The sequence below is a fragment of the Stegostoma tigrinum genome, chromosome 33 (assembly GCF_030684315.1).
Source record: "Stegostoma tigrinum isolate sSteTig4 chromosome 33, sSteTig4.hap1, whole genome shotgun sequence".
In the NCBI taxonomy this organism is placed as follows: Eukaryota; Metazoa; Chordata; class Chondrichthyes; order Orectolobiformes; family Stegostomatidae; genus Stegostoma; species Stegostoma tigrinum.
Window position 1 is genome coordinate 33,469,498 of NC_081386.1, and position 144,179 is coordinate 33,613,676.

General features: G+C 41.2%; 2 protein-coding genes across 8 annotated transcripts; both read right to left on the minus strand.

The window, feature by feature from the left end:
- Nucleotides 1-1,774: 1,774 nt before the first annotated feature.
- Nucleotides 1,775-66,800, minus strand: strc1 (stereocilin 1). Of its 6 annotated transcripts, XM_048562874.2 has the most exons (29): nt 66,589-66,800; nt 63,357-64,202; nt 61,639-61,663; nt 53,218-55,759; nt 50,741-50,800; nt 47,292-47,402; nt 45,904-46,058; nt 44,951-45,137; nt 44,026-44,141; nt 40,873-41,005; nt 39,151-39,333; nt 38,777-38,815; nt 38,511-38,678; nt 35,643-35,780; nt 35,103-35,167; nt 33,838-33,961; nt 30,839-30,927; nt 28,336-28,471; nt 26,419-26,615; nt 20,922-21,012; nt 19,546-19,735; nt 18,991-19,160; nt 17,662-17,817; nt 15,350-15,492; nt 11,511-11,659; nt 9,977-10,074; nt 8,807-8,957; nt 8,093-8,241; nt 1,987-2,077 (listed from the first exon to the last, which is right to left on the minus strand). In XM_048562874.2, the coding sequence occupies exons 1-28, from the start codon at nt 66,626-66,628 to the stop codon at nt 8,210-8,212; spliced, it is 6,534 nt and encodes a 2,177-aa protein (XP_048418831.1). In that variant the 5' UTR covers nt 66,629-66,800; the 3' UTR covers nt 1,987-2,077; nt 8,093-8,209. The 6 variants fall into 6 exon arrangements, with proteins under 6 accessions (XP_048418829.1, XP_048418828.1, XP_048418832.1 ...); XM_048562872.2 differs by lacking the exon at nt 8,093-8,241 and having other exon boundaries at nt 1,775-2,077; nt 20,976-21,012; XM_048562871.2 differs by lacking the exon at nt 8,093-8,241 and having other exon boundaries at nt 1,775-2,077.
- Nucleotides 66,801-74,244: 7,444 nt separating this feature from the next.
- LOC125467230 (CTD small phosphatase-like protein 2) lies at nt 74,245-140,235 on the minus strand. Of its 2 annotated transcripts, none has more exons than XM_059639164.1 (14): nt 140,158-140,235; nt 112,334-112,438; nt 109,077-109,283; nt 104,310-104,451; nt 99,159-99,293; nt 97,244-97,465; nt 92,290-92,410; nt 87,998-88,109; nt 87,412-87,498; nt 86,627-86,689; nt 85,928-86,007; nt 81,703-81,829; nt 79,946-80,041; nt 74,245-78,847 (listed from the first exon to the last, which is right to left on the minus strand). In XM_059639164.1, exons 3-14 carry the CDS (start codon nt 109,257-109,259, stop codon nt 78,782-78,784), a joined length of 1,434 nt encoding a protein of 477 aa, XP_059495147.1. In that variant the 5' UTR covers nt 109,260-109,283; nt 112,334-112,438; nt 140,158-140,235; the 3' UTR covers nt 74,245-78,781. The 2 variants fall into 2 exon arrangements, with proteins under 2 accessions (XP_059495147.1, XP_059495146.1); XM_059639163.1 differs by lacking the exon at nt 140,158-140,235 and adding an exon at nt 114,221-114,472.
- Between the last annotated feature and the right edge of the window lie 3,944 nt (nt 140,236-144,179).

The following is a 144,179-nucleotide window of genomic DNA, read 5'->3' on the forward strand; positions in this document are numbered from 1 at the left end:
CCAAGATTATCTAGGCAATTTTGCCTGAACATGGCACTGACATTTAGGAAAAAAACTTGAATCTCAATAAGTGTGTTTGCACCTAACCCTTCCAGGCCACATGCCATCTCGATGTAAACGTAAGTCAGCCATTATTTCACTGCCGCTCTGTTCAAAGCCAAGAACACCATCCCTTAACATCCTTGTGGGAGTACCTTTAACATACAGGCTGCTTTCAAGTTGGTGGCTCAACATCACCTTCGCAAGGGTAACAAGGGATGGACAGTATCACAGCTGTGTCTATTTCAACATTAATCTTGAGGTCCAGATCAGATAGAAACATGCTCTCTTCCTACATCTGTATTTTTACTCTTAGAATCCCTACAGTGTAGAAACAGGCCCTTAAGTCCGACAAGTCCACACCAACCCTCACAGCATCCCACCGAAACCCATCCCCCTATAATTTAACTAATCTACACATCCCTGAACACTATGGCCAATCCACCTAACCTGCACATCTTTGGACTGTGGGAAGAAACTGGAGCACCCGGAGGAAACCCATGCAGACACGGGGAGAATGTGCACACTCCACACAGTCACCAGAGGGTAGAATCACACCAGGTCCCAGGCGCTATGAGGTGGCAATGCTAACCACTGAGCCACCATGCCAGCCCCAATGATTTCATCCTCGGTGCTTCCTTTTCCTTATTTATATTTTGCACCAACACCTAGCTTTACACTTCCTCCAGCCTTCCATCCTTCCCAATCCCTTCACTCATCTAATTCTCTCTACTACACATTCTGCTTCCGGTCCCCCACTCAACGAACAATGCACACTCTTTAGCCATCTAAAACTCCCTTATCCCTCTCACAAAGAATATCTTCTCACTTTCAAAAATCTTCAAAATCTATGGTCACCTACCCATCATCTATATTTTCCAGATTTAAGACATCTTATAGAAAAAAAATCTTTTATTTGTACTGCACCTTATTCAGAACATCTTAAGACAATGAGTATTCCTGACACGAGACAGTGTTGAAATGTCAACAAAGCCTGTGAATATGATAACAGCAAAGTTCTTCAGACGGCAGTGAGATGAATGACTTAGGTTACTGCACTTTGCTAGTGATGCAGATTGAAGTATATTGGCAAGAGCAAAAAGGGAAACCCCTGTTCAATATTTAATAGTTTAACTGGTAAACAGAGCAACAATTTAGCATCTCAGCTAAATAGACCTCAACCTAAAATATGTGCTTCAAACTAATATGGCAACGGAAAGATCACACAGTTCGACAAAGCAATTCCAGATGGATGTTTGAGGCTTTACAGAGTACTCAGAAAGCAGCAAGGCTTACATTACCTCAGTTGACTTCCTTCAATAGCCAATTACCTCATGAAGAATTCCCTTTGAATGAAACACCAGTAAAACATTAGCACTTGTGTAATCAAATCCCAGCACAAAGATTAGCACCTTCAAAAGGGGGAGAGATGGACTAAGAGCCATATCCAAAACGAGAACTTACATTTATATAGGCCCTTTAAAACAAAATATTTCAAGGTGCTTCACAGGAGTGATTTTCAGACAAATTTTACACACAAGATATTTGGACATTGTGGTCAAAGAAGTAGGTTCTATGGAGCATCATAAATTAAGTTGGAGAGCTGGCACATTTTAGGGAGGTAACTCCAAATGCCAGGTCTGAGGCAGTTATAGGCAGGGTCATTAATGGTAGAAAAATGAATTTAAGAACTCAGTTGGAGAAATAGAAGCACTCAATTGATTCTGATGGCAAATTTAATTCAAAGCAGAAAACAATTCTTTATTAAAATGCACACAACTCAAGGATGGTCAAGAGCAGCAAACAATAATGGAAAGGTTTGCATGACAAACAATACGTTTCATCAATATGGAATGTTTGCAGTCAGTCCAACACACAACGAAAAACTCACTTATGAAATATTAGCCAAACACATTACAGGGTAAGAAAGGACAAAATGCATTTTACAGAGAAGCTTCTCCACTTGAATGTAAAACATTACAAACACACAGTAATATTCCAATAAAACTCCCAGAAATAACTTCTCCAGATGATCTTCCTATAAACAAAGAAGATTTCATTAATAACCAGCACATCTGATCCATGCCACAGCTTTAAATAATTATTTTAGTATCAATTTTGAAATGGATGTCTCCCTGAAGAAAGAACTAGGGCAGGATATATAGGAGCTTAAAAGGGTGGATTTTAAGGGATGGTTTGAAAGGAAGGGAGAGGGCAAAGTTAAGTGGGAGCAGGTTGAGGAAAGAAATTTGATGCATTTGAGGCCTAAACTATACAAAACTGTAAACTTAGCAAAGCCACATGAATAGTTGGGAATTGAAACAAAACATACTGGTGCATTAGGTAAAGGAGAGATTCTGGCTACGGCAAGTGCTTGGGGAACAGCTGAAATCCAGGTGTGGCTTGATTCCAACAGTGAGCATTCATCTGAAGAAATGCCAGTGAGGATTTTCATTTTTTTGACATGTAGTTACTTAACATTACAGGTTGGGAGGGATGTAATTTTGACACATGCTGAGAACATGGTATGAGAAATTGTCACCAATTATCCAACATCACTTAAAATGGGAGAAGATAGTGGCAATGTCACTGGACTAGTAATCCAGAAGCAAATCCCACATTTTCAGCAACTGGGCATACAATTTAGTACGAACAGTTGGAGTTGTCCATTCGAGCCCCCATTCCTGTTCTTATATGATTTTGGCTTCAAGTCCACTTTTCCTTGACTCCATTCTCAGTCAACCTTCCCCTACGTAAAAAAAAAATTTGGTTACTCTGTACCCACTAGTATCTGAAGAAAGAGGGCTCCACAGATTACACAATCTTCTCAGAGAGAAAAATTCTAATCTCTATCTGATTTGGGAGACCTCTTATTTTTAAACTGTGTCACTCAGTTTCTAGTCATTTCCAGAAGCAAAATTAAATTCAATTAGTAAAGGTGGAATTGGAAGGTAATCTCTATAATGGTGACAATGATATAATCATCAGTTGTCAGAAAATCTCTGGTTCACTGCACAGAAGGAAATTGTTGTCTTCTCTGATCTACAAGCAATACTGTTAACAGTCTTCCAGTCCTTTTTGCAGGAGACACCGGCGGGAGCCAGGTGGACATGAGGTCAGAGCAGAGAGGCAGTTGGGAAGGTGAGGGAGTGCTATTTAAGTAGGTGTGTTCTCGGCCCCAGGTCCTACACGTAGGGTCTCCCTCCCACCCTCCTCCTCTAACCTAATTAAGAGTCCACCGACTCACAGCAAAAAACAAGGGTTGAGGGAAGTGCCTGGTGAGTAAAGTGCAAGTCTTTGGCTGAGGAGTTTTTGGTGAAGAGGCTCAGTGAGGAGATTACGCCACTGTTGTAGAGGTGAAGACATGACTGCCAAGCTGATTCAGTGTGCTGTGTGCATGATATGGGAGGTCATGATATGGTTATGGTGAAGTACAAGAGACCCCAGGGGAAGTACCTATCATAAACAGATTGACTCTCTTGGAAACCGTCGAGAGAGACGACACTGCCAGTCCGAGAGGGGGACAGGTCTGCGAGTCAAAAACTGGCGTAGAGGCAGAGCCGATGAGTCAGACATCACGCAGAGCTGTGGTAATAGGGGACTCCATTGTGAGAGGGACTGAAAGGGGTTTGTGCGGCAACAGGCGGAATTTGATGATGGTGTGTTGCCTTCCTGATGCCAGGATCCAGGATATCACTGATAGAGTGCTGGGAATCCTCGAGGGTGAAGGTGTAAAGCCAGAGGTGGTGGTGCATGTCGGCACTAATGACGTCGGGAAGAAAAGGAGGGGGATTCTATTGCGGGACTTCAGAGAACTCGGAAGAAGGCTGAAAAGCAGGACTTCCAGGTTGGTTATCTCCGGTTTGCTTCCAGTTCCTTGGAATGGAGAGGGCAGGAACAAGGAAGTAATGGACTTGAACGTGCGGCTGAGGAACTGGTGCCAGAAGCAAGGATTTAAATTCTTGGATCACTGGGGTATGTTTTGGGCTAAGAATAAATTGTACAAGAGGGACAATGCATCTTAATAGGTCGGGGGGGGACCAGCATTCTGGCAGGCAGGTTTGCCACTGCAACACAGGCGTGTTTAAACTAAGTAGTGGGGGTGAGGGGCCAAACTGGAAATTTAAGAATAAAGTTACAGGGAAAGTGAGAATAAGAGAAGTTATGAAAGACAACAGAATCAATGGAGCAGAAAAACTCAAGAAGGGATTGTACAGTATGGCCAAGTGAAATAGGGATTGATAGGATGGGCGAGGGGAGTAACAAATTAAAAATATTATATATGAATGGACGAAGCATAAGAAATAAGGTGGATGAGCTTGAGGCTCAGTTGGAAATTGGCAAGTACGATGTTGTGGGGATAACTGAGACGTGGCTTCAAGTGGATAGGGCCAGGGAAATGAATATTCAAGGCTATACATGCTATCGAAAGGACAGACTGATGGGCAGAGGGGGTGGGGTGGCCCTGTTGGTGAGGAATGATATTCAGTCCCTTGCGAGGGGGGACTTAGAATCAGATGTAGAGTCAGTATGGAGAGAACTGAAAAATTCTAGGGGTAGAAAGTCCCTACTGGGAGTTATCTACAGGCCCCCAAACAGTAGTCAGGATGTAGGGTGCAAGTTGAATCATGAGTTGAAATTGGCCTGTTGCAAAGGGATCACTACAGTTGTTATGGGAGATTTCAACATGCGGGTAGACTGGGAGAATCAGGATGGTACTGGACCCCAAGAAAGGGAGTTTGTGGAGTGCCTCCGAGATGGATTCTTAGAACAGCTTGTAGTGGAGCCTACCAGGGAGGAGGCAATTCTGGATCTGGTGTTGTGCAACGAACCGGATTTGATCAGGGACCTCAAAGTAAAGGAGCCATTAGGAGGTAGTGACCATAATATGATAAGTTTTAATCTGCAGTTTGAGAGGGAGAAGGGAGAATCGGAAGTGTCAGTATTGGAGTTGAATAAAGGAAACTATGGAGCTATGAGGGAGGAGCTGGCCAAAGTTCAATGGTACAATACCCTCGCAGGGATGGCAATGGAACAACAATGGGAGGTATTTCTGGATATAATGCAGAAGGTGCAGGATCAGTTCATTCCAAAGAGGAAAAAAGATCCTAAGGGGAGGCAGGGGCGGCCGTGGTTGACGAGGCAAGTTAAGGACGGTATAAACATAGAACATTACAGCACTCTACAGGCCCTTCGGCCCTCGATGTTGTGCCGACCTGTCATACCGATCTGAAGCCCATTAAAGATAAAAGAGAAGTATAAATAGCAAAGATGAGTGGGAAGCCGGAGGACTGGGAAGCTTTTAAAGAGCAACAGAAGATAACTAAAAAGGCAATACGCAGAGAAAAAATGAGGTATGAAGGAAAACTGGCCAAAAATATAAAGGAGGACAGTAAAAGCTTTTTTAGGTATGTGAAAAGGAAAAAAAAAATGGTTAAGACTAAAATTGGGCCCTTGAAGTCAGAAACGGGTGAATTTATTATGGGGAACAAGGAAATGGCAGAAGAGTTGAATAGGTACTTTAGATCTGTCTTTACTAGGGAAGACACAAGCAATCTCCCAGATGTAATAGTGGCTGCAGTACCTAGGATAATGGACGAACTGAAGGGAATTTATATTAGGCAGGAAATGGTGTTGGATAGACCGTTAGGTCTGAAGGTTGGTAAGTCCCCGGGACCTGACGGTCTGCATCCCAGGGTACTTAAGGAGGTGGATCTAGAAATTGTGGACGCATTGGTAATCATTTTCCAATGTTCTATAGATTCAGGATCAGTTCCTGCGGATTGCAGGATGGCTAATGTTATCCCACTTTTCAAGAAAAAAGGGAGAGAGAAAACAGGAGATTATAGACCGGTTAGCCTGACTTTAGTGGTGGGAAAGATGCTGGAGGCAATTATAAAAGATGAAATGACGACTCATTTGGACAGCAGTTACAGGATAGGTCCGAGTCAACATGGATTTACGACGGGGAAATCGTGCTTGACTAATCTTCTGGAATTTTTTGAGGATGTACCTATGAAGTTGGACAAGGGTGCACCAGTTGATGTAGTGTACCTGGACTTTCAGAAAGCCTTTGATAAAGTCCTGCATAGGAGATTGGTGAGCAAAATTAGGGCACATGGTATTGGGGGCAAAATACTGACTTGGATTGAAAATTGGCTGGCTGACAGGAAGCAAAGAGTAGTGATAAACAGGTCCCCTTCGGAATGGCAGGCAGTGACCAGTGGGGTACCACAAGGTTCGGTGCTGGGACCGCAGCTGTTTACAATATACATTAATGATATAGATGAAGGCATTAGAAGTAATATGAGCAAATTTGCTGATGACACAAAGCTGGGTGGCAGTGTGAAATGTAAGGAGGATGTTATGAGAATACAGGGTGACTTGGACAGGCTAGGTGAGTGGACGGATGCATGGCAGATGCAGTTTAATGTGGATAAATGTGTGGTTATCTACTTTGGTGGCAAGAACAGGAAGGCAGATTATTATCTAAATGGAGTCAAGTTAGGCAAAGGGGAAGTACAATGAGATCTAGTTGTTCTTGTACATCAGTCAATGAAAGCAAGCATGGGAGGTTCTTCACCCAGAAAGCTGTGAGCGCATGGAATACTTTGCCAGTGGTAGTCGTGGAAGCAGAGTCATTAGTGACATTTAAGCGACTGCTGGACATGCACATGGACAGCAGTGAATTGAGGGGAATGTGGGTTCGGTTATTTTATTTTTGGATTAGGATTATTCCACGGCACAACATCGTGGGCCGAAGGGCCTGTATTGTGCTGTACTTTTCTATGTTCTATGCAGGTACAGCAGGCAGTGAAGAAAACTAATGGCATGCTGGCCTTCATAACAGGAGGAATTGAGTATAGGAGCAAAGAGGTCCTTCTGCAGCTGTACAGGGCCCTGGTGAGACCGCACCTGGAGTATTGTATGCAGTTTTGGTCTCCAAATTTGAGAAAGGACATTCTTGCTATTGAGGGAGTGCAGCGTAGGTTCTCAAGGTCAATTTCCGGAATCGCGGGACTATCATATGTTGAAAGATTGGAGCGACTGGGCTTGTATACACTTGAGTTTAGAAGGATGAGAGGGGTTCTGATTGAGGCGTATAAGATTATTAAGGAGTTGGACACTCTGGAAGCAGGAGGCAGGTTTCAGCTGATGGGTGAGTCAAGAACCAGAGAACACAGTTTAAAAATAAGGCGTAGGCCATTTAGAACAGCGTTGAGGAAAAACCTCTTCACCCAGAGAGTGGTGGATATATGGAATGCTCTGCCCCAGAAGGCAGTGGAGGCCAACTCTCTGGATACTTTCAAGAAAGAGATGGATAGAGCTCTTAAAGATAGTGGAATCAAGGGTTATGGGGATAAGGCAGGAACAGGATACTGATTGTGGATGATCAGCCATGATCATAATCAATGGTGGTGCTGGCTCAAAGGGCCGAATAGCCTACTCCAGCACCTATTGTCTATTCCCAAACCATCCTCATTCTTTTCAATATCTATCTGAAACCCAACTGAGTTATGGTCATTATCTCAAAAATGCTCCTGCACTGACAAACCTCAGAAGTCTGTTAATTTCCAGAAATCAAAGTGGTGAAGGATAGAATTGAATGTCATCTTTACAAACTGTTTTAGACATTTATTTATGAAGTTACATGCCACATACACACATCTCCTCACCGTAAACCAAAATCTTTGTCCCTTTCTATGTTTTACTTTCTAACCAACCTATTCAGAGTTGCAATCACAACTCTGGAGCAGGTGTCCAGAGTGAGGGACACTACCACTGCACCGCAAAGGCCCTTAACAATTACAGGCATTTGCCAATCAACCAAATCAAATAACAGAGATGTTATTACCCACCTCTGGAATAGGTGGGTTCCTCGTGATGATCAACAATGGGTTCATGATCATCATTAGACTCTTACTTCCAGATTTATACTGAATTCCAATTTCAACATCTGTCATGGTAGGATTCAAACCAAGTCCCTGGAACATTACTTGGGTCTCTGGATCAATAGTCTAGTGGCAATACCACTAAGCTATCTCATTCTTACCCTCTGGACGAGGTGGGACTTGAACAGCTAATTCCCACCACCTGGATGCAATTAAGTAAAATTACTTTTCATTAACAAGGTCATGAGTCTGAGAGGCTTAAGGAGGTAATCCAGATCTTAGGTTCCAAGCAGCCGAGGCACAGCCACATCTGGTGGAACAATTAAAATCAAAGAACATCAAAAGGCCACAATTAGAGGAGCGTAGAGATTTCAGATGATTTTGCATTGGAACAGTTTGCAAAGATAAGGAAGTCAACGGTCATGAAGTGTTTTGAAAACAAGGGTCAGGATTTTAATATTGAGGCACTGCCAAACAACTAGCATTATTAGTGACTTGGAGTGCCGAGGAGTACAAACAAGTGCATCAGAGCCCCCTGTCAGATTAATCACCTCATAATATTCTGAAATGTTTTTAATTTTGATTTTATTGTAACACTTATTGGTTGTCCAGCTTTTGCCAATAGTTCACCATCATAACCTGGCAATCCCCTCAATCAAATAATGGTGGTTAAAGCAAGTAGCACAGATGTCTTTAAGGGAGTTTAGTTAAGTACAGGATGGAGAAAGGAACAAAAGCATATGCTGCTAGGTGAAATAAAGAAAGAGTAAGTCTATGTAGAACATAATCCCAACATAGATACGTTCAGTCTCCTGACCTGTTTCTTTGTTGAATGTTTTATATAACAGGCTGGCAATGGGCCAGTGGAGCTCTACCTCTTATGTCAATTGCTGTTTTGTGCCACGATGTAAGCACCATATCCAGAGCTTTCTTCTGAAAGTCGCCAAGTTCTTGCATCTGAGAAGGAGTCACAGCGACTGCCTGCTGATAATTAAACATGCGAATCTGTGCAGGACTGAATACTACCTGCCAAAGAAAAGATAAAAGGAATTAGGAAACACCAAAAAAAATCTCAGGATACTTAGTGACAAATTGGACTGGAAGCAACTTTAATGACCTGTCATAAAATTGACCCTGGAGTTAAAGATAGAGTCGTAACTAGATGATCCAGGTTTGAGTGGAGACCAATGTCAAATTATTTGGTCTAATCAATGCAGTGATGTGGGTGCTATCATTGACCTGAATGCTACTGGGTTACGCAAGAGAAAATTTTCTCGCAGCTTCTGTTTCCTGAACATTTTCCCTCCTGAAAACTCACGTACCAGTCTGTAATATTCAGGCCATTGGAGATCCTGCTAACTCACCATCAAGATTCATAGATGACAAATCACGAAAGACCACACAGTGGTAGGCATCTGTAGAATGTACTGTGCTCTGGTATGATTTCACCTTGAGCATTGTGCTCAATTCAAGTCAACAAAACAAATGGAAACATTCTAATTGTTGGTACATGTGCAAAGATTCACAGTGCCAATCCTGAGTTTAAAAGGCCATGAGAAAAGAAAGGAGCACTTGGGCTCTTTAGTCTGGAAAAAGATGCATTTGATCATGTTAAAGAATGACAAACAACAGTTTTATGAAACAGAAGAATAAAAGGAATATTACTTATAATGAAATTGAGACAGCAGGACAAGGAGTCATGGATTGAAATTATAAAAAGCACGTTTAGACCTAATGTTAGGGAAGAATTATCAATGGCTACAAAAGATTTCAAATGTGAGGTGGAGGGAAAATTCCTAGAATACTTTAGGGAATAATTAGATTCTGCAGTAGAAAATTTAGAGTCTTCTCAATATACAGTATAAAATGGGCCAAAGAGCCTTAATCATCTGTAATTATTCTGTGGCCATGTGAAAATTTTTTCCATCAAACAGTCAACTTTCAAAAAAGAAATAAGTTCAAGCAAATAAAATTCTATATTTTAATTATTTAAAATTTTAATTTAATTACATTATGTGGATTGAAGGATAATGTTCCACACTTACTGAAAATTTCTTTGGCGGGACAGTAGCAATAGCAACAGGAGTGAGTCCTTCAATTTGTTCTTTAACCAGAGCTGACAATATAATATCTGGTAGTCCAGCTATTAAAGTGAGGAAGAGGAAGTGACAGTAAAATACTAATTGTAATACAGTACGTACGTTCAGTCAAGCAGTAACTGTTATATACCCTATTACAGGTCTTCCTTTTCAATTTTCCATGAACCCCATTTCCACCCACTCTTTCCCTAGCTCTGTACCTGCTTATAAACTATTTAATCTCCAACTTCTTCCAGTGTTGATAAAAGATCAACTGAAACTTTAACTCAACTTCTCCTCCATAGATGCTGCCTGACCCACGTTACCAACATTTTCTGTTTTTAATCTCAGATTTCTAGCATCTACAATGTTTTGCTTTTGCTCATATATAATGGAAGGGTATAAAAGCTGAAAGAACTATGGAGAAATCAGAAACAAAAACAGAAATTGCTGGAAAAGCTCAGCTGGTCTGGCAGCATTTGTGGACAGAAGTCAGAGTTAACGTTTTACAACTAGTGACTGATCCTCAGAACTCAAGTTCCTCAGTTCCGAGGAAGTCACTCGACCCAAAATGTTAACTCTGATTTCTCTCCACAGATGCTGCACCTTCTAAGCTTTTCCAGCAATTTCTGTTTTTGTTTGTTGTTGCTGTGGAAGTCTATCAGGTGGTTCAATACATTGTGAATTGGCATACAGGGGCAGCAGCATCAAGCCCCAAAAGAGATAAATCTTTATTTAAAATTTCATTCTGTTTAAACATAGGAGATTTCTTATTAATCCTGTTCAGCTACGTGCTGTTTCACTCTTTTTGGACCCCAGCACCCATGTATTCAAGGACTTCCACTATTTTATACATGTTCCTATTACAGTTCAACAATACCTGAAAACATCATGCTCCATCATTTTTTAAGCTATCCCTAAGATCCTTCTTGTTTTTCAACAACAATCATTCAAATTATCCCAAATTTCTGTCACCTCCACAAGGCAACACACTTTCACATAATGGGGAGTGAGAAACTGGAACTCTTTCCTGTCAAAGGTTGTGAATGCTGGGGGTCAACTAAAACATCAAGATTTAGGTTTGACAGATTCCTGCTCAGGTTAGTGCACTAGGGGATATGGGACAAAGGTGGGTAAATGAATTGAGATACATATCAGCAGGATCTAACTGAACTGACGGAACAGGCTCTAGCACTAGTGAGTATTCTGTTCTGTGAAAAGAATTAAAGGACTTGGACTTAAACAGGGTCTTCTACGAAATTGGCAAAACAAAACATTTTACAGCAAATGAAATATCTTTCTGAAGAGCAGTCATTGTTGTAATATAGGAACCATGGCAGCCAAATTGTACATTGCAAAGTTCTGCAAATAGCAGTACGATACATCACCACATAACCTGTTCTTCCAGACATGGTGGTGTATGTGGAAATCTTTCTTAACAAGCAATAATGTTTAAATTTATAAGGAAGTTAAAATAACTGTTTAAATAGTGATTACTTGCCTGCAATAGAACCAATTTCAGTGAATTCTTCGGATCTCCACCGGCTGACCTCTCCAAATGTCTGAGAGTGACTGACAAGTTTGGCCAGGGCTGCCAGCTGCTGCTCATCACAGGACAGGCTGAGTCTTCCAATTCCCAGAACTGCCATACTGAGACAAACCAACAGAACAGCAATTCACCACTGTGTCCAATTTAGAAATAAAGGTTCTTTTTCAATTAAGCAGAAAAAAGAAATACAATTTTAAACCATTTGATTCAACAAAAAGGACAAACAAATTTGAAACTAACACAATAATTATTATCTTTAATATTTAACATATGTTACATAGAAATGCGTAAAATGTATGTGGCAGAAATAGTCTATGCTAGTGGTCGTACTCCTAAGTTCCCCTTCCACTCTTTGTCTGGAGTTAGGTCTCAGATCAGCCAAGACGTCAGCAAACAGGTTCCAAGAACTTTATGGTCTATCCCTATGTCACAATCACATAATAAAGCCTCATGGAGTATAAATGCATGGGTACTTCATTTTAAAAACAAAAGTAGCTGAGAAGTCAGAGATAATGGGGACTGCAGATGCTGAAGAATCCAAGATAACAAAGTGTGAAGCTGGATGAACACAGCAGGCCGAGCAGCATCTCAGGAGCACAAAAGCTGACGTTTCGGGCCGAGACCCTTCATCAGAGAGGGGGATGGGGTGAGGGTTCTGGAATAAATAGGGCAAGAGGGGGAGGCGGACTGAAGATGGAGAGAAAAGAAGATAGGTGGAGAGGAGAGTATAGCTGGGGAGGTAGGGAGGACGGACAGGTCAAAGAGGCGGTATGAGGTTAGTAGGTAGGAAATGGAGGTGCAGCTTGAGGTGGGAGGAGGGGACAGGTGAGAGGAAGAACATGTTAGGGAGGCGGGGACAAGCTGGGCTGGTTTTGGGATGCAGTGGGGGAAGGGGAGATTTTGAAGCTGGTGAAGTCCACATTGATACCATTGGGTTGCAGGGTTCCCAAGTGGAATATGAGTTGCTGTTCCTGCAACATTCGGGTGGCATCATTGTGGCACTGCAGGAGGCCCATGATGGACATGTCATCTAAAGAATGGGAGGGGGAGTGGAAATGGTTCGCAACTAGGAGGTGCAGTTGTTTATAGCGAACCGAGCAGAGGTGTTCTGAAAAGCGATCCCCAAGCCTCCACTTGGTTTCCCCAATGTAGAGGGAGCCACACCAGGTACAGTGGAGACAGTATACCACATTGGCAGATGTGCAGTGAACATCTGCTTAATATGAAAAGTCATCTTGGGGCCTGGGATGGGGGTGTGGGAGGAGGTGTGGGGGCAAGTGTAGCACTTCCTGCGATTGCAGGGGAAGGTGCAGGGTGTGGTGGGGTTGATGGGGAGTGTGGAGCGAACAAGGGAGTCACGGAGAGAGAGGTCTCTCCAGAAGGCAGACAAGGGTGGGGACAGAAAAATGTCTTGGGTGGTGGGGTCAGATTGTAGATGGCAGAAGTGTTGGAGGATGATGCGTTGTATCCGGAGGTTGGTGGGGTGGTATGTGAGGACGAGGGGGATCCTTTGGGGGCGGTTGTTGCGGGGGCGGGGTGTGAGGGACGTGTTGCGGGAAATGCGGCAGACGTGGTCAAAGGCTTTCTCGACCACTGTGGCGGCGGTGGGGGGGGGGGGGGGGGTGTAGTTGCGGTCCTTGAAGAATGTGGACATCTGGGTCGTGCGGGAATGGAATGCCTCATCCTGGGAACAGATGCGGTGAAGGCGAAGGAATTGGGAATAGGGGACGGAATTTTTGCCGGAGGGTGGGTGGGAGGAGGTGTATTCTAGGTAGGTGTGGGAGTGGGAGTCGGTGGGCTTGAAATGGACATCAGTTTCTAACTGGTTACCTGAGATGGAGACAGAGAGGTCCAGGAGGGTGAGGGATGTGTTGGAGATGGCCCAGGTGAACTAAAGGTTGGGGTGGAAGGTGTTGGTGAAGTGGATGAACTGTTCGAGCTCCTCTTGGGAGAAAGAGGCGGCGCCGATACAGTCATCAATGTAACGGAGGAAGAGGTGGGGTCTGGAGCCTCCGCTTGGTTCGCAATAAACAACTGCACCTCCCAGTCACGAACCATTTTAACTCCCCCTCCCATTCCTTAGATGACATGTCCATCATGGGCCTCCTGCAGTGCAACAATGATGCCACCCGAAGATTGCAGGAACAGCAACTCATATTCCGCTTGGGAACCCTGCAGCCCAATGGTATCAATGTGGACTTCACAAGCTTCAAAATCTCCCCTTCCCCCACTGCATCCCAAAACCAGCCCAGCTCGCCCCCCTCCCCCATTGCATCCCAAAACCAGCCCAGCTTGTCCCAGCCTCCCTAACCTGTTCTTCCTCTCACCTATCCCTTCCTCCTGCCTCAAGCCACACCTCCATTTCCTACCTACTAACCTCATCCCGCCTCCTTGACCTGTCCATCCTCCCTGGACGGACCTATCCCCTCCCTCCCTCCCACCAATACTCTCCTCTCCACCTATCTTCCTTTCTCTCCATCTTCGGTCCGCCTCCCCCTCTCTTCCTATTTATTTCAGAACCCTCTCCCCATCCCCCTCTCTGACGAAGGGTCTCGGCCCGTAACATCAGCTTTTGTGCTCCTGAGATGCTGCTTGGCCTGCTGTGTTCATCCAGCTTCACACTTTGTTGGCTGAGAAGTCAGGTGATTTTCCTTGCCTGGAACTTGCACAAAGCTCTTGAGCTACTGCTCATGTTTGGGAAAGTCATCAAAATACAAACAGGCTTTCTGGTTACTGTACATCTTTGAAAAACCATTAAAATGCAAAAGGTCTTTCCTATGGCTAATGGCTGCCCTGCTTCAAATCTCTCTCTCTCCATACCACCCCTAACCAAAGTCTGCACTCATACAATTTAAACCAGCAGAAAGCAGACATGCTGATGTCAGCAAACACAGCTTTAAATAAATTGTTATCACAATACTGCATGCAGACCTTTCAGCTTTGGAGTTGAATTTTAGAGAATGTGTGCAAAAAATCCTCTACTTTATCAGACTGAGGGTAGAATGTGGGAGGACACCCGTTGTGGAAAAAATAGGTGCAACACAGACCCTATTTTTTCACAACGGTCTGTTACCAGAAACCATTTGTGCGGACAATGAACAGAAACATGCTAGTCATATGATAGAAACTAGATTGCAGAGCAGACACTCAGTAAGGCACATTTTTGGGGCATCAAGACAAAGATTCAGACCAGAAAATGAACAAGGACATGTTCAAGAACCATCAATAGGCAGTGAATGTGAGTTAGCCTTTATCTTTCTCTGTGATGAACACAAACTAGGTCTTTGCTATGGAGGTTCAACTGCACCTCAGTTGGGTTGTAAAACAGAAATCTTTAAGAAACACAATTGGTTCTCTTGAGGTTGTGGGTCTATGTGTTTGTCTGCATGAGTATCTGAATGAATGTGGCTGCAAATATATTCAGGTGCTGAATAATAAATGTTCACTTTTTAAAGCCTACAACTAAACCTGGATGCCTCACGCATTCTACCCTTCGTAAACGTGCAGCATTCTACAGCAGTCAGAGTAAAAAGTACTTTACTTTTAAAACACATCAGTATTCAATTACTTGAGAGATGGTAAACAAGGGAAGTGTTCCTATCATCTCTGACCTGTCTGTTATTCTTATTCCTATTGGAAATCAAGCCACAAACATGGTCCCAGCTCAGCTTTCTACCTTGTCAGCCGCCTTGTGTTTGGAACCATTAACATGTAAAAACACAAGGAATGCTAGAATTCTGACTCACCTGTATCAGATTCATACCCCAGAATGTAATTTCGATGGTGCTTACCTAAATTGCGTCGGGTCTATTGCAGAGATATCCACTTGTTTGATGCCACAGATGAGGTGCCCCAGAGCTACCAAGCTGACAGAATCCAGTTCATTTATCCTGCGCCTGTTCACCCGCAGGAAGGATGTAAACAGTATAGTGAGCTGGAACACATATGAGATTCTTCTTTAGAAGTGCAGAAAAGCGTTCAATTTCACTTGTAGCAAAACAAAGACCATACAGTCACTTTTTTGTACTTTTTGTCCACTTTGTGGCCCTAACCCTATCTCAGATACACCCACAACAGCCCACCACACTCATGTCAGCTCTTCAATTAGATACTCCTACTCTTTATCAAAACACTTCAAAATTTCTCAATTTCAAGCATTTTATCCAATTTCATTTGGAAAGCCTTCCTTTCAGTCAGCACATGACAAATCATTAGAAATGTCTTTCAAGGGAGTGCGTGGTAGTGAGGTTAGGGTCTAAATGTAGTTTAGAGACTAGACGGAATGCATGGCATTCTAATGGCAACCTCTCAACTCAGTCTGTTGCTCTGCTTATGGATATTAGACAGTAATTAGGACCAGGATCCCTAGAACATCGTCTCTCCACTCAGTGGATTAAATGTCAATTGTTGTATCTACATTGCAGAGATCAGCTTACTCAGGACATACTTTGAATCAAATCTGGGACCTGGGCTAGTCAGTTCAGTGCAACACCCACTGATATAACCAGCTGAGCCACCAGGAAAACCATAAAGATTTAAACAGATAAGCATCACGTGCAACCACCAAATGTTCCCAAATGTGCAGCTGAAGCAATGGCTATGTTGTTTCAAGATGCAGATTACTCAACTTGATGAAGCAGGCATTGTGTATTGGGTACATACCAACAGGTTTGTTTTTAACCATGTGTTGTTTGTGATATATGTAAATGATTTGGAGGAAGGTGTAGGTGGTCTGATCAGCAAGTTTGCAGATGACACTAAGGTGGATATACAGCAGAATATAGTTTGACTGGAGAGTTGGGCAGATAAATGGCAGATGGAGTTCAATCCGGGCAAATGCGAGGTGATGCATTTTGGAAGATCAAATTCAAGGGTGAACTATACAGTAAATGGAAAAGTCCTAGGGAAAATTGATGAACAGAGAGATCTGGGTGTTCAGGTCCACTGTTCCCTGAAGGTGACAACACAGGTCAAGAGGGTGGTCAAGAAGGCATACGGCATGCTTTCCTTCATTGGACAGGGTATTGAGTACAAGAGTTGGCAGGACATGTTGCAGTTGTTTAGGACTTTGGTTAAACACACTTGGAGTACTGTGTACAGTTCTGGTCGCCACATTACCAAAAGGATGTGGATGCTTTGGAGAGGGTGCAGAGGAGGTTCACAAGCATGTTGCCTGGTATGGAGGGTGCTAGCTAGGAAGAGAGATTGAATAGATTAGGGTTATTTTCATTAGAAAGACGGAGATTGCGGAGGGGCCTGATTGAGGTCTACAAAATCATGAGGGGTATAGACAGGGTGGATAGCAAGAAGCTTTTTCGCCAGAGTGGAGGACTCAATCACTAGGGGTCATGAGTTCAAAGTGAGAGGAGGAAAGTTTAGGGAGATATGCGTGGAAAGTTCTTTACACAGAGGGTGGTGGGTGCCTGGAACGTGTTGCCAGCGGAGGTGGGAGACGCAGACACGTTGGCATCTTTTAAGATATATTTGGACAGGTACATGGATGGGCAGGGAGCAAATGGACACAGACCCTAAAAATAGATGACAGGTTAGACAGAGGAACTCGATCGGCGCAGGCTTGGAGGGCCGAAGGGCCTGTTCCTGGGCTGTAGGTTTCTTTGCTCACGCACAGCTCAGTAAACATGCTGATTCCGGCAGTGCTGTGTCAGCCATGGCTCAATTAGTTGCACTCTCATGTCTGGGTCAGAAGATTTTGGATTCAAGTCCCAAGAAATCTAGGCTAAGGGAGTGCTATTCTTTTGGAAGTATTGTCTTTCAGATGAGATGTCATTCCAAGGCCAGTCTGACCTAAGGAGAACAAAAGCAATCTCTTGACACTATTTAAAAGAATAGCAGGGGATTTCTTCCTGGTATCCTGGGCAATATTTATTCTTCAAATAATGATGCAAAAAACAGATCATCTGATCACTAACATACTGCTGTTTATGACAGCTTCCTACTCACAAATTGGCCACAAGATTTCCAACAGTAATGGCTAATCAAAACTACATCAGTGACTGTAATTTGGATGTCTTGAAGTCATGTAAGTTGTACGGAAATGAAAATCTTTGTTTTTCAGTTTCATTAATCAACAGGCGCAAGCTACCTTCTTTCTGTTCCATTCTGCTATTTTACCCAGAGCCATCGCTGCTCCAAGGTCCGACAAGTCCAACCTCATTAAATCCTTTTCTGTGAACTGAGTCGCTACTCGTCCCAGCTGCTCAATCACCTTAGGTGGCATTGCCGACACGGGTCTATAAATCTGAGAGAACACAATTATTCTGTAATGAAGGTTACGAATTACGAGGGACTTACCAAAACTGAGAGGTTATACACTGCAAGAAAGGCTGGCCAACCTGTAGCTTTTTTCTCTAGAAAAGAGAAGGCTAAGCTGTGATCTGACAGCAGTTTGAAAGATTATCAAAGGATTTGACAGTATAATAGATATTTCTACACGTGACAGAAACCATAACTAGGGTCCATAAATGTAAGGTAGTCACTAAAAAATCTAATTGGAATTCAAGAGAAATTGGTGCTAACATCAAGTTTGCTACCACATAGGTTAATTCAGTCAATCAAAATTGATGCATTTTCTGGAGAAAGACCCTAAGAGACAGAAACAAAATGAGGCCAATTGATCTTTCGAGTCTGCTCTGCCATTCAATCATTAGCTGACATGTTTCTGAACCTGTTTCTCCTGCCTTCTCCCCATAACCCTTGATCTCCTTACTAATCTAGAACCTATCTGTCTCTGTCTTAAAGACAGGATGGAACAAATGGAATGTAAGAAAGGAATAAAAGCTTCTTGTCAACTTAAAACGAAATCACTTAGTTACCCTGATGGCCAAGTTTTGCACAAATTGAATAATGAGCTGCTGAAATGCAGATACTGAAACATTACCAGATTCAGTTCCAGACTGATACGAATAGGTGATGTAAGGTGAAGCAACCAGTGGAATATTACATTTGGCAACAACGCCTCCAGGAAGAACAAAGATCAACCAATGTTGCCTCTTGTGGCTGCTCTACTACAGCATGAGGATTTTGAGTTGATTATGTGTGGGGGAGGGTCCATTAGCATTCATAGTCTCAGGTTATATGGGAAGAATAGGTACCTGAGCAAGCAAATGAAGGATATTCACCAAAGAACTCCAAAACGCATGAAGATACTTCAAAAAATTATCAGCATCTTTATGAGCAGAACAAATTACAATGAAATGTGAGTTGTATGGAAATAGAGAAAATCAGGCCACTCGCCCCAAAAGGTCCATGCTCGTGTTTCTGCCCCATGAAATCTTGTCTAACAATACTTCATTTCACCCCATCAGAATAACCTATGCTTCTTTTCTCCCCCAAATTCTTGGCCAGCTTCCACTTAAACACACTGAATTTCCTGTTCTACAAAGCCAAATACCACGTCATGTAATATTTTTACCTGCTTAGCTCTCTCCAAGAGCTGAAATAGTTCAAATGACTGGAAGTGAGGATCTTGACCAAACAATTCCAAGCAGCTGATGAAGTCATCATCGGACATGCCGGTCAACAAATCAATTGGCCATGCGGATGGAAGTGTGTTCCGGACTGCATTGCAGCTCAGGACAAGGTCTAGCAGAAGACAAGTAATATTAGTAGTCAATTTTTGCCAAGTATTTTCATCTGATTTTTTTTTAAATCTCCCTGACCATTGTACACTGTTTGTCAGGAAAAGATCTCTTGATAACAAGTTCAATCCCCTTTCACTTGACCTCCATTCTTTGCTGTGCAGCTCCAGCGCTGGGTTCAAGGTAGCAGTGACAGAAGCTGGCTTGAAGCACAGACTGATAAAACATTTCCTTTAGGGTAAATCCTGATGCAAATTGCAATCCTACAGGTCAAGATACAGTATCTTAAAAAAGGAAAGAAGCAGCTAAGGGGTTTGAGAAGGAGTTCCAAAACTTTGGACCAAGGAAGCTGAAGGTGTGAATTCCAAATACAACATGACCAGTCTCACCATTTTTGGTCTGTAGCCGCCTGGCACTGAGAAGTCCGGCTGAGGTTTGCAATAATATTTGTTGTTTTCTGAAGAGATGGTCAAGTTCAGAGTTCTCCATTTTCTGCAGGCAAGTAGAACCAAAGTCACCTTGTTCCCACTGTTTTTGGCTGTGAAATAACATCTCAATCCTCTCCATGATCAAAGCATCCTGAAACCACAAGAGCATGAAATGGATTACATTTTCTACTTACTACATCCAATAGTTGAATCTTCTAACTACATTGATGGGTAGGCACATTTGATGCAGAACTACGCGCTTCCTTCTACACTGAATTACTGCGCGCCCCCCCACCTCACACTGATCTTTTTCAAATTACTGATTCACATACACTGGCATCTCCCTTGCCAATGATCCAGGTGCTCCAAAAATCCTGCAATCTCTTTCCCAGTTCTGTTGTATCTTTGCAACCATCCCCTCATATTGCCTCTTTCCCAAAGTTTTCCAAATATACAATCCACCTCCCCACACAATTATCCTCCCAACACTATCAAACTACACAGAGTTCCATCCTTGAGCAGCTATAAGCACTATCTACAACATAGCTCCTATACATGTGTGATAGTGCACAAAATACTTTTCTTCATACACTGGTCTTCACATCACACACTATTTACAGCACAGAACTTATGCCCTTTCTGTACTGCAGACTGGAGAAGTCAGTCAGTCATTGCCAGAAAAAAACAAAGTATTCTTAGAAAGATAGGAACAGGAGGAAGTGTTCAACCTCTTGACAGCATCTGCCATTCAACTCGATTACAGGTGACCTGTAACTCAATTCCATTTATCAGCCTTTCCTTCATAGCCCTGAATATTCTTCCCTCAGAAAAATCTGCCTACTCCTTAATTTTAAATTTTTCAATTGATTTCCAGGCAACATAGCTTGTGTGAGAAAGGCAGTTTCTGTTTCCTACTATCCTTCCTATAAGGAAGTGCCTCCTGACATCATCCGTGAATAGCTTAGTTCTAGTTTTAAGCTTCTGGCCCTTTGTTCTGGACTCCCTACCTCACTAGAGGAAATAATTTCTCTTTATCAATCCTATTAAATGCTTTAAGTATAATAAAAATCTATAATTATAATAATAATTATATTAATAATAATACAACTACATCACCTCGTAATGTTCTATAATGAGGGAAGTACAAGACAAACATCTCTGTAATCTGTTCTAATAATTTACCACCACTTTGAGCCCCAGCGTTACTGTGATAAATCTGTGCTGCATTCATTCCCAAAGTCAATAAAGCCTTCCAGGAGTGTGGTGTTTAGAAATGCAGTTAGCACAAATGTGGTCTAATCAGAGTTTGTACAACTTAATGCTATTAAAGACTTTACCTGAGGAATCTTCTGTAAATCATCTACTGAAAGAAAGAAAACCAAGCGGTCTACCTTATCCAAGGTCAGTGAGGTCCAATTTGTTGTAACACTGGAAAAATGAAAATAACTTTAAATGACATTAACGGAGGTGTTTCATATATCTTGTTATTAAAATTAGAGTTTGATATTAAACTCTCATAATTCCTATTAAAAAGGTTTTAGAAAAGCACGTCCCGAAATTGAAGTCTGGCTACAGCTACTAAAAATTCCGTTGTCTCATATTTGTAACTTTACGGCTGATCTACTGCTGAAACCCTCATTAAAACTTTAGTTAGCTCCATACTTGACAGCATTAATAAACCTGGGTGCCCTCGCACACTCTACCCTCCACAAATCTGTAGCATACATAACACTTGGACTATGTTCGGTTCACCAATTATCCCTGTGCATGCTAACGTTAGCTGGCTAACAGCTAAGCAATGCCTCAAATCTAAAACTGTCATCATTGTTTTCAAAATCCTCCATGATCTTACACCTCTCCATCTCTAATCTCCTCCAGACTGATTAACTCCGAGATACCCACACTCCTCTCATAACGGCCAATTTTAATTTTTCTGTCACTGGTGACCATGGCTTCAGCTGCAATGGCCCTGAGCTCTTGAATTCACTCCATTACTCAACCTCCTTTTATCCCTTTAGACATTCGCAAACCTCTGATCATGCTTTGATTAATGTGCACTAATACCCTCTCACGTGGCATATCTGGTTTTAGAATACCATTATGAAGGTTCTTGAGATGTTTATTGCTTTACAGGGTCTATGTAAACATATTCTGTAATAAAGCCGGACATAGAAAATTATTTTGCTAACTTGGTGACAGCATTAACACATTTGTTACTAAAATCTCACACACACTTGAATTCAAATGTACCATGGAATCGTCTGGAAAATTTCTGCAATTGCAGTCGGGAGAATAATGGCTTAACTGTTATATTGGAGTAACACAAAACGTTATACTACCGGCACAGGTCTCATAGTCATAGGATTTGTATGATATATATTAAAATATTGCATCCATTTTTTCTTCCTGCAATTTTAATTACAATATCCTATTTCCACATTTATTGCAGATGCAGCCTATTTAAGCATCAAAGTAAAATTACAACTTCCAGTCAGTGGTGGAATGTGTGCAGCGCTTCTTAGTCTTGTAGCTTCTCAATCTGTATTAATGGAAAGCTTCCAATATCCAAAGAACTCCACTTCCCAAACAGTAGTGTGCTTTGTTTTATAGCTATTAAATAAATTATATTGCAATTTAATGCTAACTATGGGGAGAGCATCTGAGCTTCAAATGAGGACTAACTTGAGTCTGCATGCACTGGGTTAATTCTTTCCCTTAAGTTTGGTCTGTCATTAAATTAGATCATGGCTGATGTGCAGTTCAACTCTTATCTTTCTGCCTTAGTTCCATATTTTGTAATATCCTGACTTAAGGCTCTCCATCAACATCCAATTTAAAAGCTCAAACTGGCCCCTAGCATCGGTCCTTAAAGACAGAGTTTTTATATTTCCACTACACTTTGAGAAAAAACTTGCTTCCTGATGTTATTCCTATTTGATCTAGTTCAAGGTCATGTTCCTGGGGTTTTTACTTCCCAGTGCCAAGAAAGAGATCGCTTAGATCTACTTTATTGAATTTATTTTTTTCAACATATGAAGCATCTGAATCAGAACCAACATCAATCTCCTACAATTCAGGGCATAGAATGTTGTGTTTTTCACTGCTACTCTATACTGCATGGACATTTTGTTTAGAAACAATGTGGGATTATCTCCTAAAACAAAACTGTTCAACACCTTAATTTTGTTTGTTCCAACTGGGTTTTGACCCAGCTATTTCAAGCAATGAGTTGGAGGAAATGTGTGACTTGCAGGGGATTTACTCCAACATACTTCAACACAACCTATTTTTGGGTTGAGGTCAGGAACAAGAAAGGAGCAGTCACTTTGTGGTGGGTTTTTTTTTTACAGACCCCCTAATAGTTGCAGAGAAGTGGCAGAGCAGATTGGGAGGCAGACACTGGAAAGGTGCAGAAGTCACAGGATTGTAGTCACAGGTGACTTCAACTTTCCAAATATTGATCGGAAACTTTTTACTTGTAGTAGTTTAGATGGACCGGATTTTGTCCAGAGTGTTCAGGAAGAATTCCTGACAGTACGTAGATAGACCAACACGAGGAGAGGCCACTTCGGATTTGGTGCTTGGCAATGAACCGAGCCAAGTGTTAGACCTGTTGGTAGGAGAGCATTTTGGGAGTAGCGAACATAACTCTGTTACTCTTACAACAGTCATGGAAAAGAGCAGGTACATACATCAGGGTAAGGTTTATAATTGGGGGAAGGGTAATTATAATTCAATTAGGCAAGATCTCGGTAACACATAAACAGATGCTGTTGAAATGTGGAGATTGTTTAAGGAATGCATACTGCGAGTACTCAATATGTTTGTCCCTAGCAGGCAGGAAAGATGTGGTTGAGTGAGGGAGCCTTGGTTGTCAAGAGAGGTCGATTGACTGGTTAAGAGGAAGAAGGATGCTTATATAAGATCAAGGAAACAAAGAATGGAGAAGGCTCTACAGGGATACAAGTTATCCAGGAAAGAGCAGAAGAAAAGGCTTAGGTGAGCTCGAAGGGGCATGAGAAAACCTTGGCAGATAGGATCAAGGAAAACTCCAAGGCTTTTTACACGTACGTGAGGAATGAGAGAATGACCAGAGAAAGGGTAGGGCCGATCAAGGATTGTAAAGGGAATTTGTGCACGGAGCCTAAAGAGATAGAAGGAGGTCCTTAATGAATACTTTTCTTCGGTAGTCACATCTGAGAGGGACTTAGTTGTAGAGGAGGACAGTTTGAAACAGGCTGTAGGCTAGAGGTCGCTGTTAGTAAGGAAAATGTACTAGGAATTCTGAGGAACTTGAAGATAGCTAAGCCCCCAGGCCTGATTGGATTTATCCAGCGATTCTATGGGAAGCAAGGGAAGAGACTGCAGGGCCCTTGGCAATCATCTTTTCGTCCTCACTGTCCACAGGTATAGTGCTGGAAGATTGGAGAGAGGCAAACATCATTTCCTTGTTCAAAAAACGGAACAGGGATAACCTGGAAATTACAGGCCAGTTAGTCTTACGCCAGTGGTGGGCAAATTATTGGAAAGGACTCAGAGACAGGATTTATGATCACTTAGAAAGGCATAGTTTGATTCGTGACAGTCAGCATGGATTTGTGAGGAGTAGATCATGCCTCACAAATCTTACTGCATTCTTTGAAGAGGTGACCAAACATGTGGATGAAGGTAGAGTAGTGGGTGTGGTATATATGGATTTAAGTAAAGCATTTGATAAGGTTCCCCATGGTAGGCTCATGCAGAAGGTAAGGAGGCATGGGATAGGGGGAAATGTGGCAGATTGGATTCAGAACTGGCTGACCCTTACAAGACAAAGGGTGGTAGTGGATGGAAAATATTCAACATGGTGCTCAGTTACGAGTGGTGTACCACAAGGATCTGTTCTGGGCCCTCTTCTAATTGTGATTTTTGTAAATGATTTGGATGAAGGAGTGGAAGGGTGGATTAGTAAGTTTGCGGACAACACAAAAGTGGGTTAAGTTGTGGACAGTGCGGAGGGCTGTTCGAGGTTATAAAGGGACATTGACAATATGTTGAGCGGGGCTGAGAAGTGGCAGATGGAGTTTAACCCTGAGCAGAGTGAGCTGATTCATTTTGAAAGGACAAACTTGAAAGCAGAATACAAAATTAACGGAAAGATTCTTGGCAGTGTGGAGGAGCCACCCAGATGGATAGAGTTGTTAAGAAGGCATATGGTGTGTTAGCTTTCATTAATAGATGGACTGAGTTCAAGAGCCGTGAAGTTATGCTCCAGCTATACAAAAGCTTGGTTCGGCCACATCTGGAGTATTGTATCCAGTTCTGGTCACCTCATTACAGGATAGATGCAGAAACATTGGAAAAGGTACAGAGGAGATTTACTAGGATGTTGCCTGGAATGGAGGGAAGGTCTTATGAGGAAAGGTTGAGAGACAGCAGGGGCTTTTCTCTTTAAAACGACAAAGGATGAAAGGTAACTTGATAGAGGTGTACAAAATAATCAGAGGTATAGATACAGTGGACAGCTACAGACATTTTCCTAGGGTGGAGGTAGCTATTATGAGGAGGCATAGTTTTAAAGTGAATGGAGGTAGATATAGGGGAGCCGTCAAAGATAGGTTCTTTATTCAGAGTGGTCAGGGCGTGGAAAGCACTGCCGGAGAGGGTAGTGCAGTTGGCCTCATTAGGGGCATTTAAGCGCCAATTAGATAGGCATATGGATGATAGTGTAAGGTAGGGATGGAGGTTAGATAGACCTTAGAATTAGTGTAAAAGTTTGGTGCAACATTGAGGCCGAAGGGCCTGTACTGTGCTGTACTGTTCTATGTTCTAACCTCTACAAACGACAAATAGACTACACAGTCTCTTTAAAATTAGTGTCTAGGAACTACAGCAAAAGAAACTGACAGAAATTACAGAGGGACAATTACTCCAGCCACAAATGCTCATGTATATGACTCAGGAGCAGACCACTTGGCTCCTCAAGCCTGCTCCACCATGCAATAAGATCAGAGCTAAAAACACAGTGAGTAAAGGCAGCACAATGGACAGACATCACAGATTTTGTACTGCTCCTGGACAAGATGCCTGACCTAAGCACAGTGGGTTTCCTAGAGCCCTGGGTCCTGGCTGTGGGGTCTGATGTATTCCACTGTCCCAGATCCTGATAGGAGAATATCACATAATACAAAAGATGTATTTAAATCAATCCTGGTCAATTACAATAATGCGACCCACAGACATGAATTCTCTTTTCCAGTTGTTCTCATTATCTATCCCTAATTTCCCAAGAGAGGCTAGTGATGAAACACATTCATCCATGTGGTTTTCATCGAGTAAATCTCCTGCATGTCCCACTCTTCCTCCAACTCTTTGGTTGACAAAGCAGAGTCAAAACTTAGTTAGGACAAAACAAAATTAAAATTTTGAACATTTTCACAGCACTTTTATTCTGAAAGTTTGGTGTATCCTTTCAGAGGACAATTAACAGACCAGACTGAGCACATTTTTAAAGACATAAACCTGCAGATTTCCTCTCCTAATAGATATTATTGCATTAGATTTATTTTTATGGCATAATAACATAATCATAATTAATTAGGCTACAAATTTATTCTAGTAGCATGGTTTGCTCACATCTCCAGAACTTCAGTTCAGCCTTTGGATTACTAGCGCAGATATATAACCCCAGTGCTGCCATTCCCAATCAGGACTACCTTGTCGTGTCAGTTCTAGCTGAGGAGTGTGGCATCACTATGCGTAGCCTTCTGTTACTCAGTCTTTAGGAAGTCAGTTTAATATAACAAATCTTACACGAGTGAGGACGGAAACTTCCAGCTCTGTGGTATTACATACCCAAACATCGTGTCTTTAGTTAACGTATCTCCCAACAGAAATTTCTTTCCTCTGTCAAAGCAGTAATCTTTAATCTTCAACAAATTTGCCTTCATCTCTGCTCGGGAAATGGCCATGAATATTTCATCAGAGACAAAAGCTAGGGCATGTCCCAGTAAATCAAACTCGGCTTTAGAAAACCTTCTATTATGCAAATCCTGAAGATTAAAAGAAAAATATATATTAGGAAATCATCAGCTCTAGGTCAACCTGACTGAAAATTTACACAAGTATCTTTTTAAAATATGAAAATATCAGCATGTTCATTCATCTCAACATACTGAGACAATCAAAAATATTTGAATTTTTGTGGATTTAATCTAAATAAAATTTAAATGCATCTTTGCTAACTGTCTCAAGAGATGGTTCCGTCACCTTCATGTGATAATACTTCAAATGTCCTGAATAATTTCATGTTAAAATTTCCTTTGGGCAAGTTTAATATTTTATACTTTGAAGAAGGTCTAGTCTCACAGATCCATCCAGGAAGAAAATGTAATTACATTTGGGGTTATCATTCAGTCTTTGAGTAGACTGTCCTAAAACAGCCCAATCCAAAAATGTGATCCAATTATCAACAGACTACTTCCTAAGTTTACCCCATTTCCCTGTAATTATGATTTGCAGCTATTGGTGTCAGGTGTAGGTCAGTGGTAGGACTTTCACCTTTAAGTCAAAGGTTTGATGGTTCCACTCCAAAGACTTCAGCACAAAATCCATGATAACAAAGTGTGAAGCTGGATGAACACAGCAGGCCAAGCAGCATCTCAGGAGCACAAAAGCTGACGTTTCGGGCCTAGACCCTTCATCAGAGCTTTTGTGCTCCTGAGATGCTGCTTGCCCAGCTGTGTTCATCCAGCTTCACACTTTGTTATCTTGGATTCTCCAGCATCTGCAGTTCCCATCACCCCTGAGCACAAAATCCATGCTGACTCTCCAAAGTTGATGATAAGTCACAATACTGGTGGTGCTTTATTACGATGAGACATTAAATCTAGGTAAGAACAGAAAATGCTGGAGGAATTCAGCAAGTCTGACAGTATCTGTGGAGAGAGGAACAGATTTTACATTTCAGATCCAATATGTGTCTTTTTCAGAGCTGAGTTCTGTTTCTCTGAATTCTGAAGATAAATCAATAATAGACCTGAAACATAAAACCAGCTTCTCCCTCCACAGATGCTGCCAGATCTGCTGAACTTCTCCAACTTGTTACTTCAGATTTCTGGTATAAACTGCATTTTGCTTTTATTACAAAGACCTATCATCCTCTCAGCTGGATGAAATAGATTGCATGGCACTATCTTCAAGAGTAGGGGAGTTGTTCTGTCCATCCTGGTCAGTTTTTATTCAACAGCATTACTAAAACACACTGTCAGAACTTGCCATGTTTCCTACAAAGCAACACTGTCTACACTTCTCAAGCATTTAGTAAGTTCTGAAAGACACAAGAAGTTCTGAATTTTGGAAAAGCAAATCTTCAAACCTAACAAAGAGAAGATTATAGAGTACATAGTTTTGTCTTAACATTAAAAAAAAATCAATAATGTCATCAGGTTTTGTGACCAGGACTCAAGGTTCCAGAGGTAGATGTAGCATTGCTCCAAACAGACTGAGCACAGTGCCAAACAAAATGGCTAAACTTCTCTATTCATTTTGACCAAGTTTTGGTCCACTATTCAAATATCCACTTCACCACCTGGTTTCAAATTTTCACCGAATATGTTCCTGACAAGCTTTACTGTGTTCAAAGTGCTATTTATGTACAAGCTATTACGTGCTAATTTGGTCAATGTAAATTGACAATGGATAAATCAGGATGCCATGTACTATTTTTGTTACATCAAGATACCTTACCAATGGTGAGAGTTCATATCTTACCAGTACTTGTACAATCCAGTCCACAATCAGACTCTGCTTTGAGCTTGGGATCTTTAAGAAATGAACTGGATTCTCTACCATGATTTGCAGCAATCTTTGTGTCATGGTGTTGGAAAATCTTCTAATTTTCAACAGCCTTAAAAAAAAGCCAATATCCTGAAAGATCAAACAAGCTTGGGCTCCTTTCTCAATACGGCTGAGAGAAGATATGATAAAGATAGTCAATCGTATAAATGGAGATTTGATAGTGTGGACATACAAAAGATGTTTCACTTGGGGGAGAAGATCAGTATTATAGGGCTGTAAACATAAGACAGTCGCTAATATATCTAGCAGGCATTCAGGAAAAACCTCCTTAATTGGTAAGCACGTGGAACACTGCCACAGGAAGTAGTTGATGCAAATGGAATGGACGCATGGAAGCTGGAAAAACACATGAAGGAGAAAGGAACACAAGAATATGCGGTTGTGATAAAATGAAGTACAGGGGGAGGAAGTTTATATGAAGCATCAATACCAGCATGAATCTGTTCAAACCATAGCAAAGTCACAGCACAGAAAGAGGCCGTTCAGCCCATCATGTTTGCAACAGCTGAATAAAATAGCCCTCCATTCTAATCCCATTTACCAACGACCTGTCTATAAATCTTGCAGGTTGCAATGCTTCAAGGGCAGGCCCAGGTTCATTTTAAACAAATTGAGGGTTTCTACCTCAACTAACAAACTGGGTAATACATTCCAGGCAGCCACCACCCTCTAGGTGAAAAGTATGTTCCTCACATCCCCTCTAATCCTGCCACCAACTTCTTGAATCTATGCCTTCTGGTAACTGATCACTCCTCGAGAGGAAACAGGCCTTCCCTATTGATGTTATCCAAACCCCTCAATATTTTGTACAATTTGATTACATCATTCCTCAATCGCCTCTAATCTGAATAAAGTAATCCTAGTCTATCTAATCTCTTCCCATACCTACAATTTTCAAAACTTGGCAACATTTCTGTAAATCTCCTCTGTATTGTCTCTAAAGCAATTATATACTTGTATTTGTGATGACCAGAATGACACACATCCCCATCTGTGGCCTAATCTGTGTTTTATATCATTCCATTATTACACCCTTACTCATGTATTTACTACTTCACCCAGTGAAGGAAAATGTTCCATACGCCTTCTTTATCACCTTATATACCTGTCCTCCATTTTCTGGGGCCTGTGGCCATGCACTCCAAGGTCTTTCAATTCCTCTACGTACCTTCTTGTTCATTACATATCCTCTTGCTTTCATAACCTGCTTTTCTCCAAATTGAATTCCATTTGCCATAGTTCCCGTCATTCAATCAAACAACTATTATCTTCATAAAGTCAAGAGCCACCTTCTTCCCTACCAACTACACAGCCAATTCTTGCGTCATGCACAAGTTTCACACTCTGCCATGTGGGGCTTGATCAAATGTCTTAATAAAATCCATGCAGACAACATGGACTGCAATACCCTCACTAATCTTCCTTATTATTTCCTCAAATCTTGAATTAAGTTAGAAAGACCCAAGCTTCTCTTATCAAAACCATTTTGAATATGTCTGATAAATCTATGCCTCTCCTAGCAAAAGTGAATCCTAACTGAGAATCGATTCCAGTAATTTGCCTGACATCAAGGTCAGAATGACCTGACTATAATAATTTAGCCTATCCCTTGCACCCTTTTTGAATAACACTACAAATTATGCAGGTCTCCAATCCTATGGTACCTTGCCAGTATCCAGTGGGATTTTGGAAATGCTCCTCAGAGGATCAGCTATTTCCTCCCTGGCTTCCTTTAACAGCCTCGAAGCAATTCATCTAGCCCTGATGATTTAACCACCTGCAGGGGTCAATTCGACCAGAACTCTAACAAGCCCTAACCCTACTTCCCTTGTCTATATGCTTATTTTATCTACTATTTCACCAGAACATCTACATTCTTTCTTCGCCTTTGAGAGGGCAGAAAAAAACTTATTTTGAACCCTGCCAAACTCATCTGCGTCCACGTGCAAGTTACCACGTACATCTCTGACAGAGCCCAATCTTTCCTTAATCATCCTCTTGGTCCTAATGTATTCTTAAAAGATCTTTGGATCCTTAATTTTACCCTTCGTTCATATTTTCTCTTTGCTTTCCTAATTTCCTTCTTCACTTTCCCCCTGTACTTTTTAATACTCCTCTAATCATTTTTGAATGACTCCCATTGATGTGCCACTGACTTTCTTTTGAGGTGCTGTAACCAGTCACCTTTGCCAGATTATCTTAAAGCCTTGTAAAGTTTCCTTTCTGCAAATTTAGAAAATTTACTCCCATTCTATCTTTGTTCCTTTCCATATGATGCTAAATCTAACTGTGCAATTATCACTGTTGGACTGACTGGCCTGTTTCTGTGCTGTAAGTATTTAGTAATAGCTATTTACAAATCATATGCCAAATTTTACATCCATCCATTTCCACCTGACAATGAATGGTTACTTACTGAAGGTCAAACAGCAGTTGAGGTTGCATGCTGCGCATGGTCTCCATGGAAAAGACAAATCCATTCATTGCTTCCAAAATGCAATTCCTCTGTTAAAATAAGGGCATGATATTGCCTTAAATTTTTCAACATTACATTTAATATTGGCAAATTTCGAAATAAGTGAAAATGTTTCCGTGCTTAATGAAACAGACAGCCTCCCTCTGGTTTAATGCATGGCATCAGAAAACACAGGAAGAGGTCATTCAGCACAAGGTAACTGCTGGTGCTTTGAAAGACTCTCGTAATTAGTCTCAGTTCTGTAGCTTTTTACCCATAGCCCCATATAACAGTATTCCTCATCTCCTACATGGCTCTTTTGTCCATCATTTCAAATCTATCTCCTGTTCCCGACCCCTTCCACTGCTGAGAGGTTTCTCTGCATCTACTCAAATCAAAATCCTTCACACAGTTTGAGCACCTCTATTAGATCTTCTGTTTAGGAGAACAATCCCACCGTCTTCATTCTCTCTATAGAGAGAAAGTGCCTTACCCCGTTACCATTTTCATAAATGCCTTCTCAGAGGCCCTAACATCCTCTCCAAACTGTGCTGCCTAGAATTGGACTGAATACTCTAGCTGAGATCTAATCAGCATAATGTCTTTGCTTTCATACCATGTCTCAAATCTGAAGTCAAGGGTTCTGTATGTTTTTCTTAAAAAGAAATTTTATCAGCTTGCACTGTCACCTTCAAATGTGTGTACGTACCTCTAGTTCTTTCTGTTCCTGCATGCCTTTTACACCTGTACTGCTTTGTTTATACTGCTGGTTTAGGCAAAAGAATCAAAACCACCTGAGGAAATATTTTCTTTACACTGTGAATTCATGTAATCTGGAATAACTTCCCCTTCATGTCTATCTAGCTCTTACTTTCAGGAGGATATATTTGCATTCAAAACAGGCAAGTGAACGTTTATGTAGCGAATTCCTGGATGAGAGGATTTGTCTCAAAGGCAAAGGTTGAACAAATGCAGCCTACAATGGATTCTAGAAGAACAAGAAGTGATCTTATTGAAGTGTGATGGAAGCAGATTCAATAGTAATTTTCTAAAGAGACTTAGATAAATACCCACTTATGGGAAGAGCAGGGGAGTGGGGCTAAGCCGGTGAGCTTTTTTCAAAGAGCTGGCACAGGGTGATAGGCCTAGTTGCCTACTTCTGGGCAGAATCAGAACAATTACAGTTCATCATATCTGCACACACTTGCAAATCAGAATTTCACTTTATATCCTTCTCCCTCCATCCCTCCACATTGTTACTTTTCAAATAACAGTCTAATTCCTTTCTGAATCTGTCTCCACCACACTTATCCAGACCCTAATTATCGCTCTACAAAGCCCTTTAACACGAAAGTCATTACACTTCTAATTAACTTCCTTTCTGAGGAGCTTTGAGAAGTTTTTGACAGACATTACAAACAGCACTGTGTGGCCACTACAGGCCAGCTTGTGCAGCAGAGCTGCAGTGTGGCTGGTTTGCTGGAACAGTGGAATAGAGGAATAATTAAGTTCAAATCTAATCGTCCACTTGTGCCTAACTGAAAATTAAATTGCTTCATCATTCGTTTTACAAACCAGGTTTTGTGGCTGGGGATTGTAAACATATGGTTTAATCCATTCTGTGACTGGAATTCCATCCTTCTCCCAACTTCCCAATACATGTTGAACTTTGACAGCTGGAGTACTGTGAACACCTTTGGGCCTCTTTTTCAAGCAAAGGTGTACTGGCATTGGAGAAGGCTCACTAGGCTGAGCCCAGGTATGGAGGGACTGTCTTATGAGAAGTCAAATAGGTTAAGCCTGTATTCATTGGGATTTAGAAGGATGACAAACAACCTTATTGAAACATACAAGGTTCTTAGAGATCTTGACAGGGTGAATGCAAAGAGGTTGTATCAGCTTGTAGGAGAATCCAGGGCCAGAAAGCATAATCTCAGAATAAAGAGTCATACATTAAAGACAGAAATGAGAAGCTATTTCTTCTCTCAAAGGGCAGTGAATCTGTGGATTTTTTTCTGCTGCAGACAGCTGTCAAGGTGGTTGTGAATTATATTCAAGACTGAGATGTGCAGATCTTTAGTCAGTAAGGGAATCAAGGGTTATGGAATAAAGACAGGAAAGTGGATGAGAGGAATATCAAATTAATATGATTTCACTGAATGGCGCAGCAGACTTGATGGGCTGAACAGCCTCTACTCTTACATATAATGATCTCCCAGAGCTCTGTTAGTTCTGCTGTCCACCTCACCTATCAGTATTCAGTCACTTACCTGGTGTATTTTTCTCCTTTAGCTCTGAGATGCTTATTCCAGCTCTGTTTAATTAACTGACTTTTAAATTCCCCAGTGCCATTGTCGGTATTCAACTTACACCAACAGTTCATTGATGCAGTTCTATAGTGTTTTTTGTTCAGCTTTGATCTTACTGAATGGCACAGCAGGCTTGAAGGGCTGAATGGTCTACTTTTGTTCATATTTTGTATGGTCAGGTGTTTCTGATTCTGTAAACATCTCTTTCTTTCAAATGTTCCTTAAAATTTAACTCTTATACCAATGCTCTGTTTGGACTAAACCAAGTTCTAAGTTTGATAGAAGTATCATGAGAAATATGGTAAATGCAAATAAATGGGAGAGGAGCGATTGATTATCCATAATGTAAATGAATGGCAGAATAGCTTAAGGGACTGAATGGTCTCTGTTCCTAAGTGAAAAAATGGTTGTTCACGTAAGAATGATCAAGGTGCCACAAAGTAATCTTCATCATAAAGATGGCTTATGGTTTTTGTTAAAATGGTAACACTGGAAAAATTTGTTTTGAAGAATGACTGAGCTAGTATGAAGGAGCTAGATGAATGGAGAACTGGTGATGTGTAACAACAGGGATACCATTGCTAGTTGCATCAACCAGGGAATTTATTCAGTAACAGAAGTGTGATGCATGCAGAGGGCACCCAAACGTACCAGCGGCACCGGCATTTCAACTGGCAAATCCCGGAAAAATTGTAGCAATGTCAAAAATGCACTGGGCGTAATTAGGCGTTTCAGAGTCAGACAATCCACACCACGTGCCACAAATCCAAGAGAACTAAAGAATGTAAAAGATGTTTAAAATAAATCAATATCATCAATTATTCCTGTAATTAAAATGCTTACAAAACCAGCACTGTAAACTTCAAAGGTAGTAGGAACTGCAGATGCTGGAGAATCTCAGATAACATGGTGTAGAGCTGGATGAACACAGCAGGCCAAGCAGCATCAGAGGAGCAGGAAAGCTGATATTTAAGGTGATATTTAACCTCCAAACATTAATTGTATCTTTTTGTAACCCCATGTATATATGCCATTATTTGAAGAGCTTCTGTAATGATTTAATGTGCAAATAATGCTCCTGATCAGGTAGGTGCTAGATTCAAAGTGTGTGCCAAGGGCAGCTGAGAGAATTCTGCAACTGCGCTCAGTTACCCCAAGCTATGGAGATGAAGAAACTGCTAAGATCTGTACCGCTGACTTGGCAGGCAGTGAAAACTGTATAACAATGTGATGATTGGACAATGTGCAGCACAATTCACAACTAATTAGACACTATGCAGTATATCTAAATGCAGCAAGACCTGGGCAACATTCAAATTTGAGCTGGAAAGTAGCAAGTAACATGTGTGCTACATAAGAGTCAGACAATGACCCTTTCCAAAAAGACAAATTCTAACCATTGCTCCTTGATGTTCAATGGTATTACCATCATTGAATCCAATAGGATCAATGCCTTGAGGGTTACCATGGATCAGAAACAGAGCTGGACTAGCCATATAAATACTGTGGCTACAAAAGTAAGTCAGAAGCCATCCTGACTCAAAAGTAAGTCCTGACTCTGAACTACATTGCCATTCTTTCACTGGGTCAAAATCCCGGAACGCAATCCCTTGTGGGTGGGCATTGTGGGTGTATATATACCCCAAGGATGGCAGCCCTTCAAAAAGACAGCCTTTCATCACCTTCTCAAAGGCAGTTAAAGATGGGTAATAAATGCTGGTCCAGCTCATGATGCACACAGCTCAGGAAAATATTTTAAAAATTAGAACTCAGAGTTGGTATACATTCAACAGAACAACCCAATGACTATTTCTAGGTACAGATATTATGCTATGATGTGGTATCTGGTCTTTAATAAACTCTATGGCTCAGCATGTTACATATTTCATCGCTGGAAAAAGAACAGAGCAACCTACGTGAAAAGTTCTTCGGTCATATTGTGGCCATTTGCTTCTAAAACTTTTCTGAAGAGTAGCTGTGCCTGCAACGTGGGAAAAACAACTTCTTGAAGCATCAAGTGACACAGCAATAACTTCTCTTAATTCCTACATGCACAGTTCTGAACAGCAGCTAAGCTTTGATTTGCAAAGAAACTCAAGCTTTGTTCCCTCCTGAACTCAAAGTTCAGAAGACACCTGTCACTACTTTTGATTTCCCTCAAATGGCAACTCTTCACAAGTCAGTCCAGAAAATGTAGACCAAAAAGCTATTCCATAACAGGTGGTTTCCCCACCAAATCTAAGTTTGTTTGCATCCAGAATGCAAACCCATACCCTTCCAGTATTAGCTTCTAAACAGGATTCAGGAGCAAGAGCCCAGTCCTGCTTCCCCCTCCTTAACGCAAATATTTATTGCTGTAACAAGCAGGGCTACTTGAAAGAGGTGCTCATTTATACTTTACAACAGGACTTCAGAGAAAGTTACTCAAAAAATGATTGCCAAATTGAAAAAGTTACCTGTTGCACAGACCATTTCATCTGTCTTGTGTCATTGATATTGGACAGCAACGTGCTCAACTTTGATCTCAAAGATATTAGAGGAATGTCTCTAATAAGGGACTCCAAATCTTTGATCCACTTTATATTGCCAGAATCCTAACAAAAACATGACGTTGAAATGCATTGCTTTAAAAACAAAATAGGCTGAAATATACGCTTCTGGGCTTAAAACAATATTAGCATTCTCAGTAAAATAGTTTTGGCATTGCCACGGTGGAAGGGACACGGTATAACTGCAGTCTAACATAGCACCAGCTCACTACAATGCCTCAGATATGGAATCACCTGTAGGAATCTCTTTCTGTCTGGCTTTAGTTAATCTCTGTCGGGACTGTGGTAGGGAGGTTTCAAATGGACCCAGTATTAACAGACTTAAAATAAAATCCCTACAGTGTGCTAAGAGGTCATTCGGACCATTGACTTTGCACCAATCCTTCGAAGATCATCCCATGCTACTGGCATAAACCCTGCATTTATCATGGCTAACCCACCAAGCCTGGACATTTCTGGACACTCCAGGGCAATTTAGTGAGGTTAATCGATCTAACCTGTATATCTTTGGACTGTGGGAGAAAACCAGAGTACTTGTGGAAACCCACATAGACACGGAAAGAACATGTAAACTCCAAACAGACAGTCACCCAAGGCTGGAATCAAACTCGGATCCCTGGAACTGAGAGACAGCAGTACTAACCACTGAGCCACAAAATGTTGTGGGGAGAAAAATTTACAATTGGAGTTCCTGACTACTGTCCAGGGAGCTGCACACGTGGGCTTTATACAAGGTTAGCACTGGACTTGGCTGTGACATTTGCCTGCCAGCATTCACCACCTCATTTAGAATTTCTTGTAAATGTGCACTCGTGAGGTAAAGTCAAAAGACTTCCATTTCCACAAGCTTTTTACAACCTTAAGGATATGCCTGAAGCCAGCCAATGAAATACTTTTGAATTGTAATTTGGAAAAGACAGCAGCCAATTTGTGCATAGCAAGCTCCCACAAACATCAGTGTGACGATGTGTGCCTTATTTTAGTAATGTTGTGAGGGATAAATGTTAGGTAGGAGCTTTGGTATAATGTGCCATAACCCAGTTGCCACGGAATGAGTTAGAACATGCATCTGCCTATCTCTGACCATTGCACCCATCACGCACGACTGGTTCATAGGAGTATAACAGTGGTAAGCAAAATTTCCTATCCAGTGACTTATCGCCTACAGGATAAGAAGGGTAAAAACTGGAGGAAAAGAGAGGGAATCAAACAAATATCAGCAAAACACTATTAGACTGGAATGGATAGCATTTAATATAATTGAGAAAGTGACTGACAGGCCTGATTTAGAAGACAGATTTCTGTGATCAGGTTACCAAACAGTCCACTATTACCTAATCCTGACAAATGTATGGCTCAGGTGTCTGGTTTACTGTAAACTTGAATGTGTTCTTGGCCCAGGTCCGGACAAGGTGTCAGAATACCTTAAACAATCATTCAACTATATCAGTTTCAGATATCATTCTCAATGAAACTTCATACTGCCAAATCCCTTTACAAACTACAGTCTTATCTATTATTCAGGGCCCATCCAGCCACAAAGTCCTTTGCTCTGCTACATTTATCAAACATTGCAGCCTAATAATGCGATCAAATATTAAAATTATTTTAAATGTTACTTCCCTGATGTGAATGATAGAGAGTCAAAATCGTTGTCTTCCAACTTCCCAGAGATAAAGATTAATGTACAGCATCTTGTGGAGAAACTAGACATTGCAGATATTAGGTTTGTTGTCTCTAGAGAACTGCAGACCAGTGTGGATAAAGAGGTGATGTTCAAAATAAAAAATGAGTTTAACTGAGTAAATAAGTAGAAACTGCTACCAGTGGTAGAGAGACAGTAAGCAGACAGCAGAGCTTCAATGTGAACAGCTAAAGAACCAGGTGGATGCAAGGTAAAGTACTTTTACAGAGAGTTACTGTGCCAGCAACGTGTTGCCTGAAAGGACAGTGGAAGTCAATTCAATTTTAACTTTTGAAAAGGAATGAAATAAATTCTTAAATTTGAGAGTGTAATTTAGACTGGCACTGCGGTGTAGTTGGAAGGGAGGGAGCACTGTCCTTTGAGTTAAACATGGAATCACAAGCCTGTCTACCTGTTCAGGTGAATGTGAATGTTACGGTTCAGTTTGAAAAGAAAGGCAGCTGTTCTAGCTGTCAACTTCTCTCCTAACAAAACAGATGAGCTGCCTATTTATTTTATTAAGGGGCACTGAGTCATCTAAATCTTGGAACCCCTCCTGACACCAATTGCATGAGCACAGTTAAATGTGAACTATTCAGGGTTGATTGTTTTTTTTGTTAAATAAAGAGTGGTGCTGGAATTTTCTTGGGATCTCTCCTGCCTTGAATTGGAAATGTGATAAATAAGTCACTGCCGTAATACAAGTGTCATTGCAGCCAATTTGCAGACAGCAAGTCTCCACAAACAGCAATGTGGTTGTGACCAGGTATGATTTTGGTTGAGGGAAAAATATTGACCTAGACACTAGGAAGAAAGGACTTGCATTTCTAGAAATGCTACCATTGCATATTTTCTATCCACTTTATATCACACATGGACCTCAGTTAAAAGTCTCAATCAAAAGGCAGCTCTTCAACAGCAGGAGCAATCCCTCAAGAGTTTATAATTGTGTATCTGGAGTACAAACTGAACCACAAGTTTCTAAGAAGTGAGGATGCTACCCACTGGGCAAGGTTTGATGTTATGATGGAAAGCCCTACAATGACAATGAGGGAAAGGAAGACGGTGAGAGACAATAATCCAATACAAACCCATAGCTTGTTTACAATGATCAGTTTCTGAACAGGATTGAGTTTCCATCCATACTCAGCTATACTGGGCATGGCATGCACCAGTAAAGCTGTTGGAATGACTTGCATAATCGATGGGCTGAGACCAATTACTAATGACCCCAGGTTGCTCAGCAACTCCTCTGTAATCTACAGAAAGAAACAGACTGTGAACAATGGTTCAATTATATCCAAAAACTGACAGAGAGGGCACAAACCAATTTAATTCAAATTAATGTAATACTTACTGACACATTTTGAAGTATCTTGTCAGTTATTTCTCTTGCCTGAAATAAATGTTATAAATATTAATTTTTTAAGAAATTTCTAAGAAATCATTACACTGGAATTGTTCTCAAACTGCTGAATCTCAGTGATTTAGAAGTTACCTTCCTCCAGTTCATTGATAATACAATATTTTCTTGCCAGTCAATTTATCCCTCCTCACCTGCACATTTCTCAACATAATCATAGTCCCCATCTTTCCTTCTCCCATTGCAATTCAGGAAGTTCACTTTATCTCAGCCATCCACCCAAACACAAATATGAGAACAATAGTTTAAAAGTGTTTGTTAAAATATACTTGGATCTCTGAGCCAAAAGTACGTAAGTAAAGAATTACCTGCACAGGAGAAAAAGTCATTGCACTGAGTTCCGGGAGCATTGCTTGTATTTGTGAAGGTTGAAGTTGTTTAATGAAGGACACCCCAAGGATTGGAAGAAGCCCAGCCATACTTAATAATTCATCATTCATCAAGATTTCTTGGTTGGTTACACTGGTTGTTCTGACCAAAAATTCTGTGAGCTGAATATGGTAGGAAGAAGAGAAGCCTAATATTATGCAAGCAGCTTCAGGCTTTTCTAAAACATTTCCATTTACCTCTGAAATACCACAAAGCATTGATTATCTCACAAACTGTTTTATAACAAAGCATAGTTCAAAATGAGAGACAGGGAAAGTGCAACAAGGAGTGATGTTTACTATTTAGCAGACTTTTCAGTAACTTTCAGAGAAATAGCTCATGGTAAATCAGAGGATAAACTGTTTTGCTTTTATTATGGTCCTGCACATAGACCCTCTACTGTAGATCTCATTGAGTCACTCATGCTGACATGAAATTTAACAAAAATCGAAGCAACTTCAAAATGACAGTGGTAAATAATAAAGGTTTTTATTAGGTAATGATACGTAGAATTATTAATATATAAATCAACTAACAAGTTCAAGCAACAGAGTTACAACATGTAAAGGTAAAAATGGACACGTTCACATACTAAGGTAAAGTCGCCTTAGTTCCAGAGGACCTTTGGGCATTGCTCATTACAACAGATGGCTGATGGTGAGTTTATTCTGAGGGTCACCAGGCTTCAAGTGAGGAGAGGGGTTGGGAAAGCAGGAACTTGACGGTAACCTCAGCTGTTGTAGAAACTGAAATTACACCGCTTCCGTCATCCTGCATTGAAAACCGGTCCTCCAGCCAAGGGAGCTAACCAATTCCTTTGTTTCAACATGACTGAGTTGTGAATTGCCAGAACTTCCTGGTTGATATTTGGACATCTCACACTAGGCTTTCTCATTATTTTTGAAGATTTGTGCATTAATCAGGCATTTAAAAGTTTGCTGCTGAAAGTTGGAGCTCATGACTAACAGCATAAGCAGCTTAAAAATTCCAGGATGACCTTATAGAGGCTTATAAAATCATGAGGGGCATAGATAAGGTGAAGAGGCAAGGTCTTTTCCCCGGGTAGGGGTTGTCCAAAGCTAGGTGGTATAGGTTTATGACGAGACGGGTAAGATTTGAAAGGCACCTGAAGGGCAACCTTTTCATGCAGAGGGTGGTTTGCATTTAAAATGAACTGCCAGAGGAAATGGTAGAGGTGAGTACAATTACAACATCTTAAAGACATTCGGAAAGGTACATAGATAGGAGAGGTTTAGAGACACATGAGCTAATGGGGCTAGTTCAGTTTAGGAAACTTAGTCAGCATGGACAAGTTGGGCCAAAGGGCCTGTTTCTGTGGTGTATGACTCTATGACATGAAAATTGTTAATACAATGCCACACCTAAATCTCAATTGCTCAGAAACTGCTAATTTCTAGCAAGCAAAATCGAATTTTTTTCTCTTGCACTTCTTTCTCTTTTTTTGGATCCAATCTCTCCCACTCTTTTGTTCTGATATGACTAATTCACCTGATTTGTGTCTGCGTCATGCATGTTGTTTCTCAAGTAGAAAGATTGATGGCTCCATCATTCATGAAGGTCCCCAATGTCCTGTTGTTCTTGTGGTGTGATTATCAGCTCTCACTTCTAGCAAGAATATTGCTTGTATATGGTTAACTCACCAATTCATTAGGAACAAAGATTTGATTGCCAATACATTTCAGCAGCTGTTTCTTAATGATGTCAAACACATGTAGATTCTGTTTGTAGAATCTTAGGTCCCAGGTGGTTGCAGAACATATCAATCTGCCCAGTCTAGAAATGGGAGAAAATACCACTGAAAGATAATTGTACAATTAGAAGGGAACAGCATGCACCTATTTTTCATTTACATGCAACATTTATTTCCCTATCCCTTAAAAATGGAGAATAATTATACGGGAAGGAATTTTTGAAAACCCAAGGACTAAAAGATCACATTGTCTGCTGAAGCTGCCTTGCCTTGTATCTTAAGGTTCCTGATCCATAACAAACTGACCTTATCACGCACTAGATTTAACTTTCAAAAAGTTTTCATTTTTTAAGTTCTTACTAACTTCTAGTCATATTATCCAGTATAAAAGACTGGGAAAAGCAAAGAAGAGCTGCAGAAAAGACAAACAAGAGTTAAAAGGCAGGGAAACACAGATGTAAGCATTAGAATAATTCCAAGATGCTGTAGCTGACCATTTCTACAGCAACACCAAAGAACCAATGCTGGAGCAAATTACTGCAGATGTCGGAATCTGTACTGAAAACAACAAATGCTAGAGATCACAGCAAGTCATAGTGTCCATGGAGAGAGTCAAACACAATGTGGAGCTGAAGGAACACAGCAGGCCAGGTGGCATCAAAGGAACAGAAAAGTCAGTGTTTCGGGTCAGGACCCTACATCAGAGCTCAGAGTTCTGCTGAAGGGCTCCGACCCGAAACGTTGACTTTCCTGCTCCTCTGATGCTGCCTGACCTGCTGTGTTCCTCCAGCTCCGCACTGTGTTGACTCTGACTCTGGTATCTGAAATTCTTGCTATCTTATCCATGGAGAGCGCAGGCAAGTGGTCCCCCTTGTCCTCATTTTTCATCCTACCAGCCTTCACATTCAAAGGATCATTCTCCCACATTTCAGACAACTCCAGCAGAACACGACCATCAAACACACTTTCCCCTCACTCCCCCTGTCTGCATTTCACAGGACTGCTCTCTCCAGAACGTCCTAGTCCATTCATCGAACACTAACACCAACCCCCTTCCCACGGCACTTTGCCACAGAACCATGGAAGATGCAACACCTGCCCCTTCACCTCCTCCCTGCTCACCATCCAAAGGCCTAAACTGTCTTTCCAGGTGAAGCAATATTTCACCTGTACCTCCTCCAATCTTGAATTGTATTTGCTGCACACAATGTGGCCTACTCTACATTGGAGAAACCAAACGCAGACTGGATCACTGCTTTGAATGACACCTCAGATCTGTGTGCAAGTATGACACCATCCTTCCCGTGGATGGTCATTTTTACATAGTGTTCTGCTTGCATGCCTTGGCATGCTGCAATACTCCAGCAAATCACAGCGCAAACTGGAGGAGCAACATCTCATCTTCAGACGAGGCACTTTCGAGCCTTCTAGGCTTAATACTGAGTTTAACATCTTCAAATTGTGAACCAACTCCAATTTCTTCTCTTTCTTTTAGCTTTACTTGTTACATTCTCTGTCACCATGTCCTCTCTCCACTCCCCCAAACCCCAAGTCCAGTGGGACTTTTTGTTCTTGCAAGTCTGGTAGTTACTCATACCATTGGTCTGCCATTCTTACATTCCAATCACTTAACCTGAATTATCAGCATCTTTTCTCCGCCAACACTGTACACCCCACCACCCCTCTTAACTACACTGTTAATGTTGCTCCCTCCACACTTCACTTCAGCTCTCCATGTATGTTGTCTGACTCACTGTGATCTCTAGCATCTGTTACTTTCAATATTGAACCAATGAAAGGCAAAGATGCTCAGACCTAGACAATCGAAGAGGGGAAAGGCAACAACAGTGGAATTCTTTCAGGAGATCCTCAACAATCATAACCCCAAAACTTTATTCAATGTTCAATGACAGCACTGCACCTCAGCAGGGAATGTGCACTTGGAAGCAACCGTATCAGGGATTCAAAGAGCCAAGGAAAGCCTGAAGGCAAACCTGGCACCTGGAAATGACAGGATACCAACAAAGCAATTGAAATATGGTAAGAGCAGCATCAGAGTTCAGAAGATCAACAAGATGGGGTGGCATTGTGGCTCAGTGGTTAGCACTGCTGCCTCACAGAGCCAGGGATGCGGGTTCGATTCCAGACTTGGGTGACTGTCTGTGTGGAGTTTGGACATTCTCCCCATGTCTGCGTGGGTTTCCTCTGGAGGCATCGATTTCAGGCCACAGTTGTGCAGATTAGATGTACTGGCCATGCTAAATTGCTCATAGTGTATAGGTGAGGTGCATTCATGGGGAAAAGCAGGGTTACACGGATAGAGCAGTGAGCGGAGGATTGGTCTGGGAGGAATACTCTTCACAGGAGACATCAGTGCAGACTTGACAGGCTGAATGGCCTCTTTTCACACTGTGAGGATTCTGTGCTTCAGATGTGGACAAAAGACAACATTTTGAATGACTTGAGGTGACCAGTAATTGTCAAGCTGCTATAGGGAATCTCAGTGACTGCAACAACTGAAGGGTCATAACAGTGCTGTCAGTATCTGGACAGGTCTTCAACTAAGGGCCACTACTTTGACAGGCTTCATGAAAAACAGACAGGTTTTTTGGATGGCAGATCATACAACAAGATCAAATCATTATGCTCAGGAACATTACAGAACAGTGTCTAGAGTATCAGAAGTGATTAGTTAAAATTAATTTAAATGTGTTTATTAAAATGTTTTAGTGTTTTTCCAATATAATAAGGCATCTTTTCGTTTCACTGAGTGTATATTAGGTGGCGACACATGAGAGAGGGGATGAGTGGTATCAGCATTCTTTTCAGTATCCATGGGATATCCATGCCTCTTTTCCTGGTGGATAGCAAGGACTTAAGTGTTTCTTAGCTAAACCACTCGTTATTTTCTGCACTCAACGATGTCCCTGAATTGCATCCTCTCTAGCCTGAGAGCTTAACTTCATCTCCTAGCTCATTCATCATACACTTGGAAACTTACTTTTTGAACTTCTCTGTGACATTCTCATAAGCTCTCACATCCAACTTGCATCTAATTTCCAGGGGAAAATTAGTGAGTCTCTCAAGCGAATGCATTACTTACGAATCAAACTCAGAGGCTGTCATTGCGATTCCCTCTTTTAAGATGCTGCGAATGACAAACCTTTCCTGGACTGTAGTTAAATTATTCATCAACAGCACATTCAATGAATTGAGGATCTGGGAATACATCAGTAAAAAACAAAAAAGAAATCAAGGAAAACAGTGCACTTAGTATTTCTATAGTAGAATTTTGTAACCACACAAACAGTCCACATACCAAACTCAAGCTAACAAAGTGTGGGGCTGGATGAACACAGCAGGCCAAGCAGCATCTTAGAAGAACAATTTTTTTTTCCCTCTGATGAAGGGTCTAGGCCTGAAATGTCAGCTTTTGTGCTCCTGAGATGCTGCTTGGCTTGCTGTGTTCATCCAGCCCCATACTTGGTTATCTTGGATTCTCCAGCATCTGCAGTTCCCATTCTCTGACCACATACCAAACTCCATCAGTTAGCTGGCTCATTGACTATGCAACCGAGAGAGTAAATTACAAATAAGAACTTGACAGTAAATCATTCTTTGATGCAGAGATGGGAGAGGGAAGGGATTTGCATGAAGGGGAGAGTATTTGCAGGGGTAAGTCCCACTCCTGAGATCTGATGTTGCAATGTAGTAATGATGGAAGGCTGCACTCTCAAAATACCAAGTTTGGACAAGATCATAAATCGAGGCTTCATAAATCCTCTCAGGTGGAGATAAGGAATCCCATGCCGCTGTTCTGAAGAAGTGTAAGGTAACTTGTCACAGATATATGATCAATACATGTCCCTGAAATAACATTAAAAAATGATATGCTCATGAACAAACATTTTTGTGGTCTTGTGTGCTTCAAAAGTACCTCAATGCTGCCATCAGGAAGTGTTACAGGATGCTTTAATGTTGTAAACACTGCTTATAGAAATTCTCTTTTTATTTTTGTGGTGTAGTACCTGTAGATGGGTCAGAAGCTGAAACTTTTCAAATGGTAGGTATACGAGCAGACTACCAATTTGATGCAGGAATTTCAAAGACCATGTGCTGATGTTGCTATACTGCTCAGAATTCACTGCCCATTGGATAAAGGCTCGTCTCTGGTCACTTGACAATTTCCCAAAGCTTTGGTTAACCATGTACAATCTGGAAATTAAAAAAAATACAAATATGAAGGTGGAGACTGCTACACTGCCCTTTGATACCAAACAGCAAACTGGGCAACAATTCACTAAGCATGGGATTTTATCAAAACAAGTGACTGCATTTGGCATAAATTGCGAGTACACACCTTTAAATTGACACTGATCTGACCATCCAACACAAAGTCATAAAAATTGCATTTGTTGGATGCTTGATTTGATGCACATTCCATGGGCATGCTCACTTGCTGTAGTAATACAAAGAAAAACAATCCCATCTCCATGAACCTGATAACAGGGTTAGCCTACGATAATCATGAGTCTTACATTCTCTGTAAACTGGAGCTCAACCAGGATTCAGCTGTCTGTATCCTAGCCTGCTTTCACGTCCCATTCACCCATATTTCTGTGATGGCTGAGCTACAATGGTTCAAAGTACAGTAATGCCTCAGTTTTAAAATCATATCCTTCATTTCAAATCACTCCAAAGCCTTGTATTCCTCTCCGACTCTAACCTCCTTCTGCTACATAATCATCAGAGATATGCATGCTCCTCTAATTGTGACCTCTTGAAAATCCCCAAATTTAAATGTACAAACATAGTTATACAGTATCTCAATAATATTTATGATTTTGAGCTATCAGTCAATGGTAATTTTTGTGAACACATTAACACCATTGTTGCACTAAGAGGAAGATAACAAGCAAGAAAATAATCAAACAGATAATCAAACATAGATCTTAAACTGCTGATGGCATGTGCAACGCACACTTGTTCTTTGTCCATGATTGCTGGAAGAGCTTGAATCTCAGATGCTGACAGAAGTGGTAGGAAATTATCAAACTCTAGAAAAATATTTGGGTTGACGAGCAGGATTCTGTTGAAGTAAACAGATGCCATGACTCTCTTCAAATCATCCTGAATCTGAAATTAAAACCAGAACTTTTAAAAACAGAATTTGTTACCTCAGAATCAGAAAAATTAAGCATACTTCAAAATGAAAATCAATATTTATATAATGTACACATTTAAAAAATTTTAGTTCAAGGTTTTATGATTCCAGTCCTCTCACTGGGGATAATCCTGTCTTTAAGAAACACTTCCCTAACTTGCTTTGCGAGATAACATCAAATCTTTTCTCAGTCAATGTGATAGACAATCTACAAGAGATTTAAGCAGTATAACAAATAATGAAGCTGCCACATGTAGATAAAATACGGATCGACAATTACCACTATACTACATGTACCATGTTTAGAGCGTTCAGCATTAAGCAACTATGTAAATCACAAGGTTCCCCTTTAATGGAAATAATTCTTCATGGTTGGTGAGGTGGCCCAGGGTTTATTTGTCAGTCAGAAGTAGTGTTAGGATTCTGCAGTTGCACATGATACTTCAAGCAGTTCTACCCACTCAATGTTAATATCTCATCCTTTTGTATCAACTGTTTTTATAATACCCAATGCCTTTCAATCTTAATACTTGCAATTTACATCCATTTAAGCGAGAAACAATTAACATTGTTGCCTCATAAGTAGTGATGCTTAAATTGAAACTTCAGGGAAAGGAAGAAAATCAATGGGCGAGTCACCTCAAATTCATTCAATTATTAAAGCTGGGTTCTTTGGGTTCACACCTACCTCTGAATCAGAACAGCAAGAGATTTGGCACTCTCTGTGCAGCACTGACAGAATGCAGGATTGTCAGAACTGCCATCTTTCAGATGATATGTTAAACCAATATCCCATCTTCAATCTCAAGCAGAAACAATGACATTACTACGAAGAGGAGCAGGGGAACTATCCTTGATGCATGGCCAAATTTACTTCTCTGCTAACATTATTAATGGCCATTATTGCATTGCTGGTTCCCAGAACTGCCTGCAAATTACACTCTACATTTATATTACAATTCCTATACTTCAAAATTTCATTGACTACCTTACAAACAGAGACATATTGAGTGTGAAAAGTACAAGAATTGCAAATCTCTCCATTTTCAGATTATATTTTCTTTTTAGACCATTAACTATGTACAGAAAGGGGAGAAAAAAAGCTGCGTGTTGTGATCCTCTTTAGTAGTGAAATTGCTAAAAAAAGCTTTCTGGTTAGCCGAGCTTATCAAGAGTTTAATGATAAATGGTATGAAATATCTTACCTGCAAACCATTCCAGTTTGTATTCAAGTGCTGTAGCAGCTGTTCTGTAGCTTGAATGTCAAGTGCAAAAAGCACCCCTTGAAGATCGACTGCAGAGAGTTGTAAATACCCCTGTGTTTGGAGGGTAAGAAAGAGCTGTCAGTGAAAAACAATTAACAACAGTAATTATTACAGAGTTTATATCTGAATAAAAACACAGTTGTATCTGCACTAATTTAGTTCCACTGTGTTGTATGGGTGTGTTGCATAGAGCATTGTGATCTATGTATAGTTTAAATCAAAGCACCATAACTAAACCTCCATGTATGGCAAGCTGCTGACACAGATACAGACATTGGCTTCTGATTTAGAATCTGTCCACCATTAAGACAACAACCCAGTCAATTCTTAAGGCACACAAATTCCAACAAGACAAAGACATGAAAAAAGAAATACAAGAGGGATTATTACTGATCTCAGGGCTAGACCGAAAAGGTCCACAAGTCACAGTTCAGTCGCTCCTACTCTAGGAAATTGTTTGTATAAATAAGGTGTAACTCTCTCATTACAGATTCGCAGTCCAGAACACATTTATTGACTGATCACACATCAGAAGCCCAAAGACACAGTACCTACCACTGGAAAATGAAACTCCCTGACCTCAGAGTATAGTCCCTTGAACTGGCTGGGTCTGCTGTGACTTTGGGATGTGCCTCTGAGTTCAGAATCTTCCATTTCATCTCAGGATGTATGCAAATAATTAGTGAATACAGGATACACTGAATAAATTGAATGCATCACGCATTTGCATCTATGCTGTCCCTTTTGAAGGATAAGAATGGCAAGTTTAGGGAACTTTGGATGACGAGAGATAGTGAGCCTAATCAAAAAGAAAGCATTTATCAAGGCTAGGAGGCTGGGGAAACACGAAGCAAGGGTGGAATACATGGAAAGTCACAAGAAACTTAAGCAAGGCATCAGAAGGGCTAAAAGGGGACATGAAAAATCATTGGCCAACAGGATTAAGGAAAATCTCAAGGCTTTTTATACATATATAAAGAGCAAGAGGGTAGGCAGGCAGACAGTTGGTCCGCTCAAGGACAGAGAAGGGAATTTATGTAAGGAGCCAGAGGAAATGGACAAAGTATTAAATGAGTACTTTGCATCAGTATTCACCAGTGAGAAGGACTTGGTGGATAAGGAGTCTGGGGAAGGGCGTGTACACAGTTTGGGTCATGTTGAGATCAAAAGGAGGTGGTACTTGGATTTTGAAAAACATTAAGGTAGACAAGTTCCCGGGACCTGATGCGATATACCCCAGAATACTGAGAGGGGCAAGGGAGGAAATTGCTGGGGCCTTGAGGGAGATCTTTGTATCCTCACTGGCTACAGGGAAAGTCCAAGAGGATTGGAGAATAGACAATGTTGTTCCTTTGTTTAAGAAGGGCGGCAAGGACAATCCAGCTAATTACAGACTGATGAGCCTTATGTCAGTGGTAGAGAAATTATTGGAGAGGATTCTTCAAGACAGGATTTACTCCCAACTGGAAATCAGTGGGCTTATTAGCGAAATGCAACATGGTTTTGTGAAGGGGAGGTCGTGTATCACTAAGTTGGGTGATTTTTTTGAGGAAGTGATGAAGAGGACCGAGTATGGTAGGGCAGTGGGTGTTGACTACATGGACTTCAGTAAGGCCTTTGACAAGGTCAAGGCTGATACAGAAGGTAAAGTCGCATGGGGTCAGAGGTGAGCTTGCACCATGGGTAAAAATCTGGCTCAGTCACAGAAGGCAGAGGATAGTAGTGGAAGGGTACGTTTCTGAATGGAGGGCTATGACTAGTGTCATTCCTCAGGGATCAGTGTTGGGGGCTTTGCTGTTTGTAATATATATAAATGATCTGAAGCAGAATGTAACTTGCCTGATTAGTAAGTTTGCTGATGACACAAAGGTTGGTGGGATTGCAGATGAGGACCATCAGAGGATGCAGCTGTATGTAGATCGGTTGGTGACTTGGTCAGAGAGATGACAGACGGAGTTTAATTTGGAAAAATGTGAAGTAATGCATTTTGGGAGGTCTAATCCAGATGCAAAATATACAGTAAATGGCAGAACTCTTCAGAGTACTGATAGTCAGTGGGATCTGGGTGTACAGGTGCACAGGTGACTAAAAGTGGCAATGCAGGTGGAAAAGGGAAATCAACAAGGCATATGGCATGCCTGCTTTCATCAGCTGGAGAATATATTGCAGCTTCACAGAACCTTAGTTAGTATCATTTGGAATATTGCGTTCAATTCTGGTTACCACGCTACCAGAAGGACATGGTGGCTTTTCATAGGGTACGTAAAAGACTTACCAGGATGTCGCCTGGTATGGTGGGCATTAGCTATGAGAAGAAGTTGGAGAACCTTGGGTTGCTCACACTGGAACAATGGAGGTTGAGGGGCAACGCAATAGAGGTCTACACAATTAGGAAGGGCATGAATAGACTGGACAGTCAGAAGCTTTTTCCCAGGGTGGAAAAGTCAGTTACCAGAGGCCATGAGTCTAAGGTGCGAGGGGCAAGGTTTAAAGGTGAATAGATTAGATTCCCTACAGTGTGGAAACAGGCCCTTTGGCTCAACAAGTCCACACCGCCCTTTGGAGCATCCCACCCAGACACATCCCCCTATAACCCACACTAGTCCTGAACACTACGGGCAATTTAGCACAGCCGATCCACCTAGCCCGCACATCTTTGGACCGTAGGAGGAAACTGGAGCACCGGGAGGAATCCCACGCAGACACGGGGAGGATGTGCAAATTCCACACAGACAGGTGCCCGAGGCGGGAATTGAACCCAGGTCCCTGGCGCTGTGAGGCTGTAGTGCTAACTGCTGAGCCACCGTGCCGCCCACATTGAGGCAAGTGTTTTTTTTAAACATAGAGGGTGGTGGGTGCCTGGAACTTGCTGCCGGGGGAGGTAGTGGAAGCAGATACAATATTGACTTATAAAAGACGTCTTGACAAATATACGAGTAGGATGGGAATACAGTGAGGGATATGGTCTCCGGAAGGGTAGGGCACTTTAGTTGAGACAGGCAGCACATTGGTGCAGGCTTGGAAGGCCGAAGGACTTGTTCCTGTACTGTAATTTTCTTTGTTCTATATCTCTTTTGCCCTCTCACACAAGTTCTTGTTGGCTCAATGCTTTAGTGAATAAATGTGCAGCTCTGTATGGGATTTATATAGAACACAGAGGATGGAAGCAGACTATTCCGACCTACTGACCTGAGTTGGTGTTTCTGCTCCACACAAACCTGCTCCCAAATTACATCATTTCAACAAATCAGAAGACTATTCACTTCACCTTGGCATATTTATCTAGCTTCTCCATAAATATCTATCTATCAGCCTCTAAATCCAAGCTTCCCTCTTTAACATGAACAATTATTTACTTCCATAAGAGTTGTCAAAACATAATACATTACCCTTATTAGGTCCATGCCTGATAAACCCCCTTCCTCTTTCACCAAGTTCAACAGGACAGACTGAAAAAATACACAAAAAATAGTGTTAATATAAGAGTGCCTATTGACAACACAATGTCTATCAAAAAGATTAGAATGTAGAACATAGAAAAGTACAGCACAGTACAGGCCCTTCGGCCCACAATGTTGTGCCGCGGAAAAATCCTAATCCAAAAATAAAATAACCTAACCTACATTCTCCTCAAATCACTGCTGTCCATGTGCATGTTCAGCAGTTGCTTAAATGTCACTAATGGCTCCGCTTCCACGACTACCACTGGCAAAGTATTCCATGCGCTCACAACTCTGTGGGTGAAGAACCTTCCTCTGATGTCTCTTCTATATCTTCCTCCTAACACCTTAAAACTATGATCCCTCGTGGCAGTCAATCCTGCCCTGGGGAAAAGTCTCCGGCTATCGACTCTATCCATGCCTCTCATTACCTTGTACACCTCGATCAGGTCACCTCTCTTCCTCCTTCTCTCCAGAGAGAAATGTCCGAGCTCAGTCAACCTCTCCTCGTAAGACAAGCCCTCCAGTCCAGGCAGCTTCCTGGTAAACCTCCTGTGTACCCTCTCCAAAGCCTCCTATAATAGGGCAACCAGAACTGGACACAATATTCCAAGTGTGGTCTCACCAGGGTTTTGTAGAGCTGCAGCAAAACCTTGCAGCTCTTAAACTCAATCCCCCTGTTAATGAAAGCCAAAACACCATATGCTTTCTTAACAACCTTATCCACTTGGGTGGCAACTTTGAGGGAGCTATGCACTTGAACACCAAGATCCCGCTGTTCCTCCACACTGCCGAGAATCCTGCCTTTAATCCTATATTCAGCATTTAAGTTCGACCTTCCGAAATGCAGCACTTCGCATTTATCCAGGTTGAACTCCATCTGCCATTTCTCAGCCCAGCTCTGCATACTGTCAATGTCTCGCCGAAGCCTGCAAAAGCCTTCAAAACTATCAACGGCACCTCCAACCTTTGTGTCATCAGTAAACATACTAACCCACCCCTCAACCTCCTCATCCAAGTCATTTATAAAAACTACAAAGAGCAGAGGCCCAAGAACAGAGCCCTGCGGGATTCCACTCAGCACTGACCTCCAGGCAGAATACTTACCATCTACGACCACTCTTTGTGCTTCCTGTCAGCCAACCAATTCTGAATCCAGACAGCCAAATCTCCCCATATCCCATACCTCCTGACTTTATGAATGAGCCTGCCGTGGGGAACCTTATCAAATGCCTTGCTGAAGTCCATGTACACCACATCCACTGCTCGACCCTCGTCAAACTGTCTCGTGACCTCCTCAAAGAGCTCAGTAAGATTTGTGAGGTATGACCTGCCCCTCACAAAGCCATGCTGACTCCCTTTAATCACGCTATGCTTTTCCAAGTAGTCATAAATCCTATCCCTCAGAATTATTTCCAAAATCTTGCTGACTACAGACGTAAGACTGACAGGTCTGTAATTTCCAGGGATTTCCCTATTCCCTTTCCTGAGAGGAGGAACAGCATTTGCAACAAGATTAGGTGGAACTTATGTCAAGACTCACAAAGCGTCTATTTTACAGCAATAACCTCCACTTAAACAGCTCATTACAGTGTACAAAATCTATTTACATAGTGTCTCCACAAACTATTACAACAGAACCCATAGCCAAAATTACAACATACAATTTCTCCAGCAAAACCCAATCAGTGGAAGATCATTATGAAATATAAATGGTGTGTGTAAAATCAATCCTAATCACTTAATAGCAGTGAAGTCTTCCGATGACATTAAGAAAGAATTACTAAATTATCCCCTGCTTGACCAGGAATAGCAAGGTCACATATTAGGTGAGAAACAGTGGTCCAAACATTGAAGAGAACACTCCTGCTCTCTTCCTTGAATGGTGCCCAAACAACAGTGGATTTTGGTTTTTCTCATCTGAAAGACACAGTGCCTTCAACAATGCAGCACTACCAACACGCAGCACTCTGGTAAGGTCAAGCTAATTTGTGCTCAAATCTCTGAAGTGGGACCTTCATCTATAACCTTCAAACTCAGAGGAAAGAGGATGGTCCGCTGTGCCACTGTCTTTATTCCTTAATTTTCATTTTGAGGGGTTCTAGTTTGACAGATCAACAAAGAATTACAACTTGAATGGAATTGAGATTCTTATAATAATATTAGATGACCCCAACTTCGTGGCACATGATCACAATTTACAAGAATATATTGTAAAATGGGAGGTGTTGGGCTCATGGCACAGTGATAGTGTCCCTTCCTCTAGGTCAGGAGGGCCAGTTTCAATTTCCACCTGCTCCAGAGATGCAGCATGACAGGTTTGAACAAGTCAATTAGAAAATGTTTAAAAGAATATATGACAGGAAACCCAGTAAAGGAATATAATTCAGTTCCCATAAATGCAATTAGTATTATTTATGCCTTACCCCGAAACACTGCAGCAGTTCTTTCTTGATTCTGTAGTCCTTCTCATTCTGCAAGTAGTTTAGAACAGTTTGCAGGACACTTCTTTTCGCATTCTGAACAACTTGAAGGAACACAATTTGATCATCTTCCAAGATCATTAAGACCATGATGATCTTATTTATTGCATCCATAAGGCTTACTGTCAGATCCTCAATAAGTGTATTATGAAGCATCAGACCAACGTTTTCCAAACCACATATAAGTAAAGGAGGGATATCCCCCAATCGCAACTGTTCAGATGTGCATAGTTGAGATGAGCCCAGAGTGCACGTCCACTGGAGTTGCGAGATGAGATCTTCCACTGGGCAGATCTTGATCGCTGTAGAGTTGGTAGAGTTATTAATTTCCATGCAATCCGCCTCAACCCAAGTGTTCTCTGGATCGCTGGTCAATGCATGAAGCACATCAGGATCTTGGCATACATATTTTTTGAAATTGCTCTGATCATAGTCAAAGCAGAGAGCCACAGTGGTTGGGTCCACCCGTTGTTCTGTCCAGGAAGAATAAACGCACGTGGCAGCAGGATTTATTTCATCTGCTTCAACATAAGAGCAGTAGCTAGAGAGCCAGGTGCTGCTCACATTGATCAGCAAACCCCACAATCGTGTTGAATTGTCACAAGCAGCTTGTACAAAATTGTCAAGGTCATACTGACTACAGAATTCAACAGCAGCAAGATCAAAAGAAGAGAGATCCATCCACTCTTCGTACCTGCAGTTTTCATTCTGATCATTTGTGTGGGGATTGATTTGGATGCTGCAGTGGGATTTTAACCAAGCATTTTCAGGGTACAACAACAACTCACTTAGCAATATCTCACTACGACAAACAAATCGAGTGAAATTTGCTACGTCATTCCTCCAACAAAAATCTACCAGGTAAGGATCGATGGGTTCATGTGCCCACTGACTGTATTGACAGTACGTGACCACATAAGTATCACCACTAGCTGAAATGGAAGAATCACTGCAAACATCAGACAGCCAAAGATTGAACTCATTCTTCAACAGCTCCTGAAGAATTACTGGGTTTTTGCACACATGTATGTTGAACTGCTCCCTGTCAATATTGAAACACACTGCTACCACAGTGCTATCTACTACAGCAGGGTACATCCAATTTTCATAGCGGCAAAGACTTTCTACAGCAGTCATTAGATTTTCTTGCATGGTTGGGTTGGCAGTAGAACTGAGAGGTACTATATTACTGCCTTCCTCTGGAACTACAGTGGGCGCCGCTGTGGAATGTGGATTGCTGGGACAGAAGTCATTCAGCCAGGAGTTTTCAGAATTATTCAACAGAATCTCCAAGAGTGATGGATTGGTGCAAACCATGCGGTTAAAAGCTGCTTGATCAGTTTCCTTGCAGAGTGCAACAACAGCAGAGGTTACAGAAAGAGGGTCCAGCCACTCTTCATAATTGCAACTGTTCTCAGCATTGCAGGCAGATAGGAGCCAAGTATTGCTAGGATCCAGCATCAATTTATTTAGGAGAATCACATCATTGCAAACTGATTTATTGAAGTTTGTTTGGTCACTCCTCCAACATAACGAGATTATCAATGGATCTATAGGATCCTCCTTCCACTTGTCATACATGCAGAATTCACTATTGCCACTCAGAATGGAGTAATTATTGCAAAAGTCAGCCAGCCAAAAATTGCCCTTTATGAGCTCCTTAAGTGCAGACTGATCAGTGCAAATCACATGAGTGAAATGGTCACCATCATGACTGGCACAGAATGTGATCACTTTATTATCCACCATGGAGAAGTCCGTCCACTCCTCATAACGACAGTAGATGTCTACTCCTTTTACAGGAGGGACAATGGTGGCTGGACTGATGGTGAAGTCAATATACACACCTTCACTAACTACATCAGTGATAAGTGTGGGAACAAGCATTGTATTTGAATTGCTATCACAGTAGTCTTTCAGCCAAAAGTGAGCTGGGTTTTTCATGATGCTTTCCAACAGTGATGAATTAGTGCAGATAGCTTTTCTAAAACCAACTTCATCCATAACAGCACAATAACCAAAATCTGTAGAGTTGAACAAATCTCTAACAACCCACGAATCGTAATTACAAAGCATATCTTCAATTTGCCTGGTGTCACTTGAAGGAAAAAACCCTACATCAACTCTTCTTTTCTCACAGTAATCAGTGTAGAAATTTAATCCCTTAGTGAGATACGTATATATGAAATTCATTTTATTGCAAACTTCACTGACTAAGGGGCCTGACTTGTTTCCTGCCAAGCCTCCTATGATACTACAAAACATGGGAAGGTCGAATTGATGCTGGAAATTTTTGTTGCAAAAGGTTCTATTAAGTGAAAGGAAAAATTCTTGGTTGCAGCTTGTGGGGAGCTGAGAAAAATCAGAAATGACCTTAAAAACTCTGGTAGTCCTATACAGTTCAGCAGGAGATTGACGAAGAAGAATTTGCATATCATCTATTGTAACAGCTTCAAAATTCCAGGTCAAGTTATGAAGAAGACCCCTGCGTAGAACAAAATAATTGTTTGTTTAAGAACACATTATGCATTCAAATGTGTCATCTGAGAGTTTACAAAACTTTGATACTCTGAAAACTTGTTCCTAACACTTGCACAATCACAACCCCAGTAATAATAAATGAAATTATATTTCTTTCATGCCTTTCTTGATTTCAGTACATTATACAGTGCTTTACAGCCCACTAAGTATATTCTGAAACATGGACACTCGTATAATTAGGAAATGCAGCAGCCAATTTGAATAGCAAGATCCCACAAAGAGCAATGAAATAATGGGCAGACAATGTGTGTGTAGGAATGCTGTCGAAATATTGACTTCACACATCAGGGACAACTTCATTATACTCTTCGAAATAGTGCCACGGGAATTTATTTTACAGCATCTGACAGAGGCAGACAGATCGTTTAATAAACTTCCGAAAATGTCACACACAGTCAGTAATGTACTAGATTACTCGAGGCTCCGTGGGACTCTAACTAACAGCATTCTGACTCATTGGCCACTTTGCGATCAAATGTGCCACAGCCGATATAACAAAGATACAAGTGGCCAAGCAGATTGTCCAGTGAGGGAATATGGATGAAAGTGAGAAATCAGCAGGGCATAATCACCTTGATAAGATCATACAATAGACTGCCGAAGAGTCAGTAGGAAACTGGGAGCAAATATCCAGGGAGCTATCTGTAAGAAAAATAGGTAATGGTAGGGGATTTTAACTTTCCAAGCATAGACTGGGACTGCCAGAGTGCAAAGGTCTTAGATGGGGAGGAACTTGTTAAGTGTGTTCAAGGAAATTTTATCAATAGTAGAGAAAGAGCAAAACTCCTTTGGCAAAATAAGGCAGGACAAGTGACTGAGCACTAGTGGAGTACTACTTTGGGGCCAATAATAATTCTATGAGTTTTAAAACAGATATTGAAAAGGATAGGCCTTGTCTATAAATTAAAGTTCTAAATTGGAGCAAGGACAATTTTGACAGAACTAGACAGGGACTTTCAAAAATTAATTCGGGGAGGCTGTTCGCAGGCAAAGGGGTGACTGGCAAGTGGGAGGCTTTAAAAAGTAAGATAATGAGACTTCAGTGACAGTATATCCCTGTTAGAGTGAAGGGCAAGGCTGTTTTAGGAAGGGAACACTAAACAACTAGAGATATTGTGGCTCTGGTCAATAAAAAGGAGACATTTGTCAGGTATAGACAGCTTGGATCAAGCGAATCCTTTCAGAAGTATAGGGAGTAGGAGTACACTTAAGAGAGAAAAGAGCACGGCAGAAAGTGGAATTCAGATAGCTTTGGCAGATAAGGTTAAGGAGAATCCAAACAGATTTTACAAGTACATTAAAGGCAAAAAAAAAACTAGGGAGAGAACAGGGCTCCTTAAAGATCAAAGAGGCCATCTATGTGTGGAACCAGAGATGGACAAGATAATAAAGGAATATTTTGCATCAGGATTTACTGTGGAGAGTCATTGAAGCGAGGGAACTTGAGGAAATAAATAGTGATGTCTGAAAAAGTATCCATATTACAGAAGTGAAGATTCTGGAGGTCTTAAAATGCAAAGAGGTAGATAAATCCTCAGGACTTGACCAGGTGTATCCTAGCACACTGTGAGAGGTTAGGGAAGAAAATGTGGGGCCCCTTGCTGAGATTTTTTAATGCCACGGGTGAGATGTGGGAATTCTGGAGAATGGCTAATGCTGTGGCGTTATTTAAGAAAGGTCGTAAGGAAAAGCCAGGAACTATGGTCCAGTAGGGCTGATGTCAGTGGTGGGTAAGTTGTTGGAGGACATTCTGAGAGGCAGGTTTTACATGAACTTGGAAAGGCAAGGACTGGTTGAGGATAGTCAGCACGGGTTTGTGCACGGGAAATCATGTCTAACAAACTTAACTGGATTTTCTGAAGAGGTGACCAAGAAGACAGATGAAGGCAGAGCAGTAGAAATTGTCTATATGGACTTCTGTGAGGCCCAAGACAACGTTCCGCATGGTAGACTGGTTAGTAAAGTTAGATCACATGGGATCCGGGGACAGCTAACAAATTGGAGACAAAATTGGCTTGATGGTAGGAGACAGAGGCTCGGGTTGAGGGCTGTTGTTTGGATTGAAGGCTTGTGACCAGCAGTGTGCAACAGGATCAGCGCAGGGTCCACTGTTGCTTGTCATTTATATAAATAATTCAGATGAGAATGTAGGAGGCATGTTTAGTAAGTTTACAGATGACACCAAAATTGGTGGTATACTCGACAGTGAGGATTATCTAAGAGTACAACAAGATCTGGATCAGATGGGCCAATGGGCCGAGAAGCGGCATATGGAGATTAATTTAGATAAATGCAAGGTGTTGCATTTTGATAACACAAACCAGGGCAGGACTCATACAGTCAACGGTAAGGCCATGAAGAGTGTTGTCGAACTGAGAGATTTAGAGATATAGGTACATAGTTCCTTGAAAGAGGCAAAGGGTGGTGAAGAAAGCATCTGAGCACATTTGTCTTCATCGTGCTGAGTACAGGAGTTGGGACATCATGTTGCGGCTGTAGAAGACATTGGTGACTTTTGGGGTGCTGCATACAATTCTGGTTGCGCTGGTATAAGAAGAAAGTTATTAAAAAGGAAAGGGTGCAAAAATGATTTACAAGGATATTACTAAGACTAAACATTTTGAGTTATAAGGAGAAGCAGGAACGGCTGGGCCCTTTTTTCACTAGTGCATAGGAGGCTCAGGGGTGACTTTATAGAGGCTTATGAAATCACAAGTGGCATAGATAAGGTGAAGAGTCAAGGTCTTTTCCCAGGCTGACGATTCCAAAGCTAGGCAGCATAGGTTTAAGATGAAAGGGGAAAGATTTAAGAGAGACCTGTGGGGCAACTTTTTTTTTTAAACACAGAAGATGGTACATATATGGAACAAACTGCCAGAGACATGGTAGAGACAGATACAATTACCATATTTACAAGAGATACGGACAGGTACATAAATAGGAAAGGTTTCGATGGATATGGGCCCAAACGCAGGCAAATGGGACTAGTTCAGTTTCAGAAACCTAGTCAGCATGGACCAGTTAGACTGAAGGATATGTTTCTGTGCTGGATAACTCTATGACTGATTCAAGTGAATAAGTTCTTGAAGGTGGAAATTTGAAAGGCTACGGCAAACAGCAGAGGATAGGATTAATTGAATAACTCGCTCAAAGAGTTGTCATAGACAGGATAGGCTGGATGGTTTCTTTCAGGGCTATTTCATATTATTACACAGATAACCCTTCGTTTCTTGCCAATGTTCCTCCATTCCAGCATGATCAGCAAACAACAATCAAACACTTCTTTCACCTCAATGCTAATTGAGAACTCTGACTGTGATTAAAATTGCTGTTGTGTTTACTCATAGCAATAGTAACTTCACAATGTCAATTGCTCTGAAATGTGATCAAATGTTGAGTGAGTGCAAGTCAGAATTGAGCACTCTGTCACTCAACACCCAGATCCTTGTCCAAACACAGCAAAATTCTACAATATCCATTCTGTTAACAAGCTCACAGATCGTTCCCATTCATTTTTCTGTTTAATACAATCATGCCACACTATCTTCTGCAATACAACCGACTTACACTATGTTCGTAGAATATGGGATTGAGCGGCAAAACTGTAATTTGACCAACTGGTTTGATTAATGTCACAACCTGCAAGAGTGAAACTCAAGCAGTTGCTGATCACAACAGCTAGAGCTTCAATCTCACACTCCAGTATTCTTGAATAATGTACAAATGTTTACCCGATCAGGTTTAACTCACGGAGAAAAAAAAGAGCCTTTCCCCACTGCCCAAGCATCTCCACTCCTCCCTTAGCCATTGTTTTCATCAGCAGGAAGAACAGAAAAGCAGAATATTGTTTCAAAGAGGCACTGCAGAATGCTGCAATACAGGAGGATGTGGATCACAAGAAGAGAAATTGGTGGAAAAACTTAGGAAATCTGGCAGCATCTGTGGAGAGAAAGCAGAATTAATGTTTCAGGTCCAGTGGGCCTTACATAGAACATAGAACATAGAAAAGTACAGCACAGTACAGGACCTTCGGCCCACGATGTTGTGCCGTGGAAAAATCCTAATCCAAAACTAAAATAACCTAACCTACATTCCCCTCAATTCACTGCTGTCCATGTGCATGTCCAGCAGTCGCTTAAATGTCACTAATGGCTCCGCTTCCACGACTACCACTGGCAAAGTATTCCATGCGCTCACAACTCTCTGGGTGAAGAACCTCCCTCTGACGTCTCCTCTATACCTTCCTCCTAACAGCTTAAAACTATGACCCCTCGTGGCAGTCAATCTTGACCTGGGGAAAAGTCTCTGGCTATCGACTCTAACCATGCCTCTCATTACCTTGTACACCTCGATCAGGTCACCTCTCTTCCTCCTTCTCTCCAGAGAGAAAAGTCCGAGCTCGGTCAACCTCTCCTCGTAAGACAAGCCCTCCAGTTCAGGCAGCATCCTGGTAAACTTCCTTTGCACCCTCTCCAAAGCCTCCACATCTTTCCTATAATAGGGCAACCAGAACTGGACACAATATTCCAAGTGTGGTCTCACCAGGGCTTTGTAGAGCTGCAGCAAAACCTCGCGGCTCTTAAACTCGATCCCTCTGCCTTCTTCAGACATTTCTGAAAGGTCACTGGACCCAAATGCTAATTCTGCTTTCTCTGCACAGATGCTGCCAGGCCAGCTGAGTTTTTCCTGTAATTGCTGTTTTTGTTCCTGATTTCCAGCATCTACAGTTATAGAGTTATACAGCACGGAAAGAGACCCTTTGGTCCAACTCATCTTTGCTAACCAAGTTTTCCAAACTAAACTAGTCCCATTTGCCTGCATTTGTTCCACATCCCACCAAACCATTCCTATTCATTTTTCTATTTCAGTTTTTTGGTTAGGAGGATCTGGGTGTTCTGATACATGAAACATAAGAGGTCAGAATCCAAGTACAGCAAGTCATTACGAAGGTAAATGGATTGTTAGACTTGTATGGCAAGGGACATGGAGGAGAAAAGTAGGGATGGCTTGTTACAATTGCACAGGACACTGGTGAGACCACATCTAGCACACTGTGTGGACTTGATCACTGTAAGTGAGAGGATAGACTAACATTGGAATCAGTTCGGAGAAGGTTCCCAAGGCTGCTTCAGAGAGGGAGGGGGTTGCCTTATGAGGGAAGTTGAGGTGGTTATTACAACATGAAAGGGGACTTGACAGGCTGTACAATGAGAATCAAGGCTAAGGGAACACACTTTTAAAACAGGTCTCCCATTTATGAAGGAAATAAGAAGGAATCACATCTTTCAAAGGCTTTATCATCTTTCCAGTTCAACCTACTGTTAGTTACTAACAGTTCCATTAACAACTATTCCCCCTCCTTGGCAAATCATTATCAACTCCTTTGTCTATCAGACTGTTCTCCTCTCTCTTCGGGCTCTATACTAACATTTACTGCCTACCCCATCGCCCTCCCTATTTTCTGAATATAAACAGTTTTCCAAATACCATCAGTTCTGAGGAAGGGTCACTGGACCCAAAACTCTGATATTTTGTTCACACACACTGCCAGATCTGCTGAGCTTTTCCTGCAACTTCTGTTTTTGTTCCAGACTTACAGCATCCAAAGTTCCTTCGGTTTTTATTTAGAAGAAATGTTTAGGTACCAGTGAAAAGTCATTATGTATTTTTAGATTTGGTATGGGGCCATTTAATATCATGAAGAGAAAGATCAGAGGAGCCAATATTTATACTTGCTTATATTTATAAACAGGCAATGAAAGATGAATTGTAAACTCATACTACAAAGTTCACCTATTTAATGCAGGCTGCTTAGTAACTCACCAAGTGAGGAGCTGGTTCAGATTCCCTGTAAAATTAAACAATAACAGTTAAAAAAACAGAGAACATGAAATGTAGACATGAGGCATCAAACTATAATGGGACTTCCACTCAAACACAGTAACATTGGAATAAAGATGAAGGCCAAAAACAGAGAACATTTAGGCATAGAGATTACAAGGTGTGGAACTGAATGAACACAGCAGGCCAAGCAGCATCATAGGAACAGGAAAGCTGACATTTTGGGCCTAGACCCTCCATCAGAAATGGAGGAGAGTAAGGGGGTTCTGAAATAAATAGGCTGAGAGGGGGAGGCGAATCGAACATGGATAGAGGAGAAGATAGGTGGAGAGGAGACAGACAAGTCAAAGAAGCGGGGATGGAGCCAGTAAAGGTGAGTGTAGGTGGGGAACCTACAAATTCCTGACAACGAGGGATGGAAGCAAAGATTGCAGTGAGTCACAGCAAATAACGAACATTAGGAATACATTCGGAGGTGGGAGACGCAGACACGTTAGCATCTTTTAAGATATGTTTGGACAGGTACATGGATGGGCAGGGAGCAAATGGACACAGACCCTTAGAAAATAGATGACAGGTTAGACAGAGGATCTCGATCGACGCAAGCTTGGAGGGCCGAAGGGCCAGTTCCTGTGCTGTAATTTTCTTTGTTCTTTGTTTATTCCTCAAAGGGATCATACCAACTTTATGCCCCTTAATTCACTGGGCAAACAAAATGATTAGGATCCTCTCTTGGCTCGTGATCCTTCCTGCGGACTTTTCCTTTTTGGACTACATCCAGTTTATCAAAAACTGGCCTGTTTATGACAAGTGAAGCTTGGACACTTGAGCCTTGCGCAATGCTGTCAACTGGAGAATCAAATTCTCCACAGGCCAGGGCAAGACCACACAACCTGAATGTAAATAGGCCCTGTGCAGTCAACAGAAAGGGAAGGACATAGTCCAAACTAAAATCAAATACTGCAGGTGCTGGAAATCTGAATAAGTGTGTGTGCTGGAAATACTGGTCTGGCAGTATCTGTAGAGAGAGAAACAGTTAACATTTCGAGTTCAATGGCTTTTTCTCACAAAGTATCAATTTAAAATGAAGCATTAATTGTTTCTCTTGATGCTACTAAGATTTCTAGCACATTGTTTTTATTTGAGAACATCAATCCATCTGTCTCTGCTCTGGGAGCAGAGCTTGCTGCTTTCACGTGTTTGTTAGTGAGTAAAATCAAATTCTGCTCCCTAAGGCCTTGAAATGACTGAAGGTCACTTGTAGTCACCGCTCTGATGAGCACTCAACAGTCTTCCAAAGAAAGCAGTGTATGTGTTGGAACAGAAGAGAGTGGCAGCAACCAGGTGAGTGTGGGGATGGGGTTAGTGGTGCAGACATGGACAGCAAAGAAAGGACAGCAAGAGTAAGCACAGGAAAGACACGGTAGGAAAGAAAGTTAGACTGAAGGGGCAGCAAGAATCAGAGAACAGACAAGTGTCAGAGGGGGCAGGAGACACAGAAAACAGGTGACTGCAGGTAAGGACAAATATCTGTGTGACAATATTAATAGTAGATACTAAGCTGAGTTTGATTGGTACCTATTTTGAAATAACTGAATCTTCTGGTGTTCTCACTTCAAACGAAAGATACTGCTAGAAGTCCATATCCTCAACTGGAAAGAATTTATGGAAAATAAATGTGAAATGATATGATTCCTTACCTTGGGAACACTGTCCTTTAACATCCAGTTTAATTATATTGTTCGACAATAGCATTTGTTCCAAGACAAAGTTTATTAGCGTCAAAAGGATTTGTTTTGTGATGTGACCAATGTAAGATTCAAACAATGGGAACACACTCTGACCAAAGAAATACCAAATGGGCTTTAACTCATTGGAAAAGGCTTGACGCACCCTCTTAACGAAACTCAACAGTATATTTTGAATACTGAAGGGGTCAGTCCCCATTGTTGACCTACTTGACTTCACACTGGCTGCAAGAAGCAATCCAATGTAATCACTGAAGGATCTTCTGCTCATAATTGAAGTAATGTAACAGGCGTCACCCTGTATGGACCTTAGTACAACTTTCCAGTTGACTCCTGATGGCATCAACTTTTCAACATATGCAAAGAAAGGCTCAGAGTCCTTGGTTGCCTGAAAAAGATAGAAAAGCAGCTGGGGCAGTTGATAGCGCAGTTCTGAACTTGTAGCTCCAATCTGACTGCTGAACAGAGCTTTCCAGATTATGTAGTAAAATTCCCGTTTGTTTGTTTGAGTTGCACTACTCATTGCCAATCGAATGGCCTCCAGTACAGCAGAATCTCCTGAGGAAACTCTAGCATGAAGGGGAGAATCCAAAGGGCTCTGCAGAGATCTCCTTAAGTTATGGTAACTAGGGTGAGTTACATCAGGAGATAATTGGGAGCTGTTGTTTGAGATCTTTTTCTTTGTTTCTTCTTTCACTTCTTTTGTTGACATTTTCGTGTTGTTAAGTTTCCCAAACAAAGGATTCAAAGATTGCCACTTGGTTTCAGAATTGTGAGGCTCCCCAGTACCTGAAGACACTGAAGGGAAAATAACACACTGTAAAAGTCATATTAGTTTCTGAAAATCTAAATTAATGATTTTAGTTGGACTGATATTATCTCTCTTACACAGAGATTAGTTAAACTAGATTCAATAGTTACCATGTCCGCTATCTTTCAGTAGATAAGATTTTAAGGATCATCCGAGGTGCTTTTAAGATGGTTAAATTATTCAGTATGTTAGTTAGAGAGGAACCATTTGTTTTAAAGGAGGAAATCCAAAACATGGAGGTTTAACCTTAAATTCACTGCTAGGTTATTTATTAAGGGATGAAGCCAGGAAGCACAAAGCTGTAATGGCTGCCAGTTAATTGAAAAGTTAAAAATTCAGATTGATACATTTTTGTTAGGCAAGGCTATTAAGGGTGATGAACCTATGGCCTGAGTTAATATACTGATCAGTTATTATCTAGTTCAGCAATGCAGGGACTCAATGGCCTCATCTTCCTGTTCACTTTTGTCTCAGCGTAACAATGGCTTTTCCATTTGAGTAAGTGTTTCACCATCAATTTCCTCTGGTGAAGGTGGGCAACATCCTTCAGATAGCTCGCTGAAGTGCTTGATTCCCATGTAGAAGTCTCAACAGCAGGTCCCTGCAGGATGGTCAAGTATTGGGATGAGATGTGTTATTCTAATCCTGTGCGCAATTAGTAGCCTATTCAGTGACTTCCTGCAAATAATAATCTGGGAAAGGAGCCCTAACTAATAGCCTCCACACTCTGGTTCAAAGTACTGAGGCTGAACCAAGTCCACATAATGTTACAAATCAGGACTTCAAGCTGCTCCATATGGCTTAGCATCTGACCAGAAGTTTCAGTTCCTACATGTAAAACTTGAAAATCACCTGTTATGACAACTAAAATGCAAAGATTGTAAGAGATTTGTGCACAAAACCTAGACTGACATTCTCACTGCAGTACTGAGAAATCACAACATTGGCATACATGTGTCAGAGATAATGGGAACTGCAGATGCTGGAGAATCCTAGATAATAAAGTGTGAAGCTGGATGAACACAGCAGGCCAAGCAGCATCTCAGGACCACAAAAGCTGACGTTTCGGGCCTAGACCATTCATCCCCCTCTCTGAAGAAGGGCCTAGGCCCGAAACGTCAGCTTTTGTGCTCCTGAGATGCTGCTTGGCCTGCTGTGTTCATCCAGCTTCACACTTTATTATATTGGCATAAATGTTGTCTTTTAATTAAGATGTTCTAAGGTCAACCACCTTCAGCCACTTCATCAATGACCTTCCTCCATCAAGTAGTAGGGATATTTGCTGACATCCACACAATGTTCAGCACCATCTGCAATTCCTCAGATATTGAAGACAATGCAGCAAGTCTGAAACAACATTCAGGCTTGTGCTGGTAAGTGGCAGGCAACAGTGCCAGGCATGACCATCCCCAACAAAAAAGAATCTAACCATCTGCCCATGACTTTCAAGGATATTACCATAATTGAATCTGCTACCATCAATAAACTAGGGGTTACCATTTAGCTGAAACTGGACTAGACCAGTCACATAAATACTATTGCTACAACAGCAGGTCAGAGTTTGGAATACTGTGGTAAGTAACTCATCTACTGTCTACCCGTACTTGCATACATGTCAAAAGTGATGCTCTTCATTTTCCTCAACTAGTGCACTTCCAACAACACGCAAGAAGCTCAACTCTATGCAAACTAGCCCACTTGATTGGCAATATCTACCTCTTGAACATTCACTTCTTTCAGATCAAATGGACAGTGGCAACAATTGTAATAACTACCAGATGCACAGTACTGTCTCACCAAAATTCTTTTGATAGTACTTTCCAAGCCCACAATGTTTACCACTTTGAAAATCAGGGGTAGCAGATGTATGGGAATAGCACGACCAGTCAGGCACTATCCTGACTTAGAACTATATTGCCTTTCTTTCATTGTCACTGGGTCAAAATCCTGGAACTCCCTTAGAACCACCACTGTGTCTCCTTAAATTACTGAAGAGTTCAAGAAAGCAGCTCACCACCACCTTTAGCAAAACAGTTAGGGACAGGCTATCAATACTGGCCTAGGAAATGACACATACATATCATGAATAGAAGGAAACAAAAAGTTAAACTGAGGCCGATCTACTCCTCCGATAAACATAAAATACCTCATGACACTATTTTGAAGAAGTGTGTTCTGGACCAACATTTAATCTTCAACCAACATTAAATAGATTACCTGGTCACCATCATATGGCTGTTTTGCAGGAGCTTGCAGTGTTTAAAATCGGTTGTTGCATCTCCTACATTACTGGTTACACTTCAAAAGTACTTAATTGGCTGTAAAGTTATCTGGGATGCCCTGAGATTGCAATGTAAGTCTATCTTTCATTACCTGTTAATATGAGGAGAGTAAGACTGACTGCCTTCATCATTTTATTAATTACTCCCACAGTTCTTCAAACTGCAATGAGGTCTCCTCCAGCCCCTGCTGTAGAAAGGTGAGTTAATGAATAAGTTTACAGGCTTGATAAAAGACAAGATACAATAATTTGGTATTCTTTCAAACGTATTAACAAACATACAGCAATAAAGTGCCTCTGAATCTTCAGCCATCAGTTGGATGGCATTTTCATAAATCTCTGTAATTACCAGAATTCCCTTAAGGTGATATTGATACCTTTTCTATGCAAAGTTAAGCAAAGAAGTGGTAATCGGCCACAGTATTGTTTTCAACTAGGCTGGGAGTTAAGAGGGGCAACGGCCCCGCTTTTCACTGCTGTACAGTAACTCTCAGTAGAGTATGGTACCCTGTGTTTCAATGGTAAGTGGGCTATTCAGTCATGATGAACTGCACAAATGAAGAGTCTTCAAGACTTTCAGTCTAGACAAACACATGATGAACGGTTTCAGAGATTATAATACCCCAGTAAGAGCCGTAGCTTCAGAAGAGAAAATTGAAAAATTACATTTTTGTTCCATTGTTAATCAATTGTATACCTGTGCTTCCAGTTCAAAACGTCAATCTGTTCATCTGTCAATCATACCACATTATGATTAATGGATCTCCTCAGGTGGATGCAAGCTCCAAATGGCAATATTTCAAAGGACAGCAAGAGAGTTCTCATTGGTGCCATATCCAGTATTTATCCCACTAGTCATTATTATATCATTATTTGTGGGATCTTCCTACTTTATAATAGAAACCACATATCAAAAGTACTTCACTGATTGTAAAGCATTTTGCTAAGACCCAGGGTGATGAAAGGTGACATTTAAATGAAAATCTTATTTCTTGCTGTGATCTAAGGACACAGTTACAATTCACAGTGGTGTTCCAAGGCATGATAATGTCATCAAGGACATGTGCAGAATAAGTGGTGACAAATTCTTGATAATAATGTTCAGTGCATACATGCACAAACTTCACACAGGCACTAACAGAATTTTTGCAGAATGGTAGAAATGACAATGTTCTGGTCTATAGTAAACCCCTTCTGTCCTCTCTCTGAAGCTCTTGATCCTTCCCACACAGCAGTGCCCAGAATTACATATATGATTCAGCTGCAGCTGAATTACTCTAACATGAAGGTTTACTATGATTTTCTGACTTTTCAGTTTGGGCCTTTTGTTCAAAAGCACAAGATCGTACATTATTCACTAACTGCTGTATCAGCCTATCCCTTCAACGACAAAATTTTGTTGACAATCACCCCACATTGTTGTTTTTGACCTGTCTTTAAGACATTTCAATTAGATTGTATTAGATCACTTTCCAAATTTAACACAAAACTCAAACCTAATCTACATTACTTGTCCCCATAATACAAACCCTTTAAGATGTGATGTCATTCTGGTGATTCTGGACAGATAAGGATCAAGGGGATTCACACTACTGGAAAAACATTCAAATTCACAAATCTTGATTTTTATATGGATAAAAGACATGGGAAATTAGTTCAAAAATTCCAAATTGTACTTTATTACTCTCATTGCCCAGGAAAAATTACAAGAGTTACAAGGATAATTATGTTTTTTTTCCTTAAAGCAATTTAAATCAATCACCTTAAAGCAAAACTCACCCAGTATTTTAGTGTGCTTCAGAAATTCAGAGTGGAACTGGCGATTTTTCCATGGAAGATGGTTCAATTTAAAGTTACTCTGGATTTGGTCCACATTAGCATGCGGACGCTGAGCTAACTTGGTACAGATTGCCCCCCTTTGCTTCCACCATCTATTTCCATCCACATTCTCAGATGCATTCAGTGGACGTGGCACCATTAACCAAAATTAATTCTGTCAACATGTGATCCAACATTTAGGATCAAGTCCTCCAGCAGGTGGAAAATCAAGCTCACCTCATTTAACATGGGTGTAAAGTGGAAATTGGAAAAAGAAACAGTTAATGATTTTACATCAAAGTAACTTTAGACATGGCGTAATTCTAACCTCAGCTAATTAAACCTAGGGCTGAGCTGTAAAGATGCTTTGAATGGGCAAGGCAGTTACAAAACGCGACATGTGAATAATGCATGGACTTGCTTCTGACCCCATTCTTAACAGTCTCTCTTCCAGGCTAATGGGAAGGATATCACGTTAAACTGTAACCTAGTCAGTTTGCAAGATGATTAAAACATAAAAAGAGCCAAACATCAACAAGAGCCAAAACGTCCCACCCTTGTATTAAAAGATGTAGTACAGTATAAATGAGAAGCACCATGAAGCATGCAATAATTAGCCTGTGGTGTTTTGAGGGATGATTAAGACATAATATCCTAATAAATACTGTCTGCAGATATCCCAAACCTGCTATCTCCACATCAAAGGCTCTATTCCATTCTCATTTAAATGTCATTCATTGTTTGAGTGAACATAGATGCAGATGCACACATACAGGCTGCTGTATTTTATACCATTAATGTATTTTCCTGGCTTTCTTAAGCATCACTGGGCTGAGGGGGAAGAAGCGGAAATACAGAAGGGAAAGGATCTGGGACGGTGGGGGAGGAAGTAACAAACATTTTTTAGGAATGTCACTGGAAACAACAGGTCACGTTCTTTGTACTGAACACTGATTCAATCACATCCAGAGTATTATGAAAAGTTCTGACTATCCTTTGAGATGTGGAGACCTGAGGTGAGAACAAAGTTTCATTGGAACAAGACAAAAATTGAGAAATTGTATTTCCATGCGTATATTAATAAAAGAATAGAGTATGAAAGCAAGAACATTGTGCTAAGCCATAGTCTAAGATAAACAGGTTAAGCTCAGGTGGAGACATTTTAAGAAGTAAGTCCAAGTCTTCAAGAGGGAGCAGAGATTCACTGTAATGATATTAGGGGTGAGGAGCTTCAATTATGTGAGACGGAGGAACAGTTGAGATTGTTCTCCTTAGATCAAGATGGTTAAGAGGATATTCCAGAGTTTCTAAAATAATTAACAGTTTTGATCAAGTAAACAAAGGACAAGAGATTCTTATGTAGTTGGCAAAAGAAAGAGGTGATATCAAGAACCTATTTTTAGCCAGTTAGCTGTGATCTGAGATGCACTGCCCGAAAGGCTGGAGGAAGCAGGTTTACTAGTAACATTCAAAAAGAATCATATAAATATTTACAAAGGAGAAAATATTCAGGAATTAGAGGAAAGTGAAACACAATATTTTGAATGGATACCTCAATCAAACAGTTAGAAAGGACACAATAACTTTGGAAATTAAACTGACTTAAGATTGTATCTTGCTATAAATCTTGCTTAGAGCGTACGTTATTAATCACTATGTAAACATGTCTAATGCAAATTCCAATATTGAAGTGTTAACACTGACCAGATATGGCCTTCAGCAGCTGGTGCTGAATGAACTTTCCCATAAAAATTACACAAATTATGTTCTTTAAGAAAGAAATAATGTTCCTCTCAGCATCTAAAATTGCCATGATCTAAATAAGTATAAGCCACAAAAATTCAAGAGAAATATGCTCATTCTGTGAATTATGACGAAGTGATTAAAAACTTGAATCCTCCAAGCCTTCATTGTCTTAATTGACCAGGGCTCTATTAAAAACAGCTATCAGATCACAAAAGAGGTGGAGAAACTGGCTAAAATATTAAATGGTAATTTCTTATATTTGACATATAATTCAGTGAGCTGGAAGGAGAGTTGAGAAACTGAGTGATTAAAGTGATGCTTTAGAAATAAAAAAAAATTCTTGTAACTTTCCATACCCTACTGGTGAACTGCTTGTGTTTCAAAGAGGGTGATGACAACCTGAAAACAGGTAGAAACAAGCCTCTTAAGAGATAACAGACTAAACAGACCTCCAGGCCCAGCTGAGGGTATGACACAAATCTAATGCTGCAACTTTACTGGAGGTTTAAGCAGGACTTCTGCTACTGATTGCTAACTGGTGATCCTCCTGCTTGTCCAGGAACTTGCCAACCAAATGGAATCCTCTGTTAGAAGGTGAAGGCTGTTAAAGGAGTAGATGTGAACTGATTTGTCAATGAGCACGTGGAAATTAGCACCTTTCGCCACCCAGGGACAGGACAAAAACACTTTATGGCCAATGAAATACTTTTGAAGTGTAGACACTGAAAAATAGAAAATAAGGCAGTAGATTTGCACTCATTAAAGTCCTACTAATAATCAGATAATCGTTTCATAGTGATGTTGATCAGGGGAAACATTTTGGCCAGGTGACCACAAGGACTTCCCATATTCCTCTTCTAATAGGGTCTAAGGATGCACGCCTGCTTGAGAGGTCAGAAGAAAGCTCAATGGAATATTTCATCTGAATAATTGCATCTCCAACCATGCAGCAATCCTTCAGTGATCTGTTGGGACTGCTTTCCTGGGCTTCCAGAATGGAATTTGAGTCCACAATCTTCAGAGGTCAGCGTGCTATTAACTGAGCAATGGCTGGCCACGCATATGGAATTGTACGTGCAAGATTTATTGAATCTCAGCAATTTGGAGGTGCAGTACGCTGGATATGCACAATGATGGTTAGGCTACCCGCTTACCTTAAATCTATGCCTCCGGTCACCGATCCCACCACCAACAGAGAGGAGTAAATTACTGCAGATGCTGGAATCTGTGCTGAAAACAAAAATGTACTGGAAATCACAGCACGTCAGGCAACATCTGTGGAGGGAAAGCAAGCTAACGTTTTAAGTCTAGTTGACTCTTCATCAGAGCTCTGATGAAGAGTCATCTAGACGTGATATGTGAGCATGCTCTCTCTCCACAGATGATGCCTGACTTGCTGTGATTTCCAGCATTTTTGTGCTGAAAACAAAAATGTACTGGAAATCACAGCACGTCAGGCAACATCTGTGGAGGGAAAGCAAGCTAACGTTTTAAGTCTAGTTGACTCCTCATCAGAGCTCTCTGATATGTGAGCATGCTCTCTCTCCACAGATGATGCCTGACTTGCTGTGATTTCCAGCATTTTTGTTTTCATCACCAATGTTTAGGATCTGTCTGTATACCCTATCTATGCCCCTCACAGTTTTATATATCTGTCATGTCCCACTTCAATCTCCAATGCTCCAAGAAAATAAGTGCAGTTTAGCCAATCTTTCTTCATAATTAAAACTCTCCAGTCAAGGTGACATTTTGGTAAATCTCCTCCACACCCTCTCCAATGCAATCACAGCCCTCATATAATGTGGTGTTATTGTGATTTAAAACATTTCTGCACAACAGTCATTGAGGATTAAGATTCAGGACATAAAGACAGTAATCAGTGGAGGTAAACAAGATCACAGGTTAAAGGTTTTATGCTCACTGACTTGATCTCAGATGGGACAGCAGTTAGGCTTCCAACGACATGCCATGGTATCAAGGGACACAGCGAGCAAGAAAAAGCATTCGTTGAAAATCAGACTCTTACTAGTATTTTGATAGAAACAGCCGGGAATGGGGTCATACTCAGCCAGGATGTTCTCATAAGATTTTTCTGACCAGTTGTATTCCTTAACATTAACCTTTAATCAGTGGCATTGAGAAAAATTAAAGCATTAACGAAGAATTAAGGTTTTGTGGAACATTTAGGAGGCAGTATTCTTCAATATGACAACTTTTGTTAAGAGCTGAAAACATGTGTTTACAAGTTGTCTTTGCAGATCCAACAGTTCATCTCTCAAGTGCTGGACAGCAAGAAAAATAACACATTGCCACCAATAACTCTTTCGAACAGCTCTGATAGACCTCATGGACATTTATGTTTCACTGTTTTTTTTCTTGTGGCAATGGAACTACTTGTCACATGGTTAAATCATGACTGAGGTATCCAATTTCCATCATTTGAGAGTGCAACATCTTCAGAGAATCACAGAATCCCTACAGAGCAGAAAGAGGCCATTTGGTCCATCAAGTCCACACCAACGCTCTGTGAAGAGCATTCCAAGTGGACCCAGACCCTGCTCTCCCACCCAATCCCAATAGCCCCACATTTCTCATGGCTAACCCACCTAGCCTGCACAACCCTTGGCCAGTACAGACAATTTACCATGGTCAATACACCTAACCTGGATGAACAAATGCAACTAATTTACCAAAATCCCAATAACAAACCACATGAAACTGAGTTTCACAGTATAGTGTCCTAGGCCCAACCATCTTCAACTCCTTCAACAAACTTTCCCTCCATCATAAAGTCAGAAGTAGGAATGTTTGTTGATGATTGCATGATGTTCAGCATATTTGAGACTCCTCAGAACTGAAGCAGTGAATATTTAAATGCAGAAAGATTCGACAATATCCAAGTCTGGACTGACAAGTGTCAAGTAACATTCACATCACATGTATGCCAGGCAATGAGTCTCCAATTACAGACAAATCTAACCATTGCCCCTTGATATTCAACTGTATTACATCACTGATTCCCCCAATATCAGCATCAGGGTGGTTATTAGTGACCAGATACTGAATTTGACTAGCCACACAAATACAGTGGCTACAGGACTAGGGCAGAGGCTACGAATACTGCAGCGAGTAATTCACCTCCTGACTCCGCACAGCCTGTCCACCATCTAAAAGGCACAGGTCAGGAATGTGGTGGAATACCTCTCAGTGCCTGAATGGGTGCAGCTCCAACAACACTCAAGAAGCTTGACACCATCCAGGACAAAGCAACTTGCTTGACTGGCAACACATTCACTCCCGTCACCACTGAAACTCAGCAGCAATTGTGTCAACCACCTACAAGATGCATTTCAGAAATTTACCAAAGCTCCTTAGTCAGTACCTTCCAAACCCACTTCAACTTTCATCTAGAAGGACAAGGGCAGCAGATACAATAGCACTGGCTGCACGTTCCCCTCCAGTCCACTCACCGTACTGACTTGGAAATATATTATAATTCCTTCACTGTTGCTCGGTCAAATTTTTAGAACTCTTCCCTTATGAGATTGTGGGTCTACCTACAGTACATGGGCTGCAGCGGTTCAAGGCGGTAACTGACCATCACCTAACCGAGGCAACTAGGGATGGGCAACAAACGCTGGCCCAACCAACAATGCCCACAGTCTGAATGAATAAAAAATAATTACTTATTCCAAGCTTTTAATTTCATTTAACCTTTTTAGCCCCTCTAAATATCATGCACGTTGGGATGGAAGTGGAAGTAAAAAACTTGCATTTTTATACGGTATTTCACAATATAAGGAATGTGACTATTTCTTTCCTGCATGTGTAGTCTGTGCACTGCAAGGACACACAAATAGCAATGATCTGATGACCAGATAATCTGTTTTAGTACGTTTGGCTTAAGAATCATAAATACATTTGAGTTGATGTGACAAAGCTTTGGTTTAACATCTCATCCAAAAGAAAGCAGCACTCTAACAGTGGTGCAATGCCTCCCCGTGTTTTCACTGCAAGCTTTGGCCTAGATTTGGTGTTCAAAATTCTGCATTGGGGCTTGAACAGAAACTTCTGACTCAGAGTTAAGAAGGCTACCCACTGAGCCAAGGCTCTTCAAATTGGAGGATAACAAAATGTCAAAAAGGGGAAGACAATGAGAATAAAGGCACAGTGAGAGAGGAAGGTGTCTTTCATTAAAAAAATTTATTGATTGTATATACTTTCCAGTAGTAACAAAAGCAACATTGTTCATCATGGACTTTATCCATTACTCCATGGAGACAGCATTGTTCGTAAAGCTCAGAGGTTTGCCTATGGTTATTCACCCTTTGTTAGGTAAAATTGCAGAGTCCACGTTGATGCAAAGCACAATTTCTTGAAATGATGGAATTGACTAATTTTTCTTAAACCCAGATTTTATATTCAACCTTGTCAGTGTTACATTCTCAAATTACTGCCAAATATTCCACTCGGAATAACCAGCATAGATCATACTAATGGCACCAAAGAAATCTGGAGATCCTAGCAAAATTTAAATCATGTCAAACGCCAAGGGGCTTCAAAATTAATTCGATGTCAAATTATAAAAATGGACTGAAGAAATGGAACAGTAAATAATTCTTAAAAGAAAGTAGCTAAAGCAAAGCATCAGAATAAGCCAGAAGTTAAAGATTCTTAAACATTTCCACAAGTCTTAGAGTGACAAAGATAGAAAGCATAGTCTGAAGGGTTTCATTAGGTTACTTCTTTTAGCCTCACCGACATTTTTCTCACCATCCCTCAAGATGTTAACTCTGATGAATTACAGTCCATAGGGCAGTGCCTGAATAAATATTAATCACAGCCTGCAGGTCATCCAGCTATGGTCAGAACCAGCAAGTGAAGCCTATCTTACTGTCACCAGCTAAATATCACTTGCCATTAGAGCAGAAAGCCAAATCAAGTTTCCTCTTTCTAATTAAAGGCAGCCCACCTCCACCGCTAGTTGAATAAATGACTATTTATTCCGGGTGGATATTCTGATCACTGACTCATCACCAAAATCTCAGCACTTAGGTTATTCCCTCTTATTGTACAAGCTTTCTGACAACTTGGAAAAAAATGCAGCAACAATTAAAGAGTTTCTGAAAAGCAGAGGAAACTCTTAGAAATTTGCATTGGGCATTCACAGCCTGGATTTAGTTCAAAAAACGTAAATATTTTATTTTAGCTGGAGTGTGGTAAAAGAATAAACACATCATTCATCCCAGGTAATTCAATTTCCGTCAGAATTAGTGTTCAACTTCAACAGACTACGTCAAATTTCTATGACAAGTTTTACATTTTGTACACTGGCCTGTGATCAGTATTCAGAATCTGACAAAGCAGTAACCATACTTCTTTCAACCAGCTCAGAGCATGAAAATGACAGCCATGGTGCTTTTACATGAAGCCTGCATTAATTCATCACATCACTTAAACAGAAACCAAGTCAAGGTCAGGTTTTAGAAGTATTCTAACAAACTTCAGACCTGAGGATGCTATTTCTGCCTGGTGCCCAATTTTCCTGGTGGAATCTTGGCAAAGGTTGAACAAATTAGAACCTCAAATATTCTCTTACATTCAATTCCAGCTTGTGCTGTGCATTATGGAGAATTTTGAGAGATTATGACCCCCTCCCTTGTTGACTGGGTAATAGAACAAAACTGAGGCCACATGCAGCACCACCACAGCTAAGATCAGCTAAAATGACGTAAAATAGACATTAAGCTGTTGGATATCTAAGTCTTAATCCGTCTGATTCAACTACATATTGGATGAAGATTTATGGTCAACCCGGGTGTCAAAGTGGGGCAGACAGATAAGTGGAGATAAGGCCACAATCAGATCAGCCATGATCTTATGATGGGCAGAGCAAGCTCAAGAGGCCAAACAGCATCCTACAGCTATTTCTCGCACTCTTGAGTAAAGCATGCTTCACCACAAAAGAAGCAGTATTGATACTGGAGATCAGATGTATTAAAATTGCCAACCACACAGTTAAATGACACAATTTCCTATAAGGCAAAGTGAGGGGGATAAAGAAGATTATAAATTTCCTACTGTATCCCTCCACTACCAATCCTGCCCCAAAACAAGAGGTGACTTACTAAGTCATGTGGACTTTTTGGCCCAACTCAAACAAAGAAAATCCAAGTTAAATTTCCTCTATTTGCTGCCTGCATAATGCACTAAATGCAAAACACAAAATTAGAGCGTGAAATGTTTTATCATGAGCAGCAGCTGAGGCAGAAACCATTGCAGCTTCTGAAGTAAAATCAAGTTATTTAAAGCAAAGCAAGAGAAAGGGAATAAAAGGACAGAGCAGGGGCCATGGAATTATGTTTAGGTTACTCTGGAGCAAGTTTTTCAAAACTTCAAAACGTTTGTAACATTTGTAAAAGTAATGTTCTGTACATTTTTATTTCAATAAAGACAAAATGACAAACAGCATAAAGAAAGATGCCCAGATGCCCTAAAGGTATTTAAATACATCTCAAAGGTTATCATTAAAGTGAATCTGTAGTAAATAGATTCCTGCAAGCAAAATACCTTTCTTTAAATACAAAATCAGTATTTCTCTGAAATGCAAACGCTTTTCAAATTATTTTCTGCAGAAAAACCTGCCATGATTAAAATATTTTAATGAAGGATAAAAGGGTTTTCTTCCTCCCGACAAAAACAGGCTTATTTCTACATGCTAGATTTTAACATTTCAGTGTCACAATGTGCTAACTACATACACAATAGATAATAGTAAGAAAAACGCTCAACCTGATGAAAAGTTAAAATCTTCATTAATACACTGAAAAAGTAGACATAACTCATGCCTTTTGTAAAATCAAAAATACAAAAATTAAACCGCTTTCTTTAAAAAGATTTTTCCTTATTTTAAGGATTTTTTTTAAATGAAGCTGCATGTAGTTTTGTACAAGAAGGTTTTGTACAGGTAAACTGGTAATATACATAAAAAGATTTAACTGGCATCCTCCTCATTCATGTACTGCTCACCTTTTCTTTGCGACCACACACCTCGTCCTGAACAATCTTCTAGAGTTTTAAACCAAAGAAAATGCATCTAGCTTCTTTCCACAAAAAAGTGCCGCTTTCTCCAACTTCCTGTTAGGAAATGAATCATCCATGGTGATGCCTGTGGCATATCGATGCAGTCTAGAGGCAATTCATGCTATGTTCCTGCGAGAAAATGATTCTGTGGAAAAAGTAAGCCAGCAAATGGACCAGCAAATAGGGCAAAACATTTTTACAGGGGGCCAGTTAAATAGGACCCACAACCAGTAGCTTCTTTTGGGTTGAAGGTTGTGGGAGACGGGGGTGGGGGGTTTGGGACGGGTTGAGGTGGTGGGAGGACACAGAAACAGGGAGAAGGAAGACAGCCAGAACACAGACCCACATGTTTGGTTAACACATTGTTATACTCCTGATGTGCCTGTCACCACTGTTCTTGCTAACAACATGCTTCTTTGAATAATTTTAAAAAGTGGTATGAATGTTGAATTGTGACAGTAGACCAGGGATTGAGAGGATCCTGAGCCTGTTAGTTTTACTTAAAATTTTGCTAGTTTCTTCCCCACCCACATCCTCTCACCCCCTACTCCCACTATCAATTCCACAAAAAAAAACTGAAGGATAAGGTACAGTCACAGAGAGGTTGTGCAATTTATGACTTTCAAATCAAGACTAAAATTCAGTTTCTATACTCAGTACTTCAGTATCAGTCTCTTTTCTTTGTGCCCACACTCCTTCCTTAAAAGATTATAGCTGCTGTTGGTAGATGCTCCTGTTCTTCAATATAAATAAACTCGTATGTTATGTATCCAATTAAAATTTGACTAATCTATAGATTCTTTATTTTAACAAATATACATTACTTCACAGGCAGACAAAGCAGGAAGGTGAAGAATCAATTTAGGAAAGATTCTCGCTTTTGTTTTAGAGGGCATTGATAGGGGATCTACATTACATTATTGTTAAAAGGAATGCTTCAATAACTCAAATTTATTTTATATACTAGGAAAAGCATAATAACCTAAAACCTGAACCATAGAGTTTTTGTATTTCATATACTGGCCATTCCTGTTGAAATGAGACCTACATTTTAAAAAGCAGGTACAGACCCACTTTAAAAAGCACCACAGAGAGGGAAAATAGAATCAGTTTTCTCCTCCTACGTAAACCTGTGACAATACAGGTTAAACAAAATGCTGGTGGCAGAAACAGAAGTACTTTTACAAAGTGTTGATTTTTTATGTCACAAAGAAAACCGCCAACCATTTATAGCTGATACAGTCAGAAAGTCTCATCAACATGTATTGCAACAGACCACAGCATTTCAAACTTGTTATCCAGCAGTCTTCAGGAGCACACCAACTGGGACAAGTGAACATCTACTGCGTACTATATATGTGCTATCTAGATCTGCGTTTTGGATTTTTGACTGCATATACATTTCCTTTTTTGATTTTAAAAAACCCTGCATTATCCTCTCCTGTTCAGACCCACCTAAAACTTCAAGACTGAGTTCACTCTCTGCAACCCCTTGGTTAACTGTGGGTGTCCAAGACAAGAAAAGCAAGACGAGGTACAAAAACGCAAATTTCAACAGCAATGGCAATGTCTTGTTGTTCAAAGGGTCCTGCTTTTGTCTTCTCAGCCCCCTTCATTGATGGTGTTGACACTCTGTTCTTAATCAGGAGGGAGTAAATCGTGCAGACGAAATTTCTCTCTGATATGAGGTCGAACATCTTCATTCTGAGAACAGTAGATTAGAGAAGTAGGTCAGTTTGAAATTTGGTTCTGATCACAGCACTTCTTCTTCACTGCCAGAAAGTGGAATCACCCATTAAATTAATCCTAGTGGCGGTGTGGTGGGAATGAGGTCAAAAAAAACATTCCTTGAAGTGACTCAGCAGCACTGCTAGTATAGGTTTGTGCAGGAAATGAAGCATAATTTAGCAATATCCAAAGAACTTGGGATGTCAAGTGGTTAAAAAATTTTTGGTTATGATACACAGCTTATGTAGACACTCGTGACCTGAGCAAATGTCAGATGGCCAGCAAACAGAACACAATAGAATAGAATACAGTAGAATAGAGCTTTCTGTGAAAAGTACTCTTATTTCTGCTGGTTTTTATTTGATCTCCGTTTTAACTTCAGAGGTCCCAGCAGAATTACTTGGCCAATGAGGACAGTACAAGTCCATACCTGACATGAGACATCTCCATTTGCATTTCTAATAGGGGTCACTAGATAGAAACAGGGACCAGATACGTTGGGCAATTTTCCAGACTTTCGAAGGCATTAGGGCCAACAGCAGCACTCAGTTATTAGATAATAAAATGTGAGGCTGGATAAACACAGCAGGCCAAGCAGCAACTCAGGAGCACAAAAGCTGACGTTTCGGGCCTAGACCCTTCATCAGAGAGGGGGATGGGGAGAGGGTTCTGGAATAAATAGGGAGAGAGGGGGAGGCGGACCGAAGATGGCGGATCCATCTTCGGTCCGCCTCCCCCTCTCTCCCTATTTATTCCAGAACCCTCACCCCATCCCCCTCTCTAATGAAGGGTCTAGGCCCGAAACGTCAGCTTTTGTGCTCCTGAGATGTTGCTTGGCCTGCTGTGTTCATCCAGCCTCACATTTTATTATCTTGGATTCTCCAGCATCTGCAGTTCCCACTATCTCTGAGCACTCAGTTATTATATCATTTATATCGGCCAACTCTCACAGATCAATCATCAAATATTGGATATATCCCTCTGATTAAGAAGTGCTTTTTTTTCCCTCTGAAAATAGAACTTTTAAAAATTAATTTAAATCAAATTGGCCTAACAGCAAACTTTGTAACTTACCAGTTCTACAAGTTTCTCTAAAAAGGGAATCAATTTCAAAAGCTCTGTGTCATTCTTATCCATGAACCAGCTCTCAATTGGAATTCCATTGGACAGCTGGGAGCAAAGGAATGAAAGAACATTTTACTATGGCTGTAATAGGTTCATTGTATTTCACTGACTACAGCAGAAACTCCAATACAACAGCTCCCAATTTTCATACCAATTAAATCTCCAACTGGACTAGCCAAGCTTTTTACTCATAATGAGGTCATCATTAAAAATGGACAAGTAAAAAATTGTAACTGTACTTTCGTATACTTGAAACCAGTTCACACTCTCAGTTTACATCAATTTAAGTTGTTTTTCAAAGTTTTTGCTTACAGACTACCATTCTCAATGCGGAAAACAGCCAGAGATTACTGCAAAGCTAACTGCAGGTGCCCCAAGTCATGTGCATGCTGATGCTTGACACAAGATTCTACCCAGCTCCACCAAGGCAAGTTGTTTTCATAAAATATTCAGGGAATATAAACAAGCCATTAGCTCCAACACTAGCACACCACTGCTTATGTTCCACAAATGTCCCTTCGCACCCGCTGTTCAGCTAATCCCATCAGAATATCCTTGGTGGTTTCCTTCCTCCCTCAATATTTTAAATCGATCCTCCCCTTAAGATGCTGTTCACTGTGCCGGTGCAAGTGTGTTCTACATTTTAACCACCTTCTGGGTTTTTTTCTAATTTCAATCTACTAATGGCCATCTTATATTTGTGGCTACAAGTTCCAGTCATATTTGCAAATGAGAATACCTTTTTTCCATCTATCCCACTAAACCACTTCACAATGCTACAGAGATCTATCATCACCTCTCAGTCTTCTTAATACTGTTATTTAGATTTAAGGCACGAGATTGTATGTCCTTCTGCATCATTGGTAGTCTGTGATAAAGCTTTTTTTCATAATCGAGGCTTGTTAAAGCAAAACTGTGCTTTGCATTATACTCTTCAAATAGCCTACCCACTGAAACTGGTGGAATTAAGACAACATAAATTAATAGAAAGGAAAAGATACCAAAAATATTTTTGAAATACTAAAATAAAGATGAAACACATTATGCAATCTGTAAATAAATGGACAAGCATATGGACATACATGGAATAGTGTAGGTTAGATGGGCTTCAGATTGGTATGACAGGTCGGCACAACATCGAGGGCCGAAGGGTCTGTACTGTGCTGTAATGTTCTATGTTCTATGTTAAATATTGTAAAGGTTACATTTTAAGCTCACTTATTCAGGATAAAAGCATAAGCTTTGCATAAAGACCGATTTTTTTTCGTTCCTTTACTCTCCTTTTAGTTCAATGTCTCTTGCACCCAAAAGATTGAGGAATACAGGTATAATTACTTGCAGATCAGATCCAACTTTAGCTAACTGCCAGCTATGTGATAGCAGTCTAGTGTAACCTTTTGAATATGCCTTGTTTGGGAAGCCTGGTCTCCTCACAGAACCCTGGTTGGAATCAGAAACCCATGCCACTAAGAAACTTAAGCGTTCAGAGAAAAACCTGCAACTGTTATAGGGGAAACAGGACTATCACCTGAGAGACAAGTGTTGCACCACTTGCCATTTGAAATCTCAGATGGAGACAAGTTACTCATTCTGAAACTAAATTATATTGATAGTATTTCTATGAAGTAAGCACCAAAATAGCCACAACACAGCACAGTTGTCTAGGCATACAAATCCTTTCACTGTTTGATAATTCTTGGACTGACCTGGTACGCAAAGGCTTGCGGAGAGTTGTCAATAATGATTGTTTTTGAAAGATCTCTTCCCAGAATATTCAAATCCTTTATGTAGTTTCCCTGCACACACACACAATGCTCACGGAATAGCCTGTGCCTAGGTGACAAAGTATATTGAACATTAAGTGTAACAACAACCTTAGAACTAGAACCAAGATTAAGAGTAGGATACATTCAAGGAAAAAACATCTCAACACCTAAATACATGGGTTTTAAAGGCAGACGTAAACGTAAAGTCATTTGAGCATGTCTCCCTTCTGGTAGGTATGACAGTGACCTGATTACATATGTTTAATGGATCATGTTCTAGTCAAACTGCAGAGCGTAATGAAAAGTGTAAAATTTTTCAATAACCTTTTCCATACCATATTCGTATCTCAGTGGCTTCGGGTCAGTGGGCACTCAATGAGAACAGTACTGAATGTGTTTGCAACCTGGCCTGTCACCATATAGCGAAATTTTATTTTTCAGTCACTCATGGAGTGTGTGTATCATTGGCTGGCCATCATTTATTGGCCATACCAAGTCGCCCTCGTAAAGGTGAGCTGCATTCTTACACCATTGCAATCCATCTGTAGCAATCTGACCCACAATGCCCATAGAGAAGGAATTCCAGGATTTTGACCCAGTGACAGCGAAGGAACAGTGATACGTTTCCAGGATGCTGACTGGCTTGGAGGGGTGCTTGGAAGTGGAGACGGCCTCATGCATCTGCTGCCTTTGTCCATCTAATTAAAAGTGGCTGTCGGCTTAGAAGATGCTGTCCAAGGGTCTTTGGTGAATTTCTGCAGTACACACTGCTGCTACTGAGCATCGGTGGTGAAGCAAGTTGATGCATGTGATGTGTTTCCAATTAAGCAGGCTGTTTTATCCTGGATGGTGTCAAGCTTCTTGAGTGTTGTTGGATCTGCATTCATCCCCAGGCAAGTGGGGAGTACTTGCGCCATGTAGAAGATGGACAGACTTTGGGGAGTCAGGTGGTGAGTTACTCGCCACCGGAAAAGATAATGGGAAAAATAGCCCTATCAACAATGCAAAGTCCTCCGCACTAACGTCTGGGGGCTAATACCAAAATTGGAAGAGCTCTATCACAGACTAGTCAAGCTACAGCCTGACAGAGTCATACTCACAGAATCATACTTTACAGACAATGTCCCAGACACCACTATCATCATTCCTGGATATGTCCTGTTCCACACGTCCAGTTAAGTTTCTGGTCAATGATAACCCCCAGGATGCTGATAATCGGGGATTCAGTGATGGTAACACCCTTGAATGTCAAGCGGCAGTGATTAGATTGTCTTATTGGAGATGGTCTTTGCCTGGCATTTATGTGGCTTGCCATTTGTTAGCCCAAGCCTATCTTGTTGCATTTGAACATGGACTGTTTCACCATCTGAGGTGTGGCGACGGTGCTAAACATTGCATAATCATAAGCAAACATTCCTATTTCTGACCTTATGTTGGGGAAAGTGCATTGATGAGGGAGCTGAAGATGGCTGGGCCTAAGCCACTACCCTGAGGATCTCCTGCAGAGATGTTATGGAACTGAGATGATTGACCTCCAACAACCACAACCAACTTCCTATGTGCCAGATATGTCTCCAACCAGTGGTGAGTTTGTTCCCTGATACCCACTAATTCCAATTCTGCTAGGGTACCTTGATGCCACGAATGAGACTTGATGTCAAGGACTGTCACTCTCACCTCACCTCTGGAATTCAGCACATTTTTGTGTATTTGAATCAAGGCTGTAATGAGGCCTGGAGCTGAGTGACCCTGGCAGAACCCAAGCTGGGCGTCACTGAGCAGGTGCTGCTTGATAGCACTGTTGATGACACCTTCCATCAATTACTGATGATCAAGAGTAGACGGATGGGATGGTATTTGGAGAGTTGCATTTGTCCTGTTCTTTGTATACAGGACATAGTCGGGCAATTTGCCAGTTTTGCAACAATTAAATAAAAAAGATCGAGTGCCTCCACCTGTTTTTAGATATCACATGGAGTGACTCTTATTGGCTAAAGGCTGGTTTCTAACATGTTGGGGACCACTGAAGGAAGTTGAGATGGATCATCCATTTGGTACTTCTGACTAACGATAGCTGTGAATGCTTCAGTCTTATCTGTTGTACATACGCGCTGAGCTCTTACATCATTGAGCACGGGGATATTTGCAGAGGCTCCTCCTCCAGCCAGTTGTTTAATTATCCACCACCATTCACAACTGGACATGGTAAGACTGCAGAGCTTTGGTCTGATCCACTGTCTGTGCCTTACCTTTGTCTTTCACTTGCTGCTTATGCTGTTTGGCATGCAGGTATTCTTGTCTGGTAGTTTTACCAGATTGATCCCTCATTTTTATGTATGCCTTGTGCTGGTCCTGATATGCCCTCCTGCACTCTCCACTGAGTTGATCCCCTGGCTTGATGGTAATGGTCGAGTGGGGGATATGCCAGGCCATGAGGTTACAGATTGTGCTGGAGTACAACTCTGCTGCTGTCGATGGCCCACATCACCTCACGGATGCCCAGCCTTGAGTTGCTAGATCTGTTCGAAGTCTGTCCCATTTAGCACGGTGATAGTGCCACACAACACAATGGAAGGTATTCTATCTCTACATGAAGGCAGGACTTCATTTTTACAGGCAAAAGAACCAAACTCCAATTGTGAGGCAAGGGTAACTACCCTTGACATTGAGACCACATTTGCCCAACAGCACTAGTTCCTCAGCGTTGTGTTTTAGGTCCAATAGCTGTTCCATCAGTAACCTTTCTTCCATCATAAGGCCAGAGGTGGCAATGTTCACTTATGATTGCACAATGTTAAGCACCATTCATGATTCTTCAGATACTGATGCAATCCATGTCCAAATACAACAAGACTGGGACAACATCAGGTGACAGATTACAGATACAAAGTGCCAGGCAGTGAACATCCCAATTACAGTGAATCTAACTACCATCCCTAGACATTCAATGACATTACCATTGCTGAATCCCTGACTAACAACCACCTGTAGATTACTATTGGCCAAAAACTGACTGGACCACTTATAAATACAGTGGCTACAAAAGCAAGTCCAAGTCTGGGAATCCAGCAGCAAGTAAACACCTCCTGATTCTGCAAATCCTGTCCATTATTTACAAGTCATAAGTCAGGAGTTTGATGAAATATTCTGACCTGATTGATTGAACACAACTGAAAGCAACAATCAAGAAGCCTGGCACCATGCAAGACAAAGCAGCCAGCGTGATTAGCCCATATCCACAGATATACACTCATTCCACCATAAGTAAATAGTAGCAGGTGCATGGGCCGTCTACAAGATGCACTGCAGAAATTCACCAAGGCTCATTAGACATCACCTTCCAAACAAATGACCACGGCCATCTTGAAGGACAAGAACAGATACATGGAAACAACATCACCTGCAAGTTCGTTTGCACACCATTCACCATCCTGACTTGGAATATATATTATTCACCTCCTGTGAAGGAATAGTATTTTCCAACTCTCTCCCTAACAGTATTGTAAAGACACCTATACCAAAGACACTGCAACAGTCCAAAGCAGTAGCCTGCCACCATCTTCTCGAGGGCAATGAGGGATGGTCAATAAATATTGGCCCAGCCAGCAAAGCCCACATCTTCCAAATGGATTTAAACAAAAAAGACATGGTATGGAAATTTGGCTGTGTACCTTCAACAGCCAGAGACATGGTGAGCTGAATGACCTTCTGTACTGTAATCTTACAAGAGTCCATGCAGCATCTTAAACACAGCAAAACATTCCAAAGCTAAGTCACAGAACAGTGGTCAAATAAAATCAGACTTTAACTAACAGAGAAAGATACTAAGTCAAGTTGGAACGTTTGTTCAAAGTAGTCAGTACATCTTAAAGAAGTGGCTTGGAGGAATAAACTTTTAGGTTTTTGTACCTGAAGATACATTTGCAGACTGTGGATCAATTTAAACCAGAGGTATATAACAGACCAGAAATCTTCAAGGAGATCAAAGAGATAGAAGTCAGAAAACTGACAAATGAATTTTCTGAGATGGGAACTTGTCCATGTGGTAATAGTTATTTGTGGGCTGTGCAGAGGATGAAGACAGGGATGGCTTAAATGTCAAGGCTATTACTGCTTCTTTTTATGTCAACGTTCTGTTCACTATTCTACAAACATGGGCACTTACCTGACCAGCTGCTTTTTAGGGTCCAAAATATTCAGTAATTTGTCTGCATAGACTTTTTTGGAGGCAGTGAACAGAATAATCTGCAAGATGATCAGGGCAAGATTACAATACTGCATTTGTCAAAATATTATTTTTCATTTCACTATACAAATTTGAATGCAGCATATAAAGTACTATTTTTCCATGTTACATGGAGGAGCTTTAACCAAAATTCAAAGTCATGAGAAAAAAACAAAACACAACAGGAAATTGTTCAAGAACTCTAATGAAACAGTGGAGATCAATTGGTCACTATGAAGTTGAGAAGCCTTCGCATCTTTAACCTATGCATCTCAGAACCATCTGGTTTTTGATGTAGTTTTACAATGCCCTTTCGTTTCACAAGTTCAAACTTTGTACAGTTTCTACAAAATTATTAAGAACCATCAACAAAACAGCAACATTTTGTGGAGATGGAAAAGAGAAGATAAAAACCTTAAAAAAACTCGTTTGCACAATGCAAGATGCACACACTGCTGAAAATATATTGCTTAGTTTCCTGGTGTGTTATTTTAAACCAAGTTGTAGAAATTTATTAAGTAAAGGTTTGTGCAGTGCTACTGTCTGAACATACCGAGTGATACCAAACGATCTAGGGCACTGTAAGTTACAAATAACAATGCAACACCTTTTCCTTTGACAAAACTCTTTTCAACGTACCTCATAAATCTGAGACATTCGTTCCAGGAATTCCCGAAAGAAGGGTCTCAACCGTACGTAAACCTATGGAACATGTGGGAAAAGTTACTGCATTTCGCTACAGTTTAAATATAATATATAATGCAGTGCTTCCCAAACCTTTATCCACTATGATGCTATTTCAGTGCTTGAAAATTGTGACGATTCCACAAGATGACCTAGCTGGAGTGGGAAAGCTTAAGTCCGCGATCCCACTGGGAGCAATTTTTACACTTTGGGAAGCCCTGTCATAAGTGATTACAAACCAAAGACTACAGCAGCATATTATCAACAATGGACAAGTTCCTCAACAAATTCCTCTAATGCCACCGGAATATATTTGTTTTAAGATGAGGGAGGAAAAGTCAGAGAATTAAAAAGAATACAAATGAGGTGCATGGACATATTAAAAAAATTGAGGATTCCTTTGTACAACCAGAAATATCCTGGATGAAGCATGATTTTACTAACACCAATTAAGAAAAATACATCATCATTGTTATATTTTTTCGATAAAATATTTTGTTCCTAGTTTAGCCTAAAGGTAATGTTTTCCACTAGGTTACTATCCTAGGAGGGCCTACTACCCAGTGGAAGCCTGCACATACCACAATAGAACAGGCCAATGAAATATGTTCAACTACACATTTCTGAATCTTGACTTCAGAGACAATTGCCTAGAGTAAACAAGCAAGGAATACAAAAGGTCAAATGTAGTTAGGTACTTCCCAAATTTGGCACATATCCCCTGGATAGATTTCTCTTACCTGATAAATTACATCTTGGAAAAGGACAGGAAAGGTCAGGGCCGCATCATCCAGTTCATTGAGACTGCAGTGCACTAACGTCTCATCCTACCAGGGAGAAACATTGCAAGTATCACGAAACAACATTACATCTTCAGGGAGTATGGGAATTAAATCATCAATTTAGCAAACTGCAACTCAAACCAGAAAATGCCATGTAAAAGCCAAGTAAAATAATAAAATTCTTTTGTTAACCAATCAACTTCTAACACAAATCAACTGTAGAAGAGGCAACAATTCAAGAATATCTTTAAATCCAGAAGTTCTGCCAATTGATGTCACAGATGCCTACGTTGACAGACACCACCCCATGCCATTACTTTTCCACACGCTTCCAAGACTAAACTCAATCTTACATATATAAAAATAAGTGGTTAATTAGAATATTGGTACCACATCCTATAATGTTAATATTTTATGGAATGAATTGTGCATCAGAGTCTGCTTCAGTATTTATCTTACAAATCAAACTTAGTACGACCGCATTCATAAAAAAAACTGCAGCTAAAGTGTGCATACATGTACTTTAAAGCATAATTTCACGCACCAAGTCTAGGACCAAAGAGAATTCAGGTGTACTTCTAGTTTTTAGTGGCAGAGCTGGCTTCCGACTTAGTTGCTCCTCTGTCAGTGGTGGTACATGTTTGATGAAGAAATACCTATTCAGCAAGCAAAAACAAACTATTAAAATGCATGGAAAAACAAGTGACCTAATGAAAATAAAGCCCAGTAAGTAGCAGTTTTCAAGGGGCCATTTTAAAACCAAATAGAGTACTTAGACTGAACTTCCGATTGTTACAACACCAAAGAAAATCAGTTGGCCCACTGAGTCCATGTCAGCTGCTGTAGGGCATTCAGTTGGTCCACTTCTCTCAAATCGTTTGTGTTACCCTCAAATTTATTTCCCTAGGACTCCATTTACTTTTAAAACGCGTTGATCCAAACTTTAGGTACATTCACACTGCAAATAAAAAAATTGCTCAAACACAGTGAACAACCATCTCTTCCCCTATAGTTCAAGTTTCAAATTTGCAGGTGCCAAGGTCTAGTTTTAGAATTCTGAGTGAGATTGGTGATCTGACAATGTTTATATATCATCAACAGTGAAACTGAAACCGTTTGTTGAGATATTGAAGTTAACGTGTGAATACATGTTTAGAAAATCCATCAAATGTCACTTTCTCAGTGCAGGCTATGGAGTACATTCAATGTGCTGACAGGACTACCTTTACGGTCAATTTTAAAAAGCCGGGGGGAAAAAATGTTTTGTTTTAATACTCAACAAAATGATATCACCAAAAGTTTGCAACAATCACCAAACACTAATTTCAAAGATTTATTGTAGAGATTAGTAAGTCTGAAGATCATGCTTTTCTGATGGCTGAGACAGGGTGAATGGTGTCCTATTGAGCACAGAAGAACATCTACAAATGCCTCCATATTAAACAATAATTTCAATCATTAGGAGATGCTAAGCAACAGGCATTTGTTCGCTTACATTAATACAAATATGTCAAGCATTTTAGAGTTTGTGTGAACTTGCAAACAGCTAACGGCAACCAAGGAGGAGGAAACCCTCAGCATTGGATTAAAGCAAGGTGCAGGAACCACTGATGGCAGAGAGAGAAAATAAACCGAAACAAATTACGAAGAGGATGCTCAATTCAACCCATAAATGCACAAACAGCCAAATGAAAACAAGCTAATGGAAAGTACAGTTAAAAAATGAATGCAAAACAGTGTAGTGTTTGAATTAAACCTTGATTTACTGAGTGATCTCAACAAGTTGATAGTGAAATGTATTACTGATAAGTATTTTAGATGAATAGATAGCCAGCAACAAAATTTGACTCATTTGATCTATTCTGACAAAATTTTAAAAACTAATGGAGCAAAAACAGCTAGCAGCTCTGAAAGAAGAAAAACAAAAAGCAAGCCACTAAAACAATATTGTAACGACATAGCACTCAATTCAATTACTCCACAAAACAGCTACTATAGTTGTGCCGTGCAATTAAGGATCCACTGCTTTATTATTTGGACTCTAATGCAAGGCTATGCACTTATTCTTGGTCTTTTGTCGGTTAAATAATAGTTTGAGAAAATTGATTCTTGTAGGATAGGTTCTTAGAATGTTAATTTCACATTGGGGTACTAAGGTTAGTGATTCTCATTACTTGCTAAAATATTAGGCATGGCTAAGTATTAGCACAGAATTCTGCCAGCTCATTCAGTCACTTTTCTGTATGTTGCGCAAAGTGTAGCAATGACAAAATAGGCAAAGGCACAATTTCCATAGTTGTCTCAGCCATGGCTCAGCACATAGCATAATCACATCCAAGTAAAAATGATTTGAGTGGAAGTCTCACTCCAGAAAAGTGAATACTAAAATCCAAGATAACATTCCCTTTGCAGTACTGAAGATGCACAGCATTGTCAGAGATGCTATCTTTCAGATGAGATGTTAAATCAATGTCCCACATACTCTCTTAAGTTAGACGTGTAAGATTCCATGGGGTATTCCAAAAGGAGGACAGGGAAGTCATCACAATGAACACATTAACTGCTTTTATCATATTATTAGTTGGGGGCAAGTAGCATTGCAATAAAGCTACTGCACTTCAGAAGTGCTTAATTGGTTGTAAGATTCATTGGGATGCTCAGGTTGAGAATGGTACTATTAATGCAAGTAATTTTCTAAAGCAGTGTGCACTACATGTTAGCTAGTTCGCTGCTGCTGTATTACAATCAAAGTCCATAGTTCCCTAACAAAGTTAGAATTCAGACTACACCCCCTGTTGGAACACGGAGATGTCAACATCTCCGTACTGTGACAGCAGCAATCTTAGCCTCAACTCTAAACTGGTACCAGTTATTGCAGACATAAAAATTGTACCACAGAACTTAAATCTCACAAACTGAAAATAAATAAATGCTAGAAATAAATGCAACAGGATCAACACCATGCCAAAAAACATGTTTAATCCCTTCCAAATGTTAATAACTGACGGGTACATCAAGTATTTGTGTTCTTATTTTCATTTCTAATATCCACAGATTTTTATTAATCTCAACTGCTAGTCAAATTTACAAAATACATGCCACTATCACACTTGCTGCAGAACTGCAGATTATCACTATCAGTACTCTGTACAATCAAAAATGCAATGATGGGCGTCATTAAAACATTGGTAAATGAAGACACTGGCAACACACTGTGCATTTTTTGTTGTAACCTTTCTATCAGCTGCCACTCTCAACGCAATGTCTCCAGGAATAAGATTAATGTAGGTCAAATTCAAGTTCATGGTTTTCAATTCACCTTGCAAAAAAGTACACAGACTGTCCACTAGATAGCACTAGATAGCAAGTTCAGCACTTAAATTAATACAAAGCTTTGCAATAAAGCAATTATAAGAAACAGAAGCAGATAGCCATACATCCTGTTCACGTTGCCACTGTGTTCAACAGAGTAATGATAACTCTCTATTTCAATTCCAATTTCCTGCGCTGTCCACATAATACACCTAGAGTGAGAAAAATGAGTCTCCTCAATAAGTCTTAGCTGAGTGTCCAAATTCCTCCAGATGAAGACTTCTGAAAATTCATAAGCCACTGAATGAAGAAATTTCTACTCATTTCGGTGTTAAATGGATGATCCCTTTCTCAATGGCTGCTACCAAGTTTTCAGTCAGTAGAAAAGGATTTTCAGCTTCTCAGGATCAGAACTAAAGAACAAAGAAAACTACAGCACAGGAACAGGCCCTTCGGCCCTCCAAGCCTGTGCTGAACCAGATCCTCTATCTCAACCTGTCACCTATTTTCCAAGAGATTTGTGGATTAAAGCAGAAGCTGCTTACAAAGATAGTAGGAACTGCAGATGCTGAAGAATCTGAGATAACAAGGTATAGAGCTGGAAAGCTGACGTTTTGGGCCTAGACTCTTCATCAGAAATGCGATGTCACCTTCAGGATACAATGGGCCTGAACACGCAGATCTCTCTGTGCATCAATATTCCTCAGGACTTTTCCATTCACCGTATAGTTCGCTCTTGAATTGGATCTTCAAGAGGAATACAGAAGCAGGAACATCAGCAGTTCAATTCTATTTTACAATTCAATTAGATCACGACTTAACTAGCAGTAGAACTAAAGGCCTCACAGGCATCCCAAAAACAAACTCAATCAACAACTTTGAAAAAGTAATTGGAAAAAGATACTGGATGCAAATGAAGCATTCTTCCAGAATACTGGCACAGGTGAAATGGGCTGAATGATTTCCTTGGGTGTAAAATTTTACAATTAAAGACAGCTTGTTATCAATCATATTTTTTGTTCTAGTCTTCTTTCAAATAAGTGAAATTTTTAATAAGCATATTTAGGTTAAAAGAAAGTCATGCATTTATATGGTGCCTTAACAACACCGGAAAAATTCTAAATTTTAGAAGCACTGAAGTCGTTTTGAAGTGCAATCACTGTTGTAATGTCAGAAACACAGTAGTCAATTTGCACAGATCAAGTTCTCACAAACAGTAATGGGATAATGCATACATCATTTGTTTTTGATTCTGGGAATACTGGCTAGGCCATTGGGAAAAACTTTGTTGCTCATCTTTGAAATAGTGCATGGGGCTCTTTTATATCCACTGAGGGGGAAGATAGGTCCTTGGCTTAATGTCTTGTCAAAAATACAGCATCTTCCACAATGCAGCACTCCTTCAGTACTGCAGTGCAGCATTAGCTTTCACTTTTATGCTCAAGTGCTGGAGAGGCAAGCCACAGCTCACAGAATTTATATATATATATCCAGTTCGTAACAGACAACTGTTGACACACTTACGGATCAAAAACTTCCCAGTCTTCTTCATAGCTTGCTTCTGGGTGAGCAGGTGGCTCTGGGTAAGAGTCAGGAGAAGATATCGTCTTGCAAAGTTCCACATTTGACACATTCAATTCTGGTGCTAAAAATTAACAAGTGTGTATGATAATTTATTTCAATGATGTTAAAATTTTTAAAGACATTATTACAGAGTGAAATTATTCAACACATTCAACATTTACTTTACCTCACAACCTTTACAAAAACATACTTGCCCACTCTCTCAATTTTCCTTCTCCAAAAGATAAAAACTAGGCTGCTACAATTAAACCATCTAACTACACCTCTCAATGACAGAACAATATACAATTTAGGTATAATGGACATGATCGTTCTGCCAGACAACCAGAATGGAAGGGTATTATCACTGCTTAGTGTTTAGAACAAATTAGCATAGCAGAAAAATGGTATTTGTTGCTAATGGCCACTCCTTTTAAAACATTTAGTTAGGTATGGGATCGAAGGAAAGTTATTCTCCCAACTGCCTGGTCGAGGTCAGTCCCATTTATCCACTCCTAAAAAGTTCTGTGCATTTTAATGTCAACATTTGTAGTTGATTCTAATCATGCCTTTTAATACATACATTTCACATCAGGATATGATTACACCGTAAAAGAAAACAAGTGAACTGATAAGTTACTGAAAGGTTTTACTAAGAAACAACTTAGAAGTTTGTTATACTACAGGGACCCAAGGCTTGGCTAACTGCACTGCTTTGGCTGGCAAAACACTTGGAAAAATTGTTCACTTCATGGAAATTCTGCCTGCAGCCAAACAAAGTTGTCCAATCTTCAAGTTACTTACATTTTTACAGAGCTGTCTTCACACAAACTGAAACTATTCCCAAGCACAGCATTAGGCTTTCTAAGCAAAAGGCTACGTTTTATGTTGGACAGCATTTATACCTCAACTAATTCGGGTGTACTGCCTGGAGTTCATCTCTCACCTTTTGATGTAAAGTGATCCATACTGAGGGCGCAAATCTGGGAGGATTTCTATCAATGCACCGAACTAAGTATATTTACTGAAGACACGTCTTAATTTTTCTTGTATCATTCGTCAAGTTCCTAACCTTACTACTGAACAACCAACATAGAACTTGATATGATTATAGTCAGCAAGCATTCCATCAGTTAGCCAGTTTGGATCAGGCACAACTGAAAATTGTATGCAGAAAATTATAATCCAATCCTAATCCTTTTTAAGATTAAATAAGGGAAAAAATAAAGGTATGAAGACACAGCTGCAGAAATTAGTTTAATGGATAGATCAATAGAGATGCAGTGGCAGATACTTAGAGATATTTCATAACACAGATGAAAGTCCAGAGAGAAAGGCAGATGGTAGGGAGAGAATGGACTATTCACGGTTTACTCAAGAAAAAGGATAAAATCTTATTGAAAGAAAAATTGCTGAATACTGCAAAAGGATCACTGGCAAGTCAGAGGAGTGGACAAAATATACAAAAGAATGGTTGGGATAACAATGAGGGAGAAAACTAGCTGGAAAAAGAACAACATGCAGGAAAAGTTTTGACAGTCATCGTCTTTAAAAAGGAAAAGAATGAGTAAAGTCAATGTTTATACTCTACAGCACAAGTCTGGGGAATGGATAACCAATAGGAATGATTTGAATATAGATTTTGCACCTGTCTTAACTGCAGTGGACACAAACAACATTCCAGTAATGAGAGAGATCAGGAAGTGAAGGAGGAGGAAGAAATTAAAACACTTCTAAATTGCCAAAATAAAGATACTGAGAAAATTATTCAAACTAAAAGCTTACAAGTCCCCAAATGCTGATGGAGTTTATCCTGAAGTGTTAAAAGAAAAAAAAATGTGGTTGCTGAGAAAGTGGATATATTGGTTTTAATTTTCCAAAATTCTGCAGATTGAAGGTCGGTCCTAAAGTTTGGAAAATAATGGATGTAACTTCTTTATTCAAGAGGAGAGGCAGACAAGAAGTAGAAAACACAGGCCAGTTAGCTTAATTCCTGTCAAAGGGAAATTGATGGAATCTATTATAGAAGTAATAGCGGGGCACTTAAAATATCTCAAAACAATCAGGCACAGGCAACAGTGAAAAAAAAGTGTTTGAATATTATTAATTGATCTCTTTAAGAGAGCGACAAGTAACATAGTTAATGAACAACATGTAAATGTGGTGTACTGAGACTTTCAGAAGACATTTGACAAATTACAACATCAAATTTACTCCACACAATAAAAGCTCATGGTGTAGGGAAGAACGTATCAACACAGATACAAGATTGGTTAACTTACAAGAACCACAGAGTAGGCAAAAAATGGGTTATTTCATATTTGTAAGAATGGCACATGGATAGACCCTCAACACTTAATAATCCATATTAATGGCCTGGAAGAGGTTATCAAATGTATGCTGACATTGCTGATGACACAGAAAAAGGCATTCAAAATAAATTCTGGAGATTACTTAAGGGGTTAGCAAAGAGATTAAGATAAGTCAAGTGAGAATAATTTGGAAAAAGCTGAATCTGCCCATTTTGGCAGGAAGAATAAAAAAGCAGCATGAAATCAATGAGGAAAGATTGGACAGTTTGGGCCTTTATCCACTGGAGTTCAGATGAAAGAAAAGCAATCTCACTGAAATATATCATAAGTGGGGGGTCTTGAGAGGGCAGCTGCTGGGAAAACATTTTTGATTCTGAGGAGATCAGACTGAGGGGACATAGTTTCAAATTAAGATGTCTCCCATTTAAGACAGATGAGAGTATATTTTTCTCTAGGATTATTGTAAATTTCTGGACCACACACCCCCAGAGATCAATGGAAACTGAGTTATTGACTAAATTTAATGCAGAAATCACAAGGGAATCAAGGGTAGGCGGAAAGTGGAGTTCAGGCCACAATTAGATCGAATCATTGTCAGGTCAAAAGGCATAATGTTGCTCCTAATTCATATACTTGTATTCAAAGCCTAAATTAAAAATTAAATTTCTAAAATTAAATAATCTGAATCAACGCAAAGAAAGCAAGGTTAAAATTAAAGATAAAAATTGTGAATTCAGAGGAAATTACTTTTGAATACCCTGTAGCGTAAAGTTACACTGAACACAAATGTAAAAATGCTTAGAAGGCCCAGTTGAAATGGCGTCTGCTATTTTAACAAAAATACTAATCAATTTAAAAGTATTACCTTAGACATAAGAAATGAATTATGACTAGATATTACCCAGTTATGCAGCTAAATGTACCCTTTCCATTTCGGTTTCTTAAATATGGATACATTTTTTCTAATAGTTGTTATTAAATTGCATGATTTAATGCTATGAATGTGAAACTTTGTTTAACTGCAAGAAAATTTTGCCATCAATATAAACAAGAACCCAGGCCAGTGCCAAAAGTCAACTAATAGATTCATGCACATGAGCATGTTGTGATGAGACGATGCAGTTATACAGCGCATCGTGAGCACTGCAGCTCAGTATATTCCTCAGTAGGAATATCTGGCAACTAAAGATCACCGGGGAGCACTCAATTCTATTGTTGTCAGCTGCCCATAGAATACTGCAGACTAGTTAACTGAGGTGCTCATGGGGCGTTTCTATGACGTACATACGGAAAATAATTTTCACTGATAGGAGAATCAGTAAGTAGAAGATTTAAAAAATTACAAAATAATTACCAGAAAAGCAGGGGAAAAATAATGATTTTTTTTAAAGCAGGAATTTAGGATCTGGGACACACTGCCTGAAGCAAATTCAACTCGATCTCTCAAGAAGGAATTGAATATGAACATAGAAAGGAAACAAGTACAGCAACCTGAAGAACAGAAAGAATAGTGGAGCGGTAGAGAGATGGTATGGTATGTTAGGTCAAATGGTCTCCTTCTGTATTGTGTGATTTTATCCTCTTTTCTAGGGTGTGACAGAAGGTAGGAAATGTCTCTGTGATTGAGCTTAATTAAATTTGAAGGATGTTAAGTCTGCACAGCAGGTCTGGCAATCCAATAAATAAGGTAGAAAAATCCACAACACTTCCAATTCACTGTTGACAACTGACCAACCATCTCGACTCACTGCTAGGATCTGAACAGTAGAATTACCACTGATGGCTACGTTCCTATTTCACTTATGATCAATTCCCCTACTGAAGCTAAACAGCTTCAGGCAACTCAAAAATATTTTTAAAACCTGATTGCAAAGCACAGTTGTTGCTCTAAAACAAAACTGCTAATAAATGTGCAACTTTTATAGGTTAACCTCCAGCAGAACCTTAATCAGCAGCCTCCGTGTTCTCAAATATCAAACCTTAACTGTGATCAGGTGTGTAAGATAGGCTCTTGATTTATAGGAACAGAAATGCAGAGGTAGTTCAGGCAAACACAAACTCACGGATCTTAAGTAATGTACAGTCCTGATGTATACTGATGATTTTCATCATTTCTCAGTAAATCAAATTAAAAAATATCAAAGGATGCGGGTAATCTGCTAAATGCAATAAACTTTTACCATTGATAGTTAGCCTGTGTTTGTTTTGAAATAACCAGGAAATAAAACACTTTAAGCGTGGCTAGAACCATAAAATTTCTTTAATAAACTCAGCCAGTAGGAATTTAAAATCTGAAAGAACTAAATCAAATATCAATGTTCCTCATTAGTTAAGAAATTTGACAAACCACTGATTTTAACTAACAACGTACTAAAGTATGCTTACATATCCACTTCATGGCAACACAAAGTGAGCAATGATGGAAAGTTCAAACACTTAAGAACATGGCTGAACCCAGCACAGAAAAGAGTTTGAGATGATAAACATGAGGTAGTCTGGTATCTGATTTCTGCTCCATAACAATCCATCTGCAGCCCAAAAGGCTCATTCTCCAAAAGAACTTGTAAGTACAAAGAATTATTAATTTAACAAGTTTACTGCACCTGGCAAGGGATGAAGTTCATTGGTGACTGTGTCCTCTACATTATCTGAACTGCTGTCAGGGGACAGATGTGATTGCGCTGTCGCTGCCTGGCCAGAATACAGTCCTCCAGTGGCCGATGTTGCCGTGCTTGTTGTGATCTCATCCACCTGTTCCAATTCCAGTTGTTTAACAATTTCTTCAGCCTCTACTGCCTGACCTGGAGAGTCAGAACCTGATGTTCCTGTAAATAATCATAAAAGTCAGATCACATCACATAATGAAAGGGTCATTCACTACAGTGCATTCATCATCATCCTTTGAAATTACGCATATTCACCAAAGCACTGCAGCCAGAAGGGCCAAAGAAGGAAACAGTATTGGAAAAACTATTGTTTGCTAATAGTACTTTTCCCTCTGGATCAGAAGTTTCATTCCAAGATGTCAGGACATAATTAAGGATGACATTTCATGATGAGGCTCTGTCACCTGCACTGGCCTTTGCATGAGTAGATTCCACAACAGATTCAAAGAAGCTCCATTTTCCCAGACATCTTGAATAAAATCCTTCTTTGACATCTAAAAGTCAAGTTAGGTTATTATCCCTCAGTAGTCTGCTACTTGTAAGGCTGACATGCTTGTTAAAGTAAGTCACAGCACTCTGAAGCACTTTTAGCACAATGTTAGAAAGAACACTTGAATTTAGGTAAAGCTCATTGTTATATGCAACAAAGACACAGAAACAAAGTCGGATAACAGAAAATATTTTCTGCCCACTCCCCATTCCCATTCTAACCTGTCTTCAGCCTCCAATACTGTTCAACACGACCTCGTAAAAGTAAACCTCATCTTTTGATGAGGCACTTAAGCACATTCCACAGTCAGTAATTTCAGACAGTCATCCCAACTCTTTTTTTAGTTTTCCTTGCACACTTTGTATTGCTTTGTTTCCAGATTACTGCTGCCAGTAAGGAATCTGCTTTTTCCCAGTTATTGCTCCTCCAGGCTAAGTTTTGCTCCTTGATTATCCTACAACACTCACTTCTGCCTTGCAGTCATCCATTTGTCACTTAATTTCTCCCATCTTATCAGTGGCTCCCTTATTCTTGCCTCTTCCCACCACCGTCACACCTAGCCCCTGAAAATATGTCACCCACCGTATGATTTTGAACACACAGCTGTGAGGGGTTTCATAGATCAATTAAAGATGAAATATTTCTTCTGGCAAGTTTATGATAATTGAAAATAAGCAGTCAAAGAAAGAGGGGAGATGAGGAGACAGTTCTTCACTTAGGGAGTGTTTGTTGTTAAGATCTAGAACACACTACCTTAAAGTTTGATGGCATCAGATTCCTTGGCAACATTCAAAGAGCAACTAGTCATGCTCTTGACATGGAACAAATTTTAAATGAGAAAAACATTGGGAGCAAGTGTAAATGAACTGTTCTTTCAAAGTGCTGAAGCATGCACAACAGACCAAATTGCCACTTTAAATACTGTACGATTTTAATACACATAAAGCCTGCCAAATCAAATTCACTCAAATATGTATTATATGTGTTGTTTGCTGACATTAACATAAAGTTGCCATAGTCCAACTAGACCACAGGACTCTCATTAGATAAAGGAAGACCGAAAGAGAGAGACGACTGGCGGTGGTTTAACCTGAGGGCTGCCACACCGGAGGCAAAGGGGGAGGCTGAGGACAGTCCTTCTTGGTAACCACAGCCAGTGTGGGAATTGAACCCACACTGTTGGCACCACTCTGCAAACCAACCATCCAGCCAAATGAGCCAACTAACCCCCTTGTTGACCTTAACAAGGCATCTTTAAACAAAAATGTACAAAGACACGACATTAAATAATCTATATTACTGGACAATAATTTTACAAGTGTCCATCTGCTTTTGACAAAGGTATTTAATTTCATACTTTACCATTTTTGTTTGCTGGTGAGAAGAAACTGAAAACAGGAGAAAAGATAGTTCCCAGTAAGGCAGTTCGTGGAGGGCTGACCACATCGGTAACAATCGGTAGTTTCCCATTTTGTTTACTGCTGTAGCCTACCGTCTCTAAAACAAAATAAACAGACTTTATAACTTGATGTAAACATTACACAGAAATGAATAATTATGAAAGTATAAAGCTGGTTCAGTCTTCCACAGACAAAATAAAGTGTAATGTTTCAGGGCAGGGAGAGGGGAGGAAAGAAAAGGTGGCACATTGTAAATTTTAAACTTGCACAATATTTTGTCATGTCCATGGCGTTCACTATTACTTCAGAATGTAAGATTTGTTGCTCCATGCAAATCCGTTTTACAACATATCTGGAGAAACACAGAATTCTGTAAAACCAAAGGTTTTATTGGACTATAACAGCAATACATATTTATTTAGCACTTTTATCATTGTAAAATTCCCATACTAATCATACAGTCAGATGCCTATCAAATTTTAGTGACAATATTCAGTATCATTTCTAATTGAACACGGTGTTTGAGACTGAACTGACTGCATATTCCCCTAAAAAGCAATTCTACAGCCAGCTTCTACCCAGCCGCAATGTTAACATCCTGACCACTATAAATGGACACTATGTAATGACTGCATTTAATGTACTTGTAAATTAGTTAAATGTATGCTGTGATTAATACATCTTAATTTAGTTCTCATTTCCTTTCCAAATGTCATGCTCTTGCTCATTCTCTCTGCTCCAATTTTGCATGTACATACTTAGCGTCCACACGATTCTCATGGAGGGCATCTGCCCATGTCAGTTCCCAAATTTCTTAACCTAACATCCACTCCAATGTGGCTTGGCCTTAGAAACAGAGCACTGAAAGACTAGGCTGCATGCTGTCTGACTGGCCTAAACAGCTTCAAGCAGAAATCTCAGAAATGTCTGCAGGCAAGGAGGTAGAGGATTCCATATACCATAGCTCAACATCCCCTGGCCTCTGGCTGATATAACAGCAAGTATTGAAAAAATCAGGTAATGATCCCAAAATCTACAATTCATTACCTAACTATGATAGATGGCGCACATGAAATAAGTGACTTGTCTGACCTGATATATAGAATATAGCATTATTTGTACACGTGGAATAATCACCATGAAGGCTGATCCAACACAAAAGAATCATATATGAAAAGCAAAGAGAATTGGTGGCACAGCCAAGGGAAGAGATAAGGCACAGCAGAGAGGAAAAAAACGAAAGGCTTATGGTGAAGAGTTGAGGAAGAATGAAATCTTACATAACTAAGATAAAAAGAATGGAGACAGTAGAGGAAAGACTTACTTTTACCTTTGTTCATGAAAAATGCTACAGGATGCCAACCAGTTTTACATATAAAGGATTCAACTTCACAGAATAATCGAGGGAAAGTACACAATACTCACTGAGGAATAAGTGAATTATGAATGGTTCTTTAAAAAATTACCGTAAAAAATTCAAAATCTGGAATTCGTTCACATTTATGAACCAAACTGAAATCTTTCTAACTAAAACAATTCTTGCCCTCATTATTTTGAGATGCAAACATAAATCAGGAATTGGTTTTAAGATTTCTCCTATCCACATTGCATCAAATGAGAGAAAACACAGAAACCTCCAAAAGCTATGGAAAAATCTGTTGGATTTAGATCGATATTGCTCAAATTTATTTTTTCATGTATTCACTCACAGGATGTGGGCACTGCTGACAAGGCCAGCATTTACTGCCCATCCTTAATTGCCCTTGAGAAGGTGTTGGCGAGCTGCATTCTTGATCTGCTGCAGTCCATGTGGTAACAGCCTATGTAGTCCAATTGGGTACAAGCTTGGTTACAACGCATATAGCTCACTTTTAACAGCACCTTAAGCATCACTGAAATGAAAGAGAAAATATTTACACAGAACAAACTTGCTCGAGTAAAACATCCAGCAAATTTAAGTTCCAAGGCTGGTGGATTTATAAACAAGAATTGGAATCAAGTACTCTATGCTGCTCTTTACGTTCAGGATATACAGTAGGAAAACTTTAATTTTGGGGCAGTTATTCACAGCTGTGAGTTAACATGCAGATTATCTGTATGCTTATTCCTTCATTTCTCAGAGGTCAGACTTGATTTGAGACAGTGGAAGACAAATCCTGTTCAAAATACACTGGATCATTGAAAACATGCAGCATTTATGTGTCTCTTAATAAAATAGGAATTATAGTAAAAAATTCTGTGCAGTGCATTTTTACTTCTTGGAAAATAGTAGTTTGTTTGCTGAGGAAAGTAAAGTGATCTCTGAATAAAACTGTCACAATAAGGCAGGTACCTGAAGGAGGGGAACACAAGCACAATCTTGTTGTATCTAAACCAACATATCACCTAATCAAACTCTCCAGTTTCGTGCCCTTAAACTACTATCATTTATCCCAACTACTGCTGAAACTGCTAAATTACACTGCTTGTACAACCTACAGAGCATATAACATGCACAACAAATATATATTCCCAAACTTCATATTTAAAAGGCATAACAGTTTTTTTTAAATGCCCCCCTTAAGGGGTCATTTGAGGACAGGCTCAGCAAGTATTCATTTAAGCTACGTGAATTACTTTCCCAAGTGCATGCAATACAAATATTGTGCATCTTCTCTCAATCTCACTCTTAAGAAAGAGTTCTGTTACCTACCTCCAAGTGCAGCAAAACACTTACACATCTTTCATCGCACAGAGCTCGAGAGGCCGATTTTGCCTCATTGAGCGCTACATTAATTTTCTCAGACTATCTGACCTTCCACTGGCTTTAACTTATAAATGGGTTTGTAGTCAACTGCAGATAACAAAGTGTGAAGCTGGGTGAACACAGCAGGCCAAGCAGCATCTCAGGAGCACAAAAGCTGACGTTTCGGGCCTAGACCCTTCATCAGAGAGGCTGGAAATGTCAGCTTTTGTGCTCCTGAGATGCTGCTTGACCTGCTGTGTTCACCCAGCTTCACACTTTGTTATCTTGGATTCTCCAGCATCCGCAGTTCCCATTATTACTTGTGGTCAACTGCATACAAATGAATACTTGCAAATTAGTGCCATCAGATGCCATTTGTTCAAGGTATTGGCACAATTCTTTAGATGTTTCAAAACAATCTTTTCTGATTGCTAAACAATTGTAAACTGCCTCCCAAAAACACATATCACAGAATAAGGAGCAAATGTGTCACATTCAAATATAGCGTAGTAAGTTTAACAGGGAACATGTGGTGACTAGATTGCAGAATGGGTGTGATTTTGTAAGTGAAGTTCTTCTGAAGAAAGAATATACTAAGGTAAACTTTATAAATATCCAGTAACTAAAGTGGAACTCCTCAATTTTGAATGCTTTAAGTGAGGAGTGTTCCGTTTTTCATTTTAATGAGAACAAATCATGTATGCAAAGAATGATAAAGAATATAAATAATAAATAAACACTGAACAGAGATTATAAATATTTAAAAATGCAATAGTTTTCACCAACAGAAATTCTCCGACTGAACAGCTACTTTCTTTGAAAGAGTTTGATTGGGTAAATTCTGTTTCAACTTCCAAAGAAGCTGTCATTGTCATTTAAGAATCTAATAGGAGATCCAAGAGGAATTTCTTTACCCAGGGAGTGGTCAAAATACAGAACTCACTACCACAAGGCACTGTTGATCAAAGAGCATGGGTGCATTTAAGGGATAATCACGAGGGCAGATGAAATAGAACAGTATATTGATAGGGTTAGAAAACACGCGTTGTGGAATCTAAACACTGACATCCTCCCACAGGATCACAAGACTGGCTTCTGTTCTAGAAATACTTAGGAATGCCTTTAACTTTGTAAATCATTCTTCAGTATAGCATGCAAAAGGATGGCTCTCAAATGACATCAGAAATTAATATACACATTTCAAAATAGTACATTAATGAGGTTTTATGATGTTTTGGAAATGTGTCCTTAACTGAAGGTAGAATAAAGAGAGTGATGAGACCTGTTTTGAAACCTGCCTGACTATAAGCTTGGATGATTTGATCGTTAAAAATTAAGGGGGCCCACAGTGTTTTACTGGGCAGAGGGTACAAGATATTTACAGATGGAAACAATGGCACGAGCCTGAGTGAACAGTGAACAGACTGACAATCTCCAAAACCGCAGAAAAATGCTCAGAATGCCACACTGTGAACAGTTGTGCAGCAAACTATCCACTCACTTGCAAGACAAAGAAGAATTTGGGTGTCAAAGATAGCTTATCAGAATTCCTACCTAGATACAAGACCCGTGAGATTCATGCTGCCTGACATAGGCTTTTAAATGGGAATGGATTGCAAGGTATCTTTGAAAGATCAAACAATGACGAAGAGAGCAGCAATAAGCAGCAAAACATTTTTGTTCACCATCTAGTATTGCAGATGGTAGTTAGTGCTTGAAGAGACCAAATTCATGACGTATTGAAATAAGGCTTAAAAAATTCTCTCAGCTTCTAACAGAGAAAATCTGCAGCAAAACAAAACTTCATTCACGAAAGACAGTTCTGAGATTAAAAGCAGTCGGCTGAGATATGAAAAGAATAGAAGAAACACTTTTTTAACCTCCTAAGAGTTGTTTTCAGAATTTAACATTTACTTAGAACGACAGTGTAAAGTATGTGTGCAAAGTTCGTTTTGGTTTTGCTAAGCAAAAAAATGAACATTCTACTTTGTGGATTAAAGCAGAAGCTGCTTCCAAAGAAAGCAGGAACTGCAGATGTTGGAGAATCTGAGGTAACAAGGTGTAGAGCTGAATGGCCATAGCAGGCCAAGCAGCATCAGAGGAGTGGGAAAGCTGATGTTTCAGGCCTAGACCCTTCTTAAGGGTCTAGGCCTGAAATGTCAGCTTTCTCGCTGCTCTGATGCTGCTTGGCCTGCTGTGGTCATCCAGCTCTACACCTTGTTATCTCAGCTGCTTACAAATATAGTTCTATCCGTTATAGTAAAAATCTTTAAACATGAAATCTTACCATGTAACCCTTTCAAGTAGCAACTGTAAGATTTTCTTCTTAAAAGTTCAGTCTCTAAGAAGATTGCAACACAACAAATGACAGAAATTGTCTCCACTGACCTCCATTCACCTGACTTTTCCGCCTTACTCTGGAGATTGGTTTGTTGGGTTTTGGGCCAGTATGAGGTGTTGATGTGATCATATTATCATCTAGGTCACAGTCAAGTCTACATTTCTTTTTCGGAGGATTCTCTGCTTCTGCCTGTGGATCAGACATCAAAACAACCAGCATTTTTCACATTTCATTCAAAACATACTTCTCACATGAACACACTGGTTCCTTGGTTAAACCCAGAGCAATTGCAAAATCGTGGACATATACAGTATTCAAAAACTCTCAAATTTCCCAACTTCTACAGGCTTCATTGTATTAAGATTTTAAACTATTCCACACTGTCCCTTACAGTAAAATGCATTCTTCAAGGCATTATATGGATTTCTAAGCCATCTCCAGCAGAATGGCAACTCACGCCCAGACATTGGTATGTCTTTCAGACCACTGCTTGAGATTATTTTTCCCTCTTCTACAAGAGCAGGAAGGTGAGGAAGGCATCTAGTTAGTCTGCAAAAGCAGAGTTGTACTTAACAGCATTGTAACAGGACAATTAGTATTAATGTGCTTTTATGCTGCAGTTTTAAATAAACTTCTTTTAAGTGGTTAAATGAACATGGAAATGTACAACATTAACAAAATCATTAAAACAGCATTTCATTTAATTAAATTGATTAAATCCTTCATGTCAACAATCCAATAAAGTATTTGTGTGTAAAACCTAATTTTAAAAAAGCAGAATTCCAAAGTTTTGAATCAAAGTATTAAGCAGGTCAAAGAGCTCTTGTGATGCACTGTTAGCATGCCAGGTTCCAGTCACACCTGCTCTTGGAGTTTGTCATGGTGTGTCTGAACAGGCTGATTAAATATAGCTATATATGGTCAATATCAAAAGGTACTCAGATCAAAGATTTCATTGCTTTATACTTCATTGTTCTTTAAAGACTTTGGAACTAATCTATGATACTGTTCTACAAATAGATCTTTTCCAATAACTGGCTTTTAAAAATGACAATCTCAGTTCCAGTTAATTTGTACAATGCTCAACTTTAATCAAAATCCTGCATGAGAAATGTGTTAAGTACAGCTGTCCAAACAAGAAATTCATGACATTCAACAAACTTAATCACCGTCTTTTTGCTTTAGAATTGAAATATTATTAAGCAACCAGATTCTAGTTTCTGGATCTGACTTTTCATTCCATCACCAAACGCTCCCTGCAGCATGCAACATAGTCACTTTGCATCATATCATGATTCCTAGATCTCACGGCATCCTATAATAATCACATCATCAAATCCATGTTATTTTTAAATCAAAGTACTTTCTTTACTTTTGTTAATGGAAGACTTCCTTTTAACTTGCAACAACCTCCATTCAAGAAAACAACCTGACAACAGACATAAACGTATAAACAAAGGGGGCAAGAGTAGGCCGTTTGTCCATTGAGCCTACATCATTATTTGTTATGATCATGGCTGAGCTTCTATCTCGGCGCTATACTCCCGCTCTCCCCATACTCCTGGATACATTCAGGATCTATCTTCCAGTACCCAATGTGCCTCTGTTACAGACTGCCTACAGCACTAAGTCTAGGGTTGAGCTAAGCCTTCTTCTTCCTGGAAAACGTGACCAGCCTTCTCAGCTGATTCCTCAAGTTTGCAGATAGGTAACATCAATACAAACCAGCTTATTCCTTGAAGACAGATCAACAATTTATGTTCATGGTGCTCAGTTACGAGTGGTGCACCACAAGGATCTGTCCTGGGTCCTCTTCTATTTGTGATTTTTGTAAATGATTTGGATGAAGGAGCGGAATGGTGGATTAGCAAGTTCGCCGACGATACGAAGGTGGGTCGCATTGTGGACAGTGCAAAGGGCTGTTCGAGGTTTCATAGAGACACTGATAGGATGCAGAGCTGGGCTGGCAAGTGGCAGATGGAGTTTAACCCTGAAAAGTGTGAGGTGATTCATTTTGGAAGGACAAATTTGAAAGCAGAATACAGGGTTAACGGAAATATTCTTGGTAGCATGGAACAGAGGGATCTTGGGACTCATGTTCATAGTTTCCCAAAAGCTGCCGCCCAGGTGGATAGAGTTGTTAAGAAGGCATATAGTGTGTTAGCTTTCATTAAGAGTTCAAGAGCCGTGAAGTTATGCTCCAGCTATACAAAAACCTGGTTCGGCCACATCTGGAGTATTGTGTCCAGTTCTGATCGCCTCATTACAGGCAAGTTGTGGAGGTGTTAGAAAAGGTGCAGAAGAGATTTACCAGGATGTTGCCTGGAATGGAGGGAAGAACTTATGAGGAAAGGTTGAAAGCGCTAGGGCTTTTCTCTTTAGAACGAGTAAGGATGAGAGGTGACTTGATAAGGTGTACAAAATGATCAGAGGTATAGATAGTGTGGACAGCCAGAGACATTTTCCTAGGGTCGAGGTAGCTATTATGAGGAGACATAGTTTTAAAGTGAGTAGAGGTAGATACAGGGTAGACATCAGAGGTAGGTTCTTTAGTCAGAGAGTGGCAGGGGTGTGGAATGAGTTGCTGTTTAGGGTAGTAGAGTCGGCCTCATTAGGGGCATTTAAGCGGCTATTAGACAGGCATATGAGCGATAATATAAGATATGGTTGAAGGTTAGATAGACCTTAGGATTAGGGTAAAAGATCAGCACAACGTTGTGGGCCGAAGGGCCTGTATTGTGCTGTGCTTTCTATGTTCCAACAATGACGAACCATGAGGCAATAGCGGGAGTTGAAAGGAGGAGAAAAACGCCCCAAATTTTTCATTCTGTAAAGCTCTAAGCATTTGGAGTAGATTTGTAGCTCCGGTTGTGGATGTTGAGATTGATTGGCTCGTCGAGCTGGTTTGCTGCTGTTCCACATATATTTCATTATCCTGCTGGGTAACATCATCAGTGGAGCCTGCAATGAAGCGCTTTGTGTTTTCCTGCCTGGTTTTTAAACTCTGGAGACATCAAGCTGAATTGCCTCATTTCTGGTTTTCCTTAGCAAAGGAGTGTATATGGGGTCGAGTTCTACGCGTTTGTTGATGGCTTTCTTCGTGGAGTACCAGGCTTCTAGGAACTCCCGTGCCTGTCTCATCTTTGCTTGTCCCAGGATCTTGGTGTTGTTCCAATTGCATGTTTCTCCTTATCTATGTGGATAGGAATGAGTGAGTACTGGTCAGGTCTTTTTGTAGCCAGTTCGTGTACCCTTGTTGTTAGTTTCCTTCCTGTTTGTCCCATGTAGTGTTTGTCACAGTCTCTGCAGGGAATCTTGTATATAACATTAGTCCTGTCCATAGTCAGTAATGGATCTTTAGTTCAGGTCAGCAGCTATCGTAGGGTTGATGTGGGTTTGCATGCTACTCTGATGCCCAGTGGTCATTGGAGTCTTGTGGTTAGTTCCGATGTGTTTCTCATGTAAAGTAGCGTGATGAGCGTGTCGGGACGTGTAGTATCTTCCTAGTGTTGCTCATGTAATAGGCATCTTCTGGCCCAGTTTTTTTGCATATCCATTGTCCATGAATACCTGGAAGAGGTATTCTTCCTCTCAGCGTAGTACTGTGCTGCTGCGGTGTGTTGTTGCCCATTTAAATAATGTTCACACACAGCTAGTTTGTGTGTTAGGATGGTTACTGTTGATGTTCAGTACTTGGTCAGAGTGTGAGGCTTTGCTGTGTACTTTCGTTTGGAATTCCTCACTTGTTCTGTGCTCTACCATGACATCCGGGAATGGGAGCTGAACAAACAGTATTACAGTATTAACCAAAGATCCACTACCCACTATGGACGGGGGCAATGTTATATACAAGATTCCCTGCAGAGGCTGTGACAAACACTACATTGGACAAACAGGAAGGAAACTAACAATAAGAGTACATGAACACCAACTGGTACAAGAAGACATGGCCAATACTCACTCATTCCTATCCACATAGATAAGGAGAAACATTAATTCAATTGGAACAACACCAAGATCCTGGGACAAGCAAAGCTGAGACAGGCACGGGAGTTCCTAGAAGCCTGGTACTCCACGAAGAAAGCCATCAACAAACACAATGAAGTCAACTCCATATACACTCCACCGAAAGAAACCGGAAGTGACGTAATGCAGCTCAATGGACTCCAGATTTTAAAAACCAGGCAGGAAGACACAACAGCGCTTCATCAGAGGCTCCACCGATGATGTTATCCTGCAGGATAATGAAACGTCTGCAGAACAACAACAAACTATCTGGATGAGCCAACCAACCTCAACATTCTTTAAAGCTATCAGCAACTCTTTAAGTGATATTACATGACCCAGGCCTCAATTCTGACTCTCCCCAGTTTGAGCTGGGTAAGTGGCCAATAACAATGGTCATCAATTTGGTTAAATCTATTTTTTTAATACACCTCAAGATAGAAGATAGTACCCAACAGGCAGGCATCAATGACAGGCCTTAGTTTTAGGGTGAGCTTTCTTCCTTTGAAACTTGTGATCGAATGCAATTCAGACAATGAGATACAAAAGTTCCTTCATACTCAGACAGGGGTGAATAACAGGGTTAAAACCATCAGGAATAGAAGAGCAATAAATATCATGCAGCTAAGACAAATGAATACAGGGCAAGCACATCTCCTTGCCATTCTTCCTTTGATTTCTTTCTTACACTCTGGATGTCTGCAGAGCTACAGTGTAAAGTGCAGATAATTTCAGTTATCAGTCAGTCTGTTTACAAAACACTATTATGCGATCCAGTAACAGCTCCCACAGCTATTTGGTCATCTTACCTTTGTAGCAGTTCCTCGAATAAGTCTTTTAATTGATGAGAGCAAACCAGTTTCCTTTCTCTGTGGTTTTGCGCCCATAATAGGTATTGAATCATCTACATCTGAGCGCTTCCGTTTCTTGTCAGGTCGTGATGCATGGACAGGGTTTGTCTGCTGAGAAGCCTTTCGCATTCTCAGCCTCATTCTCAAAAGGTGTTACATGAACAGCTGCAGAAAGGAGGAAAACAAACTGAATTAGTTGTCAATTCAAAAAACACAAAAGTAACCAGTTGATCATCCATGCAAAAATTAATTTGGAACTTATGAACAGTAAGTTAGCACTATTGAAATGGACCATTAAGGTAATTCTTCCCTCCACCCCTCACACTTAACTTGTGCATGCAAGAAGCCTAAGGAGAATCTCCTGATATTGTTAAATATAAAGATACAGTTGCCTTTTAAAATGTTATTTAGCTTAAACTGATAGACTGGATGTAAAACAAAACCACTGGGTTTCAGCCACTAGTAGTCTGATTCTGCAGCTCTCTTTTGAGCCCAGAAGGCAACACATGAATAATGAACATGCTTGTTTCTTCATCGAAAAAGTCTACAGTACATTCAAATGATGAGATAGCTGGATCAGATTTTCTGTATAATGAAATAGGTACAGTGGAATTATTAGAATTGGTTACTACATCGAACAAAGATCCAGTTTTGCATTTGTGCCAACTTTTTAACAAGGTTAACACTGTGTCAGTAAAGTCAGCTGCTTATCAAAATTGTTACATCTTTCATCCTTTTTCTGGTTTGCAACCAGAGTCATAGAACAAAAATTGAATATAGAAGTAGCATTGGTCTAACTGCTAAAAAATTATTTATACAAGTCACTCTCAAAATCAAAACACAACTATTTCTCTAAGAAAATAAGACCACACAACTCCATTAACAATATATCCTCTTTACATAACAGACACAAAAACAATGTACAGATCAGCTATAAAGTATTCAGAAATAAATTTATCATGACATATTGAAAATATATAAGGAAAGTGATGAAATACGAGGTTGTTGAAAATTAAGTTCCTGAAAATAAGTTAGAGTGAGGACTACATAGGAGCTGAGATGCATTACAAAAGAACACGTTGGCAACTACAGCTGTCAAGACTGCACACTGATCAAAATCATGTGCAAACCAAAGTTGTCCCTTTTTCTGCTTCTCAGACTTATTTTGCATATTAGAGAGCATCCCTTACAGATAAGGACTAAATAACACTGAACTTCTCAAATACATAACCCATTTTCGTTACTGTTGCAAAAACTTGTTTCAATAAATGCCTAATTGTTTGAGACTATGACTCATCCTTGTTCAAGTTTCCTTTCTCCCATTTCGTTATCGTACAGGCTGGAGCCAAACCCTTCCTAGCCCACAGTTAAATTAAACAAAGACTGGGACGATGGTAGTGTTCCGTGACTTCCAACAAGGCCATTCAACTCCTGGTGTCAATACAGTTTTTCCCAAATACAGACAACAAGCTGAACACCAGAGGTAAGGTGTGACTCTCCACCATCAGGGCAACGTTTGAAGGAGTACGGCATCAAGAAACCCTGGAGAAGGTGAAGTAATGGGAACTGGGGGAATACTCCCTGCTGGGTGAAGTCATACCCACCAAAGAAAGATGGTTGTATTTGTTAGAGGGCAACCATAGTAGGATTTCCTCAGGGTAATGCGCTTGACTCAAAACATCTTCAGCTGCTTCAGTAACCTTCCCTCCAACAAAGGATCAGAAGTGGGGGTATTCATGGATGATTGCACAACTCCAACACCATCCACGACTTCACAGACACTGAAACAGTCCATTCCTATATACAGCCAGACCTGGACAACATCCAAGCTTGAATTCATAAGCAGCAAGTAATGTATACAACTGGCAATTACCAGTTCCAACAGGAGAAATTCTATCCATCTTCCCTCGCAATTGAATGGCATTATCATCATTGAATCCCTCATTAACATCAGACTGGGGGTTACTATTCAAGAGAAACAGACCTAGGCCAGTCATACAAATTCTGTAGTTACAAGAGGTCAGAGGCTGTTGATTATGTGGCTTGTTAAAGCCTATCCACCACCCACAAGCTCAAGTCAGGAGTAAGATGTACTACACTCTGCGTGTCTGGATGGATGCAGCTCCAACAACACTTGAGGTGCTCAACATTATACAGGCCAAAACAGCCCTCTTGATGGCCACCCATTCATCAACTTCAATATTCACTTTCTCCACGAGTGATGCACAGTAGCAGCAATGTATGCCATCTGCAAAATGAAATGCAACAATTCACCAAGGTTTTCTCAATGGCACTTTCCAAAGCAGCAATCTCTAGTATCTAGATGAACAAGGGCAGTAGATACACCAACACCTGAAAACTCCCTCAAAAGGCACAGTCATCTGGACATGGTACAACATCTCCCTCCATTCCAAACAAAAACTGCAGGTGTTCAGGAAAGTAGTCATCACCACCTTTTCAAGGGCATTTGGGAAGCAATAAATTATGGTCTTACCATTAATGTACACATCCTGTGGATGAACATTTAAATATGTTGCTTTTTTTGGTGAGGGGTAGCTCATGATTGGCAAACATTTTCTCTTTTATCTCTGAGCAGAAGAATCAAGCACAGTTTTCGTTCACAGAAATGCCTCCTCTGCTCGACTCCTCCTACGTCCCCTCTACCCAATAGGTTTGAAACCAAATTGATAAAAGCATTGAGCATATCCCACTGCCCATGAGGTATGCTGGTAACTCAAGCAACAAGAAACTGTGCCATTTATTGTAAGCAATGGTTAGCGCTGCTATGAAATTAAGCCACTGATAACTATATAGACAAAAATGTAAAATCCTGTACACTTGGGATATTTTCATCCCAAAAATCTTGCATGGAGCATAAATGCAACAGAAAATAGTTGGGTCGAATGACCTGTTTTTGTGCTGTAAAAACTATTTAATTCTATGCAAGTACAAGATTTGAACTCAACACCTAAGCACGTAAGGGTCAACACTCAAAAGGGACAATCAAACAATTAAAACTATTAAATGAATCTTAAAAACATACAGATCAGGAAAGACAATTTTATTAACACTAAACAGTCCTAATTTGGTGAAATTACACAATATGCAACAGAATAATTGGCAGTATTACTTCTGTAAATACATTTTTTGCAGCTATTGTGAAACTTAAGAATGATTCACATGAGCAAAAATTAAGAGAATCCAATTTTACTTACAATGTAAAAAAATAGTGCAGGGCAAGAGTGTGGCTTATTTTAGCATCAGGAATGAACAGGTGAACAGCACGATACAGAAACAAGTCAAGTCACGTGGTGTGAAACCTAGTAACAGAAAGAATTAGAGTGAAGAATTCAAGGTACAATGAATCTCACATTAGAAAATTTCCATGAATATTTGGTAAAGTTTTTCCATACGCAGCTGATCAAATTTTACTAATGACTTGCCTTACTATGAAACTACAAGATACATATTTTGTCATGTCTTTTTAGGTCCCTTGACAAGAGGGATTAGCAGAAAAAATGATCCATGCAACAGACTAACAAAACATTATTGTTCTGGACCAAGAGCACTATTTTCTGCGTCTTCTGTATTGGGAACCTGAAACATGTATTGACACTCCCACACATCACCCACAGACCACTCTAACAAATATCAGCTTCAACTCCTAAAGGTAAGCACAGTGGTATCATTAAATGAAACACTTTTTTCAAACAGTATACGGCAAACATGTTACAAAATGACCTAACTGCAGAGACAAACATCAAAATCAGCACATCAGAAGTAATTATAATGCAGTAACAGAAGAAAACATTGCAGTAAAATTATTAAAACAAAAGCAGTATTGCCAGATTGAAACTCCCAATGTTTAGGTAGGGTAGATGGTTAATCATGACAATGACAGCAACAATCATAAAATAGAAATAGCCAACTCAGACTGACACTATATAATGGTAGCCAAAAAGTTCTAAGGAATTATTAGAAGTTAGAATTCTGTCTGAGGGGCGACCTGACAGAAATCTGTATAATTATGAAAGGGTTTGTTAGAGTGGACTTGGAAAACAAACCCTGATTTGGAGGGGAGAATGAGGCCAGGATCATAAATATAAGATAGCCACTAACAAATCCAGCAGGGAACTGAGAAAAAAGATACAACACCCAGTGTGTTCGAATGTGGGCCTTGTTACCCAAGATGACATTGAGGTGACAAGCAGAGCTAAATAAATGAGTGAGAAAAGAACAGAAGGATATGTGGATGGAGTCAACTGAAGGAGGAGAGGAGGAGGTTTGTGTGAAACTCAAACACTGGAATGAAACTTGGGCTGAACAGCTTGTTACTGTTCTTGCTTTGGTGCTAATAGTATTCCATACACATTACAACAATTACAAGGTAGTCAATATTACCTAGAATTTCAGTATTCACATTCTCCCACTTAAAAGAAAAACTTTCCCAATCCCCAAAATCACGCTGGGTTGCAGCTCCAGGGCTAAACTATCTTCCACATAAAGCCACTGAATATTTAGATGAATCTCTTTCCTCACTACAACAATGGGAGGCAAACACAGCCAAGTCCACCCGAGTCATCAAATGCAACTTGCCAGCAAGAAGCACAGAGTAATTTAGTCATTCACTGGATAAACATGCTCAACACCATTTTTAACACTTCATTAGGCCAGTTAACCACTTGCATCCAATATGTTTAGAGTTAAACTTAAAGAACATCATCAGGAGCACTGTTTTACTGATTAATCTGACTGAACAGATCATATACAATTTTGACTATATAGAAGTCCTCCAGCACAGGAACCAAGGACAAGTCACTAATCCAATTGTAAACTGTGAGCTCCAGACCTGCTCCATGAAATTTCTGACAGCTGTAGATGCTATTGCATTTAAACCTGCTGCTGTTTTGGACTTCAGCTTTTAAAAAATTGTCAAATTCCCAACAACAAGGAAGATGGGAAAGATGTAGTCCAAAAAAAATGACTCTTTGCACCACAATATGCTACCTAATTACTAACTGTGAAATGTGAATTAAGCCCCCGCTCCAAACCAGTGGGCATCCCCAGTCTCTCAAAGTATGGATCTTCACCCAAGTTCTTACATGTTCGGCTCAGATTCTGCATACTGAGTGAAACCTGTCGACTCTTGACACAGAAGTGTACACATTCAGTTCATGGAGGTCCAGTGTGCGTGTTCAGTACTTGCAGATTTCTCGAAGTCTTAGCAACATTTCAAATTCCTGTACATCTGATTGAGCTGGACTCCTCAGCTATTCGGTGTATTGGACCACTGTGCACTTTTCACAGAAACAAGGACATAATCGTGCAATATATTCCTCACAACACCAGAAATCCTGTGTAATGAAAACAGAATTTGACTGATTCAGTTACTGCACAACAATGGCTCTAATTTAAATTTAGGGCATTACAACATGAACTATCTTTGTTGATTAGATTATTAATCAGATTCCTTGTGACCACAGATCACAAACAAAGTTACAATTTGTTTGTGGCATCTGTTTTTCAAACATTATAGATCAGACTCATTCTGATATTACAGTGTAAAATGGAGATGCTTAGACCATAAACCTTTAGATTACAATAGTCGTTTACTCAGATGTTACACAGATGGAGACTCGTCTATTAGATAACTCAACACATTCTGGCAGATAAACAAAAATCAGCAAAAATCCCTTTACTATGTAGGATCTTTGTCTTCATTCATTTTCAGGATGAAATTCCGTCTGCTCTAACAGGAGTGGATAGCGATACTTTATATATCCTCTGCTGCCTAGCTCTGTGCCAGGTGCATCCAATTTTGTATACATTGGCCGCCCCAGCTATGTTCAATGGTGAATTCAAAATCAGTAAAAATAATGAAAAAGTAGGGCGAACCAGGGCCATGTTTAATCATGCGGCAAGTTACTGATCTGTTTCAAACAGCATTTCATATAAAATGATCACTCAGGAGAGTTGAAAAAATTGTAATTAATGTAACCATTCTGTGTAAAGTTTATTCATGTACTTGGCAGGGCTTTTTTCCCCCCTCACAGTTAGTAGTAAGAACCTCAGTCTTACATAATGCATATTCATCTGTCTTCTGGATCGCATGTTGAGTACACTGAGCATAAGAGTAGCAAGGTTAAACCCAAAATCCTCTTTGTTGCATTTACCCAGACGTTGGGCAGACAAAATACATTCTAGTTCATAGAGGATGGAATGTCTATTCACAAGACGACACTGTGACACACAAATACAAAAGTAGGAAGTAGAGGTGCAAGCCCACATTTAACTGCTAAGATATAGTTAATTTGTAGGGAGGACACAAACAGCAAACAGCTCTACACATTTTCTCTCTTAGGTGGATGGCAGGGAGGGGAGAGATGGAACTTCAATCTTCAACAAAAACTTAGACTTAACTGTGGTCCATTTTCCCTAGCTCACAGCTGTCAGAATCATAGCATTTTGGAAATCATATGCAAGTTTGAAAATAATCACTGATTAGGAGTTTGCTGAAGTGTTATGGTTAAATCTAGGCACCCCATTTTAGGAGCTATATTAAAGTCTTAGAGAGGATAAAGAGAAGATTTAAGAGTATGTCCCAAAGCAAAACCACTCGACCATGTCCTGAAGCAAACAACTCTCTTGCAATCTCTTCGGCCTTGAAACTGTTCGATCAAGAGAAGATTTAAGTTATGTGGAAGAGGCTAGAGTTGAAGGGATTATCCTCAGAGCAGAAGCAGTTTAAAAAATATAATCACGGTTTTCAAAATAATGACAGCTTTTGATAGGAAAATATGCACAGTCAGTAGAAGTCAGATTTAAGACAATCAGCAAAAGAACTAAATATTCCATGCAAAGAATATTTTTAAAAAACTGATGCTGACCAGGCATGTGTAGCACGGAAGGATGAGTACAGCAGACAAAAGTTAACAAGGAAGAATTCATAGTGGATATTCGGGACACTTTCATCAAACATACTGTGGATTCAACCAGGGATTAGGCTATCTTGGATCTGGTGATGTGTAATGAGGCAGGTTTAATAAATAATGTCAGAGTAAAATATCCCCTAGGAACAGTGACCATAGTTGGTAAACTTTAGTATTCAATTTGAGGGGGAGGAACTTGGGTCAGAAACAGCTACAGTAAGCATAAATAAAAGTAATTACAAAGGAATGAAGGAAGAGTTGGCTGGAGTGGACTGGGAAGGGAATTTAACAGCAAAAGTGGTTGAGGGAAAATGGCTAATGTTTAAGAAATAGTTCATGGCTCACAGGAAAGACATATCCCAGTGAGAAAGTAGGATTTTAAGAAGGGGATAAGCCAACCATAGTTAGCCAGAGAAATGAAAAAGCTTTAAAGACCAACAAAAGACGAAAAGGGAAGGAGACAAAAAAAAAAGCTATCAGCCAGCCAGCTTAACATCTATTATTGGGAAATTGGTAGGTCTATTATAAAGGATGTAATAGCACAGCATTTAGAAAGCAGAATCAATATGGCTTCACAAAAGGGGAGATCATGCCTAAAAAATTTATTACAGTTGGAGAATGTGGATCGGGAGCAGCTGTTTGAGGGTAAATCCACATCTGGCATGTGGGCGCATTTTAAAGGGGCCAGTTGATTAGAGTACAGGACAGGCATGTTCCTGTGATAATGAAGGATAGGAACAGCAGAATTCAGGAATCTTGGATCACAGGGGAAATTATCAACTTAGTCAAACAAAGGCATACCAAAGGGGCAGGCAACTAAAAACAGACAAAGTCCAGAACAACATAGAGAAAGCGGAAGGAGCTCAAATGGGGAGTTAGGAGGGCTAAAAGGGGCTATGAAATGTCCTTAGCGAGCAGGATTAAGGAGAATCCCGAGCCATTTTATACATATACGAGAAGTAAGAGGGTGGCCAGGGCAAGGGTAGGTAAAGGAGGAATGCTGTTTGGAGCCAGAGGAAATGAGTGAGATCCTTAATAGGTACTTCCATTGGAATTCACCAAAGTGAGGGAAGTGAGAGATATTGAGGTAAGGCAATAGTGAGTGAATGCTCTTAGCATGCCAACATAACACAATAGGGTACAGTAAGATAGACTAGTCCCCAAGGCCAGGAGGGATCTATCCCAGAATACTGTGGGAGGGAAGGGAGGAAATAGCTGAGGTCTTAACACGTATCTTTGCATCCTCTTTGGCCTCTGCTGAGGTTCCAAAGAACATGAGAATGGCCTTTGTTTAAGAAGAGAAACAAAGGTAATCCAGCTAATTACAGGCAGGTGAGCTGATGTCAGTGCTGGGGAAGCTGATGAAGATACTGAGAGACAGGATTTATTCACCTTTAGATGCGAATGGGCCTGTGTATAAGCAGTATGGGTTTGTGTGGAGAAGGTCACATCTCAATAACTTGACTGAGTTTTTCTGAGGAGGTGACAAGAATGATCGATGAGGGAAGGGTAGTGGCTGCAGTCTACATGGACTTTAGTAAGGCAATTGATATGGTACAAAAGGTAGAGTCTCATGGAATCTGGGGTGAGCTAGCTAGATGGATACTAAACTGGCTTGGTCATAGAAAACAGGCAGGAGCAGTGGAATGGTGCTGTTTCGAATGGAGATCAGTAAGTAGTGGTGTTCTATATGGGTCAGTGCTGGGACCTTTGTTGTTTGTAATATATGAAAATGATCAGGAGAAAAATGTAGGTGGTTTGATTAGTAATTTTGTGAATGACACCAAAATTGGCAAAGTTACAGAAAGTGAGGAGGATTACCAAAGGATACATCAGGATATGGACAGATTGCAGATTTCGCCAGAGAAATGGCAGACAGAGTTTAATCTGGACAAATGCTAGGTGGCACATTTTGGAAGACTAAATTCAGGAGCAAATTGTACAATAAATGGCAGAACCCTTAGAAGCACTGGCATACAGAGAGAACTGGGTGCACACAGGTCCACAGATCCCTGAAAGTGGTAGCACAGACGCATAAGGTGGTCAAGAAGGCATTCATGCTTGCCTTCATTGGCTGGGGCATTGAATATAAAAGGTGACAAGTTCTGCTACAGCTGTATAAAATTTTAGCTAGGAATACATTTGGAACACTGTGTCCAGTTCTGGTCACCACACTTTCAGAAGGAGGTGGATGCTTTTGACTGGGTGCAAAGAAGGTTTACCAGGACGTTGCCTGGTTTGGAGGGTTGTGTTATGAGGAGATGTTGGATAAACTTGGATAGTTTTCTCTGGAAAGACAGAGGCTGATGGGAAACCTTATAGAGAGTTTCAAAATTATGAGCGGTACAGATAGGACAGATAGTCAGAGGCTATTTCCCAGGACGGAAAAGGTCAACTACAAGAGGGCACAGGGCTCAAGGTGAGAAGGGGAAAGTTTAGAGGATAAGTGCAGGGAATATTTTTCACAGAGGGTGGTGGGTGCCTGGAACACACTGCCATTTGAAATGGTGGAAGGAGGCATGTTAGCCACATTGAAGGTGTAAATTGATAGACACATGAATGGGACGTGAACAGAGGGATAGAAGCCGTGTGCATGGGCAATAAGTTGTGGGTCTACATAAGGATTAGGAATTGGTGCAGACTTGATGGGCCTAAGGGCCTGTTCTTGTGCTGTAATGTGTTGTATTATGCTGGAGGAGAAAACATGCAAGATAAATAAAGGGAAAAACAGTGGATGTCATATAGTTGAATTTTCAAAAGGCATTTGCTAGGGTACTACAAGTTAGGGTGTTTGATAAGAGCCCACGGATAGAGGATAGAAGAAGACATTGAACTGGGATAAAAGGCATGTTCAAGATGGCAACTTTAACGAGTGGAGGGCTGCAGGGATCAGTGCTGCGTTCTCAATTATTCACAATATATATAAATGACGTGAAGAATATAAACGTATTATAGGCAAGTTTATGAATAACACAAAAGTAAGTGGAAAGGCAAGTGATGAGGATGATAATGTTGTGTCTAAGAGTGGAATGCAGACCAAGGTGAGTGAGCAAAAATATGGTGAATGGAATATAGTGTGGGAAATTAGAGGTTGTGCACTTTGGCATAAAGAACAGAGGTTCAGAATATTAGTTAAATGAAGAAAGACTGCAGAATGTTACTGCATAGAGGGATCCAGGAGTCCTCATGGATAATTTACAGAAAGGTAGCATACCAGTTCAGTAGCTAATAGGAAAGGCAATTAGAATTTAACCATTACTTTAAGGGGAATGGAATATGCAGTATCAGCAGGTTTTCTTTCCTGAAGGATATTAGAAGACTACTTCATGACCATTTTCACCCTTGGTAATATCCCAAATTAACCACATTTATAGAATTCTACTTCATAAATACCATAGTGGATTTGACTTCAACTTCTCTGTCTTATCAACATTTTCCTGATGCTATCCATCATAGGTGAAGAAAAAGAAACGGCACTCCTTTTCAATCTTAGCTGTAGTGAGTATGATCAGGGTAGTTATTGCTCAAAAATATATTTTCTGATAAATTGGTGTGAAAATTGATATTATGGTGTTTGGTGAATAACTTTTAAAATATAAATGAAAGTGAATATCTGCATGTCATTAACCCAAGAAAAACACCATTTAATACATATTCAATTTAAAGTACCTCGATTAGATTCCACATTCAAGTCAGCAACTTTTACCCAAATAAAGTCAAAAATATAACATTTAATACTTTTCATAGGTAGCAGAGAATTAAACAGAACAATTCTCTGTTAGCTTAAGCTATTGATTGAGTACTGTAGAGATTATAGTCAATATAGAGAATAATGTCATAGAAACCACTTGATCGTTATGTGCATGGATGTTTTTATACTACATATTCCCATTTTTGATCAAGAACTTGGAAAAAAAGCAGGAAAGTGGAGTTTAAGATCATCAGATCAGCTATGATCTCACTGAATAGAGGAGCAGGCACAATGGGCTGAATGGCCTGCTTCTGCTCTTATGTCATACGGTCTTACAAAGAGTAAGCTCAGACTTGTTGGTCAAATGATTTGCTAAACTAGTGCCACCATCCTACTGTCAGTTGTGCAAAGCTAGGATTAAGTACACAGTCTACATGCAATATCATTTCTATAATTAAACAAAGATGTAGCCAAACAACAATCTTAATAATGAATTTATAAATCTAAGTATTTCTGCAGTGCTTTTAAGACAGAAACATAAAGATATGTCACCTTCCAAAAATGTTACCTACTAAAAGCACTCTGCAGAGGTTGTGGATAGATCAGCTGCACCAAACAGAATATTGGAAGGTACTAGAATCTGGAGAAATAAGATAAACTTTGTTTAAGGTTCATCACGTCTGACAGCAGAAATAAAACGGATGTGGCAAAAAAATTTGTTTTTTTTCATTTACCAGTCATATCTTAATAACTGTTGAGCAACATTGCCACTACCTTATGTCAGTACATGTAGTCTCTCTCTCTCTCCCCCTCTCCTTCCTGCACCACCCCCCCCACCCCCAGTCTCTTGACCTCCGAGTCAATGACAGATGGTCGAAGATTTGCACCAACATGGGCCGGCCTATTTGCATGTATGTTTAATTTCACTAACATAAGTCACTATAAATGCACAGGCAGGAAGGAGATAGTCTGAAAACTGCGGCTTAGACACTGTGTGAAGGAATTCAAGTTACAATTATGACATTCAGGTTTCAGAACAGAGTGAAACTCATTCATTAAAGTCTGCAGCACTGAAATAAGTCATAATCCAGTGCAGGTTTTGAGTCATTTGACTGAACATTTACAAGGCAAGCTCAGACAAGTTGAAAGGATCAGCACTTCTATTTTCAAAAGTAAACATGACCGTCCAGGTCTTCAGATCAAATCAGAAACCCTATTTCAGTGCAGCTGGAGAAAGATTAGTCTAAGAAGTAGTCAGGGGGATTGTTGAGTGCGCTGGGGGAGTCAGTTTTGCAATTTACTAGCAGTTAGGCCAAGATTTATAAATATACCCATTTCCAGAGTAACTATCTAGATAAGGATATTGGAACCATCCCAAGGTTCTGATCCTGTGTCAGTATCACAAACTTGCAATAGTTTCAAAGATTTCTTTGGGACGGTCCTAGAAAGCAGGACAGTTGTTTAGTGGACGTTCAAACTTCCTGGGCAAATTCCAACAAATTTGTGCATTGGGACTTCGAAGATGTCTATAGCCTAATTCTATGAGACATTCAAACTCCAACCATCCGGAAACCTGGAGATCTGAGCCGACATATTGTCAGTAGATGCAGCATCTACCTGCAATAATGACAGATGGATATGGTTGACGAGTTCTGGGTATTAAAACTTACAGTTAAAATTTAAACAGCTATGTTTGAATAGTTTGGCAAAACTGGAAGCAAGACTTGTTCTGTCTATTCTGAGCAGCAAAATTTTTTTGCCTTCATTTCACATCTCCACAACTCATTTTTCTGTCAAGAAGAAAGTCAAACCTTGAAAGGTCCATGTTTTGGCATGCCTCATTACAGTCCCAAGCAATTTTCCAGAATTCCTCAAAGTTTGCATTCATAATAAACATTTAATGTAGAGTAGTTTCATAAACCTATTTAGAAAACTTCCCAAAAATCTGAGGCCCTTTCTCTCTCTTACCTCCCCCAACAATTCCATTTTGCAGTGTATGGGCTTCTGCCTTGAGTTCCCCACATAGTCCAATCAAGCTAATTGTAAAGTGATGAAATATCAAACTACAACCGAATAATAGAATGCTCAAACACTAACCTATTACTAGGATCACACTGTATCTTGAATTTTGGGGAAAAACAACAGTAAGAAAGTGAAGCAAGAAGAATTTTTTTAAAATTCAGACATGGGACACGGGCATTGCTGGTTGAACCAAAATTTATTGCCCGTCTATAGTTGCCCAGGAGAAAGTGGTGACGAGCTGCCTTCATAACCACTGCAGTTCATGTGTCATGGCTAAATACACAATGCCATGATTTGATCAGTGATTCAAAGAGCACTGTATTTCAGCACTGCAAGCAGTGGTGAATTATTACAAGATATTACAAGACGGGCTTGTAATATCAGGCCAAGCACCATCTTAGGAGCAGGAAAGCTGAAGTTTTGGGCCAAGGCCCTTCATTATAAATGGGGCAGGGGAAGGGGGTTCTGAAATAAATAGGGAGCGAGGGGGAGGCGGATCGAAGATGGATAGAGGAGAAGATGGGCGGAGAGGAGACAGACAGGTCAAAGAGGCAAGGGTGGAGCCAGTAGAGGTGAGGGTAGGTAGGGAGTTAGGGAGTAGGTCAGTCCAGAGAGGGCGGGCAGGTCAAGGGAGCAGGATGAGATTAGTAGGTAGAAAATGGGGGTGCGACTTGAGGTGGGAGGAGGGGCTAGGTGAGAGGAGCAACAGGTTAGGGAGGCGAGGGCGAGCTAGGTTGGTTTTGGATTGCAGTAGGGGGAGGGGAGATTTTGAAGCTTGTGCCAAATCCCTCTCGTCCTCACATACTACCCCAACAAACTCTGGATCCAAAGCATCACCCTCCGATACTTCCGCCATCTGCAATACGACCCCACCACCAAAGACATTTTTCCCTCCCCACCTTTGTACACTTTCTGGAGTGACCACTCTCTCAGTGACTCCCTTGTCCGCTCCACACTCCCCTCCAGCACCACCACACCTGCCCCCACACCTCGTCCCTCACCCCCATCTCAGGCCCCAAGATGACTTTCCACATCAAGCAGAGGTTCACTTGCACATCTGCTAATGTGGTATACTGCATCCGCTGTACCCATTATGGCCTGCTCTACATTGGGGAAACCAAGCAGAGTCTTGGGGACCGCTCTGCAGAATATCTATGCTCGGGTTGCAATAAACTGCACCTCCCAGTCGCGAACCATTTCAACTCCCTCGCCCATTCCTCAGACGATATGTCCTCCTGCAGAGCCACTATGATGCTACCCGACAGTTGCAGGAGCAGCAACTCTTATTCCGCTTGGGAACCCTGCAGCCCAATGGTATCAACGTGGACTTCACAAGCTTCAAAATCTCCGCTCCCCCTACCGCAACCCAAAACCAGGCAAGCTCGTCCCCGCCTCCCTAACCTGTTCCTCCTCTCACTTATCCCCTCCTCCCAACTCAAGCCGCACCTTCATTTGCTACCTACTAACCTCATCCCGCCCCCATGACATGTCCGTCTGACCAATCGCCTCCCTACCTCCCCACCTACACTCACCCTTACTGGCTCCATCCCCGTCTCTTTGACATGTCTGTCTCCTCTCCACCTACCTTTTCCTCTATCCATCTTCGATCCGCCTCCCCCTCGCTCCCTATTTATTTCAGAACCCCCTTCCCCTCCCCCATTCCTGATGTAGGGTCTAGGCCCGAAACGTCAGCTTTCCTCCTCCTCTGGTGCTGCTTGGCCTGCTGTGTTCATCCAGCTCTACACCTTGTTATCTCAGATTCTCCAGCATGTGCAGCTCCTATTATCTGTGAATTATAACAAACCTAGTTTTGGGCAACTATTCTTATTGTTTCCAAACCTAACCTAGGATACTCCCTTCTCTGAGGGAGTGAGAAACAGGAGAAAGGAGAAGGAAGAAAAGCAAAAGTCTAGGTTCAACACCAAAGTTCCTTCTGCATTACCACAGCAGACTTCGAATTGTCATTGTTTCCCCAGGAAACCACACTGCTTATATGTATCAGGAAGAGGGGAAAAAACTCAAAATTAATATGGTCTCTTTTGTCCTTCTGTCAAGATGTTTGCAACTAACTTCTTCAACATTTGTTAGGATTCATTCATTAAATCGATGATGTGCAAAATAATAAGTTAAATGATCACTGTCTTCAGCAGTTATCAGCCACTTAACGAAATTCTATATCAATAAATACACATAAGATACAGAATTTGCCTGTGAAGATAAAATTAATTTCAGTTCTTATCTAAGCTATGGAGTATCCATAGAGCTCCCAGCAAATTTAACATCAAAATTCTCAATAAGCGATGAAGTTTAACAGTAGAGTAACACTTTTCAGCTTTCCATGAGTAAATGCACATTTTTAGGTGCAAGTTCTGATTTCAAATTTTTTTTAAAAAGTGCATAATGAGAGTTTTGTGCCATTAATGAGCCACAAACCACAAGAGCAAAGTGCCCCAAGGTTAGCTACCAATTAATTTAATACCATCAGACTTGTTAGACGCCACGATTCTTTCAAACAACAATATCACCAATGAGATCTGTGCCAGTCATTAAAACAAAGGCAGTCAACCACAATCATCTGATTTTCAAGAGTGTAACAACTGAAAAATTCTGAATGGCCCTCATTCTGATCTTCTCAAAATTTTAATCAATTACCAACTGAAAGGGTCTAACACTGATCAAAACAAAGCCAGGATGCAAATACAAAACTTTCCACAGCAATTTTGTGTTAGTACACAAGGGAAAAAACACTCACTACTTGTGGTTTATAAAGTGTTTTTCCACTAAAGTTCCAGCATCCCACACAACTGCTGATGAAATATAAATAACAGAAAGAAAGACATTTTCCAGACAGAACGATGATTCTTGAAGCCACATAAGTTGGGTAGTATTGCCATTTGAGCAAACTCATTGCCATTATGATCAATCTACATTGAACAATTTCTCATGATAAGAGCAAGAATAAGGAAAAATGCTTCAGCTTTTCACATCAATCGTCACAGCCTGGCAGTTGGTATTATTTAAAGGGTACTGGACTAAAACTGGAAGATTTAAAAACAAAATCAACTTGTATCATCTGATCAAGTCTGATGTGGATAAGAAAAGCTACCAATGGGCATGCAGATTGGATATGTTCTATTATTCAGTGCAAGTATCCACACAGTGTACCAACAAGGTGCATCAAGTGCAGCACTGAGTTTTATGGAAAACATTTGATTTGAGCAAATAGATTTAGCTAATATTGTTCAACATTTTCATGAGATTCATCAAACATGATGCTAAAGTTGAGACCTGCTGCCTTAGATGTCAGTCTCTCATTTTCACTTACGAATCCCTGGAATTTTAAATCATCGGAGGCCACCATTTGGGGCCACCATCTCTGCAGCAGCTCTCCAAATGAGAAATACACCCAGTGCCATTTCCCCCATCTCTACCATAACCCTGCACATTTTTCCTTCACAGATAATAACCTAATTCTCATTTGAATGCCTTGAATGAATTTATCTCAACAACATTTTCAGGCATTGCATTCCAGACCTTTAACAATTTGTTATGTGAAAATGTGGCTCATGGCTGCATTGTTTCCATTTACCTTAAGTAAATGTTCTCTTTGCTTTGATCCTACCATCAGTGGAAACATTTTCTCCTGATTTACAATGACCAGACCTCTCGTGATTTTGAGTACTTCTATCAAATACCCTGCTAACCTTCTGTGAAAACAATCCCAACTTTTCCAATCTCTGCAACTGAAGGTCCTCATCTTTGGAACCGTTCATGAATCTTTTCTGTACTCACTCTAATACCTTTTTTAATGAAACGTGCTGCCCAGAACTGATGCAATCTAACTTCCGATAAAGGTGAAGTAAGTCAATTCATCTCCCACATGCTCATGTTATTCAATGAACAGCATCAATTCCAAAGGGAAGCAGTTCAAAGCTTGTGTCTGAATAAGAAAGGAATATCTTCTGCAACTCTGTATAACAAGTAAGCAGTTACTGGTTGTCTACAATATTTCTGAATGTAAGCTAATTCGATGACAAAATTCATATGCTGCAAACCATCATACGGCATGTTGGAGAGACAACAGAAGTAGATTTGATTTTCACAATTCTACTTTCAGCACTTAAGAACAGATTAATATCATTAGAAAAGAGATTGACTAATTTATATTGCAGTAAACTGGTAGGAAAAATTGCCATTGTTATACAAGATCATAGGACTGTTTGCTTAGTACAGAAGCGACTGGTGGTGGTTTAGCCTGAGGGTCACCACATCTCAGATGGGGGAACAAGTTGAAAAGAGGAGCTCTTCATGGTAATATCAGCCAGTGCAGGAACTGGGTCCAAACTGGTGACATTGGCCTACATTGCAAGCCGGCCATCAAGTCAAGCTGACTTAAGTGAGCCGCCTCCACCCCGGAAACAAAAGTAACATATTCCTGTCACCAAAACCACACTACCAGTTTTGAACACAATTTACATTTAACACAATGTAGTGTCTGATTCGAAACAAGTTGCAATTTACGCCATTTCACCTTCCAGAAGCACCTTGATAGTAGAGTATTACGAAACTTGAAATGAGAGTAGAGTACCAATCATAAACAATTAACACTGCACAAATTAAATCTTTAAAAGGACCTGCACTGACTTCCGTTTAAGGTCTGCAAGGCATTAGACAGTTATGACTAAAAAGTCTAACAAATACCATTGTTGCCTATCTATAGGGTACATTAAGAGCAGAATACGACCATGCTGAGCAGAATCAGTTTGGATTGTAGAAGCAAAATCCAGGGATCATAAAAATATCAGCTCAGCTTTGTGAAAGTTTACTTCTGAACACTTACCTAGAAGATGAAGGTGGGTCGTCAATGGTAGTGCAAACCGCCTACATTCTGAAGCAAACAACAGCTTGATACACAAAACTACAATGCTAGGATGTAAGCTGCTGGCTACTGCACTTCCACTCTTTCCTTCTTACCCCACCACCCACAGGAAAAAACCTCTCAGATAGTGAAACTGCTTCTGAAATTAACAGAAAACCAAAGAAGTGACATTCTCAACAACCAAAAGGGAAGGTTTTAATAATTCTACCAAATCGCAGGGTTGGTCTCTAATTTGAAGAGACAACTAGTGATGGTTTAACCTGAAGGTCAACATACCACAGGCAAGGGGCGGGGTTGAGAAGGTGGGATCTTCATGGTAACCTCAGCCAGTGCAGGAAGTGAACCCACACTGCTGGAAGTTACTCTGCTTTGCAAACCCATCATCCAGCCAACTGACGTAATAGGAACTGCAGATGCTGGAGAATCCGAGATAACAAGGTGTAGAGCTGGATGAACACAGCAGGCCAAGCAGCATCTTAGGAGCAGGAAAGCTGACGTTTCAGGCCTCGAGCCTTCATCAGAAATGGGGGAGGGGAAGGGGTTTGAGAAAAAATAGGGAGAGAGGGGGATGCAGATCAAAGATGGATGGAGGAGAAGGTAGGTGGAGAGGAGACAGACAAGTTAAAGGGGTGGGGATGGAGCCTGTAGAGGTGAGTGTAGGTGAGGAGGTAGGGAGGAGATAGGTCAGTCCAGGGAGGACGGCAGGTCAGGGGGGCGGGATGAGGTTACTTGGTAGGAAATGGAGGTGCGGCTTGAGGTGGGAGGAGTGGATAGGTGAATTGAAGAAATAGGGAGGCAGGGATGAGCTGGGCTGGTTTTGGGATGTGGTAGGGGAGGGGAGATTTTGAAGGTTGCGCAGGTGAACATCTGCTTTATGTGGGACGTCTTCTTGGGGCCTGGGATGGGGGTGAGGGAGGTGGTGTGGAGGCAGGTGTAGCACTTCCTGCAGTTGCAGGGAAAAATGCCAGGTGTGGTGGGGTTGGAGGGTAATGTGGAGCAGACAATTCCCACAACGCATCCTTCACACCCTGTCCCCACAATAACAACCAAAGAAGAATCCCCTCAATCCTCACATACCACCCCACCAACCTCAGGATCCAGCACATCATCCTCCGACTCTTCCGCTATCTGCAATCCAACCCCACCACCAAAGACATTTTTCCCTCCCCACCCTTATGTGCTTTCCAGAGAGACCACTCTCTCCCGTACTCCCTTGTCTGCTCCACACTCTCCTCCAGCCCCACCACATCCGGCACTTTGCCCTGCAACTGCAGGAAGTGCTACACCTGTCCCCACACCTCGTCCCTCACCCCCATCCCAGGCCCCAAGAAGACTTTCCACATCAAGAAGATGTTCACCTGCACATCTGCCAATGTGGTATACTACATCCGCTGTACCCGTTGTGGCCTCCTCTACATCAGGGAAACCAAGTGGAGGCTTGGGGACCGCTCTGCAGAACACCTACGCTCGGTTTGCAATAAAGTCATGAACCGCTCCCATTCTTCAGATGACACGTCCATCCTGGGCCTCCTGCAGTGCCACAACGATGCCACCCGAAGGTTGCAGGAACAGCAACTCACATTCCATTTGGGAATGCTGCAGCCCAATGGTATCAATGTGGACTTCACAAGCTTCAAAATCTCCGCTCCCCCTACTGCATACCAAAACCAGCCCAGCTCGTCCCCGCCTCCCTAACCTGTTCTTCCTCGCAACTATCCCCTCCTCCCATCTCAAGCCGCACCCCCATTTCCTACCTACTAACCTCATCCCGCCCCCCCCCCCCCCCGACCTGCTGTCCTCCCTGGACTGACCTATCTCCTCCCTACTTCCCCACCTACACTCACCTTTACTGGCTCCATCCCCACCTCTTAGACTTGTCTGTCTCCTCTCCAACTATCTTCTCCTTTTATCCATCTTCGATCCACCTCCCCCTCTCTTCCTATTTATTTCAGAACCCTCTTTCCCTCCCGCATTTCTGATGAAGGGTCTAGGCTCAAAACGTCAGCTTTCCTGCTCCTAAGATGGTGCTTGGCCTGCTGTGTTAATCCAGTTCTATACCTTGTTATCCAGCCAAATGAGCTAACAATCCCCAAGGCAGTTGACATAAACGTTGTTTTGGTCTAACTCTAACATAATGTTAAAAATCAAATTCTTAAGAATATTTGCCATTTTAACCCTCCATTGGACAACATAAACAAAGATCACTGTCAGCACTTCACATCTCTGTTGAATTTAATTCAAACTGACATAACACCTGCTTATAATTAAATAATTACTGTAATCCCCAAATTGAAATGGTTCTTCATTTTTGTCTGCATCTCTCTCTCTCACACACACACAAACACACACAGACACACACACACACGTGAATTTTGTACAGTCACAAAACATACTGACTGCCTGTTATAGTAAGAAATGCAAACAAAGTAAATGCTTTGTGGCAGCACGTGGTTCAGTGGTTAGCACTGCTGCCTCTTGCTTCACAGAGCTTGGGACCCGGGTTCGATTCCAGCCTCAGGTGACTGTCTGTGTGAAATCTGCACATTCTCCCCCTGTCTGCGTGGTTTCGTCTGGGTGTTCAGGTTTCCTCCCATAGCCCAAAGATGTGCAGGCTAGGTGGATTGGCCAGGCTAAATTGTCCATAGTACCCAAGGATCTTTAGGTTAGGTGAGTTAGACATGGGAAATCAGGGGTAAGGAAATGGGTCTGGGTGGGATGTTCTTCGGAGAGGCGGTGTGGACTTGTTGGGCCGAATGGCCTGTTCCCACACTGTGGGGATTCTATGATAAAAGTGAAGGAGCCACACTATTCTTGTTAGGAATGCAACATATAGACACAGCTTTTCTCAACAAAGTACCCTGGCAGAGCCTGGAGCAGTTTCTGTTCTGTTCCACACTTCCTCCTCGCTGTTTTTGTGGTAGAATTTACAAGTGTATTTTTGCACCAATAACGTAAACCTTCAGCAATTCACATAACAATTATTCCAAATGAAAATGTTGGTTGTGACAGCTCTCTATTAATGGTCATAGACTATCAATGAATTTAAAGTTAAAACATAAAAGCGAATTTTGAAAAGATTTGTAGCTCAGGTTAAGGTTACGATGTGAGTTTGCTCACTGAGCTGGAAGGTTCATTTTCAGACGTTTCGTCACTTTTTTTTATTTGAAAAAATATATTTTAGTCATAAGATGTACAAAAATAAAACATATTCATACACCTACCCAGTCATGCAAGCCGCTCCGGGTTACCCGGGGGTGCGTACATCAACTAAAGGAAAAAAACAAACAAAGAAGAAAAAAAACAAAGCAAAGAAAATACCCCGGCAGTTGTCACCCTGCACAGTACCAGTTGGCCCCTGACAAGTTGGGGAAGGCGCCAACTGGGCCCAAGTACAGGATAGGGCCCTTTTTTCTATTCTGGACGAAGGGTTTCATACCGTGGTCTTTCCCCATCGCGCCTTGGCGGCGGCTGCCCCAAGCATTAGCGCGTCCCTCAGCACGTAGTCCTGGACATTGGAGTGCGCCAGTCTGCAACATTCGGTCGGGGTCAGTTCTTTCAGCTGGCAGACCAGCAAGTCGCGTGTAGACCAAACAGCGTCTTTCACCGCATTGATGGTCCTCCAGGCACAGTTGACGTTGGTCTCGGTGTGCGTCCCCGGAAACAGCCCGTAGAGCACGGAGTCCCGCGTCACGGAGCTGCTCGGGATGAACCTCGACAAATATCACTGCATCCCCCTCCAGACCTCCTGCGCATAGGAACACTCCAGAAGGAGGTGATCGACAGTCTCGTCCCCTCGCAGCCACCTCGAGGGCAGCGTGCGGTGGTGCCGAGATTCCGGGCGTGCATAAAGGATCTCACTGGCAGAGCCCCTCTCACCGCCAGCCAAACAATGTCCTTGTGCTTGTTTGAAAGTTCTGGCGATGAGGCATTCTGCCAAATCACTTTGGCAGTCTGCGTGGGGAACCACATGACGGGATCCACCCTCTCCTTTTCCCGAAGCGTCTCGAGGATACTACGTGCTGACCACTGCCTGACGGCCTTGTGGTCAACAGTGTTTCCTTTCAAAAATTTCTCCACGAAGGACAGGTGGTACGGAACGGTCCAACTACTCGGAGCGTTCCGCAGCAACGAAGCCAGGCCCATCCTTCGCAACACCGGGGACAGGTAGAACCTCAGTAAGTAGTGACACTTGGTGCTTGCGTACTGAGGATCTACGCACAGCTTGATGCAGCCGCACACAAAGGTAGCCGTCAGGACGAGGGTGGCGTTCGGTACGCCCTTTCCCCCATTTCCCAGGTCTTTGTACATGGTGTCCCTGCGGACCCGGTCCATCCTCGACCCCCAAATGAAGTGGAAGATGGCCCGGGTGACCGCAGCGGCGCATGTCCAGGGAATAGCCAGGCCTGCGCCACATACAACAGTACCGAAAGCCCCTCGCACCTGACAACCAGGTTCTTACCCACGATGGAGGGGGACCGGGGCGTCCACCTGCCCAGCTTCTGCTTCAATTTGGTGATACGCTCCTCCCAAGTCTTAGTGCACGCCCCAGCTCCACCAAACCAAACACCCAGCACCTTCAGGTAGTCTGTCCTGACGGTGAAGAGGATGAAGGAGCGGACATCCCAGTTCCCGAAGAACATGACCTCGCTCTTACCCCTACTGACTTTGGCACCCGAGGCCAGTTCAAACTGGCTGCAGATGTCCAATAGTCTACTCACTGACCGACGATCGGTGCAGAAGATGGCGACATCGTCCATGTACAGGGAGGTCTTGACCTGAAGGCCTCCGCTGCCTGGGATAGTCACGCCCTTCAAGCTCACGTCCTTCCTGATGGATGCGGCGAAGGGCTCCACACAGCACACGACCAAGGCAGGAGAGAGCGGGCAGCCCTGCCTGACTCCAGATCTAACAGGAAAACCGTCCGATTCCCACCCGTTGATCGAGACTGCACTAACGATGTTGGCGTAGAGCAGCCGGATCCAATTGCGGATGCCCTCCCCGAACCCCAATTTGGAGAGGACGTCCCTCGTGTAAGCATGAGAGACCCTGTCGAAGGCCTTCTCCTGGTCCAGGCTGACGAGGCAGGTGTCCACCCGCCTGTCCTGTACGTGGGCGATCGTATCCCTGATGAGCGCGAGGCTCTCAGCGATCTTCCTGCCTGGCACAGCACAGGTTTGGTCAGGGTGAATCACCGACTCCAGGACAGACCTGACCCGGTTGGCGATGACCTTGGCCAGGATTTTGTAGTCCACATTCAACAGTGAAATGGGACTCCATTTATTAATTTCTTCGCTCTCCCCCTTCCTCTTGTAAATGAGGGTGATGATGCCCTTCCTCATGGACTTGCACATTTCCCCTGCCCGAAACGCACTGTCGTACACCTCCAGCAGGTCCTGGCCGACCAGGTCCCACAGAGTGGAATACAGCTCGACCAGTAAGCCATCGCTTCCGGGAGTCCTATTCCTCTCCAAGGACTTGAGGGCTCTGGTCAGCTCATCCAGGGATATCAGCTGGTCCAGCCACTCCCTCATGCCGTCAACTAAGACCTCCATGATAGACGACAGGAACGACTCGGAGGCCGTGCTGTCCGTGGGCTTCGTGTCGTACAGTCCGGCATAGAAGGATCTGCTGATCCTCAGAATGTTGGGCTGAGACAATGTCACCGAACCGTCGTCCTCCTTCAGCCGGCTAAGCACAGAGCTCTCTTTGTGCACCTTCTGAAAGAAGAAACGCAAGCACATCTCGTCCTGCTCCACGGAGCGGATCCTGGACCGGAAGATTATCCTGGACGCCTCCGCGGCGAACAGCGAGGCTTGCTGGCCCCTCACCTCGCGGAGGTCCTCCGTGACATCGACCCCCATCAACTGCAGAAGGAGCAGGTTCTGCACCCTTTTCTGGAGTCACGACAGCTTTCCCCGCCTCTCTCTTGCCTTACGAACACCCTTGAGGACAAAGAACCTCTTGATGTTCTCCTTCACCGTCTCCCACCAGTCGCCCGGAGACTCAAAGAGGGGTCTCACGGCTCTCCAACCGGCGTACTCCCTCTGAAGCTCCTCGACGTTCTCTGGGGTCAACAGAGTCGTGTTGAGCTTCCACGTCCCCTTGCCGGCCGGCTGGTCGTCCTGTAAGTGACACTCGGCCAGCAGGAGGCAGTGGTCAGAGAAGAACACCGGCTCGATGCCGGTGGACCAGACTAAGAACGCCCGTGACACAAACAGGAAGTCTATCCTTGAGCAAATAGAGCCGTCTGGCCGCGACCAGGTGTACCTCTGCTGTGCTCCGTCTGCAGGGGTGCTGAAGACGTCAAGCAGCTTGGCGTCCTTCACCGTGCCCATCAGGAATCTGGACGTGACGTCCAGTTGACTCCCCCCACTCGCTGTCCCCACACCGGATCTTCCATCTGCATCGATGATGCAGTTGAAGTCTCTGCCTAGGATGACCGGCCTGGACGTAGCCAGCAGGGGTGGAAGCCGCTGCAGGAGGGCCAACCGCTCATTCCGTACCGCTGGGGCGTACACGTTGATCAGCCTCAGGGGAGCGTTCCTGTAGGTGACGTCAGCCACTAGGAGGCGCCCCCCCCACCACCTCCTGAACTTGAGAGATGGTGAAGTCGCGCCCCCGCAGCAGAATAGCCAGGCCCGAGGAGCGACAGTCGTTACCCCCTCCCCGACCAGATCGAAGGCCCACAGGTCCAGGCCATTTCCCGTACCTGCCGAGGTGCGGTATCCCGCACTCCTGCAGAAACAGGAGGTCCGTCTTGATGGTGGTTAGGTAGGCCAACATGGATACACATCTTGCGGTGGACTTGACACTGCGCACATTAATGCTCACAACTCGTACCCCCATTGTGGGCAGTGACCGCAGTACCGTCCCCAAGTCCAAGGTCCAGCCCCTCCATCTGTCCCTTCATGCCCATTGCCCGGGCTAACTGCTGGATGCTCTCCGGGCTCAGGAAACCGTCCGTGCTGCCTTCCAGGTGGCATCTCCCCATCGGGGGTGCGGAGGCAGGAGGGTCCGGCTCCGGGTCAGGCTGGGGATGCGCTGTTTCCTCCTTCCCGCCTGGAAGTTCCGGGGGGCCCTCCAGTGCCCCAGCGGCACTTGACTGGGTGTCGGAGGGAGCCTCAGGACGCCTCCCGTCACCTGGAAGCGTGGTGCTGCTTTCCTTCTCCCTCGAGATCTTTAACTTCTGCTTCGGGCAGGCCCTCTCTGAATCCCCCTCGTCAGAGGAGCTCTTATAGCCCCCCTGTAGCTGCCTCTTCCCGCCTGATGGTTGCGATTCCTGGGCCCGTCGACACACCTTCCTCCTCGCTTTCCAGACCGTCGTCCACTCCCCTGGGTCGCCTGTCGCCGCCTCCATAGACTCCGGGTTGTCAGGGGGGAGCGGAGCTTGCAGGGGCGCTTTGCCGGCCTCGGGCCCATCCTGCGGGGCTGGGCCCTCCTGCACGGCCTGGCCCTCCTGCACATTAGTGGGGTCCTTGCTGGGTCCTGGTGCCTTCCTCTCCTCCGGGGGGGCTGGCCCCACATTGCCCCTGCCGGCGACCTGGGCGTAGGTGGTCCCCCGCCGCGGGCATGCCCTATAGAGGTGGCCAGCTTCCCCGCAAAGGTTGCAGCTTTTCTCTTGTGGGTAATCCTTTGCAAGGTGTCCCTCCTCCCTGCAGACGGTGGCTTTGCAGTCGGCTGCCACGTGACCTGACCTGCCACAGGCATGGCAGACTTTAGGTTGCCCTGCATAGGTCAGGTAGCCCCTGCTCCCGCCAATCGCGAAGCTGGACGGTGGGTGTACGACATTCCCGTCCGCGCCCATCCACAGCGTCACCTTGACCTGCCTCTTACTGGTCCAGATGCCAAAGGGGTCCATGATGTCAGTTAGATCCCCTTCCACCTTCACGTACCTTCCGAGGAAGGTCAGGACATCAACTGATGGCACATGCGGCTTGTACATGTGTACAGTCACCATACAGCTCCTCTGCGCTGGCATCACAAACAGCGGGACAGCGGTCAATACAGAGAGGGGGCCCTCACCTCCTTTCTCCTTGAAAACCTCCAGGAAGCGCTTGCAAAGCTTGGCACTCCTGAAGGTCACGTCGTAAAAACCTCCTCCGGGGAAATCCTGCAGGCAGTAAATGTCCACAGCAGCGAACCCACAACAGTCCAACAGGACCCTCTTCACGAAGAAGGTGCGGTCCACAGGTGCACCTTCATCCACCTTCTTTACGGAAACACGGATGATGTTCCAGACCCCCTGACCTGGGGCACGAGCACTTGCCGCAGCCATCGTTGCATGTTGGCTGCTCCCCTGAACCAGCGTTAGGCCGAAGCCAGTATTAAGATCCACCGGTCGCAAGGGTGCACAGCCAACCCGACCGTCTTCCTTTCACCTCCAAGACAGCACTCTCCTCCTCTCGGTCCACAAGAGAGTGGGTCTTTATTTTGTTCCAGACGTAAGCTGGTTCACTGAGCTTGAAGGTTTGTTCCCAGATGTTTCGTCACCATTCTAGGTAACAACAGTGAGCCTCCAACGAAGCGCTGGTGTTGTGTCCCGCTTTCTAGTTATCTGGTTACGGTTCCTTGGGTTGGTGATGTCATTTCCTGCATTGGTGATGTCATTTCCTGTTCTTTTTCTCAGAGGATGGTCGATTGGCTCCAAATCAATGTGTTTGTTGATGGAGTTCCGGTTGGAATGCCATGCTTCTCGGAATTCTCGTGCGTGTCTCTGTTGGGCTTGTCCTAGGATGGATGTGTTGTCCCAATCAAAGTGGTGTCCTTCCTCATCTGTATGTAAGGATACGAGTGATAGTGGATCATGTCGTTTTGTGGCTAGTTGATGTTCGTGTATCCTGGTGGCTAGCTTTCTGCCTGTTTGTCCAATGTAGTGTTTGTCACAGTTCTTGCAAGGTATTTTGTAAATGACGTTCGTTTTGCTTGTTGTCTGTATAGGGTCTTTTAAGATTCATTACCTGCTGTTTTAGTGTGTTGGTGGGTTTGTGGGCTACTGTGATGCCAAGAGGTCTGAGTAGTCTGGCAGTCATTTTTGAAATGCCTTCGATGTAGGGCAGAGTGGTTATGGTTTCTGGGCACGTTTTGTCTGTTTGTTTGGGTTTGTTGCTGAGAAATCGACGGACTGTGTTCAGTGGGTACCCGTTCTTTTTGAATATGCTGTATAGGTGATTTTCTTCTGCTCTCCGTAGTTCCTCTGTGCTGCAGTGTGTGGTGGCTCGTTGAAATAATGTTCTAATGCAGCTTCGTTTGTGGGTGTTGGGATGGTTGCTCCTGTAGTTCAGTATTTGGTCCGTATGTGCTGTTTTCCTGTAGGCGCTGGTTTGAAGTTCCCCATTGGCTGTTCGCTCTACTGTGACAAATAGGAATGGCAGTTTATTGTTGTTTTCCTCCTCTTTTGTGAATGTTATGCCAGTAAGGGTATTATTGATGGTCTTGAAAGTTTCCTCTAATTTGTTTTGTTTAGTGATGACAAAGGTGTCATCCAAGTAGCGGACCCAAAGTTTGGACTGGATGATTGGCAGAGCTGTTTGTTTGAGTTTGCTCATACTATCACTCGTATCCTTACATACAGATGAGGAAGGACACCACTTTGATTGGGACAACACATCCACCCTCAGACAAGCCAAACAGAGACACGCACGAGAATTCCTAGAGGCATGGCATTCCAACCGGAACGCCATCAACAAACACATAGGCTCCAAATCAATCTACCATCCTCTGAGAAAAAGAACAGGAAATGACGTCGCCAACCCAAGGAACCCTAAACAAATAAATAGAAAGTGGGACATAACACCAGCGCTTCACCGGAGGCTCACTGATGATGTTACCTAGAACGGTGACAAAACGACCTTTGTTATCTCGGATTCTCCAGCGTCAGCAGTTCCTACTATCTCTGCATAATAATGGAGTCAATGTTGTTTGAAATGTGGGAGATGTGTGATATAAACAGACCAGTTTCTCTGATGTAAATTCTGTGTTACCTTGTTCTCAAGAGTTACATGTATCTTGTAGACAAATCAAAGTACTTATTCAAAATATTGCCATTTATGCTTGAAAAGAGTTTTCCCTTAGAGCTTTCTTATGAGGTTTTGCTTGTCAATAGCTATTTGATCTATAACTTAGTTAATATAAAATATATGCTGCCTTTTTAATCTCACACAGCATTGGTCACATCTACACAGTTACCACGGCTCTACTGAGATTTTTTTAATGGCGCAGCAATTCTGGTAGTATTGATAATAAGTGACTGCCACCAAGTGAGTTGAGAGGGAATTTGTTTTGGAGTAATAAAATTAGCAATACACTTAGTCTCTATACATTTTTGTACAGATCACTCCATGTCCCAATAGCCTACTGATCTTATCATAGGAGAAATCCATTTAAATCCTTCTGTTGTTTCCAAAGTATGATGAGAAACATAGAGGAACAGGAGGAGGCCATTTGTACCCTTTGAGCCTGTTCTGCTAATCATCACATTCATGGCTGATTGTCCAACTCAATAGTCTAATCCTGCTTTCACTCCAACTGCTATATCTGGCTGCCTCTTGAATACATTCAACTACTTCCTGTGGTAATGAATTCTACAGGCTCATCACTCTTTTGGGTGAACAAGTATCTCCTCATCTCCATTCTCTGTCCATCCCAAATCCTCAGACTGTGACCCTTGTGCTGGACACGTCCATCAGGAACAGGCTCCCTGCATCTACCCTGTCCAGTCCCATTAAGATTTTAAAAGTGTCTATGACATCTCTTCTCCCACACCACCCCCCCAAACTCGCTCATCTGAATTCCAGCGAAAATAATCCTAATCTAGTCAATCTCCCCTCTTGTCAGTCCCACCATCCCCGGAATCAGCCTGGTAACCTTCACTGTAGTCCCTTGAGAGCAAGAGTGACTTCCTCAGAAAAGGAGACCAAAACTGCACACAACATTCTAAGTGTGGTCTTGCCAAGGCCCTGTATAACTGCAACAACACTTCCCTGCTCCTACACTCAACCTCTCGCTATGAAGGCAAACATACCATTTGCCTGCTTTACTGCCTGTTGCACCTGCATGCTTACCTGACTGGTGCACAAGAACATTCAGGTCCTATTGCACACTCTCCTCTCCCAATTTACAGCCATTCTGTAGATCTAAACAGAAGTAATAAATTATTCATGTGCTGTTTTCACTCAAGTTGTAAATCTGGGACATTCTCATTTCCCAACTTTGATCAATTCATTGACAAAGACAATTATATTTAAATAATTACAAGTCGTTATTCTCAAAATTGGCAGTCTACAAACCAGAATTGTCCAGAAACTGGGTATTTTTGAACGTGCATGGCATTTTTTTTTTGTTACTCAGTTGAAATTGACTTATCTGGATGATGCATAAATGTATTCGTTAGTTTGCTTGCTCACTAGTTTATTATGTTCCAAGTGACCCAATCTGAATTGGCCTGAACATCCACTGTCCAAAGCAGCAGAAATCCAAATCCAAGATCCAGTACAACCTCAAGGAAGTGTACTCTTGAAGGATCCAATAGATGCTTATTTCAACTGGTTTCATGTATAATTATTGAATCACAAACACGTAAGAGTTACAGATAAGTGTTACACTAACGTTATAGCTGAGCATCATACTTCTAGTAGCAATTCATACTTCAAGTGATCCACTTAAGGTGGAGTATGCAGTGTTTATACAATTAGATCATATTCTATGATACAGTGATGATATCACAAGCTCATCTTTAAAAAGTATACTGATGTACTGTGTCTCAAAATATACTCTGATTTTTCAGACTGAGAATAAGTAAGGAAATTATTGATTTCAGCAAGGCGTTCGATAAGGTTCCCCACAATAGGCTATTATACAAAATGCGGAGGAATGGGATTGTGGAAGATATAGCAGTTTGGATCGGAAATTGGCTTGCTGAAAGAAGACAGAGGGTGGTAGTTGATGGGAAATGTTCATCCTGGAGACAGTTACTAGTGGTGTACCGCAAGGGTCGGTGTTGGGTCCACTGTTGTTTGTCATTTTTATAAATGACCTGGATGAGGGCGTAGAAGGATGGGTTAGTAAATTTGCAGACGACACTAAGGTCGGTGGAGTTGTGGATAGTGACGGAGGATGCTGTCGGTTGCAGAGAGACATAGATAAGCTGCAGAGCTGGGCTGAGAGGTGGCAAATGGAGTTTAATGCAGACAAGTGTGAGGTGATGCACTTTGGTAGGAGTAACCGGAATGCAAAGTACAGGGCTAGTGGTAAGATTCTTAGTAGTGTAGATGAGCAGAGAGATCTCGGTGTCTTTGTACATAGATCCTTGAAAGTTGCCACCCAGTTGACAGGGCTGTTAAGAAGGCATACAGTGTTTTAGCTTTTATTAATAGAGGGATTGAGTTCCGGAACCAAGAGGTTATGGTGACGCTGTACAAAACTCTGGTGCGGCCGCACTTGGAGTATTGTGTACAATTCTGGTCACCGCATTATAAGGAGGACGTGGAAGCTTTGGAAAGGGTGCAGAGGTGATTTACTAGGATGTTGCCTGGTATGGAGGGAAGGTCTTACAAGGAAAGGCTGAGGGACTTGAGGCTGTTTTCATTAGAGAGGAGGAGATTGAGAGGTGACTTAATTGAAGCATATAAAATAATCAGAGGGTTAGATAGGGCGGATAGGGAGAGCCTTTTTCCTAGGATGGTGACGGGGAGCACGAGGGGGCATAGCTTTAAATTGAGGGGTAAAAGATATAGGACTGATGTCAGAGGTAGTTTCTTTACTCAGAGTAGTAAGGGAATGGAACGCTTTGCCTGCAACAGTAGTAGATTCGCTAACTTTAGGTACATTTAAGTCGTCATTGGATAAGCATATGGACGTACGTGGAATAGTGTAGGTTAGATGGGCTTGAGATCGGTATGACAGGTCGGCACAACATCGAGGGCCGAAGGGCCTGTACTGTGCTGTAATGTTCTATGTTCTATAAAAATTAAAAATAAAAATGCCTCGTAGAGTTTAACTGATACAGAAATATTCTGAACAACTAGCCACCAAGATAACTGTTGGGATTTAAATGAAGTACCAGGTTATATATTTGCATAAAGACAAAAAACAAATGGAATGATCAAAATAGTAATTAAAAATACAAACAGCTGGAAACATGCAAGCCCATCAGCAATTGGAAATAGACAGGTTAATGCTTCTTGTAAAGGTCCTTTCATTAGATATGACAAAAAAGCTCTGCTCAAACTTGCCTTGTTTTTGAATGTATTTTGTGTATTATTCTTATGAATAAGTGGAGTTCTACAGTAGTCACTGTGGTTGGGAAATATCTCAGACAGGTATGTTATGATTTCATATCATAAAATAGGTTATTTTTTTTAAAAACCTGATCATCATAGAGTTTGGCAATTACAGGACACATTTGTCAAATTCATTTTCTGTTGCTTCTTGGGTTATAATTAAAAATGACAATAACCTCAACAGTTCCATTTTACAGAAAAATATATCAAAGCTGATTGTTACACAATGCTCATGGCTCACCATATAGACTTGGGACTATAATCGCGATTCCTTCACCGTCGCTGGGTCAGAATCGTTGAACATCTGCCCTAATGCCATTGAGCGTCTACCTATACTCCAAATGGACTGCAGCAGTTCAAGAAGGCAGCTCATCGACAGTTTCTCAAGAGCAACTAGGGATGGGCAACAAGTGCTGGCCCAGCTCCTGTGAAAGCAGTTAAAAAAAGAACTGGATCTCAGAGGACAACAAGATCAATTATGGCTGTGATTACACACACTATCAAAAAAGGTATTATTCATTGCCTACATAAATGGAATAATCAACAATTAAGTCAGTTCCTTCAAGATATGAGAAGAATGGATAGAAAATCTTAAGAGAAGAACGATGGTTTGCACAGATTTTTAAAATGTATATTCACAGGCAACTTGTGAACATTTGCATACGTGCTAGAGTATAAAACTAATTGCAATTCTTCCAATATATATTCCCTCGACTACTGGTACACCATGGCAGCACGTGTAATCTACCTCTGAAAATCACAATCTCTACCACCTACAAGGACAAAAGATACAGGTGCACAGAAACAGCATCACACCCAAATCACCTTCCTAGCCACAATGCATCCTGATTTTCCCTTATTATCACTAAATCTTGGATCTGAGGTCCAGCCATGGCTTTACATAATTGTAAAGGAATTTCCACCACTTTTTATTAGAGCCTCTTTGAGATAAAAGCCAATATTAGACCTTTAAAAAATTGGTTTTGTACCTGTCCATCAGCCTTCAGTTTGTACACAAGCAAACAGTGAAATATTAAAAAGGGAAAACTTTTGGCAGAGTCCCACTAATACTGAATATTTAAATATTATAAAGTGGTTTGATTGAAACATCTTCAGGCAATATTGCTTAAGTGACAGCTGAAGGCCATATAAATATTAAATTTGCAGTTTATACTTTTGCAGTGCACACGGCTTAAATAAAATTTGTTCAAAACGTTACAATGCGCTTTAGAAACTGCAGTTTTTCTACTGGATTGATGCCAATGTTATATTAAAATATAATATTAAAAATCAGTACTCTCATCTCAGTTTGGTTAGAATAAAGATTTACTTCCATGCCATAACTCGCAAGATTTTAAAACAGATTCCAATAATTCCTCCAACGCTTCTTCACTTTTCAGTTCCATCACAATATAAACATTTCGGTAATAAGAAGTGCAGACAGACACACCAGAAATGGAAGGTTACAATTCCAGGGATGAACGTAAAAAAAGAGAGTAGAGAGTAGTATCTTTAAAAGTCAGGCACAAGTCACCAGTTCTTCAAAGATTTTCTCAAATCCAAAGTAGCTTAAAGTAACCTTAAAGCAAATTAACTGCCATCCAGCAGGAAAGAGCACTTTGCAGAAATTTGTACTTTAATGGCCTCAGTAGCTTTTCTGACAGTGTTTCACAACCTGAAGGCATGTGAATACACAACAAAAACAAGATCACAACATGCACCTAACACTCTAACAATGACAAATAATCTACGCGCTTTATAGGTAAATCTTATTCTTTTATAAACATCCTTGTTTTAAAACTGCTTTGTAACTGCATTATCAACATGAATATATCACAGTATTTGCACCTGATGTCATCAGTAAAACATACACCTGCCATTTCTTCCAGATTCAATATAGGTTGGTTGATGAATGGCCACCACTTAAGTAAATCTTTGGAACAATTTTATCTAGTCAGACTGCCCCATTAGTCAGCAAGTAAGTAGTGCTCTGACTGATACAATGATCTAGATTCTATTCAGACACTGTATACAGTTAGGTTATTCCAGCAGTAACAGTCAAAGCATCCAAGCTTAACAGGCAAGGCTAAAAGGGTGAAAATTCAGTCCAATCCAGTTACTATGCATCAATATTTAGTTGGTGTGCCATTAGCTGGTTTCAATTTAAGATTTACTGTCTTGTCTACTCAAGTATAGGGATACAAAAGGAGTGAAAAATGTACAATGCCGCCACACACGGCATCAACTTAGGTACAAAGGTACCTAGCTACAAGTAGTAACATTGAAAGACAAAGTTAAAAGTAAAGCCTTATCATTAGTCTTAGTATAAGCAGAAAAATAAAGAAATAAAGTTAACATTACAGTCCGTCCTAGTATTAAGTGGAAAAATAAAGTATTAAAGGTAAGCAGCACGTGAAGATTACCCACTGAGTGAGCTATCAGAGGGTGGCACTATAATGGCATCATGTCAAACAACCTCTTCAGGAGTACAATAAAATCATCACATCTACTTGTTAAATTTGTTTTTAGAATGTTGAGTACCACTGGAAAGACCAGCAATTATTACCCATCCAAACTGCCTCGAGAAAGTGGTAGTGAACTACATTCTTGACTTATTAAGTTCCTAAGATTCAGGTGCACTCTCAGTTCTGTTGGAAAGGAAGCTCCATGATTTTGACCCACTGACAGTGAAGGACTATTGATACAGCTGCAAGATAGGATAATGGTTAGACTGGAGGGCTACATGTGTTCTCATGCTTTTGTTCTCCTTGTTCTTCTGGGCGGTAAAGCAACACAGGTTTGGAAGATGCTGTCGGGGAAGATTAATAAGTTGCTACAGCACATATATGGTACACACTGCTACACACGTCCTTATTCCTCAAGTTTCAAAAGCTGCCCAATTGACAGCACACTCCTAAAATAGGAAGTTATGGGTTCAAGCCCCACTCCATTGTCTTAGCACAGAGCCTTAGGCTGATACTTCTGTGTTTTGAAGGAGGCTGCACTGCTGAAGGTGCTATTTTTTTGAATGAGATGTTTAAAGTAAGGTCGTCTGTCCTCTCAGGTGGATATAAAGATTTTGATTATACTATTCTGCAGAATAGCAAGGGAATTATTCTGAACATCTTGGCAATTATTTATCCCTCAAATCAGCAATACAGTGCTGCAATGGGAGTTTGCTGCCTATAAAAGGGCAGCCAGTGGCTACACTTAATAAGTAAAATGTTTGGGCACTTTGAGGTTATGAAGGACACTACTGAAATGAAAGACTTTCCTCCCTTTTACTTCTGCCTTTCCTCTCACACTATTGCCCTGATTTTGCTCTTGGTTAAAACCAGGAACAAAACAAAGATGCTGGAAAAGCTCTCAGCAGGTCTGGCAGCATCTGTGAAGGAAAAAACAGAGTTAATGCTTTGGGTCTGGCGACCTTTCCGCAGAACTGATGGTGGCTGGGAAAACATCAGTTTATGTGCAGAAAACAGGGAAGTGGGTCAGGTAGGGAGTAAATGATAGGTTTTCCCAGCCACCATTAGTTCTGAGTAAGGGTCACTGGACCCGAAATGCTTTTTTCCTTCACAGATGCTGCCAGACCTGCTGAGCTTTTTCAGCAACTTTGTTTTTATTCTTGATTTACAGCATCCACAGTTCGTTTGGTTTTTATCTTGGTCAAAACCAGTTGTAGCTATAAAGGTTTCCAGTTCCAATGGGAGGTCACTGGTCAGTCATAAAGTCATACAACATGGAAACAGATCCTTTGGTCCAACTCCTCTGTGCCAAACACACATCCCAATCTGACCGAATCCTATTTGCCAGCATTTAGCCCATTTCCCCCTAAATCCTTCCTATTCATATTCTCATCCAGATGCCTTTTAAACATTGTAATTGTTCCCACCTCGGCCACTTCTTCTGGCAGCTTATTATGTACACTCACCACCCACTGCATGAAAATCATGGCCCCTCAGGTCCTTTTAAATCTTTCCCCTCTCACCTTAAACCTATGATCTCTAGTTTTCGACTCCCCCACTCGAGGAAAAAGACTTCAGCTATTCACCCTATCCATGCCCCTCATGATTTTATAAATCTCCATAAGGTCACCCCTCAGCCTCTGACACTCCAGGGGAAAAAAACCTCAACCTATTCAGCCTCTCCAGCGTGTCTCTATAACTCAAAACCCCCAGTCCTGGCGACATCCTTGTAAATTTTTTCCACACACTCTCAAGTTAAACAACTTCATTCCTATAAAAGGGCAGCTGTACATAGTAT

What these genes read in the sequence shown, in the direction of transcription:
- strc1 (XM_048562871.2), bottom strand. Translation starts at nt 66,628, where the DNA reads ATGATGAAGGCAGTCAGTCTTACTCTCCTCATATTAACAG. An exon ending in TCTTTGTTCCTAATGAATTG is followed by an intron (nt 39,334 to 40,872) that starts GTGAGTTAACCA and finishes TACCATATTCAG; the next exon opens with CTCACAGAATTTTTGGTCAG. An exon ending in TGAAATTGGTTCTATTGCAG is followed by an intron (nt 10,075 to 11,510) that starts GCAAGTAATCAC and finishes TCACTTTAATAG; the next exon opens with CTGGACTACCAGATATTATA.
- LOC125467230 (XM_059639164.1), bottom strand. Translation starts at nt 109,259, where the DNA reads ATGAGGCTGAGAATGCGAAAGGCTTCTCAGCAGACAAACCCTGTCCAT. An exon ending in GAAAAGTCAGGTGAATGGAG is followed by an intron (nt 99,294 to 104,309) that starts GTCAGTGGAGAC and finishes ATTTTGTTTTAG; the next exon opens with AGACGGTAGGCTACAGCAGT. An exon ending in GAATGTCTCAGATTTATGAG is followed by an intron (nt 86,008 to 86,626) that starts GTACGTTGAAAA and finishes ATCATCTTGCAG; the next exon opens with ATTATTCTGTTCACTGCCTC.